The sequence below is a fragment of the Bufo gargarizans genome, unplaced genomic scaffold (assembly GCF_014858855.1).
Source record: "Bufo gargarizans isolate SCDJY-AF-19 unplaced genomic scaffold, ASM1485885v1 fragScaff_scaffold_444_pilon, whole genome shotgun sequence".
Classification (NCBI taxonomy): domain Eukaryota; kingdom Metazoa; phylum Chordata; class Amphibia; order Anura; family Bufonidae; genus Bufo; species Bufo gargarizans.
In genome coordinates, this window is record NW_025334119.1 from 2,966 (window position 1) to 147,144 (window position 144,179).

A 144,179-nucleotide genomic window follows, 5' to 3' on the forward strand; every position below is an offset into this window, starting at 1 on the left:
AGGCTCCCGGCTGAGGAAGTCTACGATCCAGTTGTCGACACCAGGTATGTGAATTGCTGACCGTGCCGGAACATGTTTCTCCGCCCAGCTGAGAATAAACGCTGTCTCCGCCATGACTGCTGGGCTCTGGGTGCCGCCCTGGTGATTGATGTACGCCACCGCCGTTGAGCTGTCGGACTGCACCCGCACGGGACAACCCCTGAGATAGTCGGCCCAATATCACAGAGAGACCATCTACCATCTGAAGGCCCGGAACACTGGGGCAAGGAGACGCATTGGCCGATACAAAGAGGCTGGGGAGCGATCCCAGCTGGACGGAATGGCTCGCTGAAGCTTTCTGGTACGGAATTGAGCATAGGGAAGAATCTGCAGATAGTTTTTCTGCAGGCAAGAACACCTTGGCCTGATAAGTGTCCAGTACCATGCCCAGATAAGTCAACCTCTGCAATGGATAAAGACAAGACTTCTGCCTGTTCAGGATCCATCCAAAGTGCTCCAGGGTGTCTATAACAATGTTCAAGCTGTCTGCCGTCCCCTGGAATGACGGAGCCTTCACCAGGATATTGTCTAAGTACGTGATCACCACGATCCCCTAGCATGGAGCAGGGCCATGACTGCTGCCAGAACCTTGTAGAGGCAAACAACGGCTGCAGCGCTGTGCCCACTGCTTCAAAGGCAGATTTTGCAAACGCTTCCAGGTTTTCTTTGATATCAGAAAAAGAAGCCCCATCCGCCATTGGCAAGGTAGTATGTTTAGCCAAGTGGGAAACTGGCAGGTCCACTATAGGTGGAGCCGACCATTTCTTAGTCAAATCCTCCGGAAAAAGATCTTGAAGCGTTTTTGCAACATGAAATGTTTATCAGGAAAATTCCACTCCTTGGAGAGAGAAGAATCAGACTCCTGGTGGCTGGGGAAACACTAATGAGAATGACGGGTAGTGATGGACGAACATTGGCCGGTACGATTCGCAAACTGCAAGTTCGCGGCAGGCCCCATTTACTTTAATGGCAGGCGAACCTGAAAAACCTTCAGGTCATATTTGCAGCTACCAAATACTTAGTAGAAGTACACAAATAGTCCCACAACATGGACAGTGACATACTAGAGGGGGATCAATGACAAAAATTCCCACAAAAAAATATGTATTTTAATCAGGGGCCATTTTTATGCGTCTTAAAGGAAAATTCTCAGAAATGTGCCCTGCTGGAGCCTAGAAATTTTTTTATTTTAGGCCACGGGAGTACGGCCCTTAAAAATTATGCATTCACCTGACATAAAACAAATTGTGATTATGTGGCTTGAGGTAAATTATGCGGTCAATGGATAACATTTTACTGTAGACCACTGGAGCACAGGTCCCAAACATTAGGACATTCACCGGACAGAAAAGAACAAGTAATTATGTGGCTGGAGGTATATTAGAAGGTCATTCAATATCAATGTTACTGCAGGCCAGTGTAGTACAGGTCCCAAACATTAGGACATTCACCGGACAGAAAAGAACAAGTAATTATGTGGCTGGAGGTATATTAGAAGGTCATTCAATATCAATGTTACTGCAGGCCAGTGTAGTACAGGCCCGAAACATTAGGCATTCACCGGACAGAAAAGAACAAGAAATGATGTGGCTGGAGGTATATTAGAAGGTCATTCAATATCAATGTTACTGCAGGCCAGTGTAGTACAGGCTCCAAACATTAGGCATTCAACGGACAGAAAAGAACAAGTAATTATGTGGCTGGAGGTATATTAGAAGGTCATTCAATATCAATGTTACTGCAGGCCAGTGTAGTACAGGCCCGAAACATTAGGCATTCACCGGACAGAAAAGAACAAGAAATGATGTGGCTGGAGGTATATTAGAAGGTCATTCAATATCAATGTTACTGCAGGCCAGTGTAGTACAGGCTCCAAACATTAGGCATTCAACGGACAGAAAAGAACAAGTAATTATGTGGCTGGAGGTATATTAGACAGTCAATGGATATAAATGTTACTGCAGGCCAGTGTAGTACAGGCTCCAAACATTAGGCATTCAATGGACAGAAAAGAACAAGTAATTATGTGGCTGGAGGTATATTAGAAGGTCATTCAATATCAATGTTACTGCAGGCCAGTGTAGTACAGGCTCCAAACATTAGGCATTCAACGGACAGAAAAGAAAAAGTAATTATGTGGCTGGAGGTATATTAGAAGGTCATTCAATATCAATGTTACTGCAGGCCAGTGTAGTACAGGCCCGAAACATTAGGCATTCACCGGACAGAAAAGAACAAGAAATTATGTGGCTGGAGGTATATTAGAAGGTCATTCAATATCAATGTTACTGCAGGCCAGTGTAGTACAGGCTCCAAACATTAGGCATTCAACGGACAGAAAAGAACAAGTAATTAAGGGGCTGGAGGTATATTAGGCAGTCATTCAGTATCAATTTTACTGAAAGCCAGTGGAGTAGGCCCCAAACATTAGGCATTCAACGGACATAAAAGGCTTTTTATGTCGCTGTATTTACATAAGACAGGGAACATTCTTTGTTCTTCGTGATGGCGGATATGTGTGGGCTGGCATGAGGAAATTAAATTAAACGTGGTCGTCACAGGTGTTGAATGCCTCCGAGATCCATGCCTCATTCATTTTTGGAAATGTGAGGTAGTCCACACTGAGCTAGGCGAGTGCGCTTATCGGTCACGATCCCCCTGCTGTGCTGAACATCCTTTGGGACAAGACACTCGACGAGGGGCAAGCCAAGAGTTCCATGGCAAATTGTGCCAGCTCTGGCCACAGGTCAAGCCTGCACACCCAGTAGTCAAGGGGTTCCTCGCTTCTCAGAGCGTCCAAATCGGCCGTTAACCCGATGTAGTTAGACACCTGTCGGTCTAGGCGTTCCCCGAGGCTGGATCCGGAGGGCAGATGTCGATGGGTTGGCTGCAAGAATCATCTCCTATTCGAATCGACCAACACATCTTCAAACCGCCCTCTTCTTGCATGCGCTGTAGGATTGGTACTCACAACTGTTTTGCTGTGGGTGGAAATTCCTCTGCCAGCCTACGCAACAGCAGAATGCAGCATCTCTTGAAGCAAGGCCTGGAAGTCCTACATTCTGACAACCCTCTGTGATGCTGGTAACATGTCTGTCATTTTGTGTTTGTACCGGGGGTCTAAGTACGTTGCCACCCTCTTCAAACACTGGAGCATGAAGTCCCCCATTTGCACTAAATTGGAAGTGGTGGAGCGGCCTGGCTCCTGCTCATTGCCCAGGAGAATGTCGTCCTCTGTCTCCACGGACAATACCAGGGATCCCATCCTCCTCTGACTCCTGCTGGCTTGTGTCAGATGGAGTAGCCCCCCCTGGAAATTGATCCAGCATTGCGACTTCCTCATCTTCCTGCTCCTCGATGGCTTCATCAATGACACAACGCAATGCATGCTCCAGAAAGAAGGCGTAAGGTTCGATGTCGCTGATGGTGCCCTGGCTGCGAATGACAAGTTTGGTGATCTCATCAAATGGCCGCAGAAGTCAGTATGTGCAGCCACTGGCGCGGTGAAAAAAACAACTAGTTTCCCAGAACCTATCCTGCCGCAGAGTTCGTACAGGTAGTCGTTAACGCCACGTTTTTTCTAGAGAAGCCTATCAAGAGCGGCAGACGGAGTTACAGGGGGCAGAGACAGTCGGTCCTGTCCCCCAGCGGCAGAGTGTCCTACAGGGAATAGAGAGCCCAGTCTCCTTTCCCCAGCAGCAGGACACTGTATTGGGAGCGGAGGCGGTCGGTCGCCCTCCCCAGCGGCTGGAAGTATGTATGGGAGAGGAGCTTGTTACCCCCTCTCCCCAGCGGCAGCTTAACGCACCAGGGGGAGACAGTAAGCCCCACAACTGTGCAGATGGGACCGTGGTCTCTGCACTTACAGCACAGGGGGTAGGGACAGTTGTTCCTGTCCCCCAGCAACAGGGCAGTTTAGCCAAAGGGGAGACAGTCGGTTTCCCCCTCCAACAACCAGACTCCAACCAGGCTTCTTCCGTGGTAACGCTGGCACCAGGGCAGAGTACCGCTGATCCCTGCCCACAAAGCAACCTCCACTCCAAGCCAGGGAGCAACTCAGAGACCGGGAGTACCAGCTACCAATATAACCTTGGTGGATTCACTGGACAGAGACAGCCTACTAAATTCTACAGGTCCAGTATTGGGTTGTGGGTGGGCTGCCAGACTAACTCAGGTACCAACCGGCGTGAGGTCAGGTATCTGGTTAGTCTTCCCTGGGGGGGGGGAGATGTGTGGCGAAACCAACCTCGCCACTGGGTTTTGGAGAGGGCTGTTTAAAAGCCTCTTGCCTCAGGATTATGGCCCATAGTAACGTTAAAGGAGAAGACAGACCGGCCGCACAGCTTAAATCTGTCTGTAGAATTGTGTTTTATGTTATTATGCGTTCGGTTAAATTGTATGTTATGTGAGGGCACCCAGATAGCTAATATTATTGTATTCGTGTATTCTGAGTGCCATTCACCTAATGATATGCACTCAGACTTGAGCTATCTGGGGATATGTTAAATGTCTGTGTTTGCTGTGGGGGTGTGCCATTGTGTGTTTGGGTGGTGATTCCTGTCCTGTTGTCTCCACATGTGTATTGGTGATCTCCCCTTTGTCCTGAGAGATAATTGGATTGTCTTCGGTCGTCTCCGGGACAGAGGGGAGGAAACCATGATGCATTGTGGGGATATGTTGTATCTGCAACAAACTGTAATAAAAACCAGGCTGGGTGTGCCAGCACTTCAGAGCACTGCTTGACCCTCAACACGGAGCCTTGTCTCGTTATTGGGGGGATTCCCTGTATGCTGTTGGAGACTGATTGCCAGGAGTGTAAGCTGACGGATACGCTTTTCCTGTTCGTCTGGCTGACAGCTAGTTGTGAGGTTCCAGTTTGGAGTGCTATTTTGTATCCAGTTCGGGAGGTTGGTGTTCTGCAGTAGCTGTGCCTGTCTCTCGGAAAGGGGCATATCGTCTACACGGATCTTAACCCCTTGTCTGCGGAAGCGGTCCGTTACACACTGTTATAGGGAGGGGGATCTGTGGATGACACTGTTATAGGGAGGGGGGTCTGTGGATGACACTGTTATAGGGAGGGGGATCTGTGGATAACACTGTTATAGGGAGGGGAATCTATGTCTGACACTGTTATAGGGAGGGGGATCTGTGGATGACACTGTTATAGGGAGGGGAATCTATGTCTGACACTGTTATAGGGAGGGGGATCTGTGGATGACACTGTTATAGGGAGGGGGATCTGTGGATGACACTGTTATAGGGAGGGGAATCTTTGGATGACACTGTTATAGGGAGGGGGATCTGTGGATGACACTGTTATAGGGAGGGGGATCTGTGGATGACACTGTTATAGGGAGGGGAATCTATGTCTGACACTGTTATAGAGAGGGGGATCTGTGGATGACACTGTTATAGGGAGGGGAATCTATGTCTGACACTGTTATAGAGAGGGGGGTCTGTGGATGACACTGTTATAGGGAGGGGAATCTGTGGATAACACTGTTATAGGGAGGGGGATCTGTGGATGACACTGTTATAGGGAGGGGGATCTGTGGATGACACTGTTATAGGGAGGGGGATCTGTGGATGACACTGTTATAGGGAGGGGAATCTATGTCTGACACTGTTATAGAGAGGGGGGTCTGTGGATGACACTGTTATAGGGAGGGGAATCTGTGGATAACACTGTTATAGGGAGGGGGATCTGTGGATGACACTGTTATAGGGAGGGGGATCTGTGGATAACACTGTTATAGGGAGGGGAATCTATGTCTGACACTTTTATAGGGAGGGGGATCTGTGGATGACACTGTTATAGGGAGGGGAATCTATGTCTGACACTGTTATAGGGAGGGGGATCTGTGGATGACACTGTTATAGGGAGGGGGATCTGTAGATGACACTGTTATAGGGAGGGGGATCTGTGGCTGACACTGTTATAGGGATGGGGATCTGTGGCTGACACTGTTATAGGGAGGGGAATCTGTGGCTGACACTGTTATAGGGAGGGGGGGGGCTGTGGATGACACTGTGTCACAACCAGACAGCTGAGAAGCTCTGACAGAGGCCTTTCAGAACCTCCTCCTTGAGTTCTCTTTGTTGTGCTGTTCAGTTCCTCACCTCGTTAGCCTCTCTCAGCTGTCATGGAGTTGGACTGATTGCATCCCTTTAAATTCCGCCCCATAATGCATTACTGGGCGGCTTATACTACTTCCTGGAGTGTGTGTGCATGCTGATCTTGTTTTCCAGTCTGCTACAAAGTTAAGTGCTGAACATTTATCTGTTATTTTCTGTTTGCTGGATCCCAGGTGACCCTGACCCCCTCCGTGTCTGGTGTAGGGAGCCGGTGGTCGTGTCCCCTCACTATTGTAGGGTGTTCAGGGGTTATATAGTCGAGGTACGTGGATATGCAACCTTCCACCTCTGGGATCTTTGCATAGGCTGAGCAGCCAGGGAAAGTCTCAGGTCTTGTGCAGGGGTCTCCCTTTTGGTTCCTTAGCTTTGGATCCACTCAGTCATATATGCATGTTGCTTTGTCTTGTTTCCTGTACACCGTCCGTGACACACTGTTATAGGGAGGAAGGTCTGTGTATGACACTGTTATAGGGAGGGGGATCTGTGGATGACACTGTTATAGGGAGGGGGATCTGTGAATGACACTGTTATGGAGGGGGAAATGGGGATGACACTGTCATGGGGTGGATCTGTGGATGACACATATAGCATAAGATGCTATATACGGTATGTGTCATCCACAGATCCCCCTCCCTATAAAAGTGTCATCCACAGGCAACTAGGACATGTTGAAATCTGAGTGACAGCTGGACTTTTCTTCCCTGTTGCGGTTTTAGGTATTGGGTAAAGTATCGCAGCATTTCTAAGCATACTTGTGTAAATGTATCGTTGTTATAGCTGCCCCCCCCTACTTTTGTCCTGGCCCCCAGTGTGCCCCCCCCCAAAATTTTAAAGCTAGAGACGCCACTGCACACAGGTGCAACCAAAACATATTTCTATGGCTAGACAACTCAGAGTCCAGTGTGCACTCCTCATGCCAGACAATATTTCTTTCACAAGACGTACTACTCTGAATCCTGCTACTTTGTTACCAATCACAGAATCAAAAATGGGGGAGGGTAGCACAGGTAACCTTTTGTCTGATTCAGCTGAAAATGATTCTCATGATTGTATACAGTTGATGCAACAAGAAACTTCAGGATTTTCTCATGTGCATGAAAAACCTCTTGATAACCCCGATTTTGAGTATTTTGTAGATGGAAGCAGGTTTATGGGAGAAGATGGCAGATGGCCGGTTCCACACTGGATATGCAGTGGTCACACAGCATTAGGTAGCCGTTGCTGAACCACTTCCTCCGCACATGTCTGCGCAGGAGGCAGAGCGGTAGGCACTCAATGAGGTGTGTAAAATGGCCGAAGGGAAGAACGTGAACATCTACACGGACTCCAGGTATGCTTTTGGTATTGTACATGACTAGGGAACCATATGGCTGGCTAGAGACTTTTTGACTTCTGCAGGTCAGCCCATTAAAAACAAAGACTATGTGCTTGAGCTAATGAACTCTTTACTGTTGCCAGAAGAAGTTGCTATTATGAAAGTAAAGGCTCACACAAGGTGTACTACAGCAGAGGTAAAAGGCAATGACAGAGCTGATAAGGCAGCCAAACAAGCTGTGCCACCCCAGTAAGAGCCTTAAAACCTATGAACATATCCAAAGACACTCTGATCAAATTGTCTGAGCAGGCCCCACCTGAAGAAAAAGAACTATGGACTAAACAAGGGTCTGGGCCATTCCCAGCACCTGAGTTGGGTGCCTGAATGGCACATTGAAACTGAAAATACAGAAGGCCATGCAGGAGACCCAGAGGCCCTGGACATAGTGTTTACCTCTAGCCTTACATTCCATAAGAGCCACTCCAAACAAGGAGACAGGGTTATCCCCATTTGAGGTATTGTTTGGCAGTGCCCCAAGGCTAAGATTGTAACAGTTGCAGCCTGATAGTATGGTCAGTTACATGAAGGCCCTTACTGAAAGGTTAGATCACACTCATTACCAAGTGTTTGCTTCTGTCACAATCCCTACTCAATAGGTCACGTCACTGGGGTGAATTATACTAGTGAGCTCATCAAGTTACCATAGAAATTCCCACCCACCTATTCTAGATGACGGAATTATGCTAACTTATTCCCCTAGATTCTAACACCCCAATATTTTCTATCACAATAGCTGCCACCACCTATACTATAAGGCAATAGGGGACTATACTCAGATATTCTCTCAACCCAGATTTAACACAGTAACACAGGTTATCTATATAGGACCTAAAATCCTCTGAAACACTACTGGTAACGTTATTCCCTCCGAAAGAGCAACTTCTATAAGACCACAAGGAAGGGACGTATTAATGTTTAAATTTAATACACAATAGTGCAGTGCAATACAAAAAGAAAGTGTCAGATAAAAGATAAAAACAAAATATACATACAATAACTATGTAGTAAACAGATAAAATACGGAATATTGGCTTACTGAGATGCAGCAGTTATATTCCGGCTGTGGGGACAGCTGAGGATATGGGCAGTCACTCCAAACGATGTGGATCCTCAAAATGGCTGACCATTACCTATTCCCAAACACCCATTTTAATCCCCCCTCAGCCGAGGGATGGGCTGTGAGGGAACCTCCCTCCTTTTGGTCCGGCCTTCTGGGACGTCTGATATTATTCAGGTTTCTGCCCCACCTTCCCAGAAGACTGACAGATGTGGCAATATGAATCATGGCGATTCCAGGAACTGCGGGTACAGGTATGATCAGGGCCGGCCTTTGGGGTGTGCGGGCTGTGCGGCCGCACAGGGCGCCATAGCAACAGGGGCGCCGGGCGGCCGACAGCCAGCCGTGACGCAAATCTTTATTCTGCAGGGCCAGTGGCGTTGCCACGCCCCCCCCTACATCATGCTGTGCCCCCCCAACTAAAATGCATCCACCCCCCCCCAAGTAAGCCGCCACCGGGCACAGGGAGATGAGCGCTTCCATTGCGCTCATCTCCTTAGTAATCTGCCTGTGCCAGCGACGGTGCAGGGGAGGGAGAGGAGTGTCCCTTCCCCTTGCTCTGATAGGCAACCGGCCTAGTGCCAGCAGCCTATCAGAGGCTGGCGCAGGTGGCGCGATGACGTCATCGCATCGCTGACACTGAGGTAAGTATAAAGTGTTATTTTTTTTTTTTTTACAATAGTGATACTGGGGGGGGGGACTTATTTAATATTACTGGCACGTAATGGGGGGCTTATTACTGGCACGTAATGGGGGGCTTATTACTGGCACGTAATGGGGGGCTTATTACTGGCACGTAATGGGGGGCTTATTACTGGCACGTAATGGGGGGCAATGGGTAACCAATGCCATGGTGACTGGGGGGGGGGGGGGACGGGACAGATGTGCTGATGCTGCCCATCTGGAGGGGACAGGGAGAAATGTGCCAATGCCATGGTGACTGGGGGGGGGGGGGTGCTGGAGTGGGAAAAGTGTGCAATGGGTGAGGGGGGGGATGTCTCAGAGGGGCTCATAGAGGACAGGGGGACAGTGCGCTTTCTTGCTACTACATCAACCCCCCCAGGGATTTTGGGGGCCATTAAGGGTTGGACTTTAACTCTTTGCTGCTGATGTTGAGTGTGCACATAGCCACCAATCATATTCCTCTCCCCCAGCACATCAGTTACCTTTAGGAGGGGGTGGGGGATATGATTGGTGGCCATGTGCACAATCCGCATCATCCAACCCCTAATGCCCCCTAAAATGCCTGGTGTGGGGGGGGGTATGACAGGCAGGAGGAGTAATGTGTATGCGGGCCCTTGCCCTGCACTCGCTCAGCTTGCATACATATTGTGCCCACTCTGCTAAAGCCTGGCATAGCCCAGCTTTACCAAAGCAGACAGGCAGGAACTGTGATGTGATCATATTTATCGTGTGTGTGTGTGTCCCTGTGTGTCACCATCACCATGCCCACTGTTCCTATGTCTTGACGCAGCTGCATCAGGACGTTCTGTGCGGAGGAAGAAGGAAGAGGAGGCAGCGCCGCCAGCAGGGAGTCTGTGCGATAGACACAGGAAGGCACACTAAGGACTAAGGTAACACTACCACATGATCTACACTAGTGTTATCTGTGGTTTTACATAGGACTGCAGGTAACACTGCTCCATTTTCAGAAATCAGAGAGCCATCACTGTCTTGTGATTGTTACAAAGATTTTTTTCCTCTTTGTGTGTGTTTATGCGACCAGGTGTAAGGGGGGGCGCCACAAGGTTAGCTCGCACAGGGCGCCTGAACACCTAAGGCCGGCCCTGGGTATGATCCCATAATGCTTCGTCCCGGTCATACAAACACCAATGTGATTGAGTTATGATTTCCAGAAGGCCAGATCCTGAGAAATGACTCCTGTCCAGTATGGCGCGCATAGACTCTGCCCGAAGCCCATGTCAGGCTAAGTGTTAAGCAAAAGTATTTTGCTGTATTTGTGAGAGGAGAGGCTGATTACACGGCTACTTACTTGCTCCTGTGGGCCCAGGCTGGGTGGGTACTAGGCTACTTACTTGCTCCTGTGGGCCCAGGCTGGTTGGGTACTAGGCTATTTATAGGCGCCTGCAGGCCTAGGCTGACGACGATTCCGCTGATTTCACTACCTGTGAGTCAGCTCTAGGATACAGCAGCATGGTGTGGAGGCTCCTTACGGCTGGGCGATGGCAGAATGTCTTAGCAGGGCGCTGGTATTCACGGTAGGATCGGAGTGGTTTGCACGGGACCAACGCTGCGGTCCGCGACATGTAGCAGAGTCGGGCGCTAAACGGTTGAATGATGGTTGTTAGTTGGTTCAAGTCATGCACGCTGTGTTTTTATATCAATGGTAAAAAAAAAAAAAAAAAAAAGCTGTATTATTGCACTTGATGGCATGGTGCCTATAGGGCGGCATGCGATGCGCAGTACTCTGGCTCAAAGCAGAGCGGGGTGCTAACGGTCTAGTGAATGCTCGGCTGTCTAGGGGCTCGTTGGGGGTCATTGCATATAGTTGTTGGTCTAGCAGGCGCCTGGTGTAGGTATGGTCGCAGGTTTCCTCTATTTGAAAAAAAAAAATAAAAAGTGTGTTTTTAACCTGCAGGGGCACATCCGTAGCCAACGCCAAACATGCAAGGAGTTGGGGTATGTATACCAGGGGTCTGCATGTGGGGATCCATGCAGATCAATCGAGGCGCCCGCATTTGAGTTCTGATGCTCCTGTAGGTAAGAGTGGTTTATCTATAAACTGTATGTTATGGGCACGCACGTGTAAGCGGTTCTGTGCTGGGGTATAGGTGCATTATATGTTGCTTTATTGTCGTTGCTTCAAGGTTCATGTTCATACACATTTATGTTTCTTTGGTGGTGTTGTGGTGACCATCCCAGAGAAAGGAAAAAAAAAAAGCCTGCAGCATTATGTGGAGGCGTTACCTTCAAAGCTATGTCTATGTGTCTGCATTTACAATTTATACTCTGTTCACCACTAGAGCTGCGTTCATGCGTTGCTGTTGCATCACATTGATACCCTGTCATTTCAGATTGCATTCACAGCTGCGTTATACCGTGCTCTTTATGCTCACAGCTGGGCCCATACCATGTTTTAGGCACTACTCACATCCAGAGCTGCGTTCACCCAGCTGTTCATACATCACTTCGGCTTCCACTTAAGGCTGCATTTTCCTTTTCATTGCTACATCATGGTCACTCAGTATTTTCTCTGGGGCAGTCAGTGCACCGCTCTGATACCGTTCTCCTAATGAACATAGCTGCTTTCTTCAGGTTTAAGTTTCTTCCCTCGCTGGCGCCTGGCCCCGCCATTAGGGTCTCTCGCGCCTGGCGGTTAATAAATCCTGTCACGACTACAGGCGATTACGAGATCCTGTCACGACTACAGGTTAATAAGTCCTGTCACGACTACAGGCGATTACGATATCCTGTCACGTCTACAGGTTAATAAGTCCTGTCACGACTACAGGCGATTACGAGATCCTGTCACGACTACAGGTTAATAAGTCCTGTCACGACTACAGGCGATTACGAAATCCTGTCACGACTACAGGTTAATAAGTCCTGTCACGACTACAGGCGATTACGTCCCGATCCATTATCGGAGTTAAGCGGCATATGCCATCCTCTAAGTTTTTGGGTCCTTTATTAATAATAAGAAATAATTTAAGCAGTGGCCTGGGGGATAAGTATAGGTGTAGTATTGGCTACCAGCAATAGTTGGTGTCTGAGCAGGGCCCTTAGCGAATGGTTGGACTTCATTAAGTCTTCTATCACATTCACCATTGTTATTTCAGTCTGCAGCTCCCGGGTTCAGACCTTCTTGCAATATGTTCATATGATCATCAACATAGGGGTAAATCGTTTCTGACTAGCGACCGCTCTTTCAAAACATCAACTTTAGCTACCTCCAAAAACAACGGCACGTGACAAAGAGGTAAGGTATATAGAAGTCGCTGATATGTACGGTATATTCCGCACCTTCATCGGGCAGAGTTTTCTGCGTTCAAAGCGGGCATCGTAATGGTATGTATATATTTACTCTAAATAAGGTCCATGCTTTTTGGCCCCTTTAGGCTGCCCTACAGCAGCAGTTACGGCACAATTCTACTGCTTGTTGCAAGACAGGGTTAGATAGGTTAGGGACACCTTTCTGATAGCCGATCCGAACACAAGTGTTAAGCAAAATACTAGTATTTTGCTGTATTTGTGAGAGGAGAGGCTGATTACACGGCTACTTACTTGCACCTGTGAGGCCAGGCTGGTTGGGTACTAGGCTATTTATAGGCTCCTGTAGGCCTAGGCTGACGACGATTCAGCTGATTTCACCCACCCACCCACGCCATCTTACAGTCACTTCATATAGGGGTGGCCCCCTTTAGGCTGCCCTACAGCAGCAGTTACGGCACAATTCTACTGCTTGTTGCAAGATAGGGTTAGATAGGTTAGGGACACCTTTCTGATAGCCGATCCGAACACAAACACAATTATTAGGGTTCTGAGGCTGAAGGTGCTATGAGGTCGGAGTTATGGCTTCTGATATTATTTCATTCATCTACTGAATGGGTTAGACCAGGCCTCAAACAACAGGCCAGGGCCATCATTGGACATTGGTGGCAAGCAGTGGGATGACGTCCTAGTGAGAGGAGAAGCAACTCGGAGACACCGTTCATGGATTTACAAAATTGAGGGCAACGCTTGTCCCCGTACAGAGTCCCTGGTTACAGCAGTATGGAACCAGTTTGTTCCCGAACAGCGTTCCACTACGAGGAGGAGGATGACCTGGACTGGAGGTATGCAGTCCGGAAAAGGCATCTGGCACGAGGCCCTGGAAGACGTACATCGTCGGCGGGCTGAGAGTCTCCCCAGTGAGGATTAGCGGTTGCAGATGCGTGTGGCCCTGAAAATGCCCCTTCTGGGAGAGCAGCCCCTGGATGATTTGGTGACAGAACTCGAGAGCCTAGTATGGAGGGAGCTTTGGCTAGACGGCGCCTACCAGGTACTCTGGTGGTATTTCATTCGGCACTCCCCCTGGATGGCTGAGCAAACAGACCCGAGGGTGAGGATTATGATGACCCTGTTTGTTTGAGGCCTTCGGCGAACCGGAGTTCGGAGATGCTGGAGAGTCCCGGTTCTGGGATATCCATGACCTACAGGGAGGCTATACATGATTGGGCTACAGCGAGAGAGGTGAAACAAGACCTGGCATCTCTAGTGACAAGGTAGTGGGAGCTGGAGCAGGATTACCCATACTTCTTCAGCTCAATTTGGCCCCAATATACACTGTCAGAGAGCTGGGTGGCAGTCCTAGATCTACAACCCTACAGCTGGGAAGACCCGACTGAAGTATCCCCTGCTTCAGTACCAGCTGCGGAGGTAGGGGACCTCATAGACTGGTCCTGGGGGGAACCCCATATGGCAGGTGGAGATGGGACCGAGATCTCTCCACCGGCCCTACAGGGATGCTGGGCAGTCGGCCCAGATCCCCAACGGCAGCCGGAGTTTCAGGGAGTAGGAACAGTCAGTCCTGCTCCCCAGCAACAGTATGTTTTGCAGGGAGAGGAGAGCATCGTCTCCATTCCCCAGTGGCAGTGTACCTTGAAGGGAGAGGAGACATCCGGTCTCTCTCCCCAACCACAGGGGGACAGCACACCTAACTCTGATGGTGCAGATAAGACCGCGGTCTGCACCAGACCTACAGGGATGCTGGACAGCCGGTACAGATCCCCCACCATCCCCACAGGAATGCCAGGAGGATTTAAAGGGACACTGACAGGCCCAATTAGCATATTGAGTTATATATATCACAGTACAGGTCATATACAGTGTATTAGAATCATGTAAGTATCCCCCCTGCCCACCTTATAAATATGGAAATATAAAGTTTTATAACCTGCTTGTCCGGTCTCCAATCTGCCCAAGGGGCGGCGTTTCATCTGAAAATGCGCCCCGCCAGCCGCTCCCAACTGCCGTTCTGTAGCCCCGCCCAGCTCATCAATATTCACTTCGCTGGGCGGCGGCTACAACTCTCCAGGTCATGATCCTGCGCATGGGCAATCGAATCCTCCTGGCATCGTTGTGTGTAATCTTCTGCGGCTGCGTCCCGGCATGGTTAGATCGTGCCTGCGTACACACCCTGCCTGCGTCCCCGAGCCTCTGCCTCATGCGCATGCGCCAGACACTGTTCATAGCAGCAGTCGCTTCAGAGCGCTGCTCACTCCCATCTCAAAAGGGGTTAATGATAGTGCGTCCGACCTCCAAATCTTCCCTCCGCCCTCATTGTCTGTGTGTACACAGTGCGGACAGAGGTGGAGGAAGAGCTGGAGGTTCCAGTGCGTCCAGTGTCAACTTCTGGTAAAGGTAAATAATGTCCCCCCATTAGTCTCTGTTATACATTCTTTTCCCTGCAATTGTAAATGAATTTTATAATTTTAGACACCAAATCAGATGACTTCAAGTTGAATTAGATCTATTTCACAGAACCCAACTCCACCATTATAATGTTATAATAATTCAATGATATCTACAGATCACATTATTGAACACTAAAATATATTAGAGCCACAGATACATTTAATTCTTTATTTATTTTATTTATTTTCTTGCTATTGCAAAACTATACATTGATTTACGTTAGTGGAACAAAACAAAATTACACAAATTATAGTGCAATCCGAAATAATAGTCCATAGACCGTACTAAAATCTGGACGGGCCATATAACCTGGGATATGGCGGTGGTACATAGACAGGAATAATTGAGTGATGGTCATGTTCGCTGGGATATGGCGGTGGTACATAGAAAGGAATAATTGAGTGATGGTCATGATCGCTGGGATATGGCGGTGGTACATAGACAGGAATAATTGATGGTCATGTTCGCTGGGATATGGCGGTGGTACATAGACAGGAATAATTGAGTGATGGTCATGTTCGCTGGGATATGGCGGTGGTACATAGACAGAAATAATTGATGGCAATGTTCGCTGGGATATGGCGGTGGTACGTAGACAGAAATAATTGATGGCAATGTTCGCTGGGATATGGCGGTGGTACATAGACAGGAATAATTGATGGCAATGTTCGCTGGGATATGGCGGTGGTACATAGACAGAAATAATTGATGGTCATGTTCGCTGGGATATGGCGGTGGTACATAGACAGAAATAATTGATGGTAATGTTCGCTGGGATATGGCGGTGGTACATAGACAGGAATAATTGAGGGTCATGTTCGCTGGGATATGGCGGTGGTACATAGACAGAAATAATTGATGGTCATGTTCGCTGGGATATGGCGGTGGTACATAGACAGGAATAATTGAGTGATGGTCATGTTTGCTGGGATATGGCGGTGGTACATAACCAGGAATAATTGAGTGATGGTCATGTTCGCTGGGATATGGCGGTGGTACATAGACAGGAATAATTGAGTGATGGTCATGTTTGCTGGGATATGGCGGTGGTACATAGACAGGAATAATTGATGGTAATGTTTGCTGGGATATGGCGGTGGTACATAGACAGGAATAATTGATGGTAATGTTTGCTGGGATATGGCGGTGGTACATAGACAGGAATAATTGATGGTCATGTTTGCTGGGATATGGCGGTGGTACATAGACAGGAATAATTGATGGTCATGTTCGCTGGGATATGGCGGTGGTACATAGACAGGAATAATTGATGGTCATGTTCGCTGGGATATGGCGGTGAGTCATAGACTGGATTCATTGTGTGATGGTCATGTTCGCTGGGATATGGCGGTGGTACATAGACAGGAATAATTGATGGTCATGTTCGCTGGGATATGGCGGTGGTACATAGACAGGAATAATTGATGGTCATGACGGGGGTATTGGTTACACCCCGCTCGCTCCCTTTTTCACCCGCTACCCTGCCAAGCCACTTCCCACCCCACCCCGGCCCAGCCCTTACCCCGGGCCCGGCCCGCACCCAAATAGAATACTGACACTTGGCTTGGATTAAATTGGCCACAGCAGCCATTTTATTACATACATACATATAATAAATAACCATTTAATTCCAACCTGTAACATATTCCTGAATCCCAACGGGGGAGGTCCTGGAAGCCCCAAACAGCCGAAGTTTATTACCGGGTTGAGCCGCCTTGCCACCAGCCGTTAAAACGCCAGCTCGGAGGCACCCCTGACGGCCCAGCCCCCAAAATTATCCACAACTGACCACCAACTATGGGAGTCCAGCCCCAACCGTGGAGCCCTCCCATCCTCATCCTTTAGAATCTCACCAACTTCAAGGACCTCCCACCGCCACAAACGCACGGGCTTGACTCCTTAAGCCCCGGGCGTCCCTCCACATCCGCAGCGCCGTTTCAATCCCCTCCTGCAAGGCCAAGCACCACATATCCAACCCTACCGCGTTTAAATGTACCCCATCTGCTCGCCAAAACCCCCCAACACCCCGCTCCAGGTCCACATGCCTCACAGCCACTGCCCCATTCCTTGCCATGAACCGGCCTACGGCCCGGTTAACCTTCACTCTCGCCTTGTTCACTCCCTCTACCGAACGCGCACCCCTCCACACCTTCCGGGGAACTATGTCCGACCACACCGTCACAAGGTTCGGAAACAGCGACCACAACCTAAGGAGATCGAACTTGATGTCCTTTACCAACTCTCTCAACGGCCGCGCCCCTAAATCATTGCCCCCCACGTGCAGGACCAATACATCCGGGGCCCTATCCAATTTCACAAACCTGTGCACCTCTGCCATCACGCCTCCCCACATCATCCCCCGCCGACCCAACCATCTTACCACAGCTGTAGACCGTCCAAACCCCAACTGTTGACCATCCGGCCGAACCGCTGCCCGGATGGCTCCCCAAAAAACGTATGAATGGCCTAAGATCCACACTAAGGCCGGCTCAGAACCTGCAACGACAGAAACGAAAAACAATAGCAAAAACACATTCCGCCTGCAAAGGTATCGCCCTCCATGCTACAATCTTTCTGGACGGATATAAGAACGAAACCGGACCGATTCCCACCTCCCTATGCGCTTAATCACCTCCTGCCCCAAACCCCACCGAGCTGCCTCCGTCGCTGCCCCAATTCTGAACGAATGACTCGAGTACCCCTCCACCTCTCTGCCCAACTGACCCAGGCACCTCCTAAAAACCGCTGAAAGCGCGAAAGGAAAGACCCATCCGCGTGCACCAGAAGAGGGGACACTGATCCTCGCCCTACCGCCCCATACTCCCGCATACACCGAACCGGACACATCAAACAACCCAAGACCTCGAATAGAACCACCCTGCAACCCCTGCCTTCCACATCTGTTTTCGATCTCCTAATGACGAACTCTACCCTATCCTCATAAAGGTCTACATCCTCCCCCAGCAACCCCCCTCCCCTACTAACCGACGGACTCACCAGCTCCCCCAACCTCAAAGCCCCAAAGAACGCCAGCGCAAAAGCCAACCTGAACAACCGCAATTCCCATACGGAAACACAAACCGTTTCCAGTTGCTCCCCCAACTGCAGGAGCAAGGAAAACGACACCGGCCTACGACTGTCCTCAACCGACCTCAAACGCCGCCAACCCTTGAGTGCCCTCACTACCAGGAAGGACTTAGTGACGTCCAGCAACTTCCGAAGCTTGAAACCAAAAGCTAGCCCGGCCATGCAACCATTCAGCTTTGAAACCGACCACCCGTCCTCCCTGCACTGCCCTATAAATAACATCAACGATATTTCCGCTTCCTCATCTCCCATCCCCAATCTAACCTTCCAATCCTCCCAACTCTGCCATGCCCTGTGATATGTCACCCACGTACCGGGAGCTAATGAAGCCTGGATAAGCCCCATTACGTTCTCTCCAGGAGCTCCCAAAGGCAGCTCGGGCAAACCAGCCCGTCCTCCTCCGCTTCCGGAGCCAGCTGACGAAAACGCTCCCACTGAAAACGAGAGAGCATCAGCAATACAGTTGTCAACCCCCGGGACATGCACAGCCACCACCCACGCATTGATGGTCAAACACTCCAAAACCAATCTCTGTAACAACCGCACCACCCGAGGTGACGAGGCTGACAACCCGTTAATTGCCTGCACCACTCCCAAGTTATCACAGTGGAAACGGACCTTCTTGTTCCTAAATTTTTCCTTCCACAGTAGGACCGCTGCCACTATGGGGAAAAGTTCCAGCAGCGCCAAATCCCTTACCCAGCCTCTACTCACCCAAGCGTCAGGCCACACCCCCGCACACCACTGCCCCGCACAATACGCCCCATAGCCACACCCCCCAGCCGCGTCGGAAAAAAGGTCAAAGTTAAATGCCTCCACTACATCCCCCATAAACATATCCCGGCCGTTATACTGACTCAGAAAAGACGCCCACACCCCTAGATCCTCCCTCAACTCCCTCCCCAACCTTATGTAATGAAGCGGTGACGTTACCCCCGCAGTCGTCGCCGCCAATCGCCTGCTAAAAATCCTCCCCTTGGGCATTATACGGCAAGCAAAATTGAGCTTACCCAGGAGCGACTGCAGCTCCCTCAGCTGAAGTTTCGCCCGTCGCTGCGCTCTCCCCACCTCCCGCTCCAAATCCTCAAGCTTGTCCCGGGGCAGTCTACACTCCATGCGCTCCGAATCGATCACTATCCCCAGGAAGCTCAACTCCGTCGCAGGACCCACCGTTTTTTCCACCGCCAGGGGAACACCCAATGCAACGAACAACACCTCCAGTGAATGCAACAATAACGAACACACCCCTGAGCCCGCGGGGCCAATACACAGAAAGTCGTCTAAATAGTGAATGATAGATTCACATCCCGCCGAGTCCTTAACTGCCCACTCTAAAAACGAGCTAAACTGTTCAAAGTACGCACACGATAGCGAACAACCCATTGGTAAACAACGATCAACAAAGAACCCCCCATCCCAAAAACACCCCAACAAATGTAGGCTATCCGGATGAACCGGCAATAACCTGAACGCGGCCTCGATGTCCGCCTTTGCCATCAAAGCCCCCCTTCCAAACCGTTTCACCCACTGCACTGCCGCGTCAAACGAGGTATATACCACCGAACATAACGCTGGATCAATACCATCGTTGACCGACGATCCCTGAGGGAAGGATAAATGATGAATGAGGCGAAATTTATTCGCCTCCTTCTTCGGAACCACCCCCAGAGGCGACAGGCGCAAATTCTCCAACGGAGGCTCCGAAAAAGGCCCATCCATCCTACCCAATCTCACCTCCTTCTCCAGCTTCTCAGACACTACTCCTGGGTGCTCCCTAGCTGACCGCAAATTTTTCTTAATCAACACCGGACCCGCCGGAACAAAAGGGATACGAAACCCCCAAAGGAAACCCTCCCGCAACAGGTCCGCGGCCTTTTTGTCCGGGTACCTAGCGAGGAACGGTTCCATCCTTTCCAGACGAACCGGCGTCACCCCCTTTGCTAGTACCCTCGCCTCCCCTCTGCCTAACCCCCCTGAAGCACCGCGTGGCTCCATGGGACCCCCCACAGCTGGAGCACTCGTGCTTGAACTTGCACTTTGCCCCGAACTTGCACCCCCCTTCATTAAATAGGAAACACAGTCCCTTAGCTGACGCCGCTGCAAAGGCCGACTGCCCTCCTGCTCCCGACTCCCCCCGAAACGACTGAGCTCCTGACTCCCCCCGAAAGGACTGGGTCGTCCGAACCGGCGCCGTCACCTTCAACCACAAAGCTATATCTTTGTGGTCCCATCTAATACTCGGGCGCACTGCCTTACGCTGCCTAAATTGCTCATCGTAGCGCAGCCACGTCTGCCCCCCATAAACCCGATACGCTTCCCCGATGGAGTCCAGATAGCAAAATAGCGCAGAGCAGCACTCTGGCGCCTTTTCCCCTACCACGCTGGCGAATATCGCAAAAGCCTGTAACCAATTAGGGAACGTGCGCGGTATCAACCGGTACCGCCGCTTCTCCTCTTCCTCCTTTTTACCCTCATCCTTCCTAGCCCTATCCAGGTTAAATTTCTCCAAGGGGAGCAAGGAAAAAATCTCCACATACTCCCCTCGCCAAATTTTTTCCCTAACCTCCTGCTTCAAATGGGCCCCCAACGGCCCCTCAAAGCAGACGTATACCTCCCCCCTCGCCTTATCATCCAGCCGCACCCTATCCTCCTGCTCTGAAACACCCGCCTGCGTCTGCACAGACGCCGTGGCACTTTGCGGACTGAACCCTGGGCTGGCCCATCCCGCCCAACCCCCCAAAACTGCCCCCCACGCCCCAGGCTGGCAACGGGGACGAACCACCCGCCCCCCACCCAGCCAGCAACCCGGCCAAACCCCCCAGCAACTGCCCTAACCCCCTGCCCAACTCCCCTTGGGGCCCCCCTGCCGCCCCCCCAGAATAACTAGCAATAGACTGCACCAAAGGTCCCCAGATCGCCTCACCTGGCTGCCTGGGAGCTGTGATCCCATCAGCCGAAGATCCTTGCTCCAGACGTTCCTCCCTCAGCGATGAGACAGATGACAGCCGATCCCCAGACGGTCCCCTGGCCCAGCCGGGGCCAGAGACGTGACATCCACGGTCTTCACTCGACGCCCCGGAGAAGGCGGAGCCTGGAAGATCCTGCAGCACCCTCGCCGAGAGCCGGCTGCCCTGGTCCGCAGCCGCCCCGTGGTCCCCAGACACTTGCTCCCGCCGAGGGGCCTCATCCACAATCGCCTCCTGGACAGGGCCCGCCGTACCTGGTCCGGAACACTGGGGGGCGCTGGTACACTGCAGGACAGACCTTCCCAGGCCTGCTCGAGGGCTCCGCCTGCTGTTCGGATTCCTCCCACGCCGCGGCCCACAAGCAGATGCTTTACCTGCGGCCTGCCGGCGTGGAGGGTCCTTCTCAGGGCTCCGTCTGCGGCGCTGAGCCCGAGGGGAGGATAACTGCGGACTGAGGCGCTCCGGCGGCCGGGCCCGCCGAGGCCGTGACACTACAGGCTGAGGCGAAACAGGTTCCTCAGCCACCCCTCTCAGCAGCTGCTGGACCTGCTCCTGAAGCCAGCCCGGTCCTCTACTTGCCGCCGCCGTCCTGAGCTCCGCGATCATAGCGTCCACCTCCATCTCGGTGCACGCGTCCGGTCAGTTCAGTTTGCCCCCAAAATGGCCACCGTTCACCTCCAGCCCTGGCTACTTAACCCCTCCAGCTCCACCCCCCAGCTTAAACTAGCCAACCCCAATCCCCCAGGGGCTCGCTGAACCAAACCCCCCGTCATGGTAGCCTCCCCCCAGGCTACGCCCCCAGTCCGGCTATTTCTTGTTCGCTGGGATATGGCGGTGGTACATAGACAGGAATAATTGATGGTCATGTTCGCTGGGATATGGCGGTGGTACATAGACAGGAATAATTGATGGTCATGTTTGCTGGGATATGGCGGTGGTACATAGACAGGAATAATTGATGGTCATGTTCGCTGGGATATGGCGGTGGTACATAGACAGGAATAATTGATGGTAATGTTTGCTGGGATATGGCGGTGGTACATAGACAGGAATAATTGATGGTCATGTTTGCTGGGATATGGCGGTGGTACATAGACAGGAATAATTGATGGTCATGTTCGCTGGGATATGGCGGTGGTACATAGACAGGAATAATTGATGGTAATGTTTGCTGGGATATGGCGGTGGTACATAGACAGGAATTATTGATGGTCATGTTCGCTGGGATATGGCGGTGGTACATAGACAGGAATAATTGATGGTCATGTTCGCTGGGATATGGCGGTGAGTCATAGACTGGATTCATTGTGTGATAGCCTATTGTCCTTGGATATGGTGGTCAGGGACTTACTGCAAATTGTTTATTTTAGATTAGATAAGGTCTTGGTAAATAGAGTAGATGTAATGCTAATTGTCTGTTCAATACTACAAATTTACCTGTGTCTGAGAAGCCTCTATAATATATATTGTAAAACTTTCAAATACACATTTGTCTAATGCAGTTTGTTATTTTAACTCCAAATTACTTTTTACAGGTTGCACATTGCAAGCTTCAATTGTTTTACAACTATGTATAATTTTTTTTATTTATTTTTTATTAGATTTTGATAATCAATAAAAAAAATAATCAAAAATTTTAAAATTCTATTATAGGCAAAAGATGCCAATGTGCATCATAAATAAATGTCGCAGCGAATCGGGCAAAAAGGGTCAAGCAGACGATATTATATTGCATCGAATACCTAAAGACATCAATCGGATCACCTTGTGGTTGCAGGGTATGAATCAATGCTTTGGAGACCTTGCTGGTTTGGCTCAGAGAATATTTGATGGCACTAAACAAGACAAATATCGTATTTGCTCAAAACACTTTACAATTGATTCGTATATTATCAATGTAGAAGGGCGTAAACTTAGGGCAAACGCTATCCCAACTATATTTCCCACTCTAGAAGAAGGTGAAAAAATAATAGAGGAAGACTACCAAAAGAAAAGAGTAGTGACCCGCAAACGTACAAGAGAAAGAGGCGAAAATGTTACCGATATTGAAGAAACTGTTTTCAGTGTTCCGGAGCTCGTTGTTGAACAAAATATATTAAAAAAAGGTGTTGATGTCGGTTGCCAAACGGAGATGTCACTAATAAATATGGATATTCCATATAATGATGGAGCTGCAGAAGAAAATACAACTCCAGCAAAGTTGAATACTCAACCTCTACAGTCCACACCTATGGAAAAGAGGTTGCAAGCAAATGTTGAAACATTTTCATATTTCAATTCACCAGTGAAGAAAAGACCTTGTGGTATTATCGGAGTTACTTCGCAACTTGAAGAAATAATTATTGAAGGCGTTGAACCAATTTCTCCAATAAGATCGCATCAATCTGAAGATTCTGTAGATATATCCAATGATTTTTCAATCTCTAAAAAGGATGATGCAGATGAAAGCTATGCTCCCGAAATACCCTCAATGGATACCTCCGATTTGAATGATTGTGCAAGCCTCTTTCTTGAACTCAAAAAACTACCGCCCTCAATTTTTATACCAAAAACCGAACGCGAAATTGTAACTGAAAAAAGTTTTTAGTGTTTGAATCTTGTCTGGCTAATCTTGTACGTAAAGTAAAATGTCAATACAGTGAAGATTGCGATTACATGGTGCAAACATAAGAAAATAGAAGGTAGCTACTGTAAGATTACAGGAACATGTTATCAAGGGCATTATTTTACAATCTTTGAAAGTCAACCCAGAGTTGGTCGATATTGTTCTGGAAATATTCTTATAGCGGCTGCGATCCTTTTTAGTGGACAAAATTTTGTGAAAACTAAAGAATTTTTGAATATTTTGGGACTTCAAAGCATCGCTGAAAAAACATATTACAGATATCAAAGTCTCTTTCTTTTTCCGGCTATAGACAAGGCTTGGAAAACAAATAAACTGGAAATGAAAGATTATTCTCAAAATAAACCTTTGTGTATTGCTGGAGATGGCCAGTGCGACAGTCCGGGGCATAGCGCCAAGTATTGTATTTATACATTGATGAATACATTGAATGATAACATTTTGGACTTTGAAGTAATTCAAAAAACACAATGTTCCTCCTCATTTGCCATGGAAAAACTTGGTTTCGAAACAGTGATGGACAGAATAATAGCAGAAGGATCAAAAATAATCGTCATGTCAGTATACGGAAAAAAATGCGTACTGACTACTCAATGATAAACCATCAATTTGATGTTTGGCACTATGCTAAATCGATAAAGAAGAAGCTTATAAACGCCAGCAAATTAAAGTTCTGCAAGGAAATGACTCCATGGGTTGATAAAATCGTACTACACTTTTGGTGGTGCATAAAAACTTGCAACCATAATCCAGAATTATTAAAAGAAAAATGGCTCTCTGTACTACATCACATCACGGACGAACATGAGCGGGATGGTAGACTATACAGTGCTTGTATGCATAGTCCAATTCGAGAACAAAATAATGAAGAAATATTCTGGCTCTCTAAAGAGAAACCATCATATAAAATATAATGAAGATTGTCTCCAATGACATTCTAATAAAGGACTTACAACATTTGATACACAACTGTCATACTGGTCTATTGGAAAATTTCCATAGTCTGGCACTAAAGTTCAGGTCAAAACGCATACATTTTGGAATTGATGCCATGGAAGCCAGAACAAAACTGCTCTATCACATAACCACAATGTGGGTAGACAGCAAGCTGTCGTACAGGTGTCAAGATCCAATACAGAACCGTTGGGAACTCTTCGTACTCGAGTCGTTCTTCCAAAAGGAAACTCTCGTTGGATAATACGAAACATATTTGAAAAAAATTCTATAAAGTTTATGGAAGACATCAGTGTGGATGTCCTGAAAATGTGCAATAATTCCCTGTTGTCTGAAAGGGAGTCCAGAGCACCGACCGTCCCACCAAATATTGCAAATATAGAAAAACCCAACAAGGAAGAAATAAAAAAACAACAAATCAACAGATACAGAGCTACAGCCACACCAACGCTGTAAAATCTGTTTAAAAGGTAATCCTCTATTTATTATATAATTTTTTTTATAATTTTAACAATTTTATATTTTAATTAATTTTTTATTAGAAATTAAAAAATATACATTTCGAATTTTTTGACTATATGAAAAAATGCAACACTGCACGCTATAGTACAAATAAATATACAACCCAAAAACTACACAGAACGCTTTCCTCCTTATCACGCAATTGAACAGAAACGCTACAAACATATATCTCTGTGTCCAGGTCCTACCTTCACTCAGATGTGTCTGTTACGATACAGTGTTCTGCGATGGTCGACGTGTCTTTTCTGTATATGGTACAGAGCAGGGGGAACAGATCCAGGGGAGGATGGCTGTAGCATGGGCTGTGTAGTAATATAAAAGTATTGGTAATTAGCCCCGGCCGGTGGCAGAATATACCCGTTACCTGTTATACTGGCGCTCACGTCTGAGCGGGTGACGTCACCGCAGGTGAGCTACGGATAGCAGTGGGGATCAAACTTCCTACGCGTTTCGAGTACAACGGTACTCTTCGTCAGGGATGACAAAGAGTCACCCGCTCAGACGTGAGCGTCAGCAAAATAGGTAACGGGTATATTCTGCCACCGGCCGGGGCTAATTACCAATACTTTTATATTACTACACAGCCCATGCTACAGCCATCCTCCCCTGGATCTGCTCTCCCTGCTCTGTACCATATACAGAAAAGACTTGTCGACCATCGCAGAACACTGTATCGCAACAGACACATCTGAGTGAAGGTAGGACCTGGACACAGAGATATATGTTTGTAGCGTTTCTGTTCAATTGCGTGATAAGGAGGAAGGCGTTCTGTGTAGTTTTTGGGTTGTATATTTATTTGTACTATAGCGTGCAGTGTTGCATTTTTTCCTATAGTCATATATCTGTGTTTTGTACAGCTGGTCTGCACATTACTCTATATAGCAGGTTACGGGACTGCTAGAACACCGCTGCGATTTCTATGTGGTGAAGCGCCAGTTGACAACATTGTATGCATTTCAAATTTTTTGTTCATTTAATTTGATGTACTGAATTTATGTATATTTTTTTAATTAAAATTATTAAACTTTGAAGAACAAACACAAATTTTTTTTTTTTTTTATCTTTCAGATCCATATTGGTATCTTGACTTAAGAAAGAAGAATTTACATTAGATTATATTTTTGGAAAAAAACATTTATATAATTTTTTTTTAAAAATATTACAAATATAATGTTTTATGATATATAATACTATTATATCTACTTATGTTTTTATTGTGATTTAAATTTAAATTTACTTTAAATAATTTAATGTTACTTTTTTTATTATTTATATTTTCTTGATATGTATCTGTTTAAATAATAATTCATTTAATAAAAACAATTTCAAATTAAACCACGTTTCTTTTTAAAAAAATGAATTTTATTAACATAAAAAATTATAATAAATAAATTCTAACATTATCTAAAATAAATTAACACAATCAACATAATATATTTATAACAAATTATTTATATTGTAAAGTGCAAATATGATTTTTTATTTTTTTACTTTTTGATTATGAAAATTTTTTGGTGCACGTTTCACTATATAAACATATGAAAATGTTTTATAACTTTTGTTTGGTTCATTCAAAAGCCATGAATTCAGCCGGACTATCGGGATGTTGTTTGTAACCCATGTATTCTTGGTCTGGGTCTGGAAAACCATTACGTATCGTGGTCACAACACATGAAGGTATTGGACGGCGGTTTCCGATGCCTAAGTATCCATGAATCCATGCTGTGAAACACCGATAGGCGGCCTTTCTTTTCAGTCTATGAGAAGTAAAAAAAGGATAATTTAGATTGTAAAGACCTGCAATATACGTAATGGATCATTTTAAAAAATCACTATCAACAATGTTACTATTAGTTATATAGAACATTTCATGCGGATTAATATACAAAAATTTAGAGCGCGCTCATGGATCAAAATGAACTTACTAAAATCCATGGTCGATGCTCAGTTCGACAGGTATAGGCTTCGGTCTATTCCGATTTTTAGCACGACTGTCAGAAGTCTGCCCTTGTTGTCCTGGGCGTCTGCTGCTCACAGAGCTGGAGTGCGGGCCAATCGCATCGCTCAACTAATAGACTGGTCTAAAAATAAGGTTCATGATATGAGCGGAGCGCTTTGATTGTCCTGCACTACAGCCTGTGAAAAATAGACGGCCAGGAAAATGATTTAATTTAAAAAAATATTAAATTTAGTTTTTTATTAAAATGACAATTTTCATAGAAAATAATTATGAATTTTATAGCATTATATGGAAATGAAATGTACAATCATCTCCCCGGTTGAGATCCTTTTGAGGTGGTGGAGTTTGAACTTGTCCAATTGTCTGTAATACTATTTGTAGTGTATGACAAAAAATATCAAAGTATTGATGTTGAACTATACATGTAAAGTCACCCATGTAGGGTTCTATATTGTTAATTTCTTTACAGCAGATGGATTCAATGTTGGTTGGCATCATTGTACAATTTGAACAATTGCACCAATTCAATACACCAATTCTCTGTTCATCTTCTAAAAAAATTCTGTATGTAGAATTGTCACTCAATAGTGGGTTTGTTGGAAAACATTCTAATTTTGAAGTGTCACCAGCGTATTTTTTGTTTAATTCTTCAATTAAAATCATCATCTTAAAAAAGAAATTAAAAAAAATATTAATACATTTTTTAAGAAAATAAAATACAACAGATAAATAACTTTTTGAATAATTTACAATTTTTTTTATTAATATTTAGTACCTCCTCATCATTTTCGTTTTCATGCAATTCAACCATTCTAGTTTCTATGACGGTTGAGGGTACTGTAGTACTAGTATTTGAATTTAGGTCAGCACTCTCAAAAAGTTGCTTTTAAAATAGGAAAAATAAAATTAATTAATATTCATGGACTTTTTTCTTTATACAAGAATATAAACACTTAGAGTAAATATTTTATTATTGCTTTTCGTAACAACGGGGGTCTATGCCTGATTAAAAAAAAACATATTTAGGACCATTCCTTTAACCAAAAAAATATTAATTTGAATTTTAAATAAAAAAAAACAACTTACCGATAATTCAAAACTATCATCCTGCACATAACAAGCCAAAATGTCATCATTTGTGTTGACAATCAGAAGAGCTATCGGAGCGAATTATTAATTCAAGATCTTCATGCTGTAACGTAATTACACCTTCCATCTTAAAAAAAAATATAAAAAAATAAAAATTATAATATAAAATGATCTGCTAAATAATAAAATAATTATTGGATAAATTCAACTCACCGATTCATGGTCGGTAGAGGCGGATTGATCTTTTTCCTCTAGATTTGACATTTTTTTGAAATATTCACTGAATACTTATGAAAAATTAAATTATTTTTATTATTCAGAATAGGTATATATGATGCACAAATGAAAAAATCTATGTTAAATTATATACTTTTTTTTTTTCTAAAAAACATGCCAAGTACACAATTATTCCTGTCTATGTACCACCGCCATATCCCAGCGAACATGACCATCAATTATTCCTGTCTATGTACCACCGCCATATCCCAGCAAACATGACCATCACTCAATTATTCCTGTCTATGTACCACCGCCATATCCCAGCGAACATGACCATCAATTATTCCTGTCTATGTACCACCGCCATATCCCAGCGAACATGACCATCAATTATTCCTGTCTATGTACCACCGCCATATCCCAGCGAACATGACCATCAATTATTCCTGTCTATGTACCACCGCCATATCCCAGCGAACATGACCATCACTCAATTATTCCTGTCTATGTACCACCGCCATATCCCAGCGAACATGACCATCAATTATTCCTGTCTATGTACCACCGCCATATCCCAGGTTATATGGCCCGTCCAGATTTTAGTACGGTCTATGGACTATTATTTCGGATTGCACTATAATTTGTGTAATTTTGTTTTGTTCCACTAACGTAAATCAATGTATAGTTTTGCAATAGCAAGAAAAAAAAAAAAAAAAAAAAAGAATTAAATGTATCTGTGGCTCTAATATATTTTAGTGTTCAATAATGTGATCTGTAGATATCATTGAATTATTATAACATTATAATGGTGCAGTTGGGTTCTGTGAAATAGATCTAATTCAACTTGAAGTCATCTGATTTGGTGTCTAAAATTATAAAATTAATTTACAATTGCAGGGAAAAAAAATGTATAACCGAGACTAATGGGGGGAACATTATTTACCTTTACCAGAAGTTGACACTGGACGCACTGGAACCTCCAACTCTTCCTCCACCTCTGTCTGCACTGTGTACACACAGACAATGAGGGCGGAGTGAAGATTTGGAGGTCGGACGCACTATCATTAACCCCTTTTGAGATGGGAGTGAGCAGCGCTCTGAAGCGCTGCTGCTATGAACAGTGTCTGGCGCATGCGCATGAGGCAGAGGCTCGGGGACGCAGGCAGGGTGTGTACGCAGGCACGATCTAACCATGCCGGGACGCAGGCGCAGAAGATTACACACAACGATGCCAGGAGGATTCGATTGCCCATGCGCAGGATCGTGACCTGGAGAGTTGTAGCCGCCGCCCAGCGAAGTGAATATTGATGAGCTGGGCGGGGCTACAGAACGGCAGTTGGGAGCGGCTGGCTGGGCGCATTTTCAGATGAAACGCCGCCCCTTGGGCAGATTGGAGACCGGACAAGCAGGTTGTAAAACTTTATATTTCCGTATTTATAAGGTGGGCAGGGGGGATACTTACATGATTCTAATACACTGTATATGACCTGTACTGTGATATATATAACTCAATATGCTAATTGGGCCTGTCAGTGTCCCTTTAAGCAATCCCTCCTCTCCATAGCTGATCCGTAACAAGGTCCTGGGGGTAGGATTGCCTGACCCCTTCCCAGCAGAAGAGCTGGCATCTGGGCAGAGCGCATTTGGCTTCTGCCCTCCCCTATCCTCTTGTCCAGAGGCTGACTCCCTACAGGCTACCCCAGCAGAAGAGCTGGCCTCTGATCAGCGTGCAGTTGGCCTCTGCCCTCCCCTATCCTCTTGTCCAGAGCCTGACTCCCCACTGTCAACCCCAGCGGAAGAGCTGGCATCTGGGCAGAGCGCAGTCGGCCTCTGCCCTCCCCTATCCTCTTGTCCAGAGCCTGACTCCCCACTGGCTACCCCAGCGGAAGAGCTGGCATCTGGGCAGAGCGCAGTCGGCCTCTGCCCTCCCCTATCCTCTTGTCCAGAGCCTGACTCCCCACTGGCTACCCCAGCGGAAGAGCTGGCATCTGGGCAGAGCGCAGTCGGCCTCTGCCCTCCCCTATCCTCTTGTCCAGAGCCTGACTCCCCACTGGCTACCCCAGCGGAAGAGCTGGCATCTGGGCAGAGCGCAGTCGGCCTCTGCCCTCCCCTATCCTCTTGTCCAGAGCCTGACTCCCCACTGGCTACCCCAGCGGAAGAGCTGGCATCTGGGCAGAGCGCAGTCGGCCTCTGCCCTCCCCTATCCTCTTGTCCAGAGGCTGACTCCCTACAGGCTACCCCAGCAGAAGAGCTGGCCTCTGGTCAGAGTGCAGTTGGCCTCTGCCCTCCCCTATCCTCTTGTCCAGAGCCTGACTCCCCACTGTCAACCCCAGCAGAAGAGCTGGCATCTGGGCAGAGCGCAGTCGGCCTCTGCCCTCCCCTATCCTCTTGTCCAGAGCCTGACTCCCCACTGGCTACCCCAGCGGAAGAGCTGGCATCTGGGCAGAGTGCAGTCGGCCTCTGCCCTCCCCTATCCTCTTGTCCAGAGCCTGACTCCCCACTGGCTACCCCAGCGGAAGAGCTGGCATCTGGGCAGAGCGCAGTCGGCCTCTGCCCTCCCCTATCCTCTTGTCCAGAGCCTGACTCCCCACTGGCTACCCCAGCAGAAGAGCTGGCATCTGTGCAGAGCGCAGTCGGCCTCTGCCCTCCCCTATCCTCTTGTCCAGAGCCTGACTCCCCACTGGCTACCCCAGCAGAAGAGCTGGCCTCTGATCAGAGTGCAGTTGGCCTCTGCCCTCCCCTATCCTCTTGTCCAGAGCCTGACTCCCCACTGTCAACCCCAGCGGAAGAGCTGGCATCTGGGCAGAGCGCAGTCGGCCTCTGCCCTCCCCTATCCTCTTGTCCAGAGCCTGACTCCCCACTGGCTACCCCAGCGGAAGAGCTGGCATCTGGGCAGAGCGCAGTCGGCCTCTGCCCACCAAGTACCTACAGCTCTAAGCTAGAGAACAACAATGAAGCAAGAAGTAGCAGATGCCCACTCAACAGCTGGGGACATTCAGAACAGAGCCAGGCCCCAGAGTTCAACAGGACCAGTGATTGTTTATGGGTGGGCTACTCGACTAACTCAGGCACCGACCGACAGGAGGTCAGGTACCTGGTTAGTCTACTGTTGGGAGGGGAGAAATGTGACGGACTGAACCGTCACTGGGCTGCTGGAGAAGACTGAGGGACAGCCTCCTTCCTACAGACTATGGACAGAGAACTATGGAGACCCCCTCAGACCTTTTGGTGTTACAAGGAACTATGAACCCTGATTTATGTGTGTAATTTATATGCCACATATTTCCTATTGCCCATTAAAAAGGCATGGTGTGGACTCAGCAACACAAAAAGGGTTAACTCTGCACTGAGACTCCACTGATTGTGTTAGTGATGGTATTAAGATAGTTGATTATAAGAGCAGCCGACTCCTAGATGAGTAGATCACTATATGATACCCTCAGGAGATAATCCCATCACATGTGTCTCCACTGTCCCTATTCATTCATTATGGAGGGGGTGAAGATGTCTGTTTGCCTGTTGTGTTTGTTAATTGCGTCACAGACAATGCCATTGTGTTTGTTGAATAGGGTTAGTTTTGTGTTTAAACTGTAAAGGATTGGCTGCTAGGTCATGTCCTCAGTTCCCAATCAGGTCCACGGGGGTGGTATCCTTGTTGGAAAATGTGTATATAAATCAATGCTTGTGTGTTCAATAAAGAGTTCCTGTTTTACATTCAACATAGAGCCTTGTCTCATGTGTCTGGGGATTGCTATACGCTGTATACTCCCCTGGCTATAACTCCTAGCTCTTGTAAGAGCTGTTCCTGCTCTCTGGATTTAGGAGAGGTTCAACTACTGAAGCCTGGAGCCTTGTCGTAGGTCAAGGGTGGGTAGGAGACGGTGAGACCTCAACCAAGCTTCGGCGATTCGTGGGATCTGCAGTGCTTACGGTGACAAGTGGAGTGCTTGGAGTCCTCACAGCAGCCAACATGTCTAGGGTGGCTGTGCATTTTAACTATCCCTCTCCCAGGTCTTTATTAGGATGCCCAAATGGTTTGCAATTAGCAGGGCTGTGCTAAATGGGGGCTTCCTCTGAGAATGTGGAGGGTCTCACCTAGTCTTCAGACGGCTGGCATCTAGAGGTACAATTTACATTTGCTTAATAGATCAATTAGCCACTGCTATACAATTAGCTATTGATAATGTAAGTTTAGGAGAATATGATATCTATCTATCTGTCTATCTATCTGTCTATTCACCTCAGATTTTGTTACAGCTTCCATTCCAGACTCTTGCTGTGCAGGTCTTTTCAGGACCTGGATTTGTTTCACTAGGTAGGTTTTCTCATCGATAAACTGCTCGTCCTCAGTACGGTCATTCTGAAATTTGCGGAGGAATTCAATCAGCTTGCTCTGCTTCTTGAGGAGGATATCCAGGACAGGCTGTGCCTTGTTTGGGTTGACTACAAATACCTAGAAGTTCAAGGAGAAATAAAAAAAAAATATTTTACATCAATGTCAGGGTAGCATCAGGCTGTACCATTATATCCCCCTTCCCTACTCTCAGTGATTGACCGAGTGCTCAACCATCGCTGAGTGGCAGGAGGAGCTCCGCTCTTAAAGCAGACCTGTCACCTATAAAACAAGCACTTTCCTTAAATGCCTCATAAGCTTTCCTTTAATGCCTCATATATCTTGTGAAACCAGCTCTCTGCAAACTCCAGTTGGGGCTACACTGGTATACAGATCAGTGGGACTCACCGGTGGGACAAAAGCGAAGCAGACGAGGGTGAGACCACACTATTTTTGGCTGGGAAGAAGCAGCTATGATGTTGTCTGTGCTTATTGGAAAGCGGCACAGCAATGAAGTCAATGTACAAGTCCATGACAAACCACAGCCATTACTTATAGGGCGCTAATAAACCCGGGGAGCCATATCTCAAAGACAGGGGGGCCTGTGACATAAAAATAACCGCAGGCCATTCATGGAATCTGAGATATTTAAAGAAAAAGCATGCTTCACTTTTTTCCAAGAGGTGACAAGTCCTCTTTAACCACTTCACATCCACCCATAGGATATAAACGTCCTATGGGGGGATGTTTAACTCTGAATGGATGTTCTGAAACGTCCATTCAGAGATCGCAGCTGCATGCTAATCGTGCAGCTGCAGAGCGGGTTGCCCATTGTCAATGACAGCAGGGCAACCCAGAGAGAAGGCAAGGACAGTTCCCAGGTGTCGCTGCCTTCTAGATCGCTGCATACACAGTGCTCACCAAGCGCTGTTTATTCAGAGCATGAAGCGCTATGCGCTTCCTGTCCTGGCCAGGTGGTCCTGTACAGCCTCTCTGGGGGTTGTATTTCCATTGTAACTGGGGCAACCATGTCAGCCCCAGTTATAGGAGAAATCAATTTTTTGGGGAAAAAAATGAAGTCAAATGTCTCCTAGAGGTCTTGTATGACCTTATTGGGGACACAAAGTGTAAAATAAAAAATAAAAAATTATTAAAAAATAAAGTGTTTTATAAAAAAAAAAGAAAAAAAAAGATTTCACATGTACATTTTTTTTCTCCAATTAAGTAATAAAAAGAAAATAATAAAAATAGCACATGATCCACCCTGTCGATATACACCATAAAAAATAAAAACGGTGTCAAAAATGATGATTACTTACTGGTAATTTGATTTTCCAGAGCCCATGACAGCACCATGAGAGAGAGGATCCACCCCCACAGACAGGAAACCTGCAGAATAAAAGGGCGGACACTCTCCTCCCAATTCAGTGTAATATCCAAGCACTGGAGGAAGTCCACCAACATAGTGTTAGATGATTAATCATAATTATTTATTATTATTTTTTACATGCAACACCTGTGTGAGTATAAAAGAACCAAGATAACCCAAAAAGGGTGCTGTCATGGGCTCTGGAAAATCAAATTACCAGTAAGTAATCATCATTTTTCCCTTCGCCCATGACAGCACCACAAGAGATTTACTAGACGAAAAATCAGGGTGGGAGAGTAGAAAGAAGCACCTTTTCCCCAAAGGACGACCCCGAAGGAGAGAAGTTCAAATCAAGCCAATAGTGTTTGAAAAAGGTTGAAGGAGAAGACCAGGTAGCCGCTCTGCAAATATCCTCTATGTGAACAGAGGATCTTTCCGCCCAGGAAGTAGCAACTGCCCTGGTAGAATGTGCCTTAAGACCCACCGGAGGAGACAACCCGCAATCAAGTTAAGACAAAGATATAGCAGAGACAATCCCACCTAGCTGTAGAACTTTTTGTGGCCGCCTTTCCCTTATTCACTCCTTGAAAGAGTACAAAGAGTGAAGAAGATCTGCGCCAGTCTTTAGTGTGAGATAGGTAATTAATCAGGGTCCTTCTAATGTCTAGGCAGTGAAGAGATTTTTCTTTTTCTCACCCAGGATTTCTAAACAGTGTAGTGAGAACAATCTCTTGGGACCTATGAAATTTGGAAACCACTTTTGGAAGAAAAGCCAGGTCTGGCCGAATCAAAACTTTATCCTCTAAAATAGTGGTATATGGAGGATTAATGGAGATGGCCTGAATCTCATTAATCCTGCGAGCAGATGTTAAGGCTATTAAAAGGCACAACACAAGGTGAGACATTTAATAGAGATGGTCTCTAAAGGCTCAAATGGAGGGTGCATTAGAGCCTTTAACACTAGGTTTAAATCCCAGGGAGGAGGTCTAGTGGAAGTTGTTGGGGTGAATCTGGCTACTGCTCTAAAGAACCTGGACACCCATGGGACCCCTGCTATGTCCTGATCAAACAAAGCTGACAGAGCCGAAACGTGTACCTTCAAAGTACTACTTGCTAGTCCTAAATCCAGTCCCTTCTGAAGGAACTCTAAAACTAGATGAATGGGAGCAGAAGAGGGGATATCATTAATCTGGATCTGAGCAAAGTCTAGGAATTTTTGCCAAACCCTAGCATAAATAGCCACCGTCACTTTTTTCCTACTCTTAAGAAGGGTAGAGATTAGGGTGTTAGAGAATCCCTTCTTCCCTAACAAGTACCTTTCAAGTTCCAGGCCGTTAAATGGAGATTTTTTATGCGGGGGAGAAAAACTGTGCCTTGGCTCAATAGATTCCAGTTCTCAGGAAGAACCCAGGGTTCCGAGATTAACATGATTCAGAGCCATGTGAACCAAGAACTTCTTGGCCAAAATGGGGCAATGAGAATAACTCTCGCCCCATCTTCCCTGATTTTCCGTAAAACAGGAGGAATCAAGGGAAGAGGAGGAAAGGCATACGCTAGGGGAAAATTCTAAAGGAAAGCATCTATCCCAGAAAGGGGATCCCGCTGGGTTTAGGGAGAAGAATCTCTTGATCGTCCTGTTCTGGTAAGTAGCAAAGAGGTTGATGTCTGGTGGTCACTAGAGGGCCGTTATTTTCTTGAAAATGGATTGGTCTAGAGTTAATTCGCCCTGAGAGAAAAAAAATGGTGACTCAGAAAGTCTGCCTGTCCATTTTCCACACCTCTGAGATTGAGGCACAGTCTTTTTCTGCTAATAGGAAGCTTTTCTGGGCTTCCTGCATGTGAAGGACTTTGATGCAATTGCCTATATGCTTCAGTTTAATTCTCTCCCTGCTATTTTAAGGTCTATATTGTTCGGTTCCAAATGTCAAGAATGAATGTATTCGTGTACCGAACAGGGAGGTTGAAATTATGTTTGTATGTGGGATAGAAAGTACTTTTCTGAAAGTGTTAAAAATTGTAAATGTTCTGGCCAGCAGACAATTGAGCTGTGTGTATTGTTACCACTCCATTATCTAGCCGGGCCCAGAGGAGGAGTTTTATGCTGCACAAATTGTTCTGTGCGCCAGTAAAGAGAGTCTCGTTTTTGTTCCAGCATTACTCATGTGTGGATTACTCGGCGATTCCAGGGATATTCCTACTCGTGGAATATTGGGTGATTTTCTTTTATGGGAAGAAGGGAATGCTTGACGGGGATATTTTCTACTACCGTCACAACTGGTTGGCAGCAGCGGGATTTTCCCTTCTACTTTCCTTTACACCAGGATTCCAAGCAGACACTGGGAACAGTGAATGGAAGGCTGGTACACCCTGCTTAAAAGAAATACACTGAAAGAACTACTGGAAGTCCATGGAAGGATTGCTAGCAACAAAACCAAGCGGGTCATTATAGCAGAATTAATGGAGCTAGACCAGGAGAACTTGGTTGCAGCAACGCCAGCAGTACAAGAGATGGGGACACCAGTGATTCCGGAGGAGGAATCACCAGCCAACAAGGCAATGAGAGAGAAGCTAGCATGGTTCGGTCTGAACCCAACGGCGGATGTGGTGCTGAAAGTGATGAACCTGTTAGCGGAGGAGGCTAAACAAATAAGAGACGCAGAGCTACAGGTAAAACTGGCAGCAGTCCAACAAGCAGCCGCACATTCTCCAAACAGTGAGTACAGCACAGCAGACACAAGGAAGATTCCGTTTAGCGCTTTTAAAGCTTTTGATGAAAAAGACTGTGAAATTGATAATTACCTGGCAGATTTTGAGCGACAATGTAACCTGCACCGAATAGATAGAGGAGAGTGGGTCTCAATATTGTCAGGCAAACTGTCAGGCAAAGCTTCTGATGCTTTCCAGACCGTGGCAGAGCAGGAGATCCATAGCTACGCCAGGTTTAAAGAAGTGCTCCTGGCTTGTTATGCAGTAACCCCGGAGTCCTACCGACAAAAATTCAGGGACTCACGCAAAACCACAAAAGACTCTTACGTGGAATGGGCATGCCAGTTATGCCTGTCTGCCTCTAACTGGGTCAACAGCAGCCAGGCCACCACCACAGAGGACATTTTGCAACTAATGCTCCTGGAACAATTTTACGATAACATCCAGACGGATGTCAAAGACTGGGTGAGAGATCGCCGGCCCATGACTCTACCAGAGGCCGCTAAGTTGGCGGATGAATATGCGGATACTCGCAAGACGAACCCGGTCACACCACGGGTACAACCTCCACGACCAACGGTGCCCTCATACCCACCCGCCGCTAGATACCAACCTCCTAATAGACCGGTGACATCTAGCCCTCGCTATCCACGCCAGGAGGACAATGAACAACGCTGCTTCCAGTGCAAACAGCTGGGTCACTACAAGCAGAATTGCGCCATGGACAACAACACCAGGTCAAATTGGTCTCGACCTGGGTACCGCCCCCCAGCAGCAGCCCATTGTGTAGACTCGGCTTGGGATCCCCAGTAACTGGGTCAGGAAGAACCATTGGGCACCCTTTACGAAGCCCTCATGGTACAATCTGTTATTACGGACAACAGGAAACACCATTGTCAGCTGGTCATGGTTAACGGAAAAACCGCCCGGGGATTAAGAGACAGTGGGGCAACCATCACGTTGGTACAAAGACACCTTATTAAGGCATCAGAGAAACCGGGAAATCAATTGCTGTGAGTGGCAGGGGGGGGCAGTATACCGTATTCCTACTGCACAGGTACACCTAGACTGGGGGGCGGGAGCTGGCAATGTTCATGTGGGCGTCATGAAAGACTTACCTTCTGAAGTCATCTTGGGCAACGACATTGGCCCCCTGACTTCGCCGTTCGCCTCTACCCCCGCTCAGGAGGCCCACGCAGTAACCACCAGAACACAAAGTCGCGCTGCCGAGAGCCATCCACTCCCTACTGAGACCCAGGTAAGCCAACCCAACCTACCCTTGACTGTAGAACCCCTACCCTGGGACACCCCAGAGGACTTTGGGCGGGAGGTGACCGGAGACCATTCTCTCCGAAAGTATCGAGAGAAAGCCAGGAGGGGCCAAGGGGGATTAGAGAAGGAGCAATTTATCTGGGAGAAAGGCCGCTTGTACAGCAATTTATACCAGCAGGAGTTATTGAGGATTGGGCACGACGTACCCTTGGCAGGCCATTTGGGAATACGCAAGACAGGGTATCGGATAACCCAGAACTTCTTCTGGCCTGGGGTATCCGACGACGTCAGGGCGTATTGTCAAACGTGCGAGGTGTGCCAACGTATAGGTAAAAAGGGAGACCACCCAAAGGCTAAACTAGTTTCCATGCCCATTATTGAATAACCGTTCACAAGGGTAGCCGTGGACATTATAGGGCCCCTGGCCCAACCTAGCCGTTCCGGCAAGCGGTATATACTCACCATAGTAGACTACGCCACCTGTTACCCCGAAGCGGTAGCTCTCTCTAACATACAGGCTGAGACCGTAGCAGAGGCCCTAGTTAAAGTATTTTCCTGAATAGGCTTTCCCAAGGAGGTTCTGTCCGACCAAGGTACCCAATTCACGGCCGAGGTAACCCAGCAGATATGGAAAACCTGTGGAGTTAAATCCCTGACTAGCTCCCCATACCATCCCCAGACTAACGGCCTGTGCGAGCGCTTCAACGGAACACTAAAGCAAATGTTGAAGTCGTTCACGGGGGCATACAAGGATTGGGAGCGATTCCTGCCACACCTTCTCTTTGCCTACCGAGAGGTGCCGCAGGAATCGACCGGATTCTCACCCTTCGAACTTCTCTATGGGAGGCGGGTGGGGGGGCCCTTAGATCTCATCAAGGATCACTGGGAGGGGCAGACAGAGATTGAGGGGACCCCGGTTGTACCTTATATCCTGGAATTAGCCCAGACAGTGCGAGAGAACCTCCGGGTGGCCCAGCAGCGCCAGAGGGTATGGTATGACCGACGGGCTAGGCACCGGAGCTTTCAGATAGGCCAAAAGGTCATGGTATTAAGGACGGTCCGAACAGACAAGCTCCAGGCCGTCTTGCAGGGCCCCTATAAAGTTATAGGACAGATATGCGACACGACCTACACGATAGCCAGCTGCGAGGATGAAGATGTGAAACGAACCTGTCACATCAACATGCTCAAGGCCTATCGGGAACGGGCAGAGGAGGTAGCCGCTATCTGTGCACCAGCAGGAGAAGACACAGAGACCCTACCCCTTCCGACCTATTGGGCAGTAACGAAGGGATGACCCAGATAAAGAAAGTCCAGCTAAGTGAACAGCTGGAGCCGCAAGAGCGGGCTCAAGCTGTCCGCTTACTAGAAACAAAACAGGCCACATTTTCTCAGGAGCCTGGATACACACTCCTAGCCATACACAAGGTAGAGACTCCAGGACAGGCACCCCTGAGACAGCCTCCCTACCGTATCCCCGAAGCAGTCCGGGAAGGGATGCGGAAGGAAATAGATGAGATGCTTTGGCTAGGCGTAATCGAACCCTCAGAAAGTCCTTGGGCCTCGCCGGTAGTCTTAGTGCCAAAGAAGGATGGGACAACCCGCTTCTGTGTAGATTACCGGCGCCTCAACGACAAGACAGTTACGGACGCCTATCCGATGCCACGGATGGACGAGCTGCTTGACCGTATCTCTGCAGGGAAGTATCTGACCACAATAGACCTATGCAAGGGATATTGGCAGATTCCCCTAGCAGAAGATGCCATACCCAAGTCGGCCTTCATCACCCCGTTCGGCCTATACCACTTCCGGGTTATGCCGTTCGGGATGAAGAACGCCCCGGCCACCTTCCAATGGATGGTGGATCAGTTACTTGGGGGTATACCTGGGAAGCGCACCTAGAGCACATAGGGGTAGTATTAGATAGGATCAGGGTGGCCGGGCTGACCCTGAAACCCGACAAATGTCACTTGGGTATGGCGGAGGTACAATATTTGGGCCACCGAGTAGGATGTGGTAAGCAACGGCCGGAGCCGGCTAAGATCGAGGCCATTGCCAATTGGCCCACTCCCCACACCAAGACACAAGTCATGGCTTTCTTAGGCACAGCCGGCTATTACAGACGCTTTGTACCAGACTATAGCGCCCTGGCCAAACCCCTGACCGACTTGACCAAAAAGAAGCTACCCCGACAAGTCCTGTGGTCCCCGGAATGTGAGGTGGCTTTCCAAGCACTAAAGACTGCTCTGGTTAATGCTCCGGTGTTGGTTACCCCAGATCCTAACAAAAGATTTATTGTCCACACAGACGCTTCAATGTTTAGACTGGGGGCAGTACTAAGCCAGATCGGGGAGGATGGAGGCGAGCACCCGGTGGCATACCTGAGTCGGAAGCTGTTACCAAGGGAGGTCAGCTATGCCACCATTGAAAAAGAGTGCTTGGCCTTGGTATGGGCACTCAAAAAGCTCACACCTTACCTTTATGGCCAGGCGGTCACTCTCATCACCGATCACAACCCCTTGGTGTGGCTTAACCGGGTTTCAGGGGACAACGCCCGTTTGCTACTCTGGAGCTTGGCCTTACAGCCCTATGACTTTGCGATTCATTATCGCCCAGGCAAGCAAAACGGGAATGCCGATGGATTGTCACGCCAAACAGATTTAACCTCGGACTAAAAGCTCTGAACCCGTCAACCCTACTGGACCAGGAAAGGTCCAACCGAGTTGCCGGAGCAGGGAGAAAAATGGGGTCCATTGTGGACTTTGATGCAATTGCCTATATGCTTCAGTTTAATTCTCTCCCTGCTATTTTAAGGTCTATATTGTTCGGTTCCAAATGTCAAGAATGAATGTATTCGTGTACCGAACAGGGAGGTTGAAATTATGTTTGTATGTGGGATGGAAAGTACTTTTCTGAAAGTGTTAAAAATTGTAAATGTTCTGGCCAGCAGACAATTGAGCTGTGTGCATTCTGAAAGTGTTAAAAATTGTAAATGTTCTGGCCAGCAGACCATTGAGCTGTGTGTATTGTTAACTCAATTATCTAGCCGGGCCCAGAGGAGGAGTTTTATGCTGCATAAATTGTGAGTTCTGTGTGCCAGTAAAGAGAGTCTCATTTTTGTTCCAGCATTAAGTTTGACTCATGTGTGGATTATTCGGCGATTCCAGAGATTTTCTTTTATGGGAAGAAGGGAATGCTTGACGGGGATATTTTCTACTACCGTCACACTGCATAAGAGTTTTGCACATTGTGCTCCTATTTGTTTAGATACGAGACTACCGTCTTGTTGTCCGTCATGACCCTGAGAGCTTTTCCTCTTATTCTTGGGAGGACAGAGCTCATTGCAAGGTGTACCGCAGTTAGTTGCTTTAGGTTGGAGGATCCTTGTAACGGACCGTTTCAGCAGACAAGGGGTTAAAATCCGTTTAGGCGATATGCCCCTTTCCGAGAGACAGGCACAGCTACTGCAGAACACCAAACTCCCGAACTGGATACGAAATAGCACTCCAAACTGGAACCTCGCAAATAGCTGCCGAAAGACGAACAGGAAAAGCGTATCAGTCAGCTTACACTCCTGGCAATCAGTCTCCAACAGCATACATGGAATCCCCCCAATAACGAGACAAGGCTCCGTGATCAGGGTCAAGCAGTGCTCTGACTGTACTTCAAGTACAGCCTCTTTTATTGATAAAAACCAAACATAGTACTGCCCACAGGGTTTTGAAATCCAACCAATCAGTAATTCACAACACACACAATGTAAATACAGCAACCAATCGTTCCCGCCCCCTAGAGGACCAGAAGGGAGACTGCGACACAGAACAGATACAACATATCCCCACAATGCATCATGGTTTCCTCCTCTCTGCCTGGGAGACGACCGAAGACAATCCAATTATCTCTCAGGACAAAGGGGAGATCACCAATACACATGTGGAGACAACAGGACAGATACACCATTTAAACACACAATGGGACAATAGAACCACACCCAGCATATTCCTCCCAAGCTGACAAGTTACACTTATTATAAGTTGTTACAACTTTGTGAGGTTACATTGTCCATACATATAACTTACATCAATTTAACCAGTATAACTTGGGGGACAAACCTATCCAAAATTCCCTGGAATAGGTTCAGGGGTTTAAAAGTTACTATGGGCCATAATCCTGAGGCAAGAGGCTAGCAACCAGCCCCCTCCAAAACACCGTGGCGAGGTTGGTTTCGCCACAATCCTCTTTTCCGGATATTCCTCCAAGGACCCTGAAGGGAGATCTCTTGGATCAGAGCACCCCAACCCCAAGGGCTTGCATCTGTAGTTAGACATATCAGGTCTTCCAGCTTCCATGACACTCCCTGAATCAGATTCTTCTCCTCCTGCCACCACCTTAAGCTCTGAAGAGTAAGGTCTGATAATCTTATTTTTGCCTCTAGAGAGTCATTCTTCTCCCAGAATAACAGGATTTCCCACTGGAGTACTCTCGAGTGGAGTTGTGCCCATCTTACTGCCGGGATGCATGATGTAAGGGACCCCAAAATAGACATTACCTTTCTCATTGTGACTACTGGGTTCCTGATCAGATCTCAGATTTTTTCCTGGACAAGGATTACTTTTTACTGTGGTTAAAAACATTTCTGTCAGGAGGAATCTGATATCAGTCCCAGAAAAGACTGTCTTCTGGTGGGATCTGGTCTTGACTTTTCCAGATTCAAAATCCAGCCCAACTTGTTCAGAATTTATGATACTGTCAATACTGCTGCTCTGCAAGCTTCTTCTGTTCCTCCTACTATCAGAAAATTGTCCAGATATGAAATGATGAGAAAATCTTTTTCCCTTATGTGAGCTGCCATTTCTGCTTTAATCCATTGTGAATGGTGTCTAGTATCCATGAACTTGAAGAAATATGGGACCAGACAGGGAAACATTTTTCAATCTGCCCCCTACCTGACTTCTGGCGTCATTGCTGGTCTTGTTTCTTTTTGTCTCCAAAGGATTGGTTGAAAAAGTAATTTCTACCTCTCTTTTGGTTCCGAAATCTGTCCTCCCTGGATTTTTTGTCTCCTTCTTGACTACTTCTAAAGGGACGAAAATGGAGGTTGAACCTATTTTTGGGGGGGAAAAGAACTTTGAAACCCTGGGAATTTTCTCTTGTTGTCGACGGCTTTATCTAGTAAGTCATCTAGAGTTGGTCCAAAAAGGTACTCCCCTTCACAAGGGACCCCACATAGTTTATTTTTAGATTATAATTCTCTCATCCAATCTTTTAGCCAGAGTGCTCTACAGGCTGAGTTAGACAAAGCGGCAGATCTGGCTGCCAGTCTAACAGAGTTAGCTGAGGCGTTCGCCAAGAAGTCAGCTGCTTTTTTTTCCCTGGAGCATCAGTTTTTTAAATTGATTTTCTAATTCAGAGAGCCATACTATCAGAGACCGGGCCGTACAAGTAGAGGCTATGCTCGGTCTGAACGAAGAAGTAGATGCTTCCCATGCCCCTTTTAAAAAGGTATCAGCTTTTTTATCCAGTGGGTCCTTTACTATCCCCATATCATCGAAGGGAAGAGCCGTCTTCCTAGATACTTTAGAAATGACTTTATCCCATGTGGCACAATCTTCCTCTTGAAGGGACATTTACGTTTAAGATTAGATATGTAAACCTTTCTGTTAGGTTTTTTCCATTCTCCTTTGTGTGGGGATGTGCTCGTGGTAGGCTACGGTAGCGGCGGCAGTATTGAGGCAATCACATACAGTCTATGTGATACACCGTGACTTTATTCACACCAAAGGCATAACAGGCAATGTGCAGAACACACAGGTGCATATCCACATAGTGCATAGAAGAAAAGTCCCTTATAGAAAATAAACAGCAGGTTTGAGTCACCTTGTTTGTGGGACAGACCACAAAGGTCCTGCAGGCTTCTAGGCTACCTACCTTTGTCTCCCTAGGGCCAGAGCCCCTTTGGGTAGTAGCACCATAGGTCCCAAGGTCCCAGGGCTATCCTTCAATGTGTGCTGCGCCCAGACTCTCCTTCACAGCACTAACTCTGTCTGTGGAAACCTTCAGCACAGCAAGACACACCCCAACCTGCTCTTTAGCAGGCTGGGTTCTTTAAAGGCCCAGCTCCACCAAAAACCTGGGCTGGCCGTGGGGAACAGGCACCCACCCTGCTCTTTACCTGTTCCCAGTAAGAACCAGCCCAGACACGCTGCGCCAGCAGCATTCGCCGCTGTAACCGCAATGATCTGGTTCTTACTCCACCGAGGCCAGGACCTCTGGTGGCACATATCGTCCGTCCATTATTATCCCGGGGACTTTCCTACATTTGATTAAAGCTGAAACATTTTTATGAACCGGAAAGGTGCTATGATGACTAGATTCTAGCCCCCCAAACATAATATCCTGGATGGACCTGTTTTTTTTTTGTCTCTTTAATGCCCATAGTTGAACGTATGGCTTTTAGGAGTTTCTCTGTGTCTTCTATAGGGAAACATGGTCCACCACTTATTTCACCTTCTCCAGAAGACGATAGGGATGAATCATCAGACTGCCCATATAATGAGGAATGTATGTCATCTTCACCAGAATCAGACAAAATATGTCTCTGTACAGTATTGTTGTCTTATTTTAGATGATAAGGTACAATTAACTTCCGATTTGACCAGTGCCTAAAGATATTTGTAAAAAGATGGCGATTCTTCAGCCACCGTTTTATCAATACATGGGTGACACATCATCTTCTCCCATTCAGATGACAACCCAGTTTTACAAAGAACACATTCCTTATTCTTCCTTTTTGTCACCACCTTGTAATACATTAGTAGAGGCACAACATTATGCCCCGAGCACTCACCCCTTCAGAGGTACCAAGGCTGGAGGGACTGCAGACTCTTCCACGCTGCTTCTGTTACTGCACCAGAGCGCTGCTAGGACGCCGGCTTTCCATCTACAGTGCGCCCTTTTTCATAGGTGCTTCTGTAATGACGTCACGTTCGACGCGCACCGGCGGTCACGTGACACATGCCGCTCTTCCTGGCTTAACTCCTTGCAGGAAGCTCCTCCTCCTCCCCCTGGGTTGTGGAAGTCCATGCCTCTAGCGCATCACCGATTCCACCAGGCACTGAATACTCCAGAACACAAAGTACTCCCTCAGGAGTTTTGCTGTGCCTCTGCCCATCCCTTTCAGCGCACCAGAGATGCCACAATATAATCCCGGGAACGGCAGGTACGACGGGAAGAAATCTAGCCCACCATAGGGGTCAGCGCAGGAGCACCACCAGAGGGAGGGAACCTGAAAGGAAAAAACTGCAGGCTTCCCCAGAGACGGGAAACCATACAGAATTGGGAGGCGAGTGTCCACCCTTTTATTCTGCGGATTTGTTGTCTGTAGGGGCGGATCCTCTCTCTCGTGGTGCTGTCATGGGCGAAGGGAAAAAAAGCTATTTTTGTCACCTTACATCACAAAAAGTGCAACACCAAGTGATCAAAAAGGCATATGTCCCACAAAATCGTACCAATAAAACCTCATTCCGCAGAAAATGAGCCCTTACATAAGAAAATAGCTCCCAAAAAATAAAAAAACTATAGCTCTCAGAACATGGAGACATTAAAACATAATTTTTTGTTTCAAAAATGCTATTATTGTGTTAAAGTTAAATAAAAAAAAAAAACAGTAGACATATTAGGTATCGCCGCATCCGTAACAACCAGCTCTATAAAAATATTACATGATCCAACCCCTCAGGTGAATGCTGTAAAATAAAACATAGAAACAGTGCCACAAAAAAGCCATTTTTTGTCACCTTACATCACAAAAAGTGTAATAGCAAGCAATCAAAAAGTCATCTGCACCCCAAAATAGTGCCAATCAAACAGTCATCTCATCCCGCAAAAAATGAACCCCTACCTAAGACAATCAGCAAAAAAAACTATATATATTGTAGGGGATTAGCTCTTTTCCAGGGGTTGCAAACACACACTTCTTCACAGAAACCAGGATTTAGGGGCCAAACTGTGCTTTATTGTGGCACACGGCATAAAGCAAAAACACACAAAGCCAAAATAAAATACCTTGCCCGTCTGGGCCCTAACTAAACACATAGGTTTCCCTGACTCACCTAAAGCGTAGCACAGTTCACACCCGTGATGAGATGCGGCTTTCCCAGCCCAACCTTCAGCAGCCTCCAGGCTGCTCCCACACCAGGGTCTCTTGTGGGATAGGAGTCTCTCAGCCTGTCCGTCCTCAGACCACACAGAGCCACTCCAGCCTTCTGTGTGCAAGTCGCCCAAAGTCCAGGCTATTGCATAGCCTCGTGGCCCCTCAGCCTGGCTTATCTGAGACCACACTGACAGAGCCTCACCAGGCCTCTGTCTGCACACTCTCCAGAGTGAGGCACACCCAAGAACAAGTAGCAGGATTAAATAGGATCCCTGGACATGAGCATGCCCTAAGTCCCGGACCGGAGCCTGGGGAAAACACTTCAATGTTCACATTGCTACAATATATATATATATATATAAATATATATATATATGACTCAGACTATGGAGACACTAAAAATATCACTTTTTTGGTTTAAAAATGCTGTTAGTGTGTAAAACTGATATTATGTAAAAAACAAGTATACATATTAAGTATTGCCACGTCCATAACGACCGGCTCTATAAAATGATCACATGACCTAACCCCTCAGGTGAACACCGTCAAAAAAATAAAATAAAAACTGTGCTAAAAACACCCACTTTTTAACTTTTTCACTAAAAGTGCAACACCAAGCAATCAAAAAGGCGTATGCCCCCCAAAATAGTACCAATCTAACAGTCACCTCAACCTACAAAAGATTTGCCCCCAGCTAAGGCAATTGCCCAAAAAATAAAAACAACTATGGCTCTCAGAATATGGAGACACTAAAAATATCACTTTTTTGGTTTCAAAAATGCTGTTATTGTGTAAAACTGTCACGGAAGGTGTACAGGAAACAAGACAATGCAAAATGAATATATGACTCACTGGATCCAAAACTAAGGAACAAAACGGGAGACCCCTGCATCAGACCTGGCTCCCTCCCTTACTGCTCAGCCTATGCGATAATACCAATGGTGGATGATCGCATATCCTCGTACCTCGACTATATAACACCTGAACACCCTACAATAGTGAAGGGACACGACCACCGGCTCCCTACACTAGACACGGAGGGAGTCAGGGTCACCTGGGATCCAGCAAACAGAAAATCACAAATTAATGTACAACACCTAACTTGTAGAAGACTGGGAAATAGGATCAGCATGCACACACACTCCAGGAAGCTGTATAAACCGTACACTAATGCATTATGGGGAGGAATTTAAAGGGATGCAATCAGTCCAACTACATGACAGCTGAGAGAGGCTAACGAGATGAGGAACTGAAAACCAAAAACAAAGAAAACTCAAGGAGGAGATTCTGAAAGGCTTCTGTCAGAGCTTCTCAGCTGTCTGGTTGTGACAAAAACTTAAGTAAATAAAAAAAAGTATACATATTAGGTATCGCTGCATCTGTAAGAACCTGCTCTATAAAAATATCACAACAGGTGAACAATGTAAAAAATAAAAATGGTTTTTTATCACCTTACATCACAAAAAGTGTAATAGCAAGCGATTAAAAAAAGTCATATGCACCCCAAAATAGTACCAATAAAACCATCATCTCATCCCGCAAAAATGATATCCTACCTAAGACAATCACCCAGAAAATAAAAAAATATATGGCTCTCAGACTATGGAGACTATGTTTTAAAAATGATATTATTGTGTAAAATGTAAATAAATTAATAAAAAGTATAGATATTAGGTATCGCCGCGTCCGTAAGAACCTGCTGTATAAAAATATCACATTAGCTAACCCCTCAGGTGAACACCGTAAAAAAAAAAAATAGTGTGTCATAAAAGCCTTTTTTTTCACCTTTTTGTCACCTTACATCACAAAAAGTGTATCAAAAAGTCATATGCATCCTAAAATAGTACCAATTAACCCATCATCTCATACCGAAAAAAATTAGCCCCTACATAAAACAGTCACCCAAAAAACAAAATAAAACTATGGATTTCAGAATGTGGAGACACCAAAAATATATATTTTTTAAATGCTTTATTATGTAAAACGGTGCCAAAACAAATAACAAATAAAATAGTACCAACAAAACTGCTACCTTATCCCGTAGTTTCCAAAATGGGTAACTTTTTTGGAGTTTCTATTTGGGGGCTTGAAATGTGACATGGTGTCAAAAAAACTGTCAAGCAAAATCTGCCTTCAATCACATGGCGCTCCTTTCCTTCTGCGCAATGCCGCGTGGCCGTACAGCAGTTTACGACCACATATGGGTTTTTTCTGTAAACTACAGAATCAGGGTAATAAATATTGAGTTTTGTTTGGCTGTTAACCCTTGCTTTGTTAGCGGAAAAAAATGATTAAAATGGAAAATCGGCCAAAATAGTGAAATTCAGAAATTTCATTTCCATTTTCCATTAATTCTGGTGGAACATCTAAAGGGTTAACAACGTTTGTAAAATCAGTTTTGAATACCTTCAGGGGTTTAGTTTCGAAAATAGGGTCATTTTTGGGTGGTTTCTATTATGTAAGCCTCACAAAGTGACTTCAGACCTGAACTGGTCCTTAAAAAGTGGGTTTTGGAAATTTTCTGAAAAAATTCAAGATTTGCTTCTAAACTTCTAAGTCTTCTAACGTCCCCAAAAAATAAAATGGCATTCACAAAATGATCCAAACATGAAGTAGACATATGGGGAATGTAAAGTAATAACTATTTTTGAAAGAATTACTATCTATTATAATAGTAGAGAAATAGACATTTGGAAATTAGCTAATTTTTCCATATTTTTGGTAAGTTTGGTATCTTTTTATAATTAAAAATGAAATTTTTACTAATTTTTACCAGTGTCATGAAGTACAATATGTGACGAGAAAACAATCTCAGAATGGCCTGGATAAGTCAAAACGTTTTAAAGTTATTACCACATAAAGGCCTCATGCACACAACCGTTGTTTTGGTCCGCATCCGAGCCGCAAAAACTGCGGCTCGGATGTGGTCCCATTCACTTCAATAGGGCCGCAAAAGATGCGGACAGCATCCATTGCTCTGTTCTGTGGCCCCGCCAAAAAAATAGAATATGTCCTATTCTTGTCCATTTTGCGGACAAGAATAGGCATTTCTACAAATTGTGGAAGGCACACGGGCCGTTTCCGTTTTTTTCAGATGTGCGGTTTGCAGATGTTAGATTTGCAAAAAATGGCTCTGTCAGGAAGGGGGAAATTCCCCGGATGTGAAGTGGTTAAATTATGGAGGGACCTGATGATAAGGGTATGCCAGTGTTTGTCACAAGTTCTGTTTTGCCCACAAATTTGCGACTTTTTACCATTTTACTATGCTGTCCGTATATAGGTACTGCTAGGTATTTGTTTTTGTGCATGAAGAGCATAACTTTTTTATTTTTCTTTCTATGGAGTTGTGTGAGGGTACACGGCGCTTTTCGATTGGTTGGAAATTACTGAAGGCTGGTGTGGGGCCTACATCAGACCCCAGGCAGCCTTCACACACATCGGCACCTCGCATTTGCAGGGTGCCGATGGGAGACAGAGGGAGTCAGCACCCTCGGTCAGCACTTTACAAGTGGCCGGTGCCATTGCCCGCGGCATGTAAAGTGTTAAACAGCCCGGATCAGCACTCCTGCCAGTTCGGCTGTTAGAGCAGGGCCGCGGCTCTCATGTGAGAGCCGGGTCCCCGCTTCCCGGCCCAGCCTAAGGTCGCTTAGTGACTTCCATAAAAACATGTAAGGGTGGTCACTAAGGGGTTACGCCAATGATGTCACCTCTACTTCTTGCCATCTCAATCTTTTAGCACACACAAATCAAACCTATGGTCACAAGTGTAGCACCTTAAACAAATGGAAAGCTTCAAACTGGATGCTGGGGCTCTCGTCACGGAGCAGATTCATCATCAGCTTGAGGTTTTCAGGTTTACTGATATACTTTGTCATGATGGTGAAATTGTGTCGATCCAAAAGACGTTCACCAAGTAGCTGCATGGAAATAAAAGAATAAGGTGAATGGACATGAAGGTGGAAACGATAAGATGAAATAATTATGCAGAGATCCAGTCCATCCATTTTGACAGGAAGAAGATAGCAGCCGCCTCTTATATATATATATATATCCAGGCGTAGACGTATTGTCAAGTGCCTTGCGTACCCTAGCGAAACCCAAATGCTAAAAATCAGCTAAAATGCAGATGTAAATAAAAAGAATAAATTATTAGGCCCACAGCGACCTTGGTGCAAATAATTAGGTTTCAATAATAATAATAATTATTATTATTTAACACCTTAATGGCCGGGCCTGTTTGGGGTTATGGGGAATCTGTCACTAAATACCTCTCAATAAAACCAGCTGACATGGGAGATGCGCCCTTCTAAGCTGAATCTAATGGTGGTCCCATCTCCATTCATGGTCGCACTGCAGGAATCCCTGGCTGCAGCAGAGCTCCGAGGGAAGCCCAAAGGCTCAGCTGAATGTCCTACAGGCCACGTCCCCACCACTTTGACTGACCGGGCCAGGCAGTGAAGACATAATCACGCCTGGCCCTGAAGTCTCGCCCTGTGCCTTCTCTTCAGTGTTTGGTGCAGGCGCACAACAGTACAGAAGGCACAGCGCAGAATCCATCAGCTAGGGAGCTTCAGTACTGTACAAACAAAGCCCAATCATTATCATTTATCTTCCTTTTTTTCTTTGTTCCACCAAAAATTGTCTTTTGCCAGTTAAAAAAATGTAATATTTTATGGGAGGAAGCAATTTCGTTTGCATAGTCCAACGCATTCAATTATGACCACAAACATTCGATAAATATGGACAGGAGCAGCCGCGTTTTATACTTCCCTTACATAGGGCAGGCAAATTACGCTGCCATACCTTCAAGGACTCTCTCTTCGTCAAATAGTTTTCTGAGTGCAACAATTTCTCATATTCACTGAAGAACTGAAACAAGAAAAAATCCATAGATACAAAACGTTTGCATCAAGTGCAGCCAAGGATGGGGTGCTTGTGTGCAAAGGAGAGATTATAGGGTTAAAAAAAGACAGCATGTAATGTGCAGAAATGTTTTCGTTTGCATCATACCCGATCATAATGCTGTTCCAAAAACTTGGCACTCAGGAGTTTATGCCGAGTCAATAGGTCCTGACAGAGAAAACCAGTGAAAAAGTAACTGACCTGGATAAGAACAGTGTCATCAAAAGTATGTACAGCACGAAATATCTGAAATGTCACCCTGCAAAAGCACAAGCCCTTGCACAGAACAATTCTAAAGTTATGGGGGTCAGAATATGGCAACTAAAACAATTAAAAAACATATTATTTTATATAATACTATATATATACACACACTACTTTAAAATATGAATGTATCGAGAAAAGTCCCAGTAAGAGGACTGAAACGTCACGTTTTGGTGATTAAAGAACACTACTTTTAACTTACTTTCCTTGGCAGTGACGTGGATTTTTGTATTATATATGTACTCTAGATGTCCGAGGGCCTAGCCAAGAATTTTGGGTTATTTAATGAGTTACTAGTGACTGGGAGGGCATTTACTCACGATACGAGCACCGGTATCATCCACTTGGAGGTAGAGCCACCCTAAGATTACACTTCTAACACATATATGTATAATAGTTTCAAAGTAGGGCAGTACTCCTGTGTTCAATGGTACAATCCGGGTGCCAGCGTTCAACCCCTGATTACGGGTAGTCACATATACGGAAGAAATCCACGGAACTCCTCTGTAGATAGTGAGAAAATGTGTCTTTTATTCACACATGTTACAGCAGCAACGTTCTCTCTCAAGCCGAGTGGATTTCTAACCCCAACCCTAACCATTCCGCTTTTGTATTTATTCGTACATTTCGGGGAGGAATAACATAGGAGCAGTACACTGCAGTGTTATAAGAAAAGATGCTCCAGAATTAGTTTTCATGAAGAATACAGAAGTTACTAAAACAGACATGTCAGGAGATGATTACAGGCAGGATTGCTGGGAAAGCTTTCACCTATATACAAATAACACAGGATCTACCATCGACAATCGGTGGTGGACATAGACTTCACTAGGTTCCTTCCAGCCTATTGTGCCCTATGGTCCATGTGGCCGCCATAAAGCATATCTCCACAGCTCGGGCAACATGTACTCATAGAATAAAACCGAAAAAATGAATATGTTTCAGAATCTGGTTTTAACGGACAGAAAAAAAGAAAATACGTGTGACACATTGTAACCAGTAGGGATTATCCAAAGTGGAAGACCCCATTAAATACAAATGAAGAAATCTTACCTTAAACGTAGCAAAGGCATCAGCAGCAATATGAAAGGTTGACATTTCTACATATCGGAAGAAGTCGTAAAACTGCTCAGACCACAAAATAATCTTGGCAAGTGGTTCATATCTGATACACTCCCGCAGCATGAGTCCACAATTCAATGTAATCTCTGGAGACTCGTACCTATCAATGGGAGAATGAGGAAACCATGAAGACACATGACCGAGCTGAGCATGCTGCAAGTAAACAGTCCTGAAGTATTGCAAAGCCTTCCATCCCATGCTTTCACAATTAAACCAGTTCCCGCATTGTCCATTTCATCCAGATCCACTTCATACCGTCCATTTTTTATTTGACCTCAACAATGCCCTGTTCACACCTAGCCAAGATAGCCACTAGCTCCGATACACATTACACTCATCCGAATGCTGATTACGGAACTACATAGACCGTTACCCTTTCACCAGCATGAAGAGAATATTCTGCTGGGTGCATAAATATTCCACTGTTGTTCCAATCTGCCTTCGTATTATATTATTGAAGATCCGAGCAACATCCTTCTTGCCCTGGAAAGAATACACTGTAAGCTGAAGCTGAAAAGTGTGCTACGGTCTAACAGCATGCCACCTGTGCCAAACCCTAGCCGTAAACACACGTATACAGCTAGCTGTCTTCCACCAAAATGTCACTTGTACCTCAAAGTCAATGAGCTGGAGATCAGCCACTAAAGTTCCAAGGAGGCCACTGCTGTACAGTTCCTGAGCGAGCTGTGCCACGGCTTCCATCCGAGGTTCCTTCTCATTCTTCCCATAAAGGATCTCCTTCATTGCCACGAGGTTTTTAGACACTTCTTCAGATGCCTGGGAAATAGAAAAGGGTGCTACTTTTACTGAACTGTACCACTTTTATGGAGCGTTAGGCCACAGATACATTTGTCAGTTTGGACCCAGCACCCAAGGCTTCACCTAGACTGTCCTTCTGGAGACAAACCATGCAGACATACTACTATACAAACAGGACATTGATCGCGGAGATCCTGGGGGTTAGGTTATAAAGAGAACTTAACAATAGGATCGATATAATCAGAAGAAACAAATGGGTTAGTATTCCAAAAGACGCAATGTGACATAGACTACAAACACAGCAATGGTGTCAGACGGAGTTTTACATGTACATGGCCGGCCAAGTATTAATAAGTGGATATAATCCTGAATGGGACGTTAGGGGAGAACCAATCATACTGAACTGCAGCTAAAGAAGACGCTAAAATGGAGCCCATTACTACTTCTGTATCAAAGGCAAAGCACTTACCCACACAGCTGCATTGCCACAGAATCCCAGGCGTAGTCATTTGTATTGCCGTCCTCAGGAGAGGGAGAGATGTGTTTGGGATTCGAACCTACGGCCACTTACCCACACAGCCATAAGAGCTGTATTGCCACTGACTGAAAAAATATGAGACTTCTACTGTTATAGCTCACTAAGTGTACATCTATACACATGACAGTTGCCCCTGCACACTCAGCTCTACTATATCTCTAAATATGCCGGCTGCCCTAGCACACCCAGCTCTGCTACATCTATACACATAACAGCTGCCCCAGCACACTCAGCTCTGCAATATATCTATATATCTATGTACTGTGCAGGGGCAGCTGTCACGTGTATAGATGTAGCAAAGCTGGGTGTGCTGGGGCAGCTATCATATATAGAGATATAGCAGAGCTGAGTGTGCTGGAACAGCTGTCATATAGTGATATAGCAGTGCTGGGTGTGTTAGGGCAGCTGTCATGTGTATAGATGTACACTTAGCCAGCTATAACAGTAGAAGTCTCAAATTTTTTCAGTCAGTGGCAAGTGCTTTCCCTCAGATACAGAAGGTCGTGAATCCCAGCAGAAACTTTTCTGAAATAAACAAGCACTGACTCCATATATGGACATACAGGGCGGGACACAGAAAGAGGCTGCATCGCATCGCTGACATGGAGGTAAGTAGAAGTGTTTTTAAATTTTTTTTTAATACCCGACTGTTTCTGCTATGGGGGGAGCCACTTAATACAGGCACATGGGGGGAGGGGGGTTGGCACCTGATACTGGCACATGGGGGGGTTGGCACTATGATACTGGCACATGGGGGGAAGGAGAGAGGCACCTGATACTGGCACATGGGGGGGGGGTTGGCACTATGATATTGGGACATGGGCGGGAGGAGAGAGGCGCTTGATACTGGCACATGGGGGGGGTTGGCACTTGATACTGGCACATGGGGGGGTTTGGCACTATGATACTGGCACATGGGGGGAAGGAGAGAGGCACTTGATACTGGCACTTTTTTGGGGAGGAGATGGCACCATGATACTGGCACATGGGGGGGAGAGAGGCAATTAATACTGGCACATTGGGGGGGAGATAGCACTATGATAGTGGCACATGGGGGGGTGGCACTTGATACTGGCACATGGGGGAAGGAGAGAGGCACTTTATACTGGCACTTTTTTGGGAGGGAGATGGCACTATGATACTGGCACATGGGGGGGGGGAGAGGCACTTAATACTGGCACATTGGGGGGGAGATGGCACTATGATACTGGCACATGGGGCAGAGGCACTTTATCCTGGCACTTTTTTTTGGGGGGGGGAGATGGCACTATGATACTGGCACATGGGGGGAAGGAGAGAGGCACCTGATACTGGCACATTGGGGGGGAGGGGGGTTGGCACCTGATACTGGCACATTTTTTTGGGGGGGGACATGCCACTATGATACTGGGACATGGGGGGAGGAGAGAGGCACTTGATACTGGCACATGGGGGGGGTTTGGAACTTGATACTGGCACATGGGGGGGTTTGGCACTATGATACTGGCACGTGGGGGGAAGGAGAGAGGCACTTGATACTGGCACTTTTTTTGGGGGGGAGATGGCAGTATGATACTGGCACATGGGAAGGAGAGGAGAGAGGCACTTGATACTGGCACATTGGGAGGGAGATGGCACTATGATACTGGCACATGGGGGGAGAGGCACTTGATACTGGCACTTTTATTGGGGGTGAGATGGCACTATGATACTGGGACATGGGGGGAGGAGAGAGGCACTTGATACTGGCACATTGGGGGGAGATGGCACTATAATACTGGCACATGGGGGGGGGAGAGGCACTTGATACTGGCACTTTTTTTGGGGGGGAGATGGCACAATGATACTGGAACATGGGAAGGAGAGGAGAGAGGCACTTGATACTGGCACATTGGGGGGGAGATGGCACTATGATACTGGCACATAAGGGGGGAGAGGCACTTGATACTGGCACTTTTTTTGGGGGGGGGGGGAGATGGCACTATGATACTGGGACATGGGGGAAGGAGAGAGGCACTTGATACTGGCACATGGGGGTGTTTGGCACTATAATACTGGCACATGGGGGGAAGGAGAGAGGCACTTGATACTGGCACTTTTTTTGGGGGGGATGGCACTATGATACTGGCACATGGGAGGGGGAGGAGAGAGGCACTTAATATTGGCACATTGGGGGGGAGATGGCACTATGATACTGGCACATAGGGGGAGAGGCACTTGATACTGGCACTTTTATTGGGGGGGAGATGGCACTATGATACTGGGACATGGGGGGGAGGAGAGAGGCACTTGATACTGGCACATTGGGGGGAGATGGCACTATAATACTGGCACATGGGGGGGAGAGGCACTTGATACTGGCACTTTTTTGGGGGGGAGATGGCACTATGATACTGGCACATGGGAGGGGGAGGAGAGAGGCACTTAATATTGGCACATTGGGGGGGGAGATGGCACTATGATACTGGCACATAGGGGGAGAGGCACTTGATACTGGCACTTTTATTGGGGGGGGAGATGGCACTATGATACTGGGACATGGGGGGGAGGAGAGAGGCACTATAATACTGGCACATTGGGGGGAGATGGCACTATAATACTGGCACATGGGGGGGTTTGGCACTATGATACTGGAACATGGGAAGGAGAGGAGAGAGGCACTTAATACTGGCACATTGGGGGGGAGTTGGCACTATTTCCACACTAAATCCAGAAATAAGATTCAGGCATCCTCCATTGTATGCATTTTTGCTGGGGATTGCCATTAGCAACGGGCCACAAGTGCAGGATCTGCCCCGACAGTATAGATGCACCACTGCATATGGGGTTGGGCATTTCCTGCTTTTTAATACCACGCTAATTTGTAGTTTGTATTTAGAATTTTTGGAGGTGTGGAAACTCCTAGTCTGAATGTGCCTTTATTTCCATCCACAGGCAGCATTCTGGGGCACATGTGAGGCCCGGGCTATATCAGCCAGTCTCGGGTGGGGCTCAGAGCTCTCTGCCTCCTCCTATTGTATGCGTGGTCACATGCTGGAGGTTACTGGGAGATTGCTTTGAGTCGGACCTTGCGCACCTGTAATTCGCCCACTGGCTCCTGATATTGCCCATACGGCCCAGGTAGGTTTAGCGTTAGGTTCCCGAGCTACTTGAGAAACCTTGGCGCGGTGCTCGGGCTCAGACACGTCCTCCAAGCAGGATATGTTGGCTAATTCTCAATTTTACACCAGCATGAGGGTTAGTAAGACGACATCGTGCACCTGTCTTTGTTTTTGTTATGTAATTTTGACTGCTTAACACATCCACACAATCGCTATCCTGTGTAGGATGTCCATTGTGGTACTTGTGGTCCGCTGCAGGCATCCTCCATTGTATGCATTTTTGCTGGGGATTGCCATTAGCAACGGGCCACAAGTGCAGGATCTGCCCCCCCCCAGTATAGATGCACCACTGCATATGGGGTTGAGCATTTCCTGCTTTTTAATACCACGCTAATTTGTAGTTTGTATTAGGAGATGGCACTATGATACTGGCACATGGGGGGAGAGGCACTTGATACTGGCACATTGGTGGGGAGATGGCACTATGATACTGGCACATAAGGGGGGAGAGGCACTTGATACTTGCACATGGGGGGGAGATGGCACTATGATACTGGCACATGGGGGGAAGAGAGAGGCACTTGATACTGGCACATTGGGGGGGAGATGGCACTATGATACTGGCACATGGGGGGAAGAGAGAGGCACTTGATACTGGCACATTGGGGGGGAGATGGCACTATGATACTGACACGTAAGGGGGGAGAGGCACTTGATACTGGCACTTTTTTTTTGGGGGGGGAGATGGCACTATGATACTGGGACATGGGGGGAAGGAGAGAGGCACTTGATACTGGCACATGGGGGTGTTTGGCACTATGATACTGGCACATGGGGGTGGGAAGGAGAGAAACACTTGATACTGGCACATGGGGAGGGAGATGGCACTATGATACTGGGACATGTGGGAAGGAGGAGAGAGGCACTTGACACTGGCACATGATGAGGGGGACATCTATGGGGACACTTACTGGCACATTATTGGGGGGCATTATGGGGGACACTAGGCCGGCAGCCTATCAGAGGCTGGACACTGAGGGAATCTACTGGGGCACTATATATGGGGCATTTTATACTGGGGGCACTATATAGGGGTATTTTATACTGGGACATTATGGGGGCACTATGGTGACATTACCTCAACTGGGGGCATTACAAGGGGGTGTTTTTTGCATTGTCACATTATAAGGAGAATTATTTCTATGGGGAGCATTATGGTGGGCTTTATTACTCCCCCATGGTATGACCCCCTAGTAGCAGCACCAGCCTCTCCCTGCTCCGCTATCCCTCTGCCCCTTCTCCAATTCCTTATTGTGAAATCTTTCTCATTAGGATAAAACATCAGCTCCACCGAGCCCCCGGCCAAGTGTGGAAGTGGCGTCCGAGACCCCCAAGGGCCAAGCCAAGTACCTGTAAGTGTTCATGTGGAGTATGTTTATGCTATACACATAGCATACACTGTGCCACACAATATACAGTATACCGCTACACTGTGCCACACAATATACAGTATACCTCTACACTGTGCCCCACAATATACAGTATACCTCTACACTGTGCCCCACAATATACAGTATACCTCTACACCGTGCCACACAATATACAGTATACCTCTACACTGTGCCCACAATATACAGTATACCTCTACACTGTGCCCCACAATATACAGTATACCTCTACACTGTGCCCACAATATACAGTATACCTCTACACTGTGCCACACAATATACAGTATACCTCTACACTGTGCCCACAATATACAGTATACCTCTACACTGTGCCCACAATATACAGTATACCTCTACACTGTGCCCACAATATACAGTATACCTCTACACTGTGCCCACAATATACAGTATACCTCTACACTGTGCCCCAATATACAGTATACCTCTACACTGTGCCCCACAATATACAGTATACCTCTACACTGTGCCCCACAATACAGTATACCTCTACACTGTGCCCATATACAGTACTCTATCACTGTGCCCACACAATATACAGTATACCTCTACACTGTTGCCACACAATATACAGTATAACCTCCTACACTGTGCCCAACAATATACAGTATACCTCTACACCTGTGCCCCACAATATAGCAGTATACCTACTAACACTGTGCCACACAATATACAGTATAACCTCTACACCTGTGCCACACAATATACAGTATACCTCTACACTGTGCCACAATATACAGTATACCTTTACACTGTGCCCACAAATAGTACAGTAGACCTATACACGTGCAAATAACCAGTAAACTACTGTGCCCCACAATAGACAGTATACCTCTACACTGTGCCCCACAATATACAGTATACCTCTACACTGTGCCCCACAATATACAGTATACCTCTACCACTGTGCCCACAATATACAGTATACCTCTACACTGTGCCCCACAATATACAGTATACCTCTACACTGTGCCACACAATATACAGTATACCTCTACACTGTGCCACACAATATACAGTATACCTCTACACTGTGCCCACAATATACAGTATACCTCTACACTGTGCCACAATATACAGTATACCTCTACACTGTGCCACACAACAGTATACCTCTACACTGTGCCCACAATATACAGTATACCTCTACACTGTGCCACACAATATACAGTATACCTCTACACTGTGCCACACAATATACAGTATACCTCTACACTGTGCCACACAATATACAGTATACCTCTACACTGTGCCCACAATATACAGTATACCTCTACACTGTGCCACAATATACAGTATACCTCTACACTGTGCCCCACAATATACAGTATACCTCTACACTGTGCCACACAATTACAGTATACCTCTACACTGTGCCCACAATATACAGTATACCTCTACACTGTGCCCCACAATATACAGTATACCTCTACACTGTGCCCACAATATACAGTATACCTCTACACTGTGCCACACAATATACAGTATACCTCTACACTGTGCCACAATACCTCTACACCGTGCCACACAATATACAGTATGCCTCTACACTGTGCCACACAATATACAGTATACCTCTACACTGTGCCACACAATATACAGTATACCTCTACACTGTGCCACACAATATACAGTATCCCTACACTGGTGCCCCACAATATACAGTATACCTCTACACTGTGCCACACATATACAGTATACCTCTACACTGTGCCACACAATATACAGTATACCCTCTACACTGTGCCACACAATATACAGTATACCTCTACACTGTGCCACACAATATACAGTATACCTCTACACTGTGCCCCACAATATACAGTATACCTCTACACTGTGCCCCACAATATACAGTATACCTCTACACTGTGCCCACACAATATACAGTATACCTCTACACTGTGCCACACAATATACAGTATACCTCTACCTGTGCCACACAATATACAAGTATACCTCTACACTGTGCCCCACAATATACAGTATACCTCTACACTGTGCCTCACAATATACAGTATACCTCTACACTGTGCCACACAATATACAGTATACCTCTACACTGTGGCCACACAATATACAGTATACCTCTACACTGTGCCCCACAATATACAGTATACCTCTACACTGTGCCACCAATATACAGTTAAGTACCTCTACACTGTGCCACACAATATACAGTATACCTCTACACTGTGCCACACAATATACAGTATACCTCTACACTGTGCCACACAATATACAGTATACCTCTACACTGTGCCCCACAATATACAGTATACCTCTACACTGTGCCCCCAATATACAGTATACCTCTACACTGTGCCCCACAATATACAGTATACCGCTACACTGTGCCCCACAATATATAGTATACCGCTACACTGTGCCACACAATATATAGTATACTGCTACACTGTGCCACACAATATACAGTATGCCGCTACACTGTGCCCCACAATATACAGTATTATACCTGTCCACACCCCAAAATTACTACTAAAGAAAACGAAAAGACTGCCAGAAGGGTGGGCAGGTGGGAGCAGACTGTTCTACACTAAGCTCCTAGTCTGATGATTTCTTCACCCAAAATGGCCCCTTCTTCCCTCCTCCTAACCTATTTATTACCTCCCTTTTTCCCCACCCCAAATTTCAAAACCACCAATCCCCCCTTTTCTTCTGGATCGCCAATGCCCCCCCTCGTCATGCTGGCCTCCCCCCAGGCTTTGCCCTCTAGTCCGGCCCCACTTGACGAAGGAATTGGCTATTGTGCCCGCTACGCTGACCCCCACCCCCAACCCATCACCTTTTGGCGCCTCTCCCTGGTCACAGAGCTGGTGTGTCACGCCAGGGGAGACCCCATTTCCCACACCTTGCAGCAGGGGCCTGGGCTGGAGTCCCCAACTCCTCCCGCTGGCAGACAAACGAGGACTTTGTCATTTTGAGAGAGAGAGAGAACCGGGATGAGAATGAACCTGATGGGCACATCCAACCAGCAGTTCCAGGGGCAGGTTCAAGTGCTTCTCCCCGGTCACGGGACTGGTGTGTCATGCCAGGGGAGAACCCGCTTCCCACACCTCGCAGAAAAAGGTAGAGACCTCGACCGGCTCAGGCTGCCTGGCAGCGTCTGCAGTACGAGCGCCTCTGGCTGGACACGAGGTGCGCCGCTTCCCCGCTACATGACGCGGAAAGATTGGTCGGCTCAAGGGATGACTTTCAATAAATCGCAGCAAGGTAGCTGCTTTACTACGCACGAAACCCTTACCCAGAATTAGGTCGTCTATGAATGTTCCCAACGAACGTGTGATGCGCTCCGGGAGAGAGGCGGCAGGGCTTCTGACCGCGCTCCGGCCCCGAGGCATGCGGCTCTATGCGCTGGCCCACCAACACACGGGAGGGGGAAGCCCGCTATTCAAGGCCAATCTGGGCTCCTCGGCACTGTGTTATCGTCAAGTTTAGGGGGGATTCTGACTTAGAGGTGTTCAGTCATTTGGACAATGAGATCCCATGGGTGACACAGTCCCCTGTAAGGCATCAATCATTACCATTCATTTAAAGTATACACTCTGGTTTATATTAGGGGACATTCAGATTTTATTTTAACGATCTGATCCGCAATAAACGGATGCCGCCGGTGTGCCTTCCACAATTAGCGGAATGGTACAGGAGGCTCATTATAGAAATACCTATTCTTGTCCGCAAAACGGACAAGAATAGGACATACCTCATAATTTTTGTGGGGCCACGGAATGGAGCAACGAAGAGTGCTGCCCGCATCTTTTGTGGACCCATTGAAATGAATGGTTCTGTATACGGACCGTAAAATCTTACCGGTAACGTTCTTTCCAGGAGTCCAACATGACAGCACATGGGAGGATGTCCAATCCAATCTCTGTAGGGACAGGAAGTGAGACAGGTTAAAAGCCCCCCCCCCCTTCCCTTTGATCTCCAGTGTCTTCTAAATTACTACACCGGATGGATGCAACTCAATTTTATTACTAATATGATAAGCAATGTTAACATCACACTGAATCACATATTAGGGAGGGAATTAGGAGTGCTGTCATGTTGGACTCCTGGAAAGAACGTTACCGGTAAGACTAACTACCGATTTCCAGGACGTCCCCCATGACAGCACATGGGAGAGTTACCAACTTAGCCATCAGGGAGGGACCACAGCCTGTAGAACCTTACGCCCAAAAGAAAGCTGACGATTGGATGCCAGGTTCAACCTGTAATGTTTACAAAAGGTGTTATAACTTGTCCAGGTGGCTTCCTGACAAATCTGATCTATAGAGGCGTTCGCTTTCTCCGCCCAGGAAGCTGCGACTGCTCTAGTAGAATGTGCCCTGATAGAGATAGGACAGGGACTATTTTGAAGACGATATGCTTCCACAATTGTTGACTTGATCCACTCTGTCAGAGTCCTCTTAGTCACTTTCTTCCCTCCTCCTGCTTTACCGAATTGTACAAAGAGGTTTGAGTCCTTCCTATCAGGTTCTGTTCGGCGAAGATATTCAAGGACTGCCCGACGAACGTCCAGGCAATGGAATTTCTCCTCTTCCGGATCTCTAGGAGAGGCGTAAAAAGAAGGTAAGAATATTTCTTGTTCCCTATGGAAAGTAGAAACGACCTTAGGGAGGAACCCTGGGTCTAGCTGTAGAATTATTCAATCCGGGCAGACTCTTAAAAAAGGTTCCTTCATGGATAAGGCCTGAAGTTCACCAATTCTGCGTGCTGAAGTGATGGCTACCAAGAAGGCCGTATTCCAGGAGAGTAATTTTAACGGAATGGTGTCCAAGGGTTCAAAGGGCACCTTACAGAGGGTATCTAGAACTATAGAGAAGTCCCAAGGAGGAACAGTCTGTCTCAGAGTGGGTTTTAGTCTGGATATAGCCTTTACGAACCTTTTTATCCAACGATGCTCTGCTATCGGGTAGTCCAGAAAGGATGACAAGGCTGATATCTGCACCTTGATCGTGCTAGGGCGTAGCCCTAGGTCAAAGCCCCTCTGTATGAAGTCAAGAATCTGCGCGATGGAAGGAGTTGATCTGGACGGGTGTGTATCTACCAGCCAGGAATTAAATCTGCTCCAGATTTTCCTATAAATAGCATTTGTCACTGGTTTCCTACTTTTTTGTAATGTGGAGATCACAGCATGTGACAAGCCCTGCCTGCTCAGCATTCTCCTTTCAGGATCCAGGCTTTCAGATTCCATTTCTCCAGATTCGGGTGGAGAAGGGACCCCTGAGCGAGAAGGTCTGTCCTCAGAGGGAGTGATATTGGTTCTTCTACCCTTAGCCTGTCTAACAGGGGATACCAGCTCCTCTTCGGCCAAGCTAGACCTATGAAAATGAATTTCCCCGAGCTCTCGCTGATCTTCCTCAAGGTGGCCGGGATAAGCGGGATTGGCGGGAAGACATATGCTAGATCCATGTCCCATGTTTTTGACATGGCATCTATCCCCAGAGGATCTCCGCTGGGATCTAGGGAAAAGAACTGAGGCGCCTGGGCGTTTTCTCTGGAGGCTAGAAGGTCCACCTGGGGGTACCCCCATTTCCTGCAGATCTGATGAAAGACCTGCCTGTTCAGCATCCATTCTCCCGGATGGAATCTTCTTCTGCTCAGGTAGTCTGCTGTAACGTTGTCCTTCCCTCTGATATGGAGGGCTGAGATAGATAGAATATTTTCCTGTGCCCAAAGAAAAATCTTTTCTGTGACCTCCTGAAGACCTGGGTTCTGAGTTCCCCCTTGATTTCTTTTATAGCAGACTGTAGTTATATTGTCTGATAGAACTTGAGCATGATTCCCTCTTAAGAGAAGTTCTGCTGCTTGGAGAGACTTTAGTACCGCCATTAATTCCCTTACGTTTGAGGAACGCTGACTCTCTGCTAGGGACCATGAACCCTGAAAGAAATGATCTTCTATGTGTGAACCCCAACCGGACATGCTGGCGTCGGTTACCACAGTCAAACAAGGTCTTCTCAACCAGTGAACCCCTCTCTGCAGGTTGGCGGGAGTTATCCACCAGTTCAAGGACTCCTTTATGGACATTGGAATCCTGATCTTCCTGTCTAGAGACCTCTGGTCCTTGTCCCACTTGGTAAGAACTAGACTCTGTAGTGGCCTCGAGTGGATCTGGGACCACTGGACCATCTGAATACAGGATGTCATCAAGCCTAGTATCCGCATAGCCTCTCTTAAGGAGCAGAGGTTTCTTCTTTGGAAGGAGGATACTTCTTCTATAAATGCGTTGCGTTTTGATTCTGGAAGAAAGGACATCTGTCTCTAGGAGTCCAGAAGGGTGCCTAGAAAGATCTTTCTTTCGCTCATGCTGAGATCTGATTTCCCTAGGTTGATTATCCAGCCTAAATCTTGTAGAACCCTTAACGTCGTCTGTAGATGGTTCCGCAGAAGGACCTCTGAGGAAGCTGTCAGGAGGAAGTCGTCTAAGTACGGGATTATTGTTATTCCCTGTTGTCTCAGGAAAGCCATTATCTCTACTATTAGTTTCGTGAAAATGCGTGGAGCACTTGAAATCCCGAATGGAAGACATTGGAATTGGAAGTGATGAACCATGCCGTCTAACATCACCGCGAACCTGAGGAACTGATGATGGCTCGGATGTATGGGGACATGATAGTAGGCATCTTTGAGATCGATGGTGCACATCAATGCCCCTGCTGGAATCAGTAGAACTGTTGAACGTATTGACTCCATCTTGAACCTGAAATATTGAATCCATTTGTTCAGGAACTTCAGGTTTATGATAGTTCTTAGTGAACAGTCAGTTTTTTTTACCCAGAACAGTTTGGAGTAGTGGCCTCTGCCCTGTTGGGGTCTTGGAACAGGAACTATTGCTTCCATTGCACAAAGTTTCTCCAAGTCCTGAACTATCAGGTTCTTTAGTGACGGAGACTGGGGTGTGGTAACACAGAATCTCTGAGGAGGAAGACGACTGAACTCTATTTTGTACCCCTCTCGTACAGTCTGAAGTACCCAGGGGTTCTGAGTTACTAGAGACCATTGATGACTGAAGAACCAAAGTTTTCCCCCCACCGGTCTGGCGTCATTTGTTCTTGTAAGAGAAAGTGTTGGGTTTGAGAAGGAACCCCCTCCCCTTCCCACCTTTGGGGTAGCTCCACCTGCCCGACTTGCCTTTCCCTCTATCTGAAAAATTCTGTGTCTATCCCTGGCCTGAATTTTTCCGAAAGGACTGAGTCTTCTTAGATCTCTCCTCTGGAAAGCCTTTCTTCTTGTCCGCAGCACTCTCGAGGATTGTATCTAGGACTGGGCCAAACACATGTGAACCTGAGAAAGGGATCGAACAGAGCTACGTTCCCTGACCAACTTCTTAGCCAAAGGGCCCTTCTAGCAGTATTCGCCAGGGTGCTGTTTCTAGCCGAAATTCTAATAGATTCGGCCGAAGCGTCCGCCAGATAGGCCGTAGCCATCTTAAGAAGGGGAATGGATTCTAAAATGTCCTCCCTTGGGGTCTTTAATCTAAGGTGGTTCTCTAGCTGATTCAGCCATAACCCTATAGACCTGGCTACCGAGGTGCAGTAATATTGACATTAATAAGAGCAGACGAACACTCCCAGGCTTTCTTAAGTAGACCCTCCGTCTTCCTATCCTTAAATTTGAGGAATCCTAGGCATAACTAATTTCTTTTCGGCCTCCCTCCATTCCTCCAGAATTATTTCCTTCAGATGGGAATTTACTGGGAATAGGCAAGTCTTTTTTGCCCCTAACCCCCCAAACATCTTGTCCTGAACGGATATGGGAGGGCACGGATATGGGAGGGCTAGCTTTTTCTACTTGCATGGTATCTCTAACCGCATGGAGGAGGGCGTCTAGGTCTTCAGTAGAAAATAAATATCTTTTAGGGTGGTCTGAAGAACCTGAAGCAGAGATGGTGTCTTCCTCAATCTCTCCGTCCGAGACTTCCTGATTATCAGAATCAGAGTCCTCCTGAGTCCTCCTTCTTTTTGGGGGAGGGGAGTCAGGTTGAGAAGGAGGTGGCGGAGGGTTTAGAGAAGAAACCGTAGCCTGTACTTCTTCACGAACGATATTCCTAAGTTCTGTGAGAAAGGACGGCTGCTCATCCTTCATTAACCTGGCAATGCAATCGGCACATAACTGCTTCTTGTAAGATATATGCATCTTTTCCCCGCAAGTTTCCTTTTGGGATCTTGGAGAGCCGACTGCCCTGAACTTTTTTTATCCTAGGAAAAAATCAGAGAAAACCGTGCTCAATGACTGGGGAGAGTACACCAAGGTATACAGGAAAAGGACACTTACATGGGCTGCAGCAGAGGGGTCAGACGCAATCTCGGATTTGGCTGACACTTGGGGCTCCATGGTGGCTAAGCAAACACACAGCAGCTCAAAACCTCCCCACTGGGGCTTACCTCCACCTCTGCTGCCGCACTTCTCCATTCTTATAAGGAGGACTCAACCCCCCAGGGGGAGGGAGTCAACCCCTGAGCGCGAGACCGGGCTTACGGGTCTCTAGCGCTTGTACTGGGCGCCGCCATCTTGTTTCCGGCTGACCCGGAAGTGACGTCATGGCCGCGTCACGTGATGTGCGTCACCGGGTCAGGAGCGCGCCGCTGAGCCCAGAGCTCCCGGAGGAGAAGCGGCTTCAGCGTCCCGCCTGCCGCCGTCCAAGGCAGGTCGGGGCAAAGCTAGAGAACCCCCGAAGGGGGAGCTAGCAGGGCCGTGCGGGACACCGCCCGACCTGGACTGAGAGGGGAGTGCGGGACCCCCGACCCGACCTGGCCCCTGGTGCCTGGGTAAGCACCCCGAATCCTAAGAAAATCCTGCCTCACTTGCCTATCCCTGTAGGGACAGGAAGACACTGGAGATCGGAGGGAAGGGGGGGGGGGGGGGCTTTTAACCTGTCTCACTTCCTGTCCCTACAGAGATTGGATTGGACATCCTCCCATGTGCTGTCATGGGGGACGTCCTGGAAAAAACGTTCATGTGCATGAGCGAGTATGCTCGGCCGAACACCACGTGTGCTCGAGCATGATATTTAAATCTAATTTAGCCTCTATTTCTATGCAGAAGATCGCTGTACAGTGAGGGAATCCCTCAGTGTGAGTCCGTGCTCTGGCTCCATATATAGTTATGTCCATATATGGAGTCAATGCTTTGGGACACGCAGTGTATTTAAATCTAATTTAGCTCGTTTCTGCCAGGCTTTGAACTCACAACCTTCTGCATTAGAAGCAAGGCACTTAACCACTCAGCTATAAGAGTTTTATAGCCAATTACTTTAAAAAATAAATAAAATTGAGACTTCTACTGTAGAGGAATAAGTACTACTAGTACGTATTCCTATACAGTAGAAGTCTAATTTTTTTTTGTGTGTGTGTGACTGGCTATGCAGTTATAAAGTGCAGTGGTTAAAGTTCTGAGCATCTTATGCTGTATATGTGGCATCCACTGATCCCCCCCATAACAGTGTCCCTGTGTAAATAGTGACCTCCCAATACAGGGGGTGAAGGCCGGCAACTGCTGTTGGAATCGCGGCGGGGCTGGTGCAGTCACTATTACACCTGGCCCTGCTCACAGCAGTATTCATATGTAAAGTGAAGACATGAGTAAAGCTTTGTTAAGGTATAGCAATCCTTTGCAGCAGTAGCGCAATCCACGTAGTACTCACTATGAAACTCCAGTAGCAGGCACTCACTTCGTCACGTGCCTGCTCCGCCTGCTTCATTAATAAAGTGGGAGGAGCATGCGCGTGACGAAGTGAGTGACCGGCCAGCCTGCCTGCTATGAGAGTTTTATAGTCAGTACTATGTGGATTGCGCTACTGCTGCAGAGGATTGCAGGATTGAAAAGCTTTACTCATGACTACACTTTACATATGAATACTGCTGTGAGCAGGGCTCGGTGTAATAGAGTACAGTGACTGCACCAGCCCCCCCGCGATTTCAACACCAGTTGCCGACCACCAGCCCCTCCTGCCTTCCCGCTGATACATCTCAGGCCGCGCTGTCCAGCATCGCGGCCGGCGATGTATCAGTGTTAGCAGAGTAAAAATGGTAGCATTCTCCCCATAAGACGCACTGCCATTTTCCCCCACTTTTGGGGTTCTAATATATATGAATGCATAATATGTAAGAAACTACTACTGATGTTTTATCCATAATATATTAACATATATAATAATATGTGTAAATATATTGTGGCTAAAAACGTATATACTGTACCGTGTATATATATATATATGTTTAAATTAAGTTTAGCCTCTATTTCTGAAAAAGTTTGCGACAGGATTTGAACTCACAGCTTCTGAATCACAGCCCAGAACTTTAACCAATACAGTTTATAGCTGCATTGCCAGTCATATGAGACTTCTACTGTATAGGCATACATACTAGTAGTAATTATTCCTCTACAGTAGAAGTCTCTTTTAAGTAACTGGCTATGCAGCTATTATAGCTGAGTGGTTAAGTGCCTTGCCGCTAATGGAGAAGGTTGTGAGTTTGAATCCCGGCCAAATTTTTTCTGAAATACAGGCTAAATTAGATTTAAATACACAGAGTGTCCCCAAGCACTGACTCCATATATGGACATAGCTATATATGGACTCAGAACAGCTACTCTTAAGCCGAACTAGAGTCCAGACACACTCCCCACTTCAGAGCAGCGAGTGTCTGGGGTTCTTACATTGTGCTCGGGTGCTTGGTGGAACTTATTCCCATCTCTCTCTACAACATGAGCTTTATTGTACCTTTTCTGCTTTCTTGTCCGAGATGTCTTGCTTTTCCAGTACTGCTATGCTTTCCTTCAGGTTCTTCACTATGTCTGCAGGAGACTTGTGGGACTTCCTAAAGGGAAATGGCATGTTTGCTAGGATAACACTGCTTTACAGCCCCGTACCTCCTGCAAGTAAAAATGCAAAGATACACAAATCAGCAGCCGCTCTGTAAAACAACATGCAGAAAACTAGATTTTTGTACTCACCATAAAATCTGTTTCTCTTCCGTTCATTGGGGGACACATGCCTTGAACATGGGTATAGCTGTTGCTGCTGGGAGGCGGACACTAAGCACACAAAGTGTAAGCTCCTCCCTCTTCAGCTATATCCCTTCCTGCAGTGACCAAGCTAATCAGTTTAATGCAAAAGCAAAAAGCCAGTAAACAAAAAAACTGGATGGGAGCTGTCCCCCCCAATGAATGAAAGAGAAACAGATTTTATGGTGAGTACAAAAATCTAGTTTTCTCATCCGTTTCATTGGGGGACACAGGCCTTGACCATGCGACATTACTGAGCAGTCCCTGAGGGTGGGCTTAACTTCAACCCCTGCCAATCAGAGAACTGCTGTCTGCAAAACTCTATGCCCCAAAGAAGCGTCAGAAGATGCAAAGGTGTGCAGTCTGTAAAACTTGGAAAAGGTATGCAAAGACGACCAGGTTGCCGCCTCGAACACCTGAAGGGTCGAAGCCCCGTGATGCACCGCCCAAGAGGCTACCACTGCCTGAGCCGAATAAGCACTCACCCGGAAGGGCGGGACCCGGTCCTTAACGCGGTATGCTTCCACAATAGCCAAACAAATCCATCTGGAAATGGAAGCCTTTGATGCTGCCAGCCCTCGTCTCGGCCCCTCTGGAATCACGAACAAGAAATCCGTCAGCCTGAAAGATGCTGTCTGGGACAGATAGATACGCACTGCACGCACCAGATCCAGAGTATGGAGCGACTGTTCTCGAGGATGAGACGGGTCCGGACAAAATGAAGGAAGAATAATGTCCTCATTTAGATCGAATGTTAACACCACCTTCGGCAAAAAGGACTGCACAGGGCGAAGGAACACCTTATCCTGATGGAGAATTAGTAAGGGCGATCGACATAACAGAGCTGCGAGTTCCAACAATCTACGGATAAAAAGTAATTGCAACCACAAAAGCCACCTTATAAGACAGGAAGCGCAGCGACACCTCCTGCAAAGGCTCATACGGAGGAGATTGGAGAGCGTTGAGCACTAGATTAAGAACCCAAGGATCCGAAAGAGGACGGAAAGGGGGCTCAGCATGCGCCACCCCCCTGCAGAAAAGTCCGAACCGCCCAAAGAGAAGCTAAACTTAGCTGAAAACGAATGGAGAGCCGACACTTACCCTTTAAAAGAGCTGGGAGCTGCAGAAAAACCAAACTAAACTAGGACTTTCTGGTCCGTTAGTAGATTCTGGAAGACGACGGCTTCCTGGTCCGATTCATGGTCTGGACCACCGCATCCGAAAACACACATGCTTTTAGTACGGCGGCTTCAACAGCCATGCCGTTAAATGTAGCGACCCTAAATTCGGGTAGAAGATCGGCCCTTGCGACAGCAGGTCCTCCCGGAGAGGAAGACTCCAAGGTTCGTCGGCGAGAAGGGCGACTAAGGATGCGTAGCACACCCTGCACAGCTATCTGGGCCCACAGAATGACGGGCAGTCACTCGGACCTGATCTTTCTGAGAAGTTGCGGAATGAGCGGAAGAGGCGGGAACGCGGAAGAAAACGTGAACCGACTCAATGGCATCACCAGTGCATCGCATGACAGGGTCCTTGGGTCCCTGGACCGTGCAACGAAGCCTTCGACCTTGTTGTTGAAGCTTGAGGCCATGAGATCCACATCCGGCTGACCCCACCTCTCGCAGATGGCCCGATAGACCTGTGGATAAAGAGCCCACTCGCAGGGATCGAGAGGCTCCAGGCTGAGGAAGTCTGTGATCCAGTTGTCAATGCCGGGTATGTGAACTGCCGACAGTGCCGGAACATGTTTCTACGCCCAGCTGAGAATCAACGCTGTCTCCGTAATGACTGCCGGGCTCCGGGTGCCACCTTGGTGATTGATGTACGCCACCGCCGTGGAGTTGTTGGACTGCACCCGCATCGGACAACCCCTGAGATGGTCGGCCCAATATTGCAGATAGACCATCCACCATCTGAAGGCCCGTCAAACTGGGGCAAGGATAAGCATTGGCCGATCCAAGGAGGCTGGGGAGCGATCCCAGCTGGACAGAATGGCTTGCTGAAGCGTTCTGCTATGGAATAGAGCATAGGGAAGGATCCACAGACAAAGAGCAGATAGTTTTTCTGGAGGCAAAAACACCTTGGCCTGACAAGTGTCCAGTACCATGCCAAGATAAGTCAACCGCTGCAATGGATAAAGACAAGACTTCTGCCTGTTCAGTATCCATCCGAAGCGCTCCAGGGTGTCTAGAACAATGTTCAAGCTGTCCGCTGTCCCCTGGAACAACGGACCCTTCACCAGGATATTGTCTAAGTACGGGATGACCACGATCCCCCTAGCATGGATCAGGGCCATGACTGCCGCCAGAACCTTTGTAAAGACTCTGGGAGCCATGGCCAGGCCGAACAGGAGGGCCACAAACTGGTAGTAAAATGGACCCACAGCAAACCAGAAAAACCTCTGATAACTGATGCATATGGCCACTTGAAAATAAGCGTCCTTGATGTCTATCGAAGACTGGTACTCCCCCGGTTCCATGGACGCAATGACCGACCTCAGTGACTCCATCTGGAATCTGCAGACGCGAAAAAAACGGTTGCGTGCCTTGAGGTCCAGAACGGGGACCATCCCCTCTTTTTTGGGAACCACAAAGAGTTGGAGTAAAACCCCTGAAAAGGTCTTTCGCAGGAACGGAAAATCACACCTTGCTGCAGCAGCGTGGTGAATTGCCAGAAAAAAAGAATCTGCGGGCGGGGCCGGAGGAGACGACCGAAAAAAGGGACGGAGGGAGGACTTGAAGTCCAGCTTGTAGCCCTCTGCAATGACCTCCTCACCCACGCATCTGAACGTGAGCCAGCCAAAACATGCCGAAACACATGAAGCAGCCGCCCACCCGAACGAAGCCCGGGAACCGCCCGTCATGCAGAGGAGCTCTTAGGGTTAAAGGACTTGGAGCCCTGTTGACGGGAATGCCAGGAAGGCCATGGCTTAATGGCTTAAAGGAAGGCTTGCGCTTCTGGCCTGCGGCCGACTTATCGGACGCTCCCTAGGGGCCGGAAAAACTCAGCTTTTTTTACTTATTAGACCTGTGGTAAATGGGTGCTCTTACCACCTGTAGCATCCGAAATTATCTCATCCAGCCGGTTAATGGGGAGGGCCGCCAGGGTCCACTTTTGAAGCAATATCTGCCGCCCAGGATGAGAGCCATAGGGTACGGCGAATAAGCTACCAACAGGGCTGACGAGTGAGCCATAAACCTGGCTGTGCTTTACAAATATATGCACTGGCATGCGAGAGCTGCAGGGCCACATCTGCTAATTCCCCCAAGGGGACTCCCGAGTCAAGACCCTGACGTAAATTACTTGCCCACTATCCCATAGCCTTGCTCACCCATGTAGAGGCAAACACCGGCTGGAGCTCTGTGCCCACTGCTTCAAATGCAGATTTTGCAAACGCTTCCAGCTTCTTATCTTTGATATCAGAAAAAGAAGCCCCATCCGTCATTGGCAAGGTAGTATGTTTAGCCAAGCAGGAAACTAGCGGTTCCACTATAGGTGGAGCCGACCATTTCTTAGTCAAATCCTCCGGAAAAGGATAAAGCATGTTAACGCGTTTTGGCAACATAAAATGTCTATCTGGAAAATTCCAATCCTTGGAGAGAGAGGAATCAAACTCCCGGTGGTTGGGGAAACACTTGCACGACCGACGGGACCTTCTAAAGGAAAAACCCAAGCTGGCAGATGACGGAACGGGATCTTCAACCTGTAACGTCTCAATAACTGCCGTAATTAAATTGTCCACCATTGAGGATAGTTTGGGCGACTGACCCTCCGGTGAGACAACACCCTCATCTGACCCTCTCTCCTCGGAACATGCATCTTCAACTGAAGACATGTCGGAGTGAGACTCTCTAGCAGGAGGAGAGGCCGCACAATAGCTTTGTTGGTATTCGAGACATCCTGTAACACCCTAGACAGGGAACGCTCCCATTTAGATTGTTCCGTAGGTAGCGCAGCGGGAAGCAATGGGTCCGGAGCCGAGCCACTTGATGGCAGCGCAGCACACACAAAGCAGAGGGTGTCTGACTGAGGGGATGGAAATTTTGTGCGACATGATGCGCAGGGAAACTGACGCACCAACGGGAATGCCTGCTTCAGGGCTTGGGGCCTTGGTTTAGACATAATGACACCTGTCACCCCAATGAGGCAAATGGAAAGGTTAGGCCCTGCAAGAAGGGACAAACAACACTTACCCAGCCTGTGTCCCTCCAAACGCCAGTCAGAACCTCATTTCCTGCCAGGAACATTAAAAATCCAGAAGTGGGCAGAGCCCATTCTCCCACTGCTCTGCTGCTTACACAAGCCCCACTCCCCCAACAAGCTGCCGGCTCCAGCGCCTGTCCATCCTCCCGGGCCATGCCCCCTCGCTTTCAGGCTACGCCCCCCACTCGCTGGAACCATGCCGGCATTCCTGGCCGTCTCAGATACTGGCCAAAGACAATAAGACATGGGGGGGTCCCTGCATGTATAGGCCGTACAGAAGCCGGGGCCCCGGCTGCACCAGAACCGATGCGCTGACCCAGACGTGGTGCTCAGGGAAGTGAAATCCGCCCCCTCCTCTCCTGCTGCGCTCTAGAGGGAGTTGTCAGCCCGGGAAGCCGCAGCAGACGCAAGGCGTGTACAAAGAAGGCAGCCACCCCCTTGCTGTAGCAGTGTCCCAGGTAAATTAACTCTTTAAAGGAGATTGCTGCCCAAGTCCACACGTGGGGGGGAGTGGATACTGGCCGGAGTACTGGAGGGGTCCTGAAGGGGGGCACTGGAGATGGTACTGAAGAGGTTACTGGAGGGAGGGTGGAGGGGAGCACTGCTCCTACTCATCTGTCTGAAGTCTTCTGCCCCCCTGGCTCCAGAAGGATTACCACCCGAAACAGAGGGGACTTTTGCTGGGGCAGCCGTGGTGACGCAATTGCTGGTGGGAGACAGAGGTTTTTACGGGAACCTCTGGTCCTCCTTTTCTTCCGGAGAGCCGGAATGAGCAGGGGGTTTGGATGACCGCCTGGTCTCCCGTCTCCAGGTTGGCAGTGCTGTCTGTTTATAAGACTGCCTGAAGCTTCCCGCTAGAAGGAAAAAAAGACAAAATTAGTGACTAGCAGACCTGCAACGCAGGAAGGTCTGCCTCCTACAGACACTAAGCTAAAACTGATTAGCTTGGTCCCTGCAGGAAGGGATATAGCTGAAGAGGGAGGAGCTTACACTTTGTGTGCTTAGTGTCCGCCTCCTAGCGGCAATAGCTATACCCATGGTCAAGGCCTGTGTCCCCCAGTGAGACGGATGAGAAATCTCATATTCCTGCTCTGTAGGTATGGTATCTGGGTTAAGTTCTGAAATTCTTAGTATCAATTAAGATTCCCCACTCTGATGGGCTTCTAAAGCCCCCATAGTGGATATGAGCTCAGTAACGGGACCTTTAGATATCCAAACAACCTGTTAAAGGGGTTGGCCGCTTTTTACTATAGATGATCTATCCTCAGGATAGCTCATCAATATTAGATCGGTGGGGGTCCGACTTCCAGCACCCCCATCGATCAGCTTTTTTAAGAGAAAGCAGCACCGCCTTCTCTGCTCTGTTTACCTGCTCGCCACAGCAATTTCAGTGGTGAGCAGGTGTAATTACATGTATGGCGCCCCTATTCACTTCTGTGGGACAGCTCTATCCTACGCACTTAATCAGACAGAGCTGACCCACAGAAGTGAATGGGGACGCCATACTTGTAATTACACCTGCTCACCTCTGACATTATATATAATATGTGTGTGTATATGTATGTATATATAATATGTGTGTGTATATGTATGTGTATATATAATATGTGTGTGTATATGTATGTATATATAATATGTGTGTGTATATATAATATGTGTGTATATGTATGTATATGTAATATGTGTGTATATGTGTATATATATATAATATGTGTGTGTATGTATGTATATAATATGTGTGTATATGTATGTATGTATATATAATATGTGTGTATATGTATGTATATATAATGTGTGTGTATATGTATGTATATATATGTGTATATGTATGTGTGTATATGTATGTATATATAATATGTGTGTGTATATGTATGTATATATAATATGTGTGTGTATATGTATGTATATATAATATGTGTGTGTATATGTATGTATATATAATATGTGTGTGTATATGTATGTATATATATAATATGTGTGTGTATATGTGTGTATATATATATATGTGTGTATATGTATGTATGTATAATATGTGTGTGTATATGTATGTATATATATAATATGTGTGTGTATATGTATGTATATATAATATGTGTGTATATGTATGTATATATAATATGTGTGTGTATATGTATGTATATATAATATGAGTGTGTATATGTGTGTATATGTATGTATATATGTAATATGTGTGTGTATATATAATATGTGTGTATATGTATGTATATATAATATGTGTGTGTATATGTGTGTATATGTATGTATATATGTAATATGTGTGTGTATATGTATGTGTGTGTATATGTATGTATAATATGAGTGTGTATATGTATGTATATATAATATGTGTGGTGTATAGTTGTATATATGTAATATGTGTGTGTTATGTCTGTATATATAATATGTGTGTATATGTATGTGTTATAATATGTGTGTGTATATGTATGTATATATAATATGTGTGTGTATATAATATGTGTGTATATGTATGTATATATAATATGTGTGTATATGTATGTATATATAATATGTGTGTGTATATAATATGTGTGTATATGTATGTATATATATATATGTGTGTATATGTGATGTATATATATATATATGTGTGTGTATATGTATGTATATAATATGTGTGTATATGTATGTATATAATATGTGTGTTATGTATGTGTATAATATGAGTGTGTATGTGTGTATATGTGTAGATATGTAATATGTGTGTGTATATATAATATGTGGTATATGTTGTATATATATTTGTGTGTATATGTGTGTATATGTATGTATATATGTAATATGTGTGTGTATATGTGTATAATAATATGTGGGTATATGTATGTTATATAATATGTGTATATGTATGTATATAAATATGTGTGTGTATATAAGATGTGTGTATATGTGTATGTATATAATGGTGTGTATAGGTATGTATATAATATGTTTGTGTATTGTATGTATAATATGTGGTGGTATATATAATATGTGTGTAATGTATGTGTATATAATATGTGTGTATATGTATGTATCTATATAAGTGTGTATATGTATGTGTATATATAATATGTGCGTGTATATGTGTGTATATATAATATGTGTGTATATATATGTATATATAATATTGTGTAATATAATATGTGTGTATATGTATATATATATAATATGTGTGTATGTATGTATATATGTGTGTGTATATGTATGTATATATAATATGTATGTGTGTATATATAAAATGTATGTGTTATATATAATATGTGTGTATATATAATATGTGTGTGTATGTGTATATATAATGTGGTGTATTGAACCTCCACAGCAGCCCACCCCCTTTCACTTTGACCTTTACAGCAGCCCACCCCCTTCACTTTGACCTTTACAGCAGCCCACCCCCTTCACTTTGACCTTTACAGCAGCCCACCCCCTTCACTTTGACCTTTACAGCAGCCCACCCCCTTCACTTTGACCTTTACAGCAGCCCACCCCCCTTCACTTTGACCTTTACAGCAGCCCACCCCCTTCACTTTGACCTTTACAGCAGCCCACCCCCTTCACTTTGACCTTTACAGCAGCCCACCCCCTTCACTTTGACCTTTACAGCAGCCCACACCCCTTCACTTTGACCTTTACAGCAGCCTTCCCCTTTAACAGTGACTTTCAGAGCATTCCACCCCCTTGACAGTGACCTCCAAAGGGGCCCGCCCCCTTAACAGCTTAACAGTGTCCTTTACTAGATCGGGAGCGTGTCCTTTTGAACAGCTCACTCTAAGGCTACTTTCACACTTGCGGCAGTGTGATCCGGCGGCCAGTTGCCGGATCCGCCGATCTGCCACTGACTGAAAGCATTTGTGAGACGGATCCGGATGCGGATCCGTCTCACAAATACATTGCAAGGACGGATCCGTCTCTCCGCTTGTCATGCGGACCGACGGATCCGTCTTGTACATTTTTTCCGATCTGCGCATGCGCATGCCGGAACGACGGATCCGGCATTCCGGTATTCTGAATGCCGGATCCGGCGCTAATACATTCCTATGGGAATTCAGGCAAGTCTTCAGTTTTTTTCCGCCGGAGATAAAACCGTAGCATGCTGAACTGAAGACGTCCTGATGCTTCCTGAGCGATCGCTCTCCATTCAGAATGCATGGGGATAAAACTGATCAGTTCTTTTCCGGTATAGAGCCCCTGTGACGGAACTCAGTGCCGGAAAAGAGAAACGCCAGTGTGAAAGTGCCCTTAGACAGCAGCACCGTGCTGTCTGAGTGTGAGCTGCAGGGAGAAAGTCACCGTCCCTCCCACCCCTGCAGCTGACAGAAGTCGATTTTTACCTTCATTTTTTCAATCCGCGTCGGCTCAGGAGTGGGAGGGGCGTGGCCTAACCAGATCTTTGCGTGGCCTAACGGGACCTAGAAATTGATTTTTAACTACATTTGTTCAATCTGTCGGCTGAGGAGTGGGAGGGGGCGTGGCCTAACCAAATCAGGGGCGTGTCCTTTTGAACAGCTCACTCTAAGACAGCAGCACTGTGCTGTCTGAGTGTGAGCTGCAGGGAGAAAGTCACCGTCCCTTCCACCCCTGCAGCTGACAGAAGTCGATTTTTACCTTCATTTTTTTCAATCCCTGTCGGCTGAGAAGTGGGAGGGGCGTGGCCTAACCGGAACAAGGGCGTGGCTTAGCGGGAGCTGGGGGCGGGGTTTTAAGTCTTTTGAAGGTGGACACATTGTGTCTGGGCTCCTTCCTGCAAGAGTGACGCCCCTCTAAACTGGATTTCAGAGGATATAAACCTCTATTGCTGGAACAGAGGCAGATCAGGAAATAAGGCAGTAAGTGCTATTAGGCCCGGGCTTTACTGCAATGGCGATCTCCATTAAAGCTCTCCTACAGCAGTGAAGATAAAAGGCTGGGTTGTTATGGAAACCTGAAGTAAAACTGTATGTGGAGGCTGGAGAACCTGTGAGCTCCTATTGGCTGATAAGCGTCATGTGACCAAGCTTCTATTGGCTAATGCATTCTTGGGGAATATCTCAGGAACAGCAAACAGAGATATTGAAGAACTGAAAGGACTGGATCATATAAAGAACCGCCATTATATTCATGTACCATATATTTCATTATACAATTATTCCACTTTATTTACATAGGACTGGGTAATTCCATTAACTCCTTCAGTGCCAAGCTCTTTTCACCCTCAATCCCAGGCTGATTTTTGGAAAGCTGACACGTGTCACTTGGCGTGGTAATCACTCCGGCATGCTGTTAGTTATCCGAGCCATTCCGAGACTGATTTCTCGTGACGGATTGTACTACATGTTAGTCAGAAACTTGAGTAAATACGTTTTATCTTTAATAATAAAAAAATAAAAAAATGGACAGAAAATTTTAAAAATCTGAATTTCTCTACTTCTAAGGCTTTATGCACACGACCGTTGTGTGCATCCGTGTCCGTTGTTCCGTATTCCGTGATATTCTGCGGACCCATTGACTTTCAATGGGTCCGGTGAAAACTTGGAAAATGCACCGCCGTTCATCCGCGCCCGTGATCCGTGTTTCCTGTTCGTCAAAAAAATAAGACCTGTCCTATTTTTTTGACGGACAACGGTTCACGGACCCATTCAAGTCAATGGGTCCGTGAAAGAACACGGATGCACACAAGATTGTCATCCGCGTCAGCGATCCGTGTCCGTAGGCTACTTTCACACAGACGGATCGCAGGTCCGTCTGCATAAAAGATTTTTCAGAGCTAAGTTTTCACTAGGGCTGCACGAAATGGGAACTTTGTGCGATTGCGATTAGGGCCCTAGAAATTGCGATAACGATATGCGATATTTTAAGGGAATTGCGCTAGAGGTCTATTTGCTTGGATTTTCTAGGTACAATCACACACACATTACTGGTCATGCTGAAATGCAGTTATGCCCAACTCCAGACCTGAAACGCACTGCGCTTTACACACTAAAACATCTCTTACTAAAGGGAATAACATATTTCATTACCGCAAAAGTCCGAAATACAGAACTTCCCATTTCTTACTAGCGCTGCACAGAACGGAGAAATCCGATAGAACAGAGAGAAGAACATGTGATCAATAAAATAACGCCTTGCCTCCAGCCGCTCCTCCCTCCCCGCGCTGTGCAGCATAGCGGCCGGCGATACATCCGTGTCAACCGCCTAAAAAGTCAACCATCGCTTTATAAGGCGCACTGTCATTTTCCCCCCACTTTTGGGGGGGGGGGGGAAAGTTTGTCTTATAAAGCGAAAAATATGGTAATATAATTGCAGCATTTTTGGGTTGGCCAATTGGCGATTGCGATATGGCGATTAATTGCGATTGCTTTGGCGATATATTGTGCAGGCCTAGTTTTCACTTCATGAAATCTCAGATCCGACAGTATATTCTAACACAGAGGCGTTCCCATAGTGATGCTTCAAGTTAGACTATACTGAGAACTGTGTACATGACTGCCCCCTGCTGCCTGGCAGCATCCGATCTCTTACAGGGGGCTATGTTCCGCACAATTAACCCCTCAGGTGCTGCACCAGAGGGGTTAATTGTGCATATCATAGAGATCAGGGGCTGCCAGGCAGCAGGGGGCAGACCCCCCTCCCTCCCCAGTTTTAAATTCATTGGTGGCCAGTGCGGCCCCCCTCCCTCCCTCTACTGCAGTGGTTCTCAACCTTTCTAAAGCCGTCACCCCTTTTTTCCTTGCTACTTCATAACTAATTGTGCTACTGTTATGAATTGTAATGTAAATATCTGATCTGCAGGATGTATCTTTATTGCTACAAATTAAACATAATTAAAGCAGAGTAATTAATCACAAAGACAAAATGTTATATATTGTCAAATATTTATTTCTAATTACAAATAAATGAAATTTATCATCCCCCATCATCATCATGTGCCAGTATTAAGTCCCCCCCATCATCATCATCATGTGCCAGTATTAAGTCACCCCCCCCCAATCATGTGCCAGTATTAAGTCCCCCCATCATCATCATGTGCCAGTATAAAGTCGCCCCCCCAATCATCATCATGTGCCAGTATTAAGTCCCCCCATCATCATCATCATGTGCCAGTATTAAGTCCCCCCCAATCATCATCATGTGCCAGTATTAAGTCCCCCCTCCATCATCATCATCATCATCATGTGCCAGTATAAAGTCGCCCCCCCCAATCATGTGCCAGTATAAAGTTGCCCCCCCAATCATCATCATGTGCCAGTATTAAGTCCCCCCCATCATCATCATCATGTGCCAGCCAGTATTAAGTCCCCCCATCATCATCATCATGTGCCAGCCAGTATTAAGTCCCCCCCATCATCATCATGTGCCAGTATTAAGTCCCCCCCCATTATCATCAGTGCCAGCCAGTATTAAGTCCCCCCCATCATCATCATGTGCCAGCCAGTATTAAGTCCCCCCATCATCATCATGTGCCAACCAGTATTAAGTCCCCCCCCATCATCATCATGTGCCAGCCAGTATTAAGTCCCCCCCCATCATCATCATCATGTGCCAGCCAGTATTAAGTCCCCCCCATCATCATCATTGGCCAGCCAGTATTAAGTCCCCCCCCATCATCATCATGTGCCAGCCAGTATTAAGTCCCCCCCCGTCATCATCATGTGCCAGCCAGTATTAAGTTCCCCCCCTCATCATCATGTGCCAGCCAGTATAAGTCCCCCCATCATCATCATGTGCCAGCCAGTATAAAGTCGCTCCCCCCAATCATCATCATGTGCCAGTATAAAGTTCCCCCCATTATCATCATGTGCCAGCCAGTATTAAGTCCCCCCCATCACTCATGTGCCAACCAGTATTAAGTCCCCCCCATCATCATCATGTGCCAGCCGTATTAAGTCCCCCCCATCATCATCATGTGCCAGCCAGTATTAAGTCCCCCCCATCATCATCATGTGCCAGCCAGTATTAAGTCCCCCCATCATCATCATGTGCCAGCCAGTATTAGTCCCCCCCCCATTATCATCATGTGCCTGCCAGTATTAAGTCCCCCCCATCATCATCATGTGCCAGCCAGAATTAAGTCCCCCCCCATCATCATCATGTGCCAGCCAGTATTAAGTCCCCCCCCCATTATCATTATGTGCCAGTCAGTATTAAGTCCCCCCCCATTATCATCATGTGCCAGTCAGTATTAAGTCCCCCCCCATTATCATAATGTGCCAACCAGTATTAAGTCCCCCCATCATCATGTGCCAGCCAGTATTAAGTCCCCCCATCATCATCATGTGCCAGTCAGTATTAAGTCCCCCCCCCATTATCATCATGTGCCAGCCAGTATTAAGTCCCCCCCATCATCATCATGTGCCAACCAGTATTAAGTCCCCCCCATCATCATCATGTGCCGGCCAGTATTAAGTCCCCCCCCCCCATCATCATCATGTGCAAGTCAGTATTAAGTCCCCCCCCCCATTATCATCATGTGCCAGCCAGTATTAAGTCCCCCCCATCATCATCATGTGCCAGACAGTATTAAGTCCCCCCCCCATTATCATCATGTGCCAGCCAGTATTAAGTCCCCCCCCCCATTATCATCATGTGCCAGTCAGTATTAAGTTCCCCCCCCCCATTATCATCATGTGCCAGTCAGTATTAAGTCCCCCCCCCATTATCATCATGTGCCAGCCAGTATTAAGTCCCCCCCCCCATTATCATCATGTGCCAGACAGTATTAAGTCCCCCCCATTATCATCATGTGCCAGTCAATATTAAGTCCCCCCCCATTATCATCATGTGCCAGTCAGTATTAAGTCCCCCCCCATTATCATCATGTGCCAACCAGTATTAAGTCCCCCCCATCATCATCATGTGCCAGCCAGTATTAAGTCCCCCCCATCATCATCATGTGCCAGTCAGTATTAAGTCCCCCCCCCATTATCATCATGTGCCAACCAGTATTAAGTCCCCCCCATCATCATGTGCCAGCCAGTATTAAGTCCCCCCCCCATTATCATCATGTGCCAGCCAGTATTAAGTTCCCCCATCATCATCATGTGCCAGCCAGTATTAAGTCCCCCCCATCATCATCATGTGCCAGCCAGTATTAAGTTCCCCCATCATCATCATGTGCCAGCCAGTATTAAGTCCCCCCATCATCATCATGTGCCAGTCAGTATTAAGTCCCCCCCCCCCCATTATCATCATGTGCCAGCCAGTATTAAGTCCCCCCCATCATCATCATGTGCCAGCCAGTATTAAGTCCCCCCCATCATCATCATGTGCCAGTCAGTATTAAGTCCCCCCCATTATCATCATGTGCCAGCCAGTATTAAGTCCCCCCCCATTATCATCATGTGCCAGTCAGTATTAAGTCCCCCCCCATTATCATCATGTGCCAACCAGTATTAAGTCCCCCCCATCATCATGTGCCAGCCAGTATTAAGTCCGCCCAATCATCATCATGTGCCAGTCAGTATTAAGTCCCCCCCCCCATTATCATCATGTGCCAGCCAGTATTAAGTCCCCCCCATCATCATCATGTGCCAACCAGTATTAAGTCCCCCCCATCATCATCATGTGCCAGCCAGTATTAAGTCCCCCCATCATCATCATGTGCCAGTCAGTATTAAGTCCCCCCCCATTATCATCATGTGCAAACCAGTATTAAGTCCCCCCCATCATCATCATGTGCCAGCCAGTATTAAGTCCCCGCATCATCATGTGCCAGTCAGTATTAAGTCTCCCCCCCCATTATCATCATGTGCCAGCCAGTATTAAGTCCCCCCATCATCATCATGTGCCAGCCAGTATTAAGTACCCCCCATCATCATCATATGCCAGCCAGTATTAAGTCCCCCCATCATCATCATGTGCCAGCCAGTATTAAGTCCCCCCCATTATCATCATGTGCCAGCCAGTATTAAGTCCCCCCCCATCATCATCATGTGCCAGCCAGTATTAAGAGTCCCCCCCCATTATCATCATGTGCCAGCCAGTATTAAGCCCCCCCCATTATCATCATGTGCCGGCCAGTATTAAGTCCCCCCCCCATCATCATCATGTGCAACACAGTATTAAGTCCCCCCCCCCCATTATCATCATGTGCCAGCCAGTATTAAGTCCCCCCCCCATTATTATCATGTGCCAGTCAGTATTAAGTCCCCCCCCATTATCATCATGTGCCAGCCAGTATTAAGTCCCCCCCATTATCATCATGTGCCAGTCAGTATTAAGTCCCCCCCATTATCATCATGTGCCAGTCAGTATTAAGTCCCCCCCCCCCATTATCATCATGTGCCAACCAGTATTAAGTCCCCCCCATCATCATCATGTGCCAGCCAGTATTAAGTCCACCCCCCCATTATCATCATGTGCCAGCCAGTATTAAGCCCCCCCCCCATTATCATCATGTGCCAGCCAGTATTAAGTCCCCCCCCCCATTATCATCATGTGCCGGCCAGTATTAAGTCCCCCCATTATCATCATGTGCCAGCCAGTATTAAGTCCCCCCCCCATTATCATCATGTGCCAGCTAGTATTAAGTCCCCCCCCCCATTCCAGCCAGTATTAAGTCCACCCCCCCATTATCATCATGTGCCAGCCAGTATTAAGCCCCCCCCATTATCATCATGTGCCAGCCAGTATTAAGTCCCCCCCCTTTATCATGTGCCAGCTAGTATTAAGTCCCTCCCCCCCCATTATCATCATGTGCCAGCCAGTATTTAGCCCCCCCATTATCATCATGTGCCAGCCAGTATTAAGTCCCCCCCCCCATTATCATCATGTGCCGACCAGTATTAAGTCCCCCCCCATAATCATCATGTGCCAGCCAGTATTAAGTCCCCCCCCATTATCATCATGTGCCAGCCAGTATTAAGTCCCCCCCCATCATCATCATGTGTCAGCCAGTATTAAGTCCCCCCATCATCATCATGTGCCAGCCAGTATTAAGCCCCCCCCCATTATCATCATGTGCCGGCCAGTATTAAGTCCCCCCCCATCATCATGTGCCAGACAGTATTAAGTCCCCCCCCATTATCATCATGTGCCAGCCAGTATTAAGTCCCTCCCCCCGATTATCATCATGTGCCAGTCAGTATTAAGTCCCCCCCCATTATCATCATGTGCCAGCCAGTATTAAGTCCCCCCCATTATCATCATGTGCCAGTCAGTATTAAGTCCCCCCCCATCATCATGTGCCAGCCAGTATTAAGTCCCTCCCCCCGATTATCATCATGTGCCAGTCAGTATTAAGTCCCCCCCCATTATCATCATGTGCCAGTCAGTATTAAGTCCCCCCCCCCATTATCATCATGTGCCAACCAGTATTAAGTCCCCCCCATCATCATCATGTGCCAGCCAGTATTAAGTCCCCCCCCCCATTATCATCATGTGCCGGCCAGTATTAAGTCCCCCCCCCCCCATCATCATCATGTGCCAGACAGTATTAAGTCCCCCCCCATTATTATCATGTGCCAGCCAGTATTAAGTCCCCCCCCCATTATCATCATGTGCCAGTCAGTATTAAGTCCCCCCCCCATTATCATCATGTGCCGGCCAGTATTAAGTACCCCCCCCCCATCATCATCATGTGCCAGTTTGTATTAAGTCCCCCCCATCATCATCATCATGTGCCAGTATTGTAATAAAATTAAAAAAAACACTTACACTTACCTCAGTGTCAGCGATGCGATGCAGGCCTCTTCTGGCCTGTCTCCCGCGCTGTAAGGCTCAGGCGGCGTGATGACGTCATCGCGCCGCCTGCGCCGGCCTCTGATAGGCTGCCGGCCTAGTGCACCGACAGCCTATCAGAGGAAGGGGAGGGGACGCACCTCTCCCTCCCCTGCACAGGCAGATTACAAGGGAGATGAGCGCAATGGAAGCGCTCATCTCCCTGTGCTTGACTGCGGCTCACTTGGGGGGCGGGAACGGGGGCATTTTAGTTGGGGGGGCACAGCATGATGTAGGGGGGGCCGTGGCCCCTTCTGGCCCCCCCTGGCGACGCCACTGCTCATGAGGTAGGGTAGTATAACGCTACACGGGCGCCCCACAATAGGAAGCCTCAGGCGACCCCCCGGAAAGGGCCGATCGACCCCCAAAGGGGTCGCGACCCCTAGGTTCAGAACCGCTGCTCTACTGTATTAAATTAATTGGTGGCCAGTGCGGCCCCCCCTCCCTCCCTCTACTGTATTAATTTCATTGGTGGCCACTGCGGCCTCCCCGGCCCCCCCTCCCTCTACTGTATTAATTTCGTTGGTGGCCAGTGCGGCCCCCCCTCCCTCCCTCTACTGTATTAATTTCATTGGTGGCCAGTGCGGCCCCCCCTCCCTCCCTCTACTGTATTAATTTCATTGGTGGCCAGTGCGGCCCCTCTCCCTCCCTCTATTGTATTAATTTCATTGGTGGCCAGTGCGGCCCCCCCTCCCTCCCTCTACTGTATTAATTTCATTGGTGGCCAGTGCGGCCCCCCTCCCTCCCTCTACTGTATTTATTTCATTGGTGGCCAGTGCAGCCCCCCCCTCCCTCTACTGTATTAATTTCATTGGTGGCCAGTGCGGCCCCCCCTCCCTCCCTCTACTGTATTAATTTCATTGGTGGCCAGTGCGGCCCCCCCTCCCTCTACTGTATTTATTTCATTGGTGGCCAGTGCGGCCTCCCTCCCTTCCTCTACTGTATTAATTTCATTGGTGGCCAGTGCGCCCCCCCCCCTCCCTCTACTGTATTAATTTCATTGGTGGCCAGTGCGGCCCCCCCTCCCTCCCTCTACTGTATTTATTTCATTGGTGGCCAGTGCGGCCTCCCTCCCTTCCTCTACTGTATTAATTTCATTGGTGGCCAGTGCGGCCCCCCTCCCTCCCTCTACTGTATTTATTTCATTGGTGGCCAGTGCGGCCCCCCCTCCCTCTACTGTATTAATTTCATTGGTGGCCAGAGCGGCCCCCCCTCCTTCTACTGTATTTATTTCATTGGTGGCCAGTGCGGCCCCCCTCCCTCCCTCTACTGTATTTATTTCATTGGTGGCCAGTGCGGCCCCCCCCCCTCCCTCTACTGTATTAATTTCATTGGTGGCCAGTGCGGCCCCCCTCCCTCCCTTTACTGTATTTATTTCATTGGTGGCCAGTGCGGCCCCCCCTCCCTCTACTGTATTCATTTCATTGGTGGCCAGTGCGGCCCACCTCCCTCCCTCTACTGTATTTATTTCATTGGTGGCCAGTGCGGCCCCCCTCCCTCCCTCTACTGTATTTATTTCATTGGTGGCCAGTGCAGCCCCCCCCCTCCCTCTACTGTATTAATTTCATTGGTGGCCAGTGCGGCCCCCCTCCCTCCCTCTACTGTATTAATTTCATTGGTGGCCAGTGCGGCCCCCCTCCCTCCCTCTACTGTATTAATTTCATTGGTGGCCAGTGCGGCCCCCTCCCTCCCTCTATTGTAGTAATTTCATTGGTGGCCAGTGCGGCCCCCCTCCCTCTACTGTATTTATTTCATTGGTGGCCAGTGCAGCCCCCCCCTCCCTCTACTGTATTAAATTAATTGGTGGCCAGTGCGGCCCCCCCTCCCTCCCTCTACTGTATTAATTTCATTGGTGGCCACTGCGGCCTCCCCGGCCCCCCCTCCCTCTACTGTATTAATTTCGTTGGTGGCCAGTGCGGTCCCCCCTCCCTCCCTCTACTGTATAAAATTCATTGGTGGCCAGTGCGGCCCCCCCTCCCTCCATCTACTGTATTAATTTAATTGGTGGCCAGTGCGGCCTCCCCGGCCCCCCTCTACTGTATTAATTTCATTGGTGGCCAGTGCGGCCCCCCTCCCTCCCTCTACTGTATTAATTTCATTGGTGGCCAGTGCGGCCCCCCTCCCTCCCTCTATTGTATTAATTTCATTGGCGGCCAATGCGGCCCCCCCTCCCTCTACTGTATTAATTTCATTGGTGGCCAGTGCGGCCCCCCCTCCCTCTCTCTACTGTATTAATTTCATTGGTGGCCATTGCACCCCCCCCCTCCCTCCATCTACTGTATTAATTTCATTGGTGGCCAGTGCGGCCCCCCCTCCCTCTACTGTATTAATTTCATTGGTGGCCAGTGCGGCCCCCCTCCCTCCCTCTACTGTATTAATTTCATTGGTGGCCAGTGCGCCCCCCCCCCCCCCCCCTCAATCTACTGTATTAATTTCATTGGTGGCCAGTGCGGCCCCCCCTCCCTCCCTCTACTGTATTAATTTCATTGGTGGCCAGTGCGGCCCCCCCTCCCTCTACTGTATTAATTTCATTGGTGGCCAGTGCGGCCTCCCTCCCTTCCTCCCTCTACTGTATTAATTTCATTGGTGGTCAGTGCGGCCCCCCCTCCCTCCACTGTATTAATTTCATTGGTGGCCAGTGTGCGGACCCCCCTCCCTCCCTCTACTGTATTAATTTCATTGGTGGCCAGTGTGTGGCCCCCCTCCCTCTACTGTATTAATTTCATTGGTGGCCAGTGCGGCCCCCCTCCCTCCCTCTACTGTATTAATTTCATTGGTGGCCAGTGCGGCCCCCCCTCCCTCCCTCTACTGTATTAATTTCATTGGTGGCCAGTGTGCGGCCCCCCTCCCTCCCTCCACTGTATTAATTTCATTGGTGGCCAGTGCGGCCCCCCCTCCCTCCCTCTACTGTATTAATGTCATTGGTGGCCAGTGCGACCCCCTCCCTCCCTCTACTGTATTAATTTTATTGGTGGCCAGTGCGGCCCCCCCTCCCTCCCTCTACTGTATTAATTTCATTGGTGGCCAGTGCGGCCCCCCTCCCTCCCGCTACTGTATTAATTTCATTGGTGGCCAGTGCGCCCCCCCCTCCCTCCATCTACTGTATTAATTTCATTGGTGGCCAGTGCGGCCCCCCCTCCCTCCCTCTACTGTATTAATTTCATTGGTGGCCAGTGCGGCCCCCCCCTCCCTCCCTCTACTGTATTTTTTTTCATTGGTGGCCAGTGCGGCCTCCCTCCCTTCCTCTACTGTATTTATTTCATTGGTGGCCAGTGCGGCCTCCCTCCCTTCCTCTACTGTATTAATTTCATTGGTGGCCAGTGCGGCCCCCCCTCCCTCCCTCTACTGTATTTATTTCATTGGTGGCCAGTGCAGCCCCCCCCCTCCCTCTACTGTATTAATTTCATTGGTGGCCAGTGCGGCCCCCCTCCCTCCCTCTACTGTATTAATTTCATTGGTGGCCAGTGCGGCCCCCCCTCCCTCTACTGTATTAATTTCATTGGTGGCCAGTGCGGCCCCCCCTCCCTCCTTCTACTGTATTAATTTCATTGGTGGCCAGTGCGGCCCCCCCTCCCTCCTTCTACTGTATTAATTTCATTGGTGGCCAGTGCGGCCCCCCCTCCCTCCCTCTACTGTATTTATTTCATTGGTGGCCTGTGCGGCCTTAGCAATATTAGAAGCATTATACTTACCTGTGATGTCTGTGACCGGCCGGGCGCTACTCCTACTGGTAAGTGACAGATCATTAAGCAATGCGCCGCACAGACCTGTCACTTACCAGTAGGAGGAGCGCCCGGCCGGTCACAGACAGCGCAGCAGGTAAGTATGATGCTTCTAATATTGCTAAGTAACCATGGCAGCCAGAACTGCAGTAGCATCCTGGTTGCCATGGTTACTGATCAGAGTCCCAGCGATTAAACTGGGTCTCCGATCGGAACTGTCCGCTGCCACCAATGATGGGGGGGGGGGGGGTGAGAGGGGAGGCCGCACACTGTGCCATCAATGAATTTAAAAATGGGGAGGGAGGGGGGTCTGCGGCACCTGAGGGGTTAATTGTGCAGATCACAGCCCCCTGTAAGTGATCGGGTGCTGCCAGGCAGCAGGGGGCAGTCATGTACACAGTTCTTAGTATAGTCTAACTTGAAGCGTCCCCATCACCATGGAAACGCCTCTGTGATAGAATATACTGTCAGATCTGAGTTTTCACGATGTAACTCAAATCCGATGGTATATTCTAACATAGAGGCGTTCCCATGGTGACGGGGACACTTCAAGTTAAAATATACCATCGGATTGGAGAAAAGTCCGATAGGGACTCCTGACTTTACAGTGAAAGTCAATGGGGGACGGATCCATTTGCAATTGCACCATATTGTGTCAACGTCAAACGGATCCGTCCCCATTGACTTGCATTGTAAGTCAGGACGGATCCGTTTGGCTCCGCACGCCCAGGCGGACACCAAAACGACTTTTTTTTAAACTTTCCTTCATGTCTGGTGATCCTCCAAAAATCACGGAAGACACACGGAAGAAAAAACGGACACGGATCACGGAACAATGGAACCCCGTTTTGTGCATGAGGCCTAAGGCCGATATCGATATCATTTTGTAAATGTAACTTTTATTTTTTAGGACGTTAGATGGCTTAGAATTTTAAAAGCAATTCTTACAATTTTTTTGAAAATTTCCAAAACCCACTTGTTAAGGACCAGTTCGGTTATGAAGTCACTTTATGGAACTTACAGGGTGGAAACCACCCATAAATGTCCCCATTTTAGAAACTACATCCCTCAAGTTATTCAAAACTGATTTTACAAACTTTGTTAACCCTTTAGGTGTTCAACAAGAATTGAAGGAAATTGTAGGTGAAATTTTGCATATTTTCAATTTTAATCCATTTTTTCCTGGGGTTTACAGCCAAACAAAACTCCACATTTATTACCTGATTCCACAGCAGAGACCCCCCATATGTGGTTGTAATCTGCTGTATGGGCACAAAGTGGGGCTCAGAAGGGAAAGAGCACCATATAACAGCCAGACTGCTGCTGCTGATCAAGTGGGCTAGGCTCTTACACCGCCTGATCAGAGCGCCGTACGTATACGGCACTGGTATCCTACAGGTTAAAGGAGTATTCCCTTCTCAGACATTGACAGCATACCGCTATGCCATCAATTGTGCTGGTCCCACACGCTCCTATCTACATAACAGGCCCATGGGCGGATTGGCCATAGTCCCTACAGGGAAGTTCTCTCGGTGGGCTAATGCCCAGAGGGCCACCCAAGGCCTCCTCCCTGCTGCTGGGAGCATCAGTTACTTATGTACCTGGCCAGTGGCTGCAGGTACCCCTCCTGAATTCAATCACTGTCCGTAGGATACTGCCACAGGGTATGGAAGCCTATGGCTCCCTGTCCTGCTGTTCATCTTCATAGGCCACTATATTAGTCAGTGTACAAATGGCGCAGGGACACAGGCCTGGTCATTACTAGAGGGCGTTGTTGGTGCTGTGACCCCACCTCAAATCCTAGGGCCCCTGCTCCTTATGCTAATTAGAAACAAGTGGAGGACAGAACATGGGAGCTATTTAGGGCCACCACAGATGGACAGCTTCTGAGGAGGTATTTAGTGCTGCAGTGTGATATTGCTGACCCCACCTACTTGTGTTGGCCCCATCTACTTGTGTTGGTTCTGCCTGCTTGTGTTGCCCTGTCGGATCAATTTGGATCCACCTACAACATGGGGGACCACTTTCCAATGTTTTTTTTTCCCAAGGCCGATTTAAATTCCCACTCCGCCCCTGAAGAGACTTTCCGAAGTGAAGGAAGTGCAGCTGTGGATACGTGACCACTATGGGAGTTCTGACTTGGCTATTGTTAGAACTCTCCTAACAGTGAATGGAGAGCACACCATGCATGTCTGACGTGCTCTCCCTTCACTTTAGGGGTCCCACCTCTGAGACCCACTCTGACATCCTACCGTTATGCCATCAATGTCCTAGATGAGAATACCCCTTTAATTATTAACAAACCAAACCCATGACTTGATGTCTGTTATGTCATTTCTAACCTTGCTTTGATTGTTTTGGGCCTTTTTGACCTCCGACACCAGAGCCGTCTTCTCTTCTTTGTCACCCTTTGTCATTTTTTGGAGCCAACTCTGCCCTGTCCCCTGGTAATGGACTTCTTTTTTGTGCTTCTTTAGTCGAGGCCACTTGACTCCAGGTATCAGCATCTTCGTGGGTTGACAGGAGGCTGATGGTCTCAGATGTTCTGTCTTCATGGTTTCCACCACTGACCATATTAATGTGGTACTGGATGTCTTGCTTCTCGTCCCAAGCTATGAGGTTTCTGGCTGGTGGAGAGACGTATTACTTCCCTGTTGATCCTCGTGTCTCATGACACGAGGGGAGCAGTCCCAGCTTCTACCTTTTTTTAGCATTTTAGCAACAAGGGTTTAGCAATTACATTGTTTCGCAACGAATGATGATGGTGAAAAAGTCTGTGGTAATAAATAAAGGGTAATGAAGAAAGAGCACCGGGGTCTCCTCAAACAGCTGATGGTGGGGGTGCTGAGAGTCCGATCTCAACAATCTGATCTTGATGGCTTATCCCAAGGATAGGTCATCAATATCAAAACCCTGAGAAAACCCCTTTAAAGTGTTAATGGTGACAACCAGCTGTTACACTGCAGTGAATGAGATTTACCATTTCAGGGCAGGTTTGCTTTTTCGGAAGAGCCAGCGTGTCCTTTAGCGGTCGGTTTCACATGTGCTAACGGATTGCAGATTACATTCCTAGATTCAGAACGTGGGTGCCACAGTAATCATCTCATCACCGCCGGTTCAGGTCCTGGCACCACGGCAAACAGCTGATTTTGATGGTGGAAGCCTTGTCAGGCCAGAAATGTAGTGTTACACGGTGTATGGACATCCACATGATGGAAGGACATGTCAAGTTCTACAGGGCGGGAGTTGCTCTGCGTAGAAAGGGGTAACCCTTAATATGACAGAAAAATGCGGTGATAGAGCATATGGACAGGGGTTGTCCTCATGAGATGATCCTTTAACCAGTAATAGTCCAGCTTTCTGTCGCACCACCATCTTCCTGGGGGATTTCACGTGGTTGTAACTGGGGACGAGCACATTTCATATTTTGACATTAGTTTTTCGGTTCGGTTGTGGTATTTACTGAATTGCGTTATGGATTCCGTTACCACGCACCCTAATGCAATCCCATAACGGAAAGCCTTTAGAGGCATTCCGTCATAATAGAAGTCTATGGCCTGTATAGCGGATCCGTCCGGTTTACGTTACGCTGGAGTCCTCTCCTGCATAACATAAACCGGACGGATCCGTTATGCAGGCCATAGACTTTTATTATGACGGAATGAATAACGGAATGCCTCTAAAGGCTTTCCGCTATGGGATTGTATTAGGGTGCGTGGTACCGGAATCTATAACGCAATTCACATTATACCACAACCCGAAAACAAATGTCAAAATATGGAATTCGCTCATCCCTGGTTGTATCTGCAATGTCTCCCCCCGATCACTGCTTCCTCATTCTCATAGACCTTGGTGGTGCAGTGGCATCATACTGATGACCTACTACCCTCAGGACAGGTCATCAGTACCGGATCGGCAGGGGTCCGACACCTTCAAACAGCACCGCGACCCCTTCAGACTGAGTATCGGTGGGGATCCAACACCAACACCCCGCCAACTGATCATCATTATTGTGCCAATGCACAACCCCTTTAACGTTTTCTTCTCATGGTTGTGCCGATGATGGGGGAGCGGGCGTCTAGTGTTTAGTGGGGTCCCAAGAGCTTGGACTCCATAGATAGAACATTTATCACCTATCCAAACAGGCAAGTGCCGGGGCCCACTGAGCTGCTATGCGCACTTCCATTTCACTTACGCAGTACCCCTCTGGTGGGCCCTCTTTAACCACTTCAGCCCCGCTAGCTGAAACCCCCTTAATGACCAGACTACTTTTTACACTTCGGCACTACTTTCACCGTTTATCGCTCGGTCATGCAACTTACCACCCAAATGAATTTTACCTCCTTTTCTTCTCACTAATAGAGCTTTCATTTGGGGGTATTTCATTGCTGCTGACATTTTTACTTTTTTTGTTATTAATCAAAATTTAACGATTTTTTTTGCAAAAAAATGAATTTTTTCACTTTCAGTTGTAAAATTTTGCAAAAAAAAACGACATCCATATAAATTTTTCGCTAAATTTATTGTTCTACATGTCTTTGATAAAAAAGAAAATGTTTGGGTAAAAAAAAAAAATGGTTTGGGTAAAAGTTATAGCGTTTATAAACTATGGTACAAAAATGTGAATTTCCGCTTTTTGAAGCAGCTCTGACTTTCTGAGCACCTGTCATGTTTCCTGAGGTTCTACAATGCCCAGACAGTAGAAACCCCCCACAAATGACCCCATTTCAGAAAGTAGACACCCTAAGGTATTCGCTGATGGGCATAGTGAGTTCATAGAACTTTTTATTTTTTGTCACAAGTTAGCGGAAAATGATGATTTATTTATTTATTTATTTTTTTCTTACAAAGTCTCATATTCCACTAACTTGTGACAAAAAATAAAAACTTCCATGAACTCACTATGCCCCTCACGGAATACCTTGAGGTGTCTTCTTTCCAAAATGGGGTCACTTGTGGCGTAGTTATACTGCCCTGGCATTCTAGGGGCCCAGATGTGTGAGAAGAAGTTTGCAATCAAAATCTGTAACAAATGGCCGGTGAAATCCGAAAGGTGCTATCTGGAATGTGGGCCCCTTTGCCCACCTAGGCTTCAGAAAAGTGGCACACATGTGATATCGCCGTACTCAGGAGAAGTTGGGGAATGTGTTTTGGGGTGTCATTTTACATATACCCATGCTGGGTGAGAGAAATATCTTGGTCAAATGCCAACTTTGTATAAAAAAATTGGAAAAGTTGGCATTTGACCAAGATATTTCTCTCACCCAGCATGGGTATATGTAAAATGACACCCCAAAACACATTGCCCAGCTTCTCCTGAGTACGGCGATACCAGATGTGTGACACTTTTTTGCAGACTAGATGCAAAGCGGCCGAAATTCCTTTTAGGAGGGCATTTTTAGACATTTGGATCCCAGACTTCTTCTCACGCTTTCGGGCCCCTAAAAAGCCAGGGCAGTATAAATACCCCACATGTGACCCCACTTTGGAAAGAAGACACCCCAAGGTATTCGCTGAGGGGCATGGCGAGTTCATAGAATTATTTTTTTTTGGCATAAGTTAGCGGAAATGTATTTTTTTTTTGTATTTTCTCACAAAGTCTCCCTTTCCGCTAACTTGGGACAACAATTTCAATCTTTCATGGACTCAATATGCCCCTCACGGAATACCTTGGGGTGTCTTCTTTCCGAAATGGGGTCACATGTGGGGTATTTATACTGCCCTGGCATTTTAGGGGCCCTAAAGCGTGAGAAGAAGTCTGAAATATAATTGTCTAAAAATGTTACGCATTTGGATTCCGTGAGGGGTACGGTGAGTTCATGTGAGATTTTATTTTTTGACACAAGTTAGTGGAATATGAGACTTAGTAAGAAAAAACAAACAAACAAAAAAAATATATATTTCCGCTAACTTGGGCCAAAAAAAATGTCTGCATGGAGCCTTACAGGGGGGGGGGGTGATCAATGACAGGGGGGTGATCAATGACAGGGGGGTGATCAGGAAGTCTATATGGGTGATCACCCCCCTGTCATTAATCACCCCCCTGTCAGGCTCCATTCAGACGTCCGTATGATTTTTACGGATACATGGATCGGATCCGCAAAACACATACGGACGTCTGAATGTAGCCTTACAGGGGGGTGATCAATGACAGGGGGGTGATCACCCATATACACTCCCTGATCACCCCCCTGTCATTGATCACCCCCCTGTAAGGCTCCATTCAGACGTCCGTATGCGTTTTTGCGGATCTGATCCATGTATCCGTAAAAATCATACGGACGTCTGAATGGAGCCTTAAAGGGGGGTGATCAATGACAGGGGGGTGATCAGGGAGTGTATATGGGTGATCACCCCCCTGTCATTGATCACCCCCCTGTAAGGCTACATTCAGACGTCCGTATGTGTTTTGCGGATCCGATCCATGTATCCGTGAATCCGTAAAAATCATACGGACGTCTGAATGGAGCATTACAGGGGGGTGATCAATGACAGGGGGGTGATTAATGACAGGGGGGTGATCAGGGAGTCTATATGGGGTGATCAGTGGTTCATAAGGGGTTAATAAGTGACAGGGGGGGGGGTGTAGTGTAGTGGTGTTTGGTGCTACTTATTACAGAGCTACCTGTGTCCTCTGGTGGTCGATCCAAACAAAGGGGACACCAGAGGAGCAGGTAGCGGAATATCAGACGCGGTTATCAAAACAGCGTCTAATATACCTGTTAGGGGTTAAAAAAATCACATCTCCAGCTGCCAGCGAACGATCGCCGCTGGCAGGCTGGAGATCCGCTCGCTTACCTTCCGTTCCTGTGAACGCGCGCGCCTGTGTGCGCGCGTTCACAGGAAATCTCGCGTCTCGCGGGAGGACGCGTATATGCGTCCACCCAGAAGAGCAGGGCCGCCGCCAGGACGCAATCCTGCGTACGGCGGTCCTGTAGTGGTTAAAATAGCGGATCCTGAGCTCCATTGAAAGTCAATGGACGGATCCGTTTTCTATTGTGTCAGAGATGCGTCTCGGCACCACATTGCGGATAGAAAAACGCTGCTTGCAGAATTATTCTGTCCACGGTGGGAGCGCAACCAAACAGAACGGAATGCATTCTGGTGACTCCATTTTGTTCCGTTTTGTCCCCATTGACAATGAATGAGGACAAATGGAAGCGCCCCCCCCCCCTCCCCCGCTAGTAATATCCTGCGACGGATCTCAATAGCGGAAAGGGAAAGCGCAGGTGTGAGAGTAGCCTAAGCCAGTTTTCCTCCACACCAGTTTGGATAAGGCCCCTTTCACACGGGCGTCAGTTTTTTTGCCCGGATAAGAGCCAGGTGCGCTGCGGGAAAATGCGTGATTTTCCCGCGCGAGTGCAAAACATTGTCATGCGTTGCACTCGCGTGAGAAAAATCGTGCATGTTTGGTACCCAAACCCGAACTTCTTCATAGAAGTTCGGCCTTGGGATTGATGTTCTGTAGATTGTATTATTTTCCCTTATAACATGGTTATAAGGGAAAATAATAGCATTCTGAATACAGACTGTATAGTAAAGCAGCGCTGGAGGGGTTAAAAAAAATAAATAAATAATGTAACTCACCTTAGGGCCCTTTCACACTTGCGTTGTTCTGTTCCGGCATAGAGTTCCGTCGTCGGGGCTCTAAGCCGGAAGAATACTGATCAGGACTATCCTAATGCATTCTGAATGGACAGTCCGTCCTTCAGGATGCATCAGGATGTCTTCCGTTCCGGAACGGAACGTTTTTTGGCCGCAGCAAGCTGCGCTTTTTGCTCCGGCCAAAAATCCGGAACACTTGCCGCAAGGCCGGATCCGGAATGAATGCCCATTGAAAGGCATTGATCCGGATCCGGCCTTAAGCTAAACGTCGTTTCGGCGCATTGCCTGATGCGACGTTTAGCCTTTTCTCAATGGTTACCATGGCTGCCGGGACGCTAAAGTCCTGGCAGCCATGGTAAAGTGTAGCGGGGAGCGGGGGAGCAGCATACTTATCGTCCGTGCGGCTCCCGGGGCGCTCCAGAGTGACGTCAGGGCGCCCCAGCGCATGAATGACGTGATCGCATGGATCACATGATCCATGCGCATGGGGCGCTCTGACGTCACTCTGGAGCGCCCCGGGAGCCGCGCGGACTGTAAGTATACCGCTCCCCCGCTCCCCACTACTACTATGGCAACCAGGACTTTAATAGCGTCCTGGGTGCCATAGTAACACTGAAAGCATTTCAGTACACTTGCGTTTTTCCGGATCCGGCGTGTAATTCCGGCAAGTGGAGTACACGCCGGATCCGGACAACGCAAGTGTGAAAGAGGCCTTAGTCCACTTGCTCGCGAAGCCGGCATCTCCTTGTGTCTCCGCTGCTGATGAACAGGACCTGGGGTGAGCTGCTGCATTAAATACAGGTTAAGGACCTTCGATGACGTCACTCCGGTCATCACATGGTACGTCACATGATCTTTTACCATGGTGATTCACCATGATAAAAGACCATGTGATGACCGGAGTGACGTCATTAACCTCTATTTAATGCAGCAGCTCACCCCAGGTCCTGTTCATCAGCAGCGGAGACACAAGGAGATGCCGGCTTCGCGAGCAAGTGGACTAAGGTGAGTTACATTTTTTTATTTTATTTTTTTAACCCCTCTAGCGCTGGTTTACTATGTATTCTGTATTCAGAATGCTATTATTTTCCCTTATAACCATGTTATAAGGGAAAATAATAATGATCGGGTCTCCATCCCGATCGTCTCCTAGCAACCGTGCGTGAAAATCGCACGGCATCCGTACTTGCTTGCGGATGCCTTCCGATTTTCACGCTTCCCGTTCACTTCTATGGGGCCTGCGTCACGTCAAAATCGGACACTATAGAGCATGCTGCGATTTCAACTGAACGCACAAGTGATGCGTTAAAAACATCGCTCATGTGCACAGCCCCATAGAAATGAATGGGTCAGGATTTAGTGCGGGTGCCATACGTTCGCCGCACGGATCGCACCCGCACGGAAAACTCGCCCGTGTGAAAGGGGCCTTAATCTCCCCCATTGTGTGCCCTAACAGCTTGTGCCCATCACTGGTGCCCATCCCCCCCCCCATGAGCTCCGCAGCCAATTCCTACAGATGCCCCAGAGCGGGTGGTACAGTTAGTTTACCTCCTGCTTCCCATCGCTCCGCTCCAGGGCTGATCTTCCGGGGCAGGGTCTCTTTACCTCTGGTCACGTGGCCGCTGCACTGGCCTCCGCAGTGATGTCACCTAGCAGTGACATTGTCACTGGCTGCAGCAGTGCACATCAACCTGTCAGTTTGGAAGTTTACATGATGGAAAACCCCTTTAAGTTGGCCCTTCACACTTTTGCAGAGCCTGCTGAGCGTCTAATGCGTTTGGGGGTTGTCAGGACTCCCCCTCGGTGGAGAAGAAGAATCAGGCGGTTGGAGTTCAACATGGTGATCTTAACTCAAGGACATAAACCAGCGCCTGAGATGACTGGCAGCGACTTACACCCGTCTCCCTTTAAGCTTGTGAGCTAGTGGGAATTCAAGGGAGACATCGGTCGGCGGACAGCCATCTAAAATGTAGTGTGATGACCTTGCTCTGATAGAGGATAGTCTCCACCGCCATGTCCAAGTACATTCGGGTGTTTTCACACACACTGGATTTTCTTGCAGAAAATGTTCTACAAGTGAAAATCATTTCCATTCAGCTGAAAGGGTCTTCCATGGAGCCGCGTGCTCCCGCCAAAAGCAGCCCATTCAGGCAGTGATTGTCCCCTTATAGGACATCCTTGTAGGAACCTTGGGCTGGAGCCGGTAGTGTAGGTTACACAACAAGATGGCGGCACACATTAGAGCCTGTCCCAGGTGCTGTACACGGAGCAGTAGAGGTGGGGATGCTTCTGTATAATGACTGAAGCCTGTCCCCGTGGGCCCTATACTTTGCCAGTCCTCCATCTAGCTGGGGGTTCATTACCAGAGTGGCTGCACTACAAGTTCCAGCATGCCTAGTTTACTTCCTGAGGACTTATCTGACAGGCAGCGCTCCCGCGCACACGGCTATAAAGTGCTCACCGGGATCTGGGGAGATCTAGGCCGCGGCGGATGGATCCGGAGGAGCGCAGAGCTACAGTGCTGGACGTCAGCAGCAGCGCGCTCAGCCAATGGGAGGAGCCGCCGCTACACACGTGACTGCTGACGTGACTGACGCTACCCTGCGGTCCGCACAGACGTGCCTGCTGGAGTGCACAGAGCTTCCGGAGAGCAGGTGGGGGCGGCCTGGGGCTCCTATATGAGGGGGCAGCAGGCGGGGCACTCAGGGGCAGCAGGTGGGGCACTCAGGGGCAATAGTACAGATCCGGGACGCAGCAGGCAGTGGAATAGGAGCCGCCGACAGTGGACGCTAGCCCCGCCCCTCCCCGCCCTCCAACCAATCACAGCACAGGGGGAGTCGCAGGGACTCAGAGACTCATTTGAGTCTTTGAGTTAAAAGAAGCGCGAGTCCCCGAGTCCCTGCCAGGCTCCATGTAAGTCCGTCCGGGGGGGAGGGGGGCATTAATCTAGCATGTAGCAGAGCTGTGTGTGTACAGGGTGCACCATGCTACACTGCTACATGCACCCTGTACAACCCCCAGCATGTCCAGCTTATTATGTACTATCAGAGTTATAGTCCTCTCTATACCTCCTCTTATAATGTACTCTGATTATATAATAACGGCTTGGACATGCTGGGAGTTGTAATCCCATCCTCTTACTTGTCCCCCTGTAATGTGTTCTGATATTAAATATGCTGGGAGTTGTAGTCCTCTCCTGTTATGCCTCCTGCGGTAATGAGCTCTGCATTAAGGCCAGGACGATGGATAGGCGAGGGTAGTCACCCACCTAGGGCGCCACTTGGCTACCCATAGAGGGAGGCGCAGATAACACTGTGGTCTGCATAGGGCTGAGCGATATACCGCTATCCACGATATACCGCAATAGTAAAACACGGCGATGTCACCGTTTCCGAATAACCGCGGTATGAAGATATGTAAATGTCATCTAGAACTGATCATGGAGGACACGGACAGTACAGACCAAAGGGTTGGACACCTTCTCATTCAAAGAGTTTCCTTCATCTTCATGACCGATGTAGATTCGCACTGAAGGCCTCAAAACTATGAATTATCACATGTGGAATTATCTACAGAACAGAAAGTGTGAAACCACTGAAAATAGGTCATATTCTAGGTTCTGCACAGGAGCCGCCTTCTGCTCTGATTACTGCTTTGCACACTATTGGCATTCTCTTGCTGAGCTCCAAGAGGTGGTCACCTGAGATGGTCTTCACTTCACAGGTGTGCCCTGTCAGGTGTAATACGGGGGGTTTCTGGCCTTATAGATGGGGTTGGGACCATCAGTGGTGGAGAAGTCAGGTGGACGCACAGCTGATAGTCCTACTGAATAGACTGTTAGAATGTGTATTATGGCGAGAAAAAAGCAGCTAAGTAAAGAAAAACGAGTGGCCATCATTACTTTACCCACCTCCGGACCGCCTAACGCAGATCTGCGGTCCGGAGGCGGCAGCTGTGCGCTCAACGACGCATATACGCGTCCTCCCGCGAGACGCGAGATTTCCTGTGAACGCACGCTCACAGGAACGGAAGGTAAGCGAGTGGATCTCCAGCCTGCCAGCGGCGATCGCTCACTGGCAGGCTGGAGATGTGATTCTTTTAACCCCTAACAGGTATATTAGACGCTGTTTTGATAACCGCGTCTGATATACCGCTACCTGGTCCTCTGGTGTCCCTTCTGTTAGGATCGACCACCAGAGGACACAGGTAGGTCAGTAATAAGTAGCACCAAACACTACACTACACTACACCCCCCCCCTGTCACTTATTAACCCCTTATGAACCCCTGATCACCCCATATAGACTCCCTGATCACCCCCCTGTCATTGATCACCCCCCTGTCACTGATCACCCCCCCCTGTAAGGCTCCATTCAGACGTCCGTATGATTTTTACGGATCCACTGATACATGGATCGGATCCGCAAAACACATGCGGACCTCTGAATTGAGCCTTACAGGGGGGTGATCAATGACAGGGGGGTGATCACCCATATAGACTCCCTGATCACCTCCGTCATTGATCACCCCCCTGTAAAGCTCCATTCAGACATCCGTATGATTTTTACGGATCCACTGATACATGGATCGGATCCGCAAAACACATGCGGACCTCTGAATTGAGCCTTACAGGGGGGTGATCAATGACAGGGGGGTGATCACCCATATAGACTCCCTGATCACCTCCGTCATTGATCACCCCCCTGTAAAGCTCCATTCAGACATCCGTATGATTTTTACGGATCCACTGATACATGGATCGGATCCGCAAAACACATGCGGACCTCTGAATTGAGCCTTACAGGGAGGTGATCAATGACAGGGGGGTGATCACCCATATAGACTCCCTGATCACCTCCGTCATTGATCACCCCCCTGTAAAGCTCCATTCAGACATCCGTATGATTTTACGGATCCACTGATACATGGATCGGATCCGCAAAACACATGCGGACCTCTGAATTGAGCCTTACAGGGAGGTGATCAATGACAGGGGGGTGATCAATGACAGGGGGGTGATCAGGGAGTCTATATGGGTGATCACCCCCCTGTCATTGATCACCCCCCCTGTCATTGATCACCCCCCCTGTCATTGATCACCCCCCTTGTCATTGATCACCCCCCTGTCATTGATCACCCCTCTGTCATTGATCACCCCCTGTAAGGCTCCATTCAGACATTTTTTTGGCCCAAGTTAGCGGAAATTTTTTGTTTGTTTTTGTTTTTTCTTACAAAGTCTCATATTCCACTAACTTGTGTCAAAAAATAAAATCTCACATGAACTCGCCATACCCCTCACAGAATCCAAATGCGTAACATTTATTAGACATTTATATTCCAGACTTCTTCTCACGCTTTAGGGCCCTAAAATGCCAGGGCAGTATAAATACCCCACATGTGACCCCATTTCGGAAAGAAGACACCCCAAGGTATTCCGTGAGGGGCATATTGAGTCCATGAAAGATTGAAATTTTTGTCCCAAGTTAGCGGAAAGTGAGACTTTGTGAGAAAATACAAAAAAAAATCAATTTCCGCTAACTTGTGCCAAAAAAAAATATAATTCTATGAACTCGCCATGCCCCTCATTGAATACCTTGGGGTGTCTTCTTTCCAAAATGGGGTCACATGTGGGGTATTTATACTGCCCTGGCTTTTTAGGGGCCCTAAAGCGTGAGAAGAAGTCTGGGATCCAAATGTCTAAAAATGCCCTCCTAAAAGGAATATGTGCCCCTTTGCGCATCTAGTCTGCAAAAAAGTGTCACACATGTGGTATCGCCGTACTCAGGAGAAGTTGGGCAATGTGTTTTGGGGTGTCATTTTACATATACCCATGCTGGGTGAGATAATATCTTGGTCAAATGCCAACTTTGTATAAAAAAATTGGAAAAGTTGTCTTTTGCCGAGATATTTCTCTCACCCTGCATGGGTATATGTAAAATGACACCCCAAAACACATTCCCCAACTTCTCCTGAGTACGGCGATACCACATGTGTGACACTTTTTTGATGCCAAAGTGGGCAAAGGGGCCCACATTCCAAAGAGCACCTTTCGGATTTCACCGGGCATTTTTTACAGATTTTGATTGCAAAGTTCTTCTCACACATCTGGGCCCCTAAATTGCCAGGGCAGTATAACTACCCCACAAGTGACCCCATTTTGGAAAGAAGACACCCCAAGGTATTCCGTGAGGGGCATGGCGAGTTCCTAGAATTTTTTATTTTTTGTCACAAGTTAGTGGAATATGAGACTTTGTAAGAAAAAAATAAAATAAAAAATAAATCATCATTTTCCGCTAACTTGTGACAAAAAATAAAAAGTTCTATGAACTCACTATGCCCATCAGCGAATACCTTAGGGTGTCTACTTTCCGAAATGGGGTCATTTGTGGGGTTTTTCTACTGTTTGGGCATTGTAGAACCTCAGGAAACATGACAGGTGCTCAGAAAGTCAGAGCTGCTTCAAAAAGCGGAAATTCACATTTTTGTACCATAGTTTGTAAATGCTATAACTTTTACCCAAACCATTTTTTTTTGCCCAAACATTTTTTTTTTATCAAAGACATGTAGAACAATAAATTTGGCGAAAAATTTATATATGGATGTCGTTTTTTTTGCAAAATTTTACAGCTGAAAGTGAAAAATGTCATTTTTTTGCAAAAAAATCGTTACATTTTGATTAATAACAAAAAAAGTAAAAATTTCAGCAGCAATGAAATACCACCAAATGAAAGCTCCATTAGTGAGAAGAAAAGGAGGTAACATTCATTTGGGTGGTAAGTTGCATGACCGAGCAATAAACAGTGAAAGTAGTGCAGTGCAGAAGTGTAAAAAGTGGCCTGGTCATTAAGGGGGTTTCAGCTAGCGGGGCTGAGGGGGTTAAGAAATGAAGGTCAGTCAGTCCGAAAAATTGGGAAAACTTTGAAAGTGTCCCCAAGTGCAGTCACAAAAACCATCAAGTGCTACAAAGAAACTGGCTCACATGCGGACCGCCCCAGGAAAGGAAGACCAAGAGTCACCTCTGCTGCGGAGGATAAGTTCATCCGAGTCACCAGCCTCAGAAATCGCAGGGTAACAGCAGCTCAGATTAGAGACCAGGTCAATGCCACCCAGAGTTCTAGCAGCAGACACATCTCTAGAACAACTGTTAAGAGGAGACTGTGTGAATCAGGCCTTCATGGTAGAAGATCTGCTAGGAAACCACTGCTAAGGACAGGCAACAAGCAGAAGAGACTTGTTTGGGCTAAAGAACACAAGGAATGGACATTAGACCAGTGGAAATCTGTGCTTTGGTCTGATGAGTCCAAATCTGAGATCTTTGGTTCCAACCACCGTGTCTTTGTGCGACGCAGAAAAGGTGAACGGATGGACTCTACATGCCTGGTTCCCACCGTGAAGCATGGAGGAGGAGGTGTGATGGTGGGGGGGGGCTTTGCTGGGGACACTGTTGGGGATTTATTCAGAATTGAAGGCATACTGAACCAGCATGGCTACCACAGCATCTTGCAGCGGCATGCTATTCCATCCGGTTTGCGTTTAGTTGGACCATCATTTATTTTTCAACAGGACAATGACCCCAAACACACCTCCAGGCTGTGTAAGGGCTATTTGACCATGAAGGAGAGTGATGGGGTGCTGCGCCAGATGACCTGGCCTCCACAGTCACCAGACCTGAACCCAATCGAGATGGTTTGGGATGAGCTGGACCGCAGAGTGAAGGCAAAAGGGCCGACAAGTGCTAAGCATCTCTGGGAACTCCTTCAAGACTGGTGGAAGACCATTTCAGGTGACTACCTCTTGAATCTCATCAAGAGAATGCCAAGAGTGTGCAAAGCAGTAATCAAAGCAAAAGGTGGCTACTGTGAAGAACCTAGAATATGACATATTTTCAGTTGTTTCACACTTTTTTGTTATGTATATAATTCCACATGTGATAATTCATAGTTTTGATGCCTTCAGTGTGAATCTACATCTGTCATAGTCATGAAAATAAAGAAAACTCTTTGAATGAGAAGGTGTCTCCAAACTTTTGGTCTGTACTGTACGTATCTTTATACTGATGTGATCTAGAACTGATCAGGGAAGACATGTACATATATTTATACTGATGTGATCTAGAACCCATCATGGAGGACATGTACATATCTTTATACTGATGTGATCTAGAACTAATCATAGAGGACTTATACATATATTTATACTGATGTGATCTAGAACTCATCATGGAGGACATGTACATATCTTTATACTGATATGATCTAGAACTCATCATGGATGACATGTACATATATTTATACTGATGTGATCTAGAACTGATCAGGGATGACATTTACACTGATGTGATCTAGAACCCATCATGGAGGACATGTACATATCTTTATACTGTTGTGATCTAGAACTGATCAGGGAGGACTTGTACATATATTTATACTGATGTGATCTAGAACCCATCATGGAGGACATGTACATATCTCTATACTGATGTGATCTAGAACTGATCAGGGAGGACTTATACATATCTTTATACTGATGTGATCTAGAACTCATCATGGAGGACTTGTACATATATTTATACTGATTTGATCTAGAACTCATCATGGATGACGTACATATATTTATACTGATGTGATCTAGAACCGATCATGGAGGACTTGTACATATATTTATACTGATGTGATCTAGAACTGATCAGGGAGGACTTGTACATATCTTTATACTGATGTGATCTAGAACTGATCAGGGATGACATGTACATATCTCTATACTGATGTGATCTAGAACTGATCAGGGATGACATTTACATATCTTTATACTGATGTGCTCTAGAACCCATCATGGAGGACTTATACATATCTTTATACTGATGTGATCTAGAACCCATCATGGAGGACATGTACATATATTTATACTGATGTGATCTAGAACTCATCATGGAGGACATGTACATATCTTTATACTGATGTAATCTAGAACTGATCAGGGAGGACTTGTACATATATTTATACTGATGTGCTCTAGAACCCATCATGGAGGACATGTACATATATTTATACTGATGTGATCTAGAACTGATCAGGGGTGACATGTACATATCTTTATACTGATGTGCTCTAGAACTCATCATGGAGGACATGTACATATCTTTATACTGATGTGATCTAGAACCCATCATGGAGGACATGTACATATCTTTATACTGATGTGATCTAGAACTGATCATGGAGGACTTGTACATATATTTATACTGATGTGCATCATTTCTATATTAGGGTATTATGTATAAAACTACTTCTAAATGTGATGGGAAAGGTGCGTCTCAATAATCCCGCTGCACCTCCTGCTGCTGCTAAGCAGAACTAGTCTGGCGGTATAAACTCAGCCATTTCTTTACCAAAACCTGAGAAACTAAAGCCAAGTTATTTCTGACGTGTGTGCAGCCTGTCAGTCGGTATTCGTAGTCTTTTACAGTAACTTGGGTGTAAAACGGAGCCGTCATCACAAAATGCAGTGCAATCTGTATGCAGCAGGCTACAGAGCAGGAGGAGCTGGGCAGACGGATGCAGACTTCTGTGGACAAAGATTCAATACAACTTGTAATTTATAAATCTCTGCTTTCTCTTACTTCAGCTGTACATGAGGACTGTCTCATCAGTGATTGATAGTCATCTCTGTGTAAGTGTGTATACAGAGATAGCTGTCAGTCACTGGTATCTGTACACAGGGAGGTGTTATCAGTGATAGTAATCTCTGTGTAAGTGTGTATACAGAGATAGCTGTCAGTCACTGATATCTGTACACAGGGAGGTGTTATCAGTGATAGTATTCTCTGTGTAAGTGTGTATACAGAGATAGCTGTCAGTCACTGATATCTGTACACAGGGAGGTGTTATCAGTGATAGTATTCTCTGTGTAAGTGTGTATACAGAGATAGCTGTCAGTCCCTGATAGCTGTACACAGGGGAGGTGTTATCAGTGATAGTATTCTCTGTATAAGTGTGTATACATAGATAGCTGTCAGTCACTGATATCTGTACATAGGGAGGTGTTATCAGTGATAGTATTCTCTGTGTAAGTGTGTATACAGAGATAGCTGTCAGTCCCTGATATCTGTACACAGGGAGGTGTTATCAGTGATAGTATTCTCTGTGTAAGTGTGTATACAGAGATAGCTGTCAGTCACTGGTATCTGTACATAGGGAGGTGTTATCGGTGATAGTATTCTCTGTGTAAGTGTGTATACAGAGATAGCTGTCAGTCACTGATATCTGTACACAGGGAGGTGTTATCAGTGATAGTAATCTCTGTGTAAGTGTGTATACAGAGATAGCTGTCAGTCACTGGTATCTGTACATAGGGAGGTGTTATCGGTGATAGTATTCTCTGTGTAAGTGTGTATACAGAGATAGCTGTCAGTCACTGGTATCTGTACACAGGGGAGGTGTTAACGGTGATAGTAATCTCTGTGTAAGTGTGTATACAGAGATAGCTGTCTGTCCCTGATATCTGTACACAGGGAGGTGTTATCAGTGCTAGATATTAATCTCTGTGTAAGTGTGTATACAGAGATAGCTGTCAGTCACTGATATCTGTACACAGGGAGGTGTTATCAGTGATGGTAATTTCTGTGTAAGTGTGTATACAGAGATAGCTGTCAGTCCCTGATATCTGTACACAGGGGAGGTGTTATCAGTGATAGTAATCTCTGTGTAAGTGTGTATACATAGATAGCTGTCAGTCACTGATATCTGTACATAGGGAGGTGTTATCAGTGATGGTATTCTCTGTGTAAGTGTGTATACAGAGATAGCTGTCAGTCACTGATATCTGTACACAGGGGAGGTGTTATCAGTGATAGTATTCTCTGTGTAAGTGTGTATACAGAGATAGCTGTCAGTCCCTGATATCTGTACACAGGGGAGGTGTTATCAGTGATAGTAATCTCTGTGTAAGTGTGTATACAGAGATAGCTGTCAGTCCCTGATATCTGTACACAGGGAGGTGTTATCAGTGATGGTATTCTCTGTGTAAGTGTGTATACAGAGATAGCTGTCAGTCCCTGATATCTGTACATAGGGAGGTGTTATCAGTGATAGTATTCTCTGTGTAAGTGTGTATACAGAGATAGCAGTCAGTCACTGATATCTGTACACAGGGAGGTGTCATCAGTGATAGTATTCTCTGTGTAAGTGTGTATACAGAGATAGCTGTCAGTCCCTGATATCTGTACACAGGGGAGGTGTTATCAGTGATAGTATTCTCTGTGTAAGTGTCTATACAGAGATAGCTGTCAGTCCCTGATATCTGTACACAGGGTAGGTGTTATCAGTGATAGTAATCTCTGTGTAAGTGTATACAGAGATAGCTGTCAGTCACTGATATCTGTACACAGGGGAGGTGTTATCAGTGATAGTAATCTCTGTGTAAGTGTGTATACAGAGATAGCTGTCAGTCCCTGATATCTGTACACAGGGGAGGTGTTATCAGTGATAGTAATCTCTGTGTAAGTGTGTATACAGAGATAGCTGTCAGTCACTGATATCTGTACACAGGGAGGTGTTATCAGTGATGGTAATCTCTGTGTAAGTGTGTATACAGAGATAGCTGTCAGTCCCTGATATCTGTACACAGGGAGGTGTTATCAGTGATAGTAATCTCTGTGTAATTTATTATACAGAGATAGCTGTCAGTCACTGATATCTGTACACAGGGGAGGTGTTATCAGTGATAGTAATCTCTGTGTAAGTGTGTATACAGAGATAGCTGTCAGTCACTGATAGCTGTACACAGGGGAGGTGTTATCAGTGATAGTATTCTCTGTGTAAGTGTGTATACAGAGATAGCTGTCAGTCCCTGATATCTGTACATAGGGAGGTGTTATCAGTGATAGTATTCTCTGTGTAAGTGTGTATACAGAGATAGCAGTCAGTCACTGATATCTGTACACAGGGAGGTGTCATCAGTGATAGTATTCTCTGTGTAAGTGTGTATACAGAGATAGCTGTCAGTCCCTGATATCTGTACACAGGGGAGGTGTTATCAGTGATAGTATTCTCTGTGTAAGTGTGTATACAGAGATAGCTGTCAGTCCCTGATATCTGTACACAGGGAGGTGTTATCAGTGATAGTATTCTCTATGTAAGTGTGTATACAGAGATAGCTGTCAGTCCCTGATATCTGTACACAGGGGAGGTGTTATCAGTGATAGTAATCTCTGTGTAAGTGTGTATACAGAGATAGCTGTCAGTCCCTGATAGCTGTACACAGGGGAGGTGTTATCAGTGATAGTATTCTCTGTGTAAGTGTGTATACAGAGATAGCTGTCAGTCCCTGATATCTGTACACAGGGAGGTGTTATCAGTGATAGTAATCTCTGTGTAAGTGTGTATACAGAGATAGCTGTCAGTCCCTGATATCTGTACACAGGGAGGTGTTATCAGTGATAGTAATCTCTGTGTAAGTGTGTATACAGAGATAGCTGTCAGTCCCTGATATCTGTACACAGGGGAGGTGTTATCAGTGATAGTAATCTCTGTGTAAGTGTGTATACAGAGATAGCTGTCAGTCCCTGATATCTGTACACAGGGGAGGTGTTATTCAGTGATAGTATCTCTGTGTAGTGTGTATACAGAGATAGCTGTCAGTCCCTGATATCTGTACACAGGGAGGTGTTATCAGTGATAGTATTCTCTGTGTAAGTGTGTATACAGAGATAACTGTCAGTCCCTGATATCTGTACACAGGGGAGGTGTTATCAGTGATAGTAATCTCTGTGTAAGTGTGTATACAGAGATAGCTGTCAGTCCCTGATATCTGTACACAGGGGAGGTGTTATCAGTGAGTCATAGCATTCTCTGTGTAGTGTGTATACAGAGATAGCTGTCAGTCACTGATATCTGTACACAGGGAGGTGTTATCAGTGATAGTATTCTCTGTGTAAGTGTGTATACAGAGATAGCTGTCAGTCACTGATAGCTGTACACAGGGGAGGTGTTATCAGTGATAGTATTCTCTGTGTAAGTGTGTATACAGAGATAGCTGTCAGTCCCTGATATCTGTACACAGGGGAGGTGTTATCAGTGATAGTATTCTCTGTGTAAGTGTGTATACAGAGATAGCTGTCAGTCCCTGATAGCTGTACACAGGGGAGGTGTTATCAGTGATAGTATTCTCTGTGTAAGTGTGTATACAGAGATAACTGTCAGTCACTGATATCTGTACACAGGGGAGGTGTTATCAGTGATGGTATTCTCTGTGTAAGTGTGTATACAGAGATAGCTGTCAGTCCCTGATATCTGTACACAGGGAGGTGTTATCAGTGATAGTATTCTCTGTGTAAGTGTGTATACAGAGATAGCTGTCAGTCACTGATATCTGTACACAGGGAGGTGTTATCAGTGATAGCATTCTCTGTGTAAGTGTGTATACAGAGATAGCTGTCAGTCCCTGATATCTGTACACAGGGGAGGTGTTATCAGTGATGGTATTCTCTGTGTGAGTGTGTATACAGAGATAGCTGTCAGTCCCTGATATCTGTACACAGGGAGGTGTTATCAGTGATGGTATTCTCTGTGTGAGTGTGTATACAGAGATAGCTGTCAGTCCCTGATATCTGTACACAGGGGAGGTGTTATCAGTGATAGTATTCTCTGTGTAAGTGTGTATACAGAGATAGCTGTCAGTCACTGATATCTGTACACAGGGAGGTGTTATCAGTGATAGTAATCTCTGTGTAAGTGTGTATACAGAGATAGCTGTCAGTCACTGATATCTGTACACAGGGTGGTGTTATCAGTGATAGTATTATCTGTGTAAGTGTGTATACAGAGATAGCTGTCAGTCCCTGATATCTGTACACAGGGGAGGTGTTATCAGTGATGGTATTCTCTGTGTGAGTGTGTATACAGAGATAGCTGTCAGTCCCTGATATCTGTACACAGGGAGGTGTTATCAGTGATGGTATTCTCTGTGTGAGTGTGTATACAGAGATAGCTGTCAGTCCCTGATATCTGTACACAGGGGAGGTGTTATCAGTGATAGTATTCTCTGTGTAAGTGTGTATACAGAGATAGCTGTCAGTCACTGATATCTGTACACAGGGAGGTGTTATCAGTGATAGTAATCTCTGTGTAAGTGTGTATACAGAGATAGCTGTCAGTCCCTGATATCTGTACACAGGGAGGTGTTATCAGTGATAGTAATCTTTGTGTAAGTGTGTATACAGAGATAGCTGTCAGTCCCTGATAGCTGTACACAGGGAGATGTTATCAGTGATAGTATTCTCTGTGTAAGTGTGTATACAGAGATAGCTGTCAGTCCCTGATATCTGTACACAGGGAGGTGTTATCAGTGATAGTAATCTCTGTGTAAGTGTGTATACAGAGATAGCGGCCAGTCCCTGATATCTGTACACAGGGAGGTGTTATCAGTGATAGTAATCTCTGTGTAAGTGTGTATACAGAGATAGCTGTCAGTTCCTGATATCTGTACACAGGGAGGTGTTATCAGTGATAGTATTCTCTGTGTAAGTGTGTATACAGAGATAGCTGTCAGTCCCTGATATCTGTACACAGGGGAGGTGTTATCAGTGAGTCATAGCATTCTCTGTGTAAGTCTGTAAACCTACACTTCAGTCTTGGCATTATATGTTCATATGCAACATTTTCTTTATTTTTAAGGTAAGACCAAATGCTCTTCTGCTAAATCTGTTACAATCTGGTGGTGCCAAGAAGGAAATCTTTACAATGAAAGAGGTGGGTGCACAATCCCTGATGATGATGTATGATGATGTGATATTCTGTATGCTGGTTATTGCTGTGTCTTTGTACTTGCTCTGTAGGTAATTCACCATCTTGGTCAGTACATTATGGCCAAGCAGTTGTATGACAAGAAGCAGCAGCACATTGTCCACTGCTCTAATGATCCTCTCGGAGAACTATTTGGGGTACAGAGCTTCTCTGTGAAAGAACCCAGGTAACTGATGGGCTTCTAACAATCAATGTTTGATGTCATTTTCCAGAAGGGATTTTTTCAGTCTGTAGAATAAAATTGACCCCAATATTATTTTGGGTGTCCTGTTATCTTCCTTTACCCCCTTCCACTTAAAGTGGTTATCCCAGGACAAATCTAAACATTGAAAACCAGACATCGTATAGGACATGACAACCTCTTTCTAACAAAGCCAGAGCCAGTCCTGGACCTCACATGGATCCAGAGATCTCCCCATTCATTGCTCTGCTAGATTTATCTCCAGCTGACAGCTCAAGGGCAGTGTCCTTTCTGCTGCAGCTCAGGGGGCGTGTCCGTGCTCTGCGTATCACAGTTCAGGAGGCAGAGGAAGGATAACACTGAGCATGTGCGACCTTCTCAGTGAGCAGGACACAGAAATAAGAATAACAGCCGGTGGTGCTATACAAATGCATTGTATTGAGTAACTCGGGGGCTATGCTACATTGTTTATTACCTGCAATTACAATAGTATCCAGATTAGGGTTGTTTCAGGTATCCAGATATGGATATTGACATGTGCTGATACTAGCAATATCGGATCAGCGGCGGTCCTGCACCTGGCACCCCCTCTGATGAGCTGTGGCTGCGGCACTGGATTAAACTAAACAGTGTATGAATGTAGAATAAGACAGCTGTGCAGTGGGCATGCTGGGTACTGCAGTGCAGCTCCTATTCAAGTGCAGAGCTCCTGAAATACAGTGTGCAGACCCTTCTGCCTCCGCTCCGCTAATCGCTGGAGGTGCCGGACCCCACCCATCTGATACTGATGACTATCCTGAGGATACCTCATCAGTAGCCTGGACAACCCCTTTAAGTAATTGCACATCTATGTCATGATGTAATAGGTGGGCACTAGAGCTTAGTCATCCTCTTAGTACAGTACAAACAGCCTGAATAATGGGGGCCACCTGATTATTGGGGGCTCATTGGCCTTAGCTCGTATTTCGGCTGCTATATTGGGGTAAATGTACCCATGCACATTACACTAAAGTTGATAAAAATGGATGATTTCCAGAAAACAATCCGGTGAGATTTAGGTTGTGGAGGTTTCCTGTAAATGATGGAATAAATCTGGAACGTGCGGTCGGTGTTTCCTATGTTTTCCGTGTATATATTCGGACAGAGGATGAAACGCTGCACAGGTATCTGGGGTGGGATGCACGGACATGTTTATGGTATTACTGCAAATGGAGCTCGGAACCCTGTCGGAAAGTCCATCTAGATGTAAATTATCATCTCTCTGTTTCAGGAGACTGTATGCAATGATTTTCAGAAATCTGCTAACTACTGATTCAGAAGGTAACATTTTGTAGAAATAACCGTTTAAGCGCCGTGTGGCCCCAATCTTATGGGATTTCTAATGTCTGACAAGTGAGGGATGCAGTGAGAGAGTAACACCTGAAATGATTGTCTGCGATGCCAGTGTTACTATCCCCTGCGATGCTGGTGGGTGCGCCTAATCTGGGACAAGGCTCAGGCCTCATCACACATGTGGTGCCTCCTCCGGCAGTCCATGTTCCTAAACAGAAATCTTACATCTCTGGCTTCACTGACGCCTGAAAACTGGTGTAAATGAAGATAAAACCGTTACGGTTACTGTCCATGCCCCTTCCCACCCTTGCCAAGCCCCCCCTCCCTTCCTGAAAAGTGGTGTAAATGAAGATAAAACCGTTACGGTTACTGTCCATGCCCCTTCCCACCCTTACCAAGCCCCCCTCCCTTCCTGAAAAGTGGTGTAAATGAAGATAAAACCGTTGCGGTTGCTGCCCATGCCCCGTCCCACCCTTACCAAGCCCCCCCTCCCTTTCTGGAAACTGGTGTAAATGAAGATAAAACCGTTGCGGTTACTGTCCATGCCCCGTCCCACCCTTGCCAAGCCCCCCCTCCCTTCCTGAAAAGTGGTGTAAATGAAGATAAAACCGTTACGGTTGCTGCCCATGCCCCTTCCCACCCTTGCCAAGCCCCCCCTCCCTTTCTGGAAACTGGTGTAATGAAGATAAAACCGTTACGGTTGCTGCCCATAGCCCCGTCCCACCCTTGCCAAGCCCCCCCTCCCTTCCTGAAAACTGGTGTAAATGAAGATAAAACCGTTACGGTTGCTGCCCATGGCCCCGTCCCACCCTTGCCAAGCCCCCCCTCCCTTCCTGGAAACTGGTGTAAATGAAGATAAAACCGTTGCGTTACTGTCCATGCCCCGTCCCACCCTTACCAAGCCCCCCTCCCTTCCTGGAAACTGGTGTAAATGAAGATAAAACCGTTACGGTTGCTGTCCATGCCCCGTCCCACCCTTGCCAAGCCCCCCCTCCCTTCCTGAAAACTGGTGTAAATGAAGATAAAACCGTTACGGTTGCTGTCCATGCCCCGTCCCACCCTTGCCAAAGCCCCCCCTCCCTTCCTGGAAACTGGTGTAAATGAAGATAAACCGTTACGGTTGCTGCCCATGCCCGTCCCACCCTTACCAAGCCCCCTCCCTTCCTGAAAACTGGTGTAAATGAAGATAAAACCGTTGCGGTTGCTGTCCATGCCCCGTCCCACCCTTGCCAAGCCCCCCCTCCCTTCCTGAAAAGTGGTGTAAATGAAGATAACACCGTTACGGTTGCTGTCCATGCCCCGTCCCACCCTTGCCAAGCACCCCCTCCCTTCCTGAAAGTGTGTAAATGAAGATAAAAACCGTTACGGGTGCTGTCCATGGCCCGTCCCACCCTTGCCAAGCCCCCCCTCCCTTCCTGAAAAGTGGTGTAAATGAAGATAAAACCGTTACGGGTGCTGTCCATGCCCCGTCCCCACCCTTGCCAAGCCCCCCTCCCTTCCTGAAAGTGGTGTAAATGAAGATAAAACCATTACGGTTGCTGTCCCTGCCCCGTCCCACCCTTGCCAAGCCCCCCCTCCCTTTCTGGAAACTGCTGTAAATGAAGATAAAACCGTTACGGTTGCTGCCCCTGCCCCGTCCCACCTTGCCAAGCCCCCCCTCCCTTCCTGAAACTGGTGTAAATGAAGATAAACCGTTACGGTTGCTGTCCATGCCCGTCCCACCCTTGCCAAGCCCCCCCTCCCTTTCTGGAAACTGGTGTAAATGAAGATAAAACCGTTACGGTTGCTGTCCATGGCCCCGTCCCACCCTTGCCAAGCCCCCCCTCCCTTCTGGAAAACTGGTGTAAATGAAGATAAAACCGTTACGGTTACTGTCCTATGCCCCGTCCCCCCTTACCAAGCCCCCCCTCCCTTCCTGAAAACTGGGTAAATGAAGATAAAACCGTTACGGTTGCTGCCCCTGCCCCGTCCCACCCTTACCAAGCCCCCCCTCCCTTCCTGAAAACTGGTGTAAATGAAGATAAAACCGTTGCGGTTTGCTGTCCATGCCCCGTCCCACCCTTGCCAAGCCCCCCCTCCCTTCCTGAAAAGTGGTGTAAATGAAGATAAAACCGTTACGGTTGCTGTCCATGCCCCGTCCCACCCTTACCAAGCCCCCCTCCCTTTCTGGAAACTGGTGTAATGAAGATAAAACCGTTACGGTTGCTGCCCATGCCCCCGTCCCACCCTTGCCAAGCCCCCCTCCCTTCCTGGAAACTGGTGTAAATGAAATAAAACCGTTGCGGTTGCTGTCCATGCCCCGTCCCACCCTTGCCAAGCCCCCCCTCCCTTTCTGGAACACTGGTGTAAATGAAGATAAAACCGTTGCGGTTGCTGTCCATGCCCCGTCCCACCCTTGCCAAGCCCCCCCTTCCCTTCCTGAAAAGTGGTGTAAATGAAGATAAAACCGTTACGGTTGCTGTCCATGCCCCGTCCCACCCTTGCCAAGCCCCCCCTCCCTTTCTGGAAACTGGTGTAAATGAAGATAAAACCGTTACGGTTGCTGTCCATGCCCCGTCCCACCCTTACCAAGCCCCCCCTCCCTTCCTGAAAACTGGTGTAAATGAAGATAAAACCGTTACGGTTGCTGCCCATGCCCGTCCCACCCTTGCCAAGCCCCCCCTCCCTTCCTGGAAACTGGTGTAAATGAAGATAAAACCGTTACGGTTGCTGCCCATGCCCCGTCCCACCCTTGCCAAGCCCCCCCTCCCTTCCTGAAACTGGTGTAAATGAAGATAAAACCGTTACGGTTGCTGTCCATGCCCCGTCCCACCCTTGCCAAGCCCCCCCTCCCTTCTGAAAGTGGTGTAAATGAAGATAAAACCGTTACGGTTGCTGCCCATGCCCCGTCCCACCCTTGCCAAGCCCCCCCTCCCTTCCTGAAAACTGGTGTAAATGAAGATAAAACCGTTACGGTTGCTGTCCCATGCCCCGTCCCCACCCTTGCCAAGAGCCCCCCTCCCTTCCTGGAAACTGGTGTAAATGAAGATAAAACCGTTACGGTTGCTGTCCATTGCCCCGTCCCACCCTTGCCAAGCCCCCCCTCCCTTCCTGAAACTGGTGTAAATGAAGATAAAACCGTTGCGGTTGCTGTCCATAGCCCCGTCCCACCCTTGCCAAGCCCCCCCTCCCTTCCTGAAAAGTGGTGTAAATGAAGATAAAACCGTTACGGTTGCTGTCCATGCCCCCGTCCCACCCTTACCAGGCCCCCCCCTCCCTTTCCTGGAAACTGGTGTAAATGAAGATAAAACCGTTACGGTTGCTGTCCATGCCCCGTCCCACCCTTGCCAAGCCCCCCCTCCCTTCCTGAAACGTGGTGTAATGAAGATAAAACCGTTACGGTTGCTGTCCATGCCCCGTCCCACCCTTACCAAGCCCCCCCTCCCTTTCTGGAAACTGGTGTAAATGAAGATAAAACCGTTACGGTTACTGTCCATGCCCCGTCCCACCCTTGCCAAGCCCCCCCTCCCTTCCTGGAAACTGGTGTAAATGAAGATAAAACCGTTACGGTTGCTGCCCATGCCCCGTCCCACCCTTACCAAGCCCCCCCTCCCTTTCTGGAAACTGGTGTAAATGAAGATAAAACCGTTGCGGTTGCTGCCCCTGCCCCGTCCCACCCTTGCCAAGCCCCCCCCTCCCTTCCTGAAAAGTGGTGTAAATGAAGATAAAACCGTTACGGTTGCTGTCCATGCCCCGTCCCACCCTTACCAAGCCCCCCCCTCCCTTCCTGAAAACTGGTGTAAATGAAGATAAAACCGTTACGGTTGCTGCCCCTGCCCCGTCCCACCCTTCCCAAGCCCCCCCTCCCTTTCTGGAAACTGGTGTAAATGAAGATAAAACCGTTACGGTTACTGTCCATGCCCCGTCCCACCCTTACCAAGCCCCCCCCTCCCTTCCTGAAAACTGGTGTAAATGAAGATAAAACCGTTGCGGTTGCTGTCCATGCCCCGTCCCACCCTTGCCAAGCCCCCCCTCCCTTCCTGAAAAGTGGTGTAAATGAAGATAAAAACCGTTACGGTTGCTGTCCATGCCCCGTCCCACCCTTACCAAGCCCCCCCCTCCCTTTCTGGAAACTGGTGTAATGAAGATAAAACCGTTACGGTTGCTGCCCATGGCCCCGTCCCACCCTTGCCAAGCCCCCCCTCCCTTCCTGGAAACTGGTGTAAATGAAAATAAAACCGTTACGGTTGCTGCCCATGCCCCTTCCCACCCTTGCCAAGCCCCCCCTCCCTTCCTGGAAACTGGTGTAAATGAAGATAAAACCGTTGCGGTTGCTGTCCATGCCCCGTCCCACCCTTGCCAAGCCCCCCCTCCCTTCCTGAAAAGTGGTGTAATGAAGATAAAACCGTTACGGTTGCTGTCCATGCCCCGTCCCACCCTTACCAAGCCCCCCCCTCCCTTTCTGGAAACTGGTGTAAATGAAGATAAAACCGTTACGGTTGCTGTCCATGCCCCGTCCCACCCTTGCCAAGCCCCCCTCCCTTCCTGAAAAGTGGTGTAAATGAAGATAAAACCGTTACGGTTGCTGTCCATGCCCCGTCCCACCCTTACCAAGCCCCCCCTCCCTTCCTGAAAACTGGTGTAAATGAAGATAAAACCGTTACGGTTGCTGTCCATGCCCCGTCCCACCCTTGCCAAGCCCCCCCTCCCTTCCTGAAAAGTGGTGTAAATGAAGATAAAACCGTTACGGTTGCTGTCCATGCCCCGTCCCACCCTTACCAAGCCCCCCTCCCTTCCTGAAAACTGGTGTAAATGAAGATAAAACCGTTACGGTTGCTGCCCATGCCCCGTCCCACCCTTACCAAGCCCCCCCCTCCCTTTCTGGAAACTGGTGTAAATGAAGATAAAACCGTTGCGGTTGCTGCCCATGCCCCGTCCCACCCTTGCCAAGCCCCCCTCCCTTTCTGGAAACTGGTGTAAATGAAGATAAAACCGTTACGGTTGCTGCCCATGCCCCGTCCCACCCTTGCCAAGCCCCCCCTCCCTTTCTGGAAACTGGTGTAAATGAAGATAAAACCGTTACGGTTACTGTCCATGCCCCGTCCCACCCTTACCAAGCCCCCCCTCCCTTTCTGGAAACTGGTGTAAATGAAGATAAAACCGTTGCGGTTGCTGTCCATGCCCCGTCCCACCCTTACCAAGCCCCCCCCTCCCTTTCTGGAAACTGGTGTAAATGAAGATAAAACCGTTACGGTTACTGTCCATGCCCCGTCCCACCCTTACCAAGCCCCCCCCTCCCTTTCTGGAAACTGGTGTAAATGAAGATAAAACCGTTGCGGTTACTGTCCATGCCCCGTCCCACCCTTACCAAGCCCCCCCCTCCCTTTCTGGAACTGGTGTAAATGAAGATAAAAACCGTTGCGGTTGCTGCCCATGCCCCGTCCCACCCTTGCCAAGCCCCCCCCTCCCTTTCTGGATACTGGTGTAAATGAAGATAAAACCGTTACGGTTGCTGCCCATGCCCCTTCCCACCCTTACCAAGCCCCCCCCTCCCTTCCTGAAAACTGGTGTAAATGAAGATAAAACCGTTACGGTTACTGTCCATGCCCTGTCCCACCCTTGCCAAGCCCCCCCCTCCCTTCCTGAAAAGTGGTGTAAATGAAGATAAAACCGTTACGGTGCTGTCCATGCCCCGTCCCACCCTTACCAAGCCCCCCCTCCCTTCCTGGAAACTGGTGTAAATGAAGATAAAACCGTTACGGTTGCTGTCCATGCCCCGTCCCACCCTTGCCAAGCCCCCCTCCCTTCCTGAAAACTGGTGTAAATGAAGATAAACCGTTACGGTTGCTGTCCATGCCCCGTCCCACCCTTGCCAAGCCCCCCCTCCCTTCCTGGAAAGTGGTGAGGGTGGCCTACAAAGTGATAGATGCAACAATAAAAAACATTGCAAACACATAAGAAGCCCCCATAAGAAGTATCCCCCCCCCCCCCCAAAAGTGGGGGAGATGCCCCTGCGTCTTATGGGGTGAGTACTAATGAGCTCTTCCATTATGGAAGTCTAAAGCCTAACGCGGCAGTAAGAGCTCTCCGGACCCCGGTGTAGTATAAAGCGTCACTGCTATTACTATAGGTACTAAACCTGAATGTCAGCAGACGGGGGAAGGTACTGCTTATCTTTACTAATTGTTCCTACAAACCAGATTACACTGAGCGTCCCCACTTCAGCAGGAGTTGGGGTACTAGACGGTGAGGAGGACGCGGGAGACGGCACTAACTGCCACCCTCTCACTAGGTATACAAGATACTACAGTGTACCTGGCTATTACTAGCTCTATGCTGCTGGCAGTTTGGCAGTGTAAAGCAGTGGGGACCTAAAGGCCTTTCCACACTGTCAAGGAAGTGCAAGTTGCACCCATACACACAGCGGATCGGCTGGAGGCTGACAGGCTAGAAGCACTACACACTATAGTGATCACTGATAGATGACGTGTATGAATGATCACACTATTAGTGATTACTGATAGATGACGTGTATGAATGATCACACTATTGGTGATCACTGGTAGATGACGTGTATGAATGATCACACTATTGGTGATCACTGATAGATGACGTGGATGAATGATCGCACTATTGGTGATCACTGATAGATGACGTGTATGAATGATCACACTATTGGTGATCACTGATAGATGACGTGTATGAATGATCGCACTATTAGTGATCACTGATGGATGACGTGTATGAATGATCGCACTATTAGTAATCACTGATTGATGACGTGTATGAATGATCACACTATTAGTGATCACTGATAGATGACGTGTATGAATGATCACACTATTGGTGATCACTGATAGATGACGTGTATGAATGATCACACTATTAGTAATCACTGATAGATGACGTGTATGAATGATCGCACTATTGGTGATCACTGATAGATGACGTGTATGAATGATCACACTATTGGTGATCACTGATGGATGACGTGTATGAATGATCACACTATTGGTGATCACTGATAGATGACGTGTATGAATGATCGCACTATTGGTGATCACTGATAGATGACGTGTATGAATGATCACACTATTGGTGATCACTGATGGATGACGTGTATGAATGATCACACTATTGGTGATCACTGATAGATGACGTGTATGAATGATCGCACTATTAGTAATCACTGATAGATGATGTGTATGAATGATCACACTATTGGTGATCACTGATGGATGACGTGTATGAATGATCACACTATAAGTAATCACTGATAGATGACGTGTATGAATGATCGCACTATTGGTGATCACTGATAGATAACGTGTATGAATGATCACACTATAGTGATCACTGATAGATGACGTGTATGAATGATCGCACTATTGGTGATCACTGATGGATGACGTGTATGAATGATCCAACTATTGGTGATCACTGATAGAAGACGTGTATGAATGATCACACTATTGGTGATCACTGATAGATGACGTGTATGAATGATCGCACTATTGGTGATCACTGATGGATGACGTGTATGAATGATCGCACTATTGGTGATCACTGATGGATGACGTGTATGAATGATCCCACTATTGGTGATCACTGATGGATGACATGTATGAATGATCGCACTATTGGTGATCACTGATAGATGACGTGTATGAATGATCGCACTATTGGTGATCACTGATAGATGACGTGTATGAATGATCGCACTATTGGTGATCACTGATGGATGATGTGTATGAATGATCGCACTATTGGTGATCACTGATGAATGACGTGTATGAATGATCGCACTATTGGTGATCACTGATGGATGACGTGTATGAATGATCGCACTATTGGTGATCACTGATAGATGACGTGTATGAATGATCGCACTATTGGTGATCACTGATGGATGACGTATATGAATGATCGCACTATTGGTGATCACTGATGGATGACGTGTATGAATGATTACACTATTGGTGATCACTGATAGATGACGTGTATGAATGATCACACTATTGGTGATCACTGATAGATGACGTGGATGAATGATCGCACTATTGGTGATCACTGATAGATGACGTGTATGAATGATCGCACTATTGGTGATCACTGATAGATGACGTGTATGAATGATTACACTATTGGTGATCACTGATGGATGACGTGTATGAATGATTACACTATTGGTGATCACTGATAGATGACGTGTATAAATGATCGCACTATTGGTGATCACTGATAGATGACGTGTATGAATGATCGCACTATTAGTGATCACTGATAGATGACGTGTATGAATGATCGCACTATTGGTAATCACTGATGGATGACGTGTATGAATGATCACACTATTGGTGATCACTGATAGATGACGTGGATGAATGATCGCACTATTAGTGATCACTGATAGATGACGTGTATGAATGATCGCACTATTGGTGATCACTGATAGATGACGTGGATGAATGATCACACTATTGGTGATCACTGATGGATGACGTGTATGAATGATCACACTATTGGTGATCACTGATAGATGACGTGTATGAATGATCGCACTATTAGTGATCACTGATAGATGACGTGTATGAATGATCGCACTATTGGTGATCACTGATGGATGACGTGTATGAATGATCACACTATTGGTGATCACTGATGGATGACGTGTATGAATGATCACACTATTGGTGATCACTGATAGATGACGTGTATGAATGATCGCACTATTAGTGATCACTGATAGATGACGTGTATGAATGATCGCACTATTGGTGATCACTAATAGATGACGTGTATGAATGATCGCACTATTAGTGATCACTGATAGATGACGTGTATGAATGATCGCACTATTGGTGATCACTAATAGATGACGTGTATGAATGATCACACTATTGAAATCTCCGCTAACCACCGCTTGTTCACTGGGAAGGAGGAGACTGACATTAGAAACTACAACTGCCCCCGACATGTATGAATGATCGCACTATTGGTGATCACTGATAGATGACGTGGATGAATGATCGCACTATTGGTGATCACTGATGGATGACGTGGATGAATGATCGCACTATTGGTGATCACTGATGGATGACGTGTATGAATGATCGCACTATTGGTGATCACTGATAGATGACGTGTATGAATGATCGCACTATTGGTGATCACTGATAGATGACGTGTATGAATGATCGCACTATTGGTGATCACTGATAGATGACGTGTATGAATGATCGCACTATTGGTGATCACTGATGGATGACGTATATGAATGATCGCACTATTGGTGATCACTGATAGATGACGTGTATGAATGATCGCACTATTGGTGATCACTGATGGATGACGTATATGAATGATCGCACTATTGGTGATCACTGATAGATGACGTGTATGAATGATCGCACTATTGAAATCTCCGCTAACCACCGCTTGTTCACTGGGAAGGAGGAGACTGACATTAGAAACTACAACTGCCCCCGACATGTTTCGCCAGTATTCTGGCTTCTTCAGGGGAAATGGGCAGCAATGGGTGTAGCCACAGCACTGGGGGTAAATGCTGAAATTACTGATTGGCAGGACGATCGCCCGCTCATAGTGTTATTCTGCATCGGCGCTGGCCTATTACCTGTAACTAGGAGCACCCACAGGGCAGGCCGCCATACTCCGGTGCCAGTCGCCTCCTGAATGCGTCATCAGGACGGGGCGCAAACACTTAGGCCAGATCGGACCCGAGTATTAGCAGTGCGCTGCGCCGGAATGTGCACACACTGCACCCCAGGCCGGACCACGGTGCACCGGTGGACGCTGCGCCTACACATTAAGTGGATAGTGTGATCATTCATACACGTCATCTATCAGTGATCACCAATAGTGTGATCATTCATACACGTCATCTATCAGTGATCACCAATAGTGCGATCATTCATACACGTCATCTATCAGTGATCACCAATAGTGCGATCATTCATACACGTCATCTATCAGTGATCACCAATAGTGTGATCATTCATACACGTCATCTATCAGTGATCACCAATAGTGTGATCATTCATACACGTCATCTATCAGTGATCACCAATAGTGCGATCATTCATACACATTATCTATCAATGATCACCAATAGTGTGATCATTCATACACGTCATCTATCAGTGATCACCAATAGTGTGATCATTCATACACGTCATCTATCAGTGATCACCAATAGTGTGATCATTCATACACGTCATCTATCAGTGATCACCAATAGTGCGATCATTCATCCACATCATCTATCAGTGATCACCAATAGTGCGATCATTCATCCACATCATCTATCAGTGATCACCAATAGTGCGATCATTCATACACGTCATCTATCAGTGATCACCAATAGTGCGATCATTCATACACGTCATCTATCAGTGATCACCAATAGTGTGATCATTCATACACGTCATCTATCAGTGATCACCAATAGTGTGATCATTCATCCACGTCATCTATCAGTGATCACCAATAGTGCGATCATTCATACACGTCATCTATCAGTGATCACCAATAGTGTGATCATTCATACACGTCATCTATCAGTGATCACCAATAGTGCGATCATTCATCCACATCATCTATCAGTGATCACCAATAGTGCGATCATTCATCCACATCATCTATCAGTGATCACCAATAGTGCGATCATTCATACACGTCATCTATCAGTGATCACCAATAGTGCGATCATTCATACACGTCATCTATCAGTGATCACCAATAGTGTGATCATTCATACACGTCATCTATCAGTGATCACCAATAGTGTGATCATTCATCCACGTCATCTATCAGTGATCACCAATAGTGCGATCATTCATACACGTCATCTATCAGTGATCACCAATAGTGCGATCATTCATACACGTCATCTATCAGTGATCTCCAATAGTGTGATCATTCATACACGTCATCTATCAGTGATCACCAATAGTGTGATCATTCATACACGTCATCTATCAGTGATCACCAATAGTGTGATCATTCATACACGTCATCTATCAGTGATCACCAATAGTGCGATCATTCATACACGTCATCTATCAGTGATCACCAATAGTATGATCATTCATACACGTCATTATCAGTGATCACCAATAGTGTGATCCTTCATACACGTCATTATCAGTGATCACCAATAGTGCGATCATTCATACACGTCATCTATCAGTGATCACCAATAGTGTAATCATTCATACACGTCATCTATCAGTGATCACTATAGTGTGTAGTGCTTCTAGCCTGTCAGCCTCCAGCCGATCCGCTGTGTGTATGGGTGCAACTTGCACTTCCTTGACAGTGGGGAAAGGCCTTTAGGTCCCCACTGCTTTACACTGCCAAACTGCCAGCAGCATAGAGCTAGTAATAGCCAGGTACACTGTAGTATCTTGTATACCTAGTGAGAGGGTGGCAGTTAGTGCCGTCTCCCGCGTCCTCCTCACCGTCTAGTACCCCAACTCCTGCTGAAGTGGGGGCGCTCAGTGTAATCTGGTTTGTAGGAACAATTAGTAAAGATAAGCAGTACCTTCCCCCGTCTGCTGACATTCAGGTTTAGTACCTATAGTAATAGCAGTGACGCTTTATACTACACCGGGGTCCGGAGAGCTCTTACTGCCGCGTTAGGCTTTAGTTATTATAGTTGTTAAAATACCTTACCCAGGTTAGGTCCTAAATATGACTCCATTATAGAAGATGCTGGAGGCTGATCTCTGGTAATATGGAGATGCTGGAGGCTGATCTCTGGTAATATGGAGATGCTGGGGGCTGATCTCTGGTAATATGGAGATGCTGGGGGCTGATCTCTGGTAATATGGAGATGCTGGAGGCTGATCTCTGGTAATATGGAGATGCTGGGGGCTGATCTCTGGTAATATGGAGATGCTGGAGGCTGATCTCTGGTAATATGGAGATGCTGGAGGCTGATCTCTGGTAATATGGAGATGCTGGAGGCTGATCTCTGGTAATATGGAGATGCTGGAGGCTGATCTCTGGTAATATGGAGATGCTGGGGCTGATCTCTGGTAATATGGAGATGCTGGAGGCTGATCTCTGGTAATATGGAGATGCTGGAGGCTGATCTCTGGTAATATGGAGATGCTGGAGGCTGATCTCTGGTAATATGGAGATGCTGGAGGCTGATCTCTGGTAATATGGAGATGCTGGGGGCTGATCTCTGGTAATATGGAGATGCTGGGGGCTGATCTCTGGTAATATGGAGATGCTGGAGGCTGATCTCTGGTAATATGGAGATGCTGGAGGCTGATCTCTGGTAATATGGAGATGCTGGAGGCTGATCTCTGGTAATATGGAGATGCTGGAGGCTGATCTCTGGTAATATGGAGATGCTGGGGGCTGATCTCTGGTAATATGGAGATGCTGGGGGCTGATCTCTGGTAATATGGAGATGCGGGAGGCTGATCTCTGGTAATATGGAGATGCTGGAGGCTGATCTCTGGTAATATGGAGATGCTGGAGGCTGATCTCTGGTAATATGGAGATGCTGGAGGCTGATCTCTGGTAATATGGAGATGCTGGAGGCTGATCTCTGGTAATATGGAGATGCTGGAGGCTGATCTCTGGTAATATGGAGATGCTGGAGGCTGATCTCTGGTAATATGGAGATGCTGGAGGCTGATCTCTGGTAATATGGAGATGCTGGAGGCTGATCTCTGGTAATATGGAGATGCTGGAGGCTGATCTCTGGTAATATGGAGATGCTGGGGCTGATCTCTGGTAATATGGAGATGCTGGGGGGCTGATCTCTGGTAATATGGAGATGCTGGAGGCTGATCTCTGGTAATATGGAGATGCTGGAGGCTGATCTCTGGTAATATGGAGATGCTGGGGGCTGATCTCTGGTAATATGGAGATGCTGGAGGCTGATCTCTGCTAATATGGAGATGCTGGGGGCTGATCTCTGGTAATATGGAGATGCTGGAGGCTGATCTCTGGTAATATGGAGATGCTGGAGGCTGATCTCTGGTAATATGGAGATGCTGGAGGCTGATCTCTGGTAATATGGAGATGCTGGGGGCTGATCTCTGGTAATATGGAGATGCTGGAGGCTGATCTCTGGTAATATGGAGATGCTGGAGGCTGATCTCTGGTAATATGGAGATGCTGGAGGCTGATCTCTGGTAATATGGAGATGCTGGAGGCTGATCTCTGGTAATATGGAGATGCTGGAGGCTGATCTCTGGTAATATGGAGATGCTGGGGGCTGATCTCTGGTAATATGGAGATGCTGGGGGCTGATCTCTGGTAATATGGAGATGCTGGAGGCTGATCTCTGGTAATATGGAGATGCTGGAGGCTGATCTCTGGTAATATGGAGATGCTGGAGGCTGATCTCTGGTAATATGGAGATGCTGGAGGCTGATCTCTGGTAATATGAATTGGCTGCTGTGAATTATTTTTTATTGCTTCTGTGCTAGAAATGTGATTAATTCCTGGAAATCGGAGGACAAGGTTAGCGCACTAAAGGGGTTTAGTTAAAGGGCTCGTCTGAGATCATTAAAAATCTGGGACAACATCCTAAAATAAAAAATGCTGATATCCTCTCTCTTTGCTGTGTGGTGCTGGTCCGGTCCTCTTACTGCAGTGGTGATGTGTCAGTACAGCGCCGCTGCAGCCAATCACTGGCCGCAGCACGTCACCGCTGCATTAGTAAGCAAGCAGTGGCAGGAGGACCGGACCGGCACCACAGGCAACGGAGCTGAGGTGGGAGTGTAATGTTTTTTATTTTAGGTTTTTAATTAGACTTGACAACCCCTTTAATTTGCATTTATCTTTAAAATGTATCACTGTAAGTAATCAACTTTTTAAAGTGGTTATCCAGGAAATAACGATGACCTATCCTCGGGAGGGGTCGTCATTACCGGATTGACGGGCGTCTGAGTCCCAGCACCCCAGCCGGTCCAGTGAATAACACAAGTCATTTTGAAGAGGAAGCAGTGCTTGCACAAACACAGCTGCCCCTTTGATTGGCTGATCGGCAGGGGCGCCAGGAGTCCGAGCTCTACCGATCTGATATTGATGACCTATCCGTCAGTTTTAAGCCACCGCACAATTCCTTTACTTCACCATGATCAGTCCTGCCATGCAGTAGGTCTGGCCTAATTGGGTTGATCATGGGGACTAGAGAGGAGCAAATTTCTGTTTTTTACATTTTGTTCACACTTCATTTGGTGGTAAAAGGTGAATTGCGTTATGGATTACATTACCACGGGCCATAACGCAATTCTATGACGGAATGCATAATGGAATGCCTTTAGAGGCATAATAGAAGTCTATGGGCTGCCAAACGGATCCGTCCCATTTCCGTTATGCAGGGGAGTCCTTTAAAGGCATCCCGTTATGCATTCCGTCATAGAATGGCGTTATGGTCCGTGGTAACGACGTGCTCTATAAAAATGTCACATCATCTACCACCTCAGGTGAATGGCACCTTACATCACTAAAAGTGGAATACCAAGCGATGAAAAAATCCTGTGTACCCCAAAATAGTACCAACACAACTGTCACCTCATCCCGTAGTTTACAGATTGGGGTCACTTTTTGGAGTTTCTACTCTAGGGCTGCATCAGGGGGTCTTCAAATGTGACATGGCAAGTTAAAATTATTCCAGTGAAATCTGCCTTCCAAAAACCATATAGCGTTCCTTCCCTCCTGCGCCCTGCCGTGTGCCCGTACAGCAGTTTACGACCACATATGGGGTGTTTCTGTAAACTGCAGAATCAGGGTAATAAATATTGAGTTTTCTTTGGCTGTTAACCCTTGCTGTGTTACAGAGAAAAATAGATTAAAATGGAAAATCTCCTCCACCTCCATTTTCCTTTCATTCTTGTGGAACACCTAAAGGGTTAACAAAGTTTATAAAATCTGTGTTGAATAACCTGAAGAGTGTAGTTTCCAAAATGGTCATTTTTGGGGGGTTTCTACTATGTAAGCTTCACAAAGTGACTTCATAACTGAACTGGTCCTTAAAAAGTGGGTTTTGGAAATTTTAAGAATTGCATGTAAACTTCTAAGCCTTGTAACATCCTAAAAATAAAATGATGTTTGATAAAAGATGGCAACACGGAGTAGACATCTGGGAGATGCACAGTAACAACTGTTTTATGAGGTATCACAATCTGCTTTAAAAGCAGAGACATTCCAATTTCAGCAATGATCAATTTTTCTAAATTTTCAGTACATTTTGGAATTTTTAATAAATAAAGGTGAAACGTATTGACTCCGTTAGGTACCACTAACACGAAGTACAATGTGTCACGAGAAAACACTCAGAATGGCTTATATAAGTAATAGCGGTCCAGAGTTATCACCACATAAAGTGAAACATGTCAGATTTGCTAAATGTGGCTTGGTCCTGAAGGAACAAACGAGCCTGGTCCTGAAGGGGTTAAACGTATGGGTACGGCACCAGTGGCGGTGCACTACAGAGGAGCGTTATTTCAACAATTGCCTGCTGAGTATTTTTTTGTATATTTTTTTTACTTTGCTTAGAAGAAAGTTCTTCAAATGGTCAACCATCAGAACCTCAGAGAGAGGGCCAGAAGTCAGACGGTGTCTCTTTAACCCTAGATGAGAGCCTTTCATGGTCGGTGATAAGTGACTCTACAGACACCTCTTCTAATGCAGTAAGTAAGGCTCCTAGATGACACCATTCTGACCACAGAGATGAACAACGTCCAGTCAGGCCACATGAGCGTAATGGACGGAATGTACTATTACTGGAGAAAAGATTTCATTCTCACTCCCAATAATGGTCTTCCATACATCTTCATTATTGGTGACTGCTCCTGATGAAGGGGGATTAATGTACCCCCGAAACGCCTTGAGCCCGACCTGTGTTACCGATGGAAGTCCCAGCTGTGGACACTACGAGCCATCCAGGCGAGGGAGGTTGGATTTGTGGGGGTCTTGAGTTTTATCCCACAAAACACCTCCCCGGTGAAGTGAGTCTTTGATCACCATTTGTATCATATTGTGTTCATTCTATTATTTTCAGTGACACTTCCTACGGACTGTAGGTGGGTTTATAATAAGTGGTACATATAGCTCTATCCATGCTTTTATTGCCCTCCGCTAGTCCTACCGTCAGTGGATTGGCGCCTTTACTGTGGTTATCTTCTCCCTTTTCCTCTCCTATCACAGTCAGGTATGTAGTAGTGCACTCCACATATACAACCACTGCCGGCAGCCTATCCGCTCTATGCTATAGCCACCATCCTTCCTTCCTTTGGTGCCCTGCCGTTATTCTTTCACCTTTTGGAGACACATCCAAGAGGTTCCTTGATTGACACTCTTTTTTGGGAATTTTTTCCTCACCCCTGTTCCAGGGACCATAACATGTTTACTCTTCCCGCTCGCTCAGCCGTATGAGGGCTTGTTTTTTGCAGGACAAGTTGCACTTTCTAATTTCATCATACATGATGTGGTGGGAAGCTGGAAAGGAATTCCAAATGGGGGGAACCTGGAGTAAAAAAACACAATTCCCCAACAGATACCAGATGTGTAGAGTTTTTCTTGAGTTTTAATACAAATAAAATCTTGAAAAAAATTACTTTTTTTCTATTTGTGGCCACATTCTGACCCTATAGCTGCAGTTATGTGTTTTGCGGGGCAGTCCGGATTGTATCCGCAATTGTAGGAGATGAATACAAATTGTTCCCACTAATGTATTACCTTGTATCCTCTGGAATACTTTCCTTCTCTGAGTGCGAACGGCTCTTGGAAACGGTGACAAATGTCACTTAGGCTACTTTCACACTGGCGTTTTCTGCGGATCCATCATGGACCTGCAAAAAACGCTTCCGCTTTGATAATACAACCGCCTGCATCCGTCATGTAATGACCTTCACTTCCTGTCAATGGAGGACGGATCCGTTCCCTTTGACTTACATTGTGCGCCAGGACGGATCCGTTTCTAGTGTGCCAGACTGCATCAGAGAAAACGGATCCGTCCCCAGTGACTTACATTGTGGGCCAGGACGGATCCGTTTTGGAGCGCTGAGCCCATGACGGATCTCACAAACAGGAAGCCAAAACGCCAGTGTGAGAGTAGCCTTATCTTAGATGGATATGTTTCCGTTATACAATGGTTAAGACTTATTGGCAGAATCCAGAGAATCCTTTAGGTGTTGAAGCGACTGCAGAAATGTTAGAACTGAAGCACCACCTTAGAGCCACTTCTAAAATGTATTAACCCTTTTGCTTCCACTGCTGTACGAGTACGGAGGTGGAGCGATAGGCAAGCATGGCGTGCAGCGGGCGTCATGGCCGGCAGGACTCTGCTGTTTCAATTGAAGGCTTTAGATGCCGTGATCAAGTGAGATTGCGGCATCTAAATGTGCAACCGGCATCGCCTGTGGCCAATGGGGAGGCTGGTAATTGATTTGAATGGGCTCAGTCTAAAGAGGCTGAGAACATTCAGAGTGCAATTCCTGTTTTGGCCACCAGGTGACAGGCCAACATAAGAAATGAGCAATTCTCAATAATGAGTCCAGTTTAAAAATACGGGATTGTTCAAAAACTAGATGTTGTCGGCTCATATATGGGCTTCAAAATCAGTCCAAATTTTTCTGAACTGTTAAATATATAAAAGAAATAAAAAAAATAAAAAAAGTTGAAATCACCCCCCCCTTTCCGTATAATAAAAATATAAATATCTATCAGGACTTGTATAATATAAGGAAGGGGGACTCTAGAGAAGTACACAAGGACCGTCAGGACAAGACAGCTTCATTCTTGCAAAAACGTAACTTGCCAGCCCTGCCAGACACAGGCAAGGAGGCGCTAGTGGCTCCAGTGACCTTGGAGGAGGTTAAGAAAGCCCTAAAGTCGACCCCTAAAGGCAAGAGTCCGGGACCGGATGGCTTGACTGTTGCCTACTATAAAAAGTTTTTCACTATATTGGGCCCGCATCTGGTCTCTTTGTTCAATTCCTTGCTGAATGGGACTGCTCTCCCCAAACAGTCGATAGAGGCTCACATCACTGTCCTGCCTAAGCCTGGGAAGGACTTAAATCTCCCATCGAATTATCGTCCAATTTCCTTGCTCAACGCGGACATCAAGCTATGGGCAAAGATTTTGGCATATCGCATAGCAACTTGGTTGGGGGACCTGGTCTCACCGGAACAGTCCGGGTTTGTAGGGGGGAGGGAGTGCAGGGACAGCACATTTCGGGTAATACAGGCACAGCAGTATGCTTTGAACCATGGTCAGAAGCTTACCCTGTTGAGTACGGATGCCGAAAAGGCATTCGACAGAGTCGATTGGCACTTTATGGAAGCTACCTTACACAAATTTGGGTTTCCCTCTCAATTTGTGGCCGCTGTGCTGTCCCTGTACTCCTGCCCCACGGCAAGAATTCGCATAAATGGCGTTCTCACGCCTCATTTCGAAATAAGGAATGGGACCCGACAAGGTTGTCCACTCTCCCCTACCCTCTTCATTCTCTGTTTGGAGACCCTATTGCAGGCCATTAGGCAGGATAAGGACATACAAGGACTAAGTATTGGGTCCCAGCCACACACTATAGCCGCATTCGCGGACGATATGCTCTTTTTACTCTCAGACCCGAAAGTAGCATTTCCTGCTTTGTTGAGGCAACTAGATGACTTCGGTTTTGTATCCAATTTTAAAATAAATTTGGCCAAATGTGTGGGTCTGGGAATTAACACCCCTCAGACGACAATCGCCCACCTCAAAAAGAGTTATCCCTTCCAATGGGAAAGTGATCACATCAAATACTTAGGGGTACAAATCACCAGAGACCCGGATAAACTTTTCTCCCAGAACTATCCCCAACTTTTAGCTGATATTAGAATCCAACTGAAAGAGTTGAAAATCCCTTTCCTGACTTGGTTGGGGAGGAAGAACGTCCTCAAAACTTACATACTCCCCAAATTGCTGTATTTAATGCAGGCATTACCAGTGCATCTCCCCCACCACTTCTTAACACAGATCAGGAAAACATTTTCAGCATTTATATGGAATCAGGCTCGACCTAGACTCGCCTACCGGAGACTGATTCTCCCTAGATCCAAGGGAGGTCTTAGCTTACCCGATATAAGTATATAATATATAAATATCTAAATAACAAAAACTATAAACCTCATCACCGTGACCTAAAACGCCCGTACTATTAAAATATAAAAATATTTTTCCAACACGACCAATGGCGGAACGAAAAAGGAAGATGGGGAAGAAAAATGAAAAGGCCAAAACGAAAAGGGTTAAGAGCGGGGGAGATGCGTGGAGCCATCTAGTGGCCACTTATCCCGGGCCCCAGCATTTTGGATAGAGCATAGTTCTTTGTGTTCCCCTGCCAGGATGTCATGCTGCCCCTGGTGTCATATACCTTCTATATAAAAAGAATCTTCATATAAAAGAGAGGATTAAAAAAACATAAAAATGATCTTCTCCTTCGGGCAGACATAATCGCCTCTAAGTTCTTTTATCCAGTATCTTAATCTGATCTGTGCGAGCAGTGAAACAAAGGGACAGTTGTATGTGCAAAAATATATAATCGTTTTTATAAAAGAATATAAAATCAATACAATTGCAAAACAAATGATGAAGTTACAAATTAATACCCAAAATGTACCACACGGTGGTGCTAACACACCCCTATCTGACCAGCACAGTGTGACTTAGTGATTTATGACGACCAGTGTCGTACCTTCAACCCCCTCAGCCCCGCTAGCTGAAACCCCCTGAATGACCAGGCCACTTTTTACACTTCTGCACTACACTACTTTCACCGTTTATTGCTCGGTCATACAACTTTCCACCCAAATAAATTTTACCTCCTTTTCTTCTCACTAATAGAGCTTTCATTTGTTGGTATTTCATTGCTGCTGACAATTTTACTTTTTTTGTTATAAATAGAAATTTAACGATTTTTTTGCAAAAAAATGACATTTTTCACTTTCAGTTGTAAAATTTTGCAAAAAAAAACGACATCCATATATAAATTTTTCGCTAAATTTATTGTTCTACATGTCTTTGATAAAAAAAAAATGTTTGGGTAAAAAAAAAAAATGGTTTGGGTAAAAGTTATAGCATTTACAAACTATGGTACAAAAATGTGAATTTCCGCTTTTTGAAGCAGCTCTGACTTTCTGAGCACCTGTCATGTTTCCTGAGGTTCTACAATGCCCAGACAGTAGAAACACCCCACAAATGACCCCATTTCGGAAAGAAGACACCCTAAGGTATTCGCTGATGGGCATAGTGAGTTCATAGAAGTTTTTTTTTTTTGTCACAAGTTAGCGGAAAATGATGATTTATTTTTATTTTTTACAAAGTCTCATATTCCACTAACTTGTGACAAAAAATAAAAACTTCCATGAACTCACTATGCCCATCACAAAATACCTTGGGGTGTCTTCTTTCCAAAATGGGGTCACTTGTGGGGTAGTTATACTGCCCTGGCATTTTAGGGGCCCAGATGCGTAAGAAGAAGTTTGAAATCAAAATCTGTAAAAAATGACCGGTGAAATCCGAAAGGTGCTCTTTGGAATGTGGGCCCCTTTGCCCACCTAGGCTGCAAAAAAGTGTGACACATCTGGTATCGCCGTACTCAGGAGAAGTTGGGCAATGTATTTTGGGGTATCATTTTACATATACCCATGCTGGGTGAGAGAAATATCTTGGCAAAAGACAACTTTTCCCATTTTTTTATACAAAGTTGGCATTTGACCAAGATATTTATCTCACCCAGCATGGGTATATGTAAAATGATAGAAAAAGTATAAGGCTGGCACTCAAGTATGTGATATCAATTGAGATGACAATTTATTAGACATGAAATTAAAAATCAATATGATGTACACAATAAAATACAATCAATTAAAATCTGTGGAAATATAAATGGAATGTAAAAAATGCAGGATGAATATACACTGAAGATTACCACAATCACAATCAATGGATCTTTGCAAATTCTCTAGAGGGTTCAAAAATATAAAGAAATCCTTTTGGGCAACTTCTCTATAATATAAAATTGTGTCCTCCTTGAAATAGTCCTCTGATTAGGATATCAAGTATTCCGGAATCGGCACTATGGCCGAGTGATGATGTCAATACAGGAGGAAGATATACAGTTCCAACTGGTGTTTATACACCGCAAGATAAGTATAAAGCTGCAGGTGAGGAGTAAAGCGGGACCGTTTTTCTTACCCTATGATTCGGGGCCGGTAGCTGGAAAGTCTCTTTCCAGTTTTGACTACTTGCGGCAGCAGTGCGTTTTTCATGCGGTATTTCTAGAACATATGCGTTTTTTCTTATATTCTTTCCTTCTTATTATAATAAGATTATACAATGAAGGAAATCCTTCCACAACATTGCTATGACTCTAAAAAATATATAAATATGTATATATTGTCAACTGTATTTAATTATAAAAACGATGTTCCTGCAGTCTTATATATAACCACAAAATAAATATGTTAAAATATAAAACATATAAAAGAAGGATAATAAGACAATATCTGAAAACAATAATGACGGATAATATCACATGGGAAAGGGTACACAGTTCCTGGATTGCTCACATGTGTAAAGTTCGATTCCCTAGAGTCCAATAGAGATTGTACTGTTCATAACTTTGATAGTTGGTTCATGTAGTAGAGGGTATGTGTGCCTCCCTCCAAGGGGGGGGGGGTCACAGCACCGATAAACGGCCAGACATGTGATCCCCCATTGGACGAGAGGCACACAACCCAAGATCTACAGGAAACCTAAAATCTCGAGTTCGGCATTTAGGCCTGCTGGAATCAGGCTCCCAAAATCGTATATACGTCGGGATTCTGCCCGAGACATTCGTTCTACATGTTTCCCCCCTCTCCAATGTGTATCTATTTTTTCCAGGGCCATAAATATCAGTCCCCTAGGGTCTTGATTGTGGGCTTCTTTAAAGTGCTTTGAAAGTGAGTGTTTCAAATATCCCTTTCTGATATTAGAAACATGTTCAGATATCCTCACCTTCAAAGTTCTCTTTGTTCTTCCAATATATTGCCTGGAACAGGGGCACTGGACAAGATATATCACGCTAGTTGAATTACAAGTCAGGAAATGTTTAATCTCCCATGAAAAACTGTTTTGTGTCGAGTCAATCTGTTTAATACTTTTTGGGGCTTTTGTGACTTTACAGCCGGCACAATGGCCGCATCTATAAAGCCCCTTTAGGCTCATCCAACTTCCAGTATTTGGGGATTTTCTCAATTAGTTTTTCACTGACGGGGCTATTTTTATTCCCAGATTTGGTGCCCTTGTAAAGGTGATCTGTGGTCTCACTGGAATAAGTGAGCCCAGAATTTTATCTTGCAATAGGTGAGGCCAATGTTTTCTAATTATCTCTTAATTCTCCTATATTGGACAGTATAAGGGAGGATTATACGAAATTGTGATTCTTGTTGTAATTCTTGGGGAGCTTTATCTATTAGTAGGCTACTTCTAGGTATTTTCCTCACGTTCTCCAGAGCGTCCTCCAATATTGCCCTTGGGTATTGCTTCGAAATGAATTTATTCCTCATATCCAGTGCCTCTAGTTCAAACTGGGAGTCCTCGGTACAGTTCCGTTTCAGTCGTCGGAACTGTCCGAAAGGAACATTTAATAACCAATTTGGTAGATGATAACTGGAATGCAGGATAAAAGCATTTCTAGCTGAGGGTTTTTGATATGTCTGACATACATATTTGTTATCCCTCTTAGTTATTAACAAATCCAGGAACTCTGTACCCCCTGGTCCAATCTTAGTAGTGAACACTAGATTAAAAACATTATCATTCAATGTTGCTATAAACGAACGTAAAGCTTCTTCTTTTCCTTTCCTAATTAAAATCACGTCGTCTATATAACGCTGCCAGAGCACCAGGTCGCCCCCACGATGCGGATCTATCGCAGCCTGCTCCCATTGAGCTAGGAACAGGTTTGCGTAGCTGGGGGCGAACCTGGTGCCCATGGCAGTCCCTCTAGTCTGTAAATAAAAATCCTTCTCAAAATAAAAATAGTTGTGCTATAAAATATGTCTAATTCCTTCTAGTATATATTCTATTTGATCCAGCTTCATTTCGCTATCTTCCTGTAATTGTCTACTAATTGCATCTATCCCTTGTTCGTAGTTTATAGCCGTATACAACGACTGGATATCGAGTGTAGCCATGATCCAATCTGATTCAACAGTAAGTCCTTCTAATATATCAATGATTTGAGTTGTATCTTTTAGATAGGACGATGTTGTTTTCACCAGAGGTTGTAGCCAAGTATCTATATATCTCGAAAGATTAGATGTCGGGGATCCTATGCCTGATACTATGGGGCGGCCCGGAGGGCTCTCCATATCCTTATGTACCTTAGGAAGGCAGTAAAAGACTGGGAGCCATCCGGGCGTCCCCATAATGAACTTGTATTCTTGATTGGATAGGATTCCCATCTGTGACCCCTTATCACAATATTTACGTAGATTCTCACAGAATTTCAAAGTTGGATCACATTCCAATTTTTTATATGTTGAAACATCGGAGAGTTGTCTTAGACATTCATCTGTGTAGTTGGTTGTCTCTAAGATTACGATTGCTCCGCCTTTATCTGCGGGGCGGATCGTTATATCTTCCTTTTTCTGCAATTCTTTTATAGCCGCTATCTCTTTATTTGATAGTTTTTTTCTGTGGAATGTTTTTTCTTTAATTCTTCTAAGATCTATTTCCACATTCTTCTAAGAGCTGCTCATTTCCGGGCCTATCTCATTCCGAGGGAATTTTTTTAACGTAGTATGCCTAAAACCATTTGTTTCAAGACAGCTCATCATTATTGGATTTTTAATGAAATATTTTTTCAAACACATATTTTTAATAAACTTCTGGATCCCTATATAGGTATTAAATTTATCCAACTCGGCACTAGGAGCAAATTTCAACCCTTTATTTAGCAAGGATATTTGGGATGGTGTCAACGTTGTGTTGCTCAAATTAATAATGTTATTATCGTGATCAGTGTCTGGTGTTATTATCGGTGATTCCTTCTTCTTTCTTCCCCTTCGTGTCTTCTTGTTCCTGTTTGGTGATTGTGATATGACGTGCTCTGAGTTTCTCTCGATTTGTGTATTACTGGGGTTAATTGATAATCCCTCTGTCTTAGAGGACACGTTCGTGTGGGAGAGTGTTGCTGATATATCTCTTGACTGATTTGTGAATTGTTGTGTCTCAAATTGTATGGGTGTCGCTGTGGAGTTTTTACTCTCCTGTTGTGATTTGGGGACCGTGATTGTCTGTGTTTGACTCGTGGTGAGTGATGTGGGGAAGTCCTGTCTAAAAAAGGCTGCTGTGCAAGTGTTTCGAATCTATTTCTAATGGGTATAATGGATCCTATGTGTTCTATAGGAGTCTCAATAACTACCTAATTTCTCTCCAGATGGTTTTCATTTCTATTATATGTTTTTATTAAATTAGTATGTTTATTGCTCTTCTTTGAAATTATTTCCGATTCGGTTTTATCAAGGCTCTTGCAAATTTGCTCTTGCCACAAGTTGAATATACTATCCTTGGGTAATTTCTCTATTTTAATTTTCATTTGGGTAATATTTTCTGTTAGGGATCCCAGAATTTGTGTTCTTCTCTTAATGATGAGTTCTATGAGAATGCGGGACTGTGTGTGGAGAAGGTTTTCCCATTCCAGGTTAAACTCTTCTCCATACAGGTCCTGGGCAGGTGTTTTATTTAATTTAAGGCCCTTAGGGATTTTGTTCTGTGCCAAATACTGGCGTAATGATCTAATCTCCCAATGTTGTCTAAGCTGTTTTAACACAAGGTTTTCTAATTCCCTAAATAGCTCATTAGTCGAGCTAGTCTCAGTAGTAGACATCTCCGATGATTCAAATATAAAGGAATCTACTTTAAGCTTTTTCAATTCAATATGATTCCACATATCCATATTGGAGGAGGGAGGAGCTAAATCCACAAATGGGTGATAGTGGATAGCTCACCTCCTCTCCCAAACGGAACTGGTGCTCTAGCCTAAAAACTGATCACCCAATCAGTCAAAGGATAGTGTAATAGAAAAAGGCTGGCACTCAAGTATGTGATATCAATTGAGATGACAATTTATTAGACATGAAATTAAAAATCAATATGATGTACACAATAAAATACAATCAATTAAACGAGGACGCCAAACAGCGTTAGAAGAAGCTGGCGCAGCGTGGTGAGTAGCGGCAAGAGAAAGAGACTTTCCAGCTACCGGCCCCGAATCATAGGGTAAGAAAAACGGTCCCACTTTACTCCTCACCTGCAGCTTTATACTTATCTTGCGGTGTATAAACACCAGTTGGAACTGTATATCTTCCTCCTGTATTGACATCATCACTCGGCCATAGTGCCGATTCCAGAATACTTATACTTGATATCCTAATCAGAGGACTATTTCAAGGAGGACACAATTTTATATTATAGAGAAGTTGCCCAAAAGGATTTCTTTATATTTTTGAACCCTCTAGAGAATTTGCAAAGATCCATTGATTGTGATTGTGGTAATCTTCAGTGTATATTCATCCTGCGTTTTTTACATTCCATTTATATTTCCACAGATTTTAATTGATTGTATTTTATTGTGTACATCATATTGATTTTTAATTTCATGTCTAATAAATTGTCATCTCAATTGATATCACATACTTGAGTGCCAGCCTTATACTTTTTCTATTACACTATCCTTTGACTGATTGGGTGATCAGTTTTTAGGCTAGAGCACCAGTTCCGTTTGGGAGAGTAGGTGAGCTATCCACTATTGTGTCACTATATGTAAAATGACACCCCAAAACACATTTCCCAACTTCTCCTGAGTACGGCGATACCAGATGTGTGACACTTTTTTGCAGCCAAGGTGGGCGAAGGGGCACACATTCCAAAGAGCACCTTTAGGATTTCACCGGCCATTTTTTACAGATTTTGATTTCAAACTACTTTGCACACATTAGGGCCCCTAAATTGCCAGGGCAGTATAACTACCCCACAAGTGACCCCATTTTGGAAAGAAGACACCCCAAGGTATTCCGTGAGGGGCATGGCGAGTTCCTAGAATTTTTTATTTTTTGTCACAAGTTAGTGGAATATGAGACTTTGTAAGAAAAAAATAAAATAAAAAAAAAATCATCATTTTCCGCTAACTTGTGACAAAAAATAAAAAATTCTAGGAACTCGCCATGCCCCTCACGGAATACCTTGGGGTGTCTTCTTTTCAAAATGGGGTCACTTGTGGGGTAGTTATACTGCCCTGGCATTCTAGGGGCCCTATTGTGTGGTAAGTAGTTTGAAATCAAAATGTGTAAAAAATGACCTGTGAAATCCTAAAGGTGCACTTTGTAATGTGGGCCCCTTTGCCCATCTAGGCGGCAAAAAAGTGTCACACATCTGGTATCGCCGTACTCAGGAGAAGTTGGGGAATGTGTTTTGGGGTGTTATTTTACATATACCCATGCTGGGTGAGAGAAATATCTTGGCAAAAGACAACTTTTCCCATTTTTTTTTATACAAAGTTGGCATTTGACCAAGATATTTCTCTCACCCAGCATGGGTATATGTAAAATGACACCCCAAAACACATTCCCCAACTTCTCCTGAGTACGGCGATACGACAAGTGTGACAATTTTTTGCAGCCTATATGCGCAAAGCGGCCCAAATTCCTTTTAGGAGGGCATTTTTAGACATTTGGATCCCAGGCCCCTAAAATGCCAGGGCAGTATAAATACCCCACAGGTGACCCCATTTTGGAAAGAAGACACCCCAAGGTATTCCGTGAGGGGCATGGCGAGTTCCTAGAATATTTTTCTTTTTGCACAAGTTAGCGGAAAATGATTTTATTTTTATTTTTTTTCTCTTACAAAATCATTTTCCGCTAACTTGTGTAAAAAAAAAAAAAAATTCTAGAAACTCGCCATGCCCTTCACGGAATACCTTGGGGTGTCTTCTTCCCAAAATGGGGTCACATGTGGGGTATTTATACTGCCCTGGCATTTTAGGGGCCCTAAAGCGTGAGAAGAAGTCTGGAATATAAATGTCTAAAAAATGTTACGCATTTACGTGAGAGGTATGGTGAGGTCATGTGAGATTTAATTTTTTGACACAAGTTAGTAGAATATGAGACTTAGTAAGAAAGAAAAAAAAAAAAAAAATTCCGCTATCTTGGGCCAAAAAAAATGTCTGAATGGAGCCTTACAGGGGGGTGATCAATGACAGGGGGGTGATCAGGGAGTCTATATGGGTGATCACCCCCCTGTCATTGATCACCCCCCTGTAAGGCTCCATTCAGACGTCCGTATGTGTTTTGCGGATCCGATCCATGTATCCGTGGATCCGTAAAAATCATACGGACGTCTGAATGGAGCCTTACAGGGGGGTGATCAATGACAGGGGGGTGATCAATGACACGGGGGTGATCAGGAAGTCTATATGGGTGATCACCCCCTTGTCATTGATCACCCCCCTGTAAGGCTCCATTCAGACGTCCGTATGTGTTTTGCGGATCCGATCCATGTATCTGTGGATCCGTAAAAATCATACGGACGTCTGAATGGAGCCTTACAGGGGGTGATCAATGACAGGGGGGTGATCAGGGAGTCTATATGGGTGATCACCCCCCTGTCATTGATCACCCCCCTGTAAGGCTCCATTCAGACGTCCGTATGTGTTTTGCGGATCCGATCCATGTATCCTTGGATCCGTAAAAATCATACGGACGTCTGAATGGAGCCTTACAGGGGGGTGATCAATGACAGGGGGGTGATCAATGACACGGGGGTGATCAGGGAGTCTATATGCGTGATCACCCCCTTGTCATTGATCACCCCCCTGTAAGGCTCCATTCAGACGTCCGTATGTGTTTTGCGGATCCGATCCATGTATCTGTGGATCCGTAAAAATCATACGGACGTCTGAATGGAGCCTTACAGGGGGGTGATCAATGACAGGGGGGTGATCAATGACACGGGGGTGATCAGGAAGTCTATATGGGTGATCACCCCCTTGTCTTTGATCACCCCCCTGTAAGGCTCCATTCAGACGTCCGTATGTGTTTTGCGGATCCGATCCATGTATCAGTGGATCCGTGAAAATTATACGGACGTCTGAATGGAGCCTTACAGGGGGGTGATCAATGACAGGGGGGTGATCAGGGAGTCTATATGGGTGATCACCCCCTTGTCATTGATCACCCCCCTGTAAGGCTCCATTCAGACGTCCGTATGTGTTTTGCGGATCCGATCCATGTATCCATGGATCCGTAAAAATCATACGGACGTCTGAATGGAGCCTTACAGGGGGGTGATCAATGACAGGGGGGTGATCAATGACGGGGGGGGGGGGGTGATCAGGGAGTCTATATGAAGTGATCAGGGGTTAATAAGTGACAGGGGGGGTGTAGTGTAGTGTAGGTGGTGTTTGGTGCTACTTTACACAGCTACCTGTGTCCTCTGGTGGTTGATCCAAACAAAAGGGACACCAGAGGACCAGGTAGCAGGTATATTAGACGCTGTTATCAAAACAGCGTCTAATATACCTGTTAGGGGTTAAAAAAATCGCATCTCCAGCCTGCCAGCGAACGATCGCCGCTGGCAGGCTGGAGATCCACTCGCTTACCTTCCGATACTGTGAACGCGCGCGCCTGTGTGCGCGCGTTCACAGGAAATCTCGGCTATCGCGAGATGACGCGTATATGCGTCGTTGAGCGCACAGCTGCCGCCTCCGGACCGCAGATCTGCGTTAGGCGGTCCGGAGGCGGTTAACAAACAGACTCATATACCAAGAGAAACTTAGGATCTTCTGTTATCAAACAGGCTATAACAATAAAACACGGATTATACAGGAATATGATAAAATATTCAGCTCGGCAATCAGACTATGGACAATAACTCTCCAAGGGTTTAGTCCTCTCTTCAAACAATGTCAGATCTTCCAGTAACAATATGCATCTTTGCTAAGAGTATAGTCAGCATTATGGAGGCACCTAACACTATATATTCCCACAGTATGGGAACTCTTGGCTATATACCGAGAGAAATATCTTATTAATATCACGAGCAGTAAACAAAATATGCGTTACCGGGTCAAAGGTAGACAGAGTTCAGATGGGACCAGTTCTCAGGAACTTTCCTAGTAATCCCAAAATAATAATCCAAGTTTCTTCTGGTAAAGTTTTCTTTTTGATTGGATGGATGGATGGATCTATGTATCTCTCTTGCTGCTCCGCACACGAGTAATTATTCCCCTCTTATCTAAGAATCATCCCCTTTTAGATTAGGGATTTCCAATCAGGTAAGGTGGGTGTATTCGCATGCTAATACAACCATGATGTCATATTAAGTCCTAATATGGCATAGAACAAATAATGAAATAATATAATATTGTCCATCTGCCTCCAGATGGCACTGTGGTACTGCAGATGAACATCACAACTTTTAAGCATTTAAAACTAAATATCTAATGATACGTTCACAGGACCTTCTTGACCTTTTAATTTACATCATTGAGGAAGGCGATTTCCTGACACTTTTAATTACCTATATCCTGGACTTGTTGGAGTCGGTTGTCTTCTCCTATCTTTTTGAAATATGTGTTAACTTGATGAAAATTTTATATAATGGCTTTGATGCTTGGCATTGAACTTGTACATTTCACTTATCTATATCCATGAATAACTTTTGTTTTGAAATAACATTTACTCTTCTCAGAAATCCAATTAACATAAACTTGCTTCAATGTTTCTGTACCTTCTACAATACCTTCTAAATAATAAATACATGGTATAACATATATATAAATCGATACATTGTTACACATGGATAACACATTATATGAATTATTGATTAAAATATGTTGTAATCTAAATATGCCATACAGAGCTATATATAATATAATTATGAATATATAAATTGAACCTCATACAGCAGGTGTGCCTCAAGGATAGGAATCCTTATCACGTCATGGCTTATCCATGAAACAACCTTGTTCCCTTCAGACAGACATGTCTGGGGAAGCTAGTTTACTCCCCATAGATAATCCCATATCTTCAGTAATAACTTTTAAATACAATGTCCGTTCATGTTCACAATTATTTTTATATAAACTGAATTTGCCATGAACTTGTCTTGGCTTCCTCAGCCACATAATAGAACTTTGGTTCAAGCTGATTTTATTCTTAAAGTCAATGAGATGAGCATTCATTTTGGTTATAATGTCATTAGATAATATTGTATACGTATGAAAATGCACAACACTGGTGAGGACAGCACAGAACTGATGACGGGTGCCCTTGACTGGCATCGTAGGAAGTCTTAATCCTGTTGGATCTTTTTTTTCCTGTTCCCTTTAGGACCATGAGGCAGGTTCTGTCTCTGATCAGTTCAGTGTTGAGTTTGAGGTGGAGTCTGTATATTCCGAAGATTATAGTCCTAGTGGAGGAGAAGAAAGTCTGTCAGATGACCTGGATGATGAGGTAAGACTGTTAGAAGCATGGATGTCACTGGCACCATGCAGAATCTAGATTTGCACTGGTGCCTGGAGGGAACTATTGGCTACAGTTTAGTGTGACCTCACTCTAGTGTTGCTTTACAATCTGCCTTCTATCAATACTTTTACCTTCTCATTGTCTTCTCGGGCCTCAGGTTTACCAGGTGACTATGTGCCAAGATGAAGAATCAGGAGACTCTTTGGACGAGGAGATGGACATTTCTGAAGCTGTAAGTATGACCTTGCTGAGCTTACACAGAAGAAAGATGGAATCTGATATTAACCCCTTAAGGGCTCTGCCTATTTCACCGTAAGGACTTGGCCATTTTTTGCAAATCTGACCAGTGTCACTTTAAGTGCTGATAACTTTAAAATACTTTTACTTACCCAGGCCGTTCTGAGATTGTTTTTTCGTCACATATTGTACTTCATGACACTGCTAAAATTGGGTCAAAAAAGTTTTGCAAATTTCAAAGTTTCAGTTTCTCTGCTTCTGTAATACATAGTAATACCCCCAAAAATTGTGATGACTTTACATTCCCCATATGTCCACTTCATGTTTGTATCATTTTTTTGAATGATATTTTTTTTTGGGGGGGGATGTTACATAGCTGATAGGACCTCCTCCTCATAGAGGGAAGGCTGTCAGTCACTGATAGGACCTCCTCCTCATAGAGGGAAGG

At 46.4% G+C, this 144,179-nt stretch overlaps 2 protein-coding genes across 2 annotated transcripts in view; one reads left to right on the forward strand and one right to left on the reverse strand.

The window, feature by feature from the left end:
- Nucleotides 1-26,824: 26,824 nt before the first annotated feature.
- On the reverse strand, nucleotides 26,825-69,267 carry LOC122922541 (calcium-binding protein 39-like). The gene is made up of 9 exons (XM_044273177.1): nucleotides 69,154-69,267; nucleotides 53,176-53,340; nucleotides 52,937-53,046; nucleotides 52,495-52,663; nucleotides 51,286-51,345; nucleotides 51,079-51,144; nucleotides 50,049-50,192; nucleotides 32,684-32,896; nucleotides 26,825-26,932 (listed from the first exon to the last, which is right to left on the reverse strand). The coding sequence occupies exons 1-9, from the start codon at nucleotides 69,265-69,267 to the stop codon at nucleotides 26,825-26,827; spliced, it is 1,149 nt and encodes a 382-aa protein (XP_044129112.1).
- A 29,228-nt stretch (nucleotides 69,268-98,495) lies between these two features.
- Nucleotides 98,496-144,179, forward strand: part of LOC122922542 (E3 ubiquitin-protein ligase Mdm2-like) — a 47,856-nt gene continuing 2,172 nt past the window's right edge. Inside the window, exons 1-8 of the mRNA XM_044273178.1 lie at nucleotides 98,496-98,573; nucleotides 111,329-111,403; nucleotides 111,490-111,623; nucleotides 112,909-112,958; nucleotides 128,499-128,629; nucleotides 136,122-136,181; nucleotides 143,360-143,482; nucleotides 143,652-143,726. Coding sequence (XP_044129113.1) covers nucleotides 98,496-98,573; nucleotides 111,329-111,403; nucleotides 111,490-111,623; nucleotides 112,909-112,958; nucleotides 128,499-128,629; nucleotides 136,122-136,181; nucleotides 143,360-143,482; nucleotides 143,652-143,726 — 726 coding nt within the window. The remainder of the gene's footprint in view (nucleotides 98,574-111,328; nucleotides 111,404-111,489; nucleotides 111,624-112,908; nucleotides 112,959-128,498; nucleotides 128,630-136,121; nucleotides 136,182-143,359; nucleotides 143,483-143,651; nucleotides 143,727-144,179) is intronic.

Bases quoted from the DNA above. Each gene is read 5' to 3' on its own strand.
- LOC122922541 (XM_044273177.1), bottom strand. From the start codon at position 69,267: ATGCCATTTCCCTTTAGGAAGTCCCACAAGTCTCCTGCAGACATAGTG. The intron at 51,145-51,285 runs GTATGATGCAAA...TTCTTGTTTCAG, and splicing joins TGGAACAGCATTATGATCGG to TTCTTCAGTGAATATGAGAA. The intron at 32,897-50,048 runs GTGCTACACTTG...TTGAACTTCTAG, and splicing joins AAGCTTTCCATTTGTTTAAG to GTATTTGTAGTCAACCCAAA.